Here is a 144,179-nt window from a genome sequence, read left to right as displayed (position 1 = left end):
TCAGTTAATGCAAAATACAGCAGCTTAAAGCAGAAAGGGGAGAGACCGACTGCAGAGCTGGGGGCAGCAATACCAGCTTGTCACCCAACGCTGATCTGCTTGAGTAGGAATGTGAACTTTGACTCCAGTGTCCATTCTCTCAAAGGTATGAATTTTGTGGGGTATAAATAAAGACCCTTCCTTCCCTGAGGGAGACCCTTCTATTTTGTGCTGACTTGCTCTTCACCAGGCCAAAGAAATGTAGATAAAGACACAAGAGCAGCAAGATATCCTGAGGATACACTAGAGGACTTGAACGCTATTTCTCTTGGCTGTGGAAGCCTGATTGCAATTTCTCTCTGTCTTGGGCTGAATACCTGAAGTAACAGGCTGCACCAGAGGTCTTGCCACTGTCTCGCTCTCCTGTGACAATGCTTGTTTCATTAACTAACTCTCATCAGCCTGGTGAAAACCTGTGGTGGTGTTGCCTGCATGGTGGAAACTTGGTCTCTTTCTTAGATTAACATCTGCAAACAGGGCCTTGTGACACAGCAAGCAATCTGCTATCTGTTTCTTTCTACTCACCAGAGTCAACTAAGTCTTGAAGTCTTGTTAACTTTTGCTTTGATCTATTTCTGTCACAGGAAGAAACTGATTTTCAGACATAGATCAGTAAATGTTCACACCCGTAGTGTGGGGAGTTAATCCATTTTACCTGCATATAAATGTCTTTTCTGGGGATCATTTTCAACACAAACTCTTATCTGATGTGTATTGTACATAAAGTTGTGTCATATGCTTCTGCAAATAATGGCTGCCCAGATGACTTCTGAGCATTTAGAGACAGCATGGTTCAACACTGAGAGAAGAATGCTAGCACATAGCGCTTCAGGTCACTGTGAATTTCCCAGCCTTAAAAAAAGCCATAAACAACTGTAAAACCTTTGTGATGAGGCCTCTGAGAGTGTTAGCTTCTCGGGGTGCGATGGGATTTTCTGTGACGAGAACAAAGCGCCTCTGTCTGAGGACTGAGCTTTCCTGGTGACTAATCTGAAGCTGTAGACTCAACCCCAACAGGAACTGGTTTCTCTGCTCTGTATTGCAGCTGCTGGGCACAGTTTGTTGACTTTACTCTCTCCAAACCTTATAATATGTGTACTTTAAAGAAAAAAAAGAAAAAGTCTCCTACAAACTTCAAAAGATGAAAGACACCACTTCATCAGTCTTCCACCTCTGAGTACAGGAAGAAAGTGCCAACATGCAACCATGGTTAGATTTAATGCATTGTTGCCAAGTATTCAGAAAATATATTGAGGAGTGCTATATGACTTTTGTATGCACTGGAATATAGATGTGGAAAGCATGAATGGAGCTTCGTTTCCTTCCTGTGACTGTGGTTTGTAATGACTTAGAATTGCTTAAAATGTTTTGTCAAAGTGTGAGATGTTGAAGAAAAAAATAATTTCATTGGTAGAAATTCTATTTTTCTTCCCTTTTTTGAGGTCATGGGCCAACAAGAAAGCACATCTCCCAATTCAAAAAGGGCAGATTTTATTCCTTTCCTCTATTTTTTTCAACCACCTCTTTTAATTCCTTCCAGAAAGAAGAAAATAATCCAAAGTACTATCATCATTTCATTTATTAAAATCAAGGAAAGCAGTTTGATTTTTTTTCTTTTCCTGCCAGCTTTAGCCGCAGTACAGAATGTTTCTGCCACCTGCTTTCCTCTCCATTGCTCATCAGCCTTGTACTGCCCCTTGCGACAACTGCTCATGTTCTGCCTTGAGAACCCACTGCTTCTGTAGTTTCTGAAACACCGTGATATAAATGTCCATATTGTAGCCATCTCCCAAAGGTGAAAAGCTTGGGTACATTACAGAGGTACACTTCTAACGTCAACCTGCGAGGTCTTCCACAGCGTATAACATTACCTGATTTTGAGAGCCACGTAAAGGTTCTTTTAATGGCATTTCTCATTATTACTTTCATCGTCAAATGAAGTAATAATGGTGAGTATCTGCTGGGAGGGTGGTACTTTGGGGTTGGTTTGTTTTTTATCCTGATTTGGGAAATAAAGAAAAATAATTTTTTGCCTGGAATAAATACCAGGGAAAAGACATAGCATAGTGTATTTCTTTGCATTAAATAGTAGATAGGTCATGTAGCTGGACTTGTGCAGTTGGCATTCCAGATGTTTTCAGACTTAAGTCCCCAAATGTGCTGGTGATTGGTGTGTTTTTTTAGCATTCAGAAATACCCATGTATCAGCGAGAATGAATTTCATGTTGTTTCTGCTTTGCGTCATTTTAGATGCACTTTTCTCTGCTATTTGTAGTGCTAAAACCAGTCCTGCATTTCAAAAATGCATAGTGCCAGGTGTCACATTCACACTGGTTAAGGAAATTATGAAAATTAAGTTCTTGTTCAACTAATAATATCCTATATAAAAATTGATATTCCAAAACAGGTTTCCTAGTGAAAAGTGACAATCACGCCAAGCTTCTCTGGGCAGCGTAGCACCGAGACTGTTCACATAGAACCTTCACGTTTGTGTTAAGAGACGTGGGCTCTGCATTCTCTGCTTTCCTAATGGCAAGAACTTCTGTGGAAAGTCGGAAGAACGAACTTGATTGCGCTGTACAACAGATTCAGCAAATATCGTCAGCATGCCTTCAGATGGCATTTTCACTGGAACGTCTGAAGACACCTTAAGGTAGGTGATGATTGTTACTTCTGTTTTACAGTTGGTAAAATTAAATCACTAGGGGTTTAAGTGGTCCGCCTGAAGATCAGATAATAAATCCAGAGCACGTTAAAAACGAAACTTCCCAGCTCTCAGCTTCTGGCAACATGGCTTCATTCAATAGAGAAGGAAAAACGTCCCCAAACCCTTTAATTAGTCATGGAAGAATTATATGTGCATGAATCTCATACACTTTCAGTTACGCAGTTATTTTTCATTGATGCAAAGCTATTCTGGGGTGTGAGTTCACGGGGAGAAAGGGTGACTAAGGTGAGAAGTGTTCAAACAGCTGAGCAAACTGCACATGCACTTTAAAATGCTGCAGGGTTTGTAAGTTCATAAAAGCTTCATAACTGTAAGGTTTATTTGCCAGCATACTAATTTTCCAAGGGAAATAGGAGAAGATGTGAGTTAATTAACCCTCCACTATACTGCATGTGCTATAACGCTGGAGAAATAGACTATTTTTCTTTTTGTCTGCATGTGTGTGATTGACCCATATCACGGTTATCTAGAGAGTTATGTAGCTATTAAGAAACAAAAAAACCCAAACCAAAAAACACAAGCAAGAGTGATACTAGGGTGTATTATGTTGAAAAGCTTCCAGTAGAGATAACTCATTATTAATGGTCTTGCACACAACAAGGGAACCTTTGGGGAACATTTTTCTGGATGACTATGTGCCATTTTTCTCATTGACCTGCAAGAAAGGTGCATTCATGCTGGAGCATATTTAGAGAAATGAACACGGAAGATAAGGAGAATGGAAGGAAAAACTTCCAAAACAGGATGAACAGTAAATGATATGGATAGTATCACAAAAAAGGACAGAAAGGCAGTATGACTACAGAAACTGGTATTTTCTAGAAGGAAGAGGGGAAAACCAACCATGTAAAAGACAAGGAATAGGTCATCAGTATTAGCCCTTGGGTGAAAATGAGAAGGTTTCTGTCCAACAAATGTTCAGACAGCAAGACTCCATGCTCCTGTTTCTGTGTGTGTTGTTTCATTTTGGGTGTTTTTTGGAGATGAAATCTGTGAAAAGGAATTTGTCAAGTGTCTAGCTATGGCAGCAGAAAACTACAGTCAGCACTTTGAGAGGTTCTTTCCAGTTTTGGGTCCCTAATCACAAGCAATGTTTACATGGTGCAAATGGAAGCAGCATTGGTCGTCTGAAAGAGACATGCTGCCTTGCTGCAAAAGAGTGTTTACTAAACGTTCTTGTAATCGGACCATCACTAAAGATGCATGTTCTCGGGGAAAAAGCAGAAAATCAGAGTTTTGTGGTGTTCTGAACATACAGCCCACAACCCATCACCAAATCAGTGAAATTAGTTTTTTCGTTAGCGATGGAATGACAAACAGGTGTCTTATTGTACATTTCAAAGCAAAATCTACAACTTTTCTTTTTTCTTTAGATGGAGTGATTTATTTTTCTGGTTTGAGTTTTGTTATGCAATCAATCTTCAAGAGAGTAACTTTTGTGGTTAGCATAGTATCGTTGGTGGGCTTTAATATAACTGGCAAGTATGATTCACAAAAAATTTGTATTTTACAGATAAGGTTTTTTGCGGGAAAAGTAATTTTTTCCACAAGACTCTGGAAGGATTTTATAATGCATATAAATGGAGTTTATTAACACTTTGGCAGATTTGTGACCCACGTTAATTTGTATAACTCACAATGTCTCACAGTGAATAGTCAAGTTTAGTACTCTTGGGCTCAGGTAAAGATTCCTGGATACATTTCTCTGACCCTGACCTCAGGCAGCATATTTTCTTAGACCAGAACATGTTTTCTCCAATAGGTGTGGGACAAAAGCATGTATATTGATCATGCCAGCTACTTCTATCTGATTTAAGGTATAATTCACATGCCTAAAGTGGATAGCAAATATAAAAGTGTCCAAACAGCTGCATAAGCTAAAGAGACATTTAAAAATAATGCCATTTGTAAGTTCATACCACCTCTTAACAGTAAGGCTTATTAGCCAGTGTAATAATTGTCCAAGGGAAGTAGTCGATGTGAATTAACCCTCCAGTATATTGCACACATTGTAGCACTGAAGAAAGTACCACATGGACCAGTCCTGAACTGCAAATGTTGAGTAAGCTCTTTTCTGCTGTGCGGCGAACACAGACTCCACCTTGCATCCAAATACCGAGACATTTGCAATAGAAGATTAGCACTACTGCTAGATAAATGGTGTTGATGAAATGTGGGATGGAAGGAGAGCAGTTTGTTTTGTCATAATTGTATGGGTTTGAGCGTTTAATTTAACCTTTTTATTTGCTGATGAGAAATCAAAAGCACTGGATCGTACAAGCACAGTGATTACCAGAGGCCCCTGCTTTAAATAAGTCATGATCAGCTTGCCCCAGGTCACCTATACCTACAGCAGTTTAGTAGTCCTCGTTATTTCTGTGTTTATTTTCCCATGCCTGTCATTGTGACAGGGTTAAAATAACAAAGATAATAAATATTCTTCTGTGTGTTTGTAGATTCAAAAAGAACCGAAAACTTCTCCAAAATATTAATGAAAAGGTTACCTCTATGAGGAGACCGAACCTGTTACTTCTGAGGCAGAAAAAAGAAAATTTTATATGCAGTTGATTTTTTTCAACTGTAAACTGTTATGCTGCTTTAAACAAGCACGATGATTTGGCAGTCTAGTATTAAGATAAATGTTCAGTGGTCTCAGTTAAGTCCCTTTCCAGCACTCGCTTCTCAGCATGCAGTTGTCTAAAATGCTGATGGCAATAGCTGGTGCAATTGTGAGGGATCTGAATGGGCACACTGATAAAGTACTCAGTAAAAAAGAAGTAGCTGATCAGTCCCATGGGCGGTCCTTTGCAATGTTTTGTTTACAGAAGTCTTCAATGTTATTTGTAGCAAAAGCGTACTTCTGACAGGAGGTTGTTTTGTTTTTTCTTAAATGTGCAATATCAGTTAGTAGGGAAGAGTCCAAAAGAGGAAGGTTCAAAGGGCTGGGGATTAAATCCATTAATATAATAGATCGTGTGCTTTTTCTGTGTGTAACAGAATAGTTGCGTTTCCTTCAAGGAAAAGAAAGGCTATTTGTCATTTAGAAAGATTGTCAACTGGTTATGTCACCTGAAGATAGATTTTTATCCTGGACTTGAAAACAGACTGCTCAGCTGAGTGGGTTTACTCCTGAGTGGATTCACTTGCCAGTGTGGGAGGCTACGGGCTAATCCAGGAAAGGGCTTTGGACACCTGAGACTGAAAGCAGTGGAACAGAAGCCAGTGAGTGTTACACCGTGAGCTCATCTACCAGCTGCCCTCTTGCTTGGTGTGCAAGCTTCCTGCACTTCTGGGGTTTCTATTCTGCATGCAGGCATTGCTCTCCAGTTGGCAGTGAGCCACAGGCAGGTCCATACACACCTCGCTGGAGCTCAGGAGGGCACCGTGTAGGTCATCTTTGGGACCAGCGGGCCTGCTTAGGGCAGAGAGGGTGCTGTGAATTAATTTCTATGTGTTGCCTGTTTCTGCTTTAGAAGAAGGCATTTGTGTTATAGCAACAGTGAAGAGTCTTTACAGGAATCGAGAATGCCATTTGCCAGGCGTTGTTCATGCCCACAGTGTGAATTGCCTTTTAGGAACCTGTGATTTAAATGTGGAAAGTAATCAGCATTCCTCGCTTGGGGGGAAAAAAGGGGAGCATCTTTGTTGACAGATGGGAAAAGAAGAGAAATTAGTGTACCAGCTGAGCAAAATTATCTTGCGAGTCTGTCCAAGATGCAAAGATCTCAGTGTGATTGAAAGGCCAAGTATTTAGTATGTTTTCCTTGGGACAGGAAGAAACAAGGCAGGTACAAGCCTTCAGAGTTGTTTGCAGGCTGAAGAGCGTTTGAGTTTAGCAGAAGGGGTTGGGTCACTCTAATAATTTTAGAAAGTTTCCAGATACTGGTGAGAGACTTGACAGCAGAATACCAGAAATATCAATCCAGATTAAACAGTCCTTGAGTTCACTTCTTTGCTTTTAACTTTCTCTTGAACGTCTGTGTTTTTTCCAGTAAAATTTTTGTAAGGCTAAGGTACAATAGACAACGATCCCTCTGTGGCAATGTTTCTTCTCCTTGATCTTGAAGGTATACTAATTTGAAAGAATCCTATATTTCTTGGCTTCCATAGTTTATTTACTGACATTGCCTCTGGTGCTTGTAGGAAGACCATAAGAGTATAGTACCGTGAGTAATGGTTCATCAGGGGGACTGATGAGCCCCCAGCAGGTCATCTGATGGCTGATGCCATGTTGCAGGAAACTTAGAGAAGCCCTTCAAATCATCAGGTACTTTTCTGTTTGAGGACTTGCTGCTACAGAGTTTCAAGATTTCCTTTGAATGGTTTATGATTGCTCTTTGTGTCTTGTGGGAGACCAGAGGCTGCTGTATAAAGCCAGTCTTATGGGAATCCTCACTGGTGTCCTACTAGAAATAATGTACAAGGTGCCATTGGAAAAAGATGGATTGCAGAAATACATATATATAGTGGATGATAAATACAGGTGGCAACAAAGAAACATTAAAAGAACCTGGTATAGGAAAGCTACAGAACTGACTGATCCAAACCCTCCTTCAGTAAAAATGAGTGTGGTCCATCGACTTTGGTTATTCCAGCAAAACACAGAGCTTAGCTTACCACATTTTCAGTTCGATCTAAACTTATAGAAAGTTTTACTGGAGACTTAAACTATACACCAAAACAAAAACCTTGAAAACTTCAAAATTTTACTGGTATTTATTTTTTCCCCATTCAGTCATTTCTGTGCAAATACATTTGTTCCATCAGCTGAGGACATAGGCAGATGAATTAGGATCCCTGAGCTAATAATCGTTCAGGTGGGGCCCTAAACTGAGAGAGGCAGAAAGCAAGCATGCTTCGTTATTCTCTTGAGAGTAAAACGCAAATAAAATGGGAGCGGGGGACTCTTTCTCCTTGGTGTTTTTCAGCCAGAGATTAATCCAAGTGGAGGCAGGACTGGCGTTCCCCGCAGCTGCCAGTGCGGAGAGGTTGAGCCAGAGCTTTCTGCAAGCCAAGTGGCTGCATGGTCAAGTGAGACTGGACCCTTAATCCCAACCATTTTTGGGTGTAGGATAGGATCCCTCAATGCTGTAGAAAACTCACTTTAGCTAAATGTACACCATTTAGGTGCTGGGTTTACCAGCCAGAGAGGCTGAAGCAGCAGGTGGGATCCACGTCTGCCTGCAGCACCCACCTCGCAGCAAGAGTCGTGCTGGCTGAGGAGGGGCAAGGAGGACCAGGCGCGGCGGTGGCCGGGGCAGCTCCAGCCACGCAGGGCGGGAAGGAGGAGCGGGGCTGCTCGGCCACGACGGGTGTTCCCCTCCAGCAGCGACCTGTGGTTCTTGGCAGCCCTGGGAAGAAAAGGGGTGACACCAGCCAGAGGAAGGGTTTCTGTTTTCAGTGCGCCAGCCAGCTTTTGGTTGCTGCTGCCAAAAATACAGATTTTATTAGTGCTGTGAAAAGAAACTCTGTTCAGGGGGTCTTTATTTTCAATTCCAGTTTAATTCAAGTCAATACTGCAAAGCATATTCCACTCTCCACTTACCCTAATGCCATTTCACAGCCTCTGGTGGAGCTGCCCTCATGTGACGGAGTAGAAGTGGGTTCTAGGTCTTTGGGGAGTCTGATCTGTTAGATCAGATTTGATGCGTGAATGTGCAAATTATGGGGGTGGGGGAGAGATGGGGGTAGGGAGAGGAAAGGCCTGGGATATGTGAACTGGTTTCAATAAGAGGCAGTATGAAATTTCATCCCCTTCTCAAGAAGAAACCAGCCTTTTCAAAATCTTTCCCATTTTTCCAAGCTTAAAGTAAATAAGTAAATAGCTCATGCTCCCACTTGTTGGCTTCAAATGGAACCCAGAACCGGGGAGTACAAAGGAGACACAAAAGGCCATTTAATGGCTTGAAAGAAAATATTTCCAAATGGCTCAGGATGAGGTAAGGTCAGTTCTTAAGAATTTCCCCATTTGGTTTCTGTAGTAGGGGATAGCAACTGAAGAATTTTGTTCAGCTATTCCTACATTTGCTGTATACCAAATAGCTATGCCAGGTCTTGAATAAAGAAATATTTAATTACTAAAACTTTATTTTACATTAGCTCTAAAAACTCATTTTGTTACTTCCTTTAATTATCTGAGCCAAATAAACATTGAAGAGTATCTCTCACTTTAATTCAGGACCTGATTCAGCAAGATAATTTAATTAAGCGTGAGTATAATTCACAGCACATTAGAAGTCCCACTGAAACCTACTTTTGCTGTTTTGCAGTTGTTTCAAGGCTGGTTTTATTTCTTGATGCACCAAGACAAGCCAAGCTTATTTTTTTCATTTCAACTCAAGTTGTGAGCAGGGGAGAAAGGCAATTTGAGGTTAAGTGGAGAAAAATTTTACAGACTACTTGGGGAAAACCTGAATTTTAAGTAGCAAAGGATGCAGAGGAGCCAGAAGCGTGCATGAGCTGGGTGTTTCTCAAGCTGCAGGTGGATGCTCATTGCCGTACGCGGCTGTACCCGAGGGGTTGCTGGTGCCGGGCCCAGACAGGTCTGCGAGGAGGGGGACACGAGGTGGCACTTTATTAAATACCCCAGCATCACACAGGGCTGGGCTGTGTTGTGCTCCTCACCAGAAGTGGCGAGCACGTAACTACCCCTTTTCGTGCTTTGCAATCATAAAACCTTTGCAAACACATGCGTTAGTCATCGTGTCCTGGGTGGAGGCAGGCGCAGGATCTCTGCTTGATTGCCCACCTCGCTTCCCTGGGTAGCTCTCAATGTCCCAGAGGAGTCTTTCTCTGCTGTCCCAAAAAGGCTGATGAAGCTGTGACAGAGCATTTGCCTGGAGGAATCTCTGTTAGAAAGTTACAAAGAAACACTCACCGTGATGTTAGCTTGGTTGGAATACTTATTTTTAAGATCCAGCTCGCTCAGAGTGTGGTCCTGCTCACTCTGGTATGATTAAGTCCGTTATGTTAAAAAAAAAAAAAAAAAATTATGACTGCATAAATTAGAAGAAACTTGGATCCTGTGCCTGCCTTTCAAGAAATTGTGAATGCAGTTTGGGAATTGACAAATATTTGGTATATAAATTGAAAACACACGGAGGAAAAATTGTATCTGTTGTTATGGATGCAACAATATTATAACTCACTTTGTTTTAGCTTAAATAGTGGTCTAGATAATGAAATACTTTATTTTGTTTAAAAGCTATTAAAATCATGCTATTAAAATTAGTGCCAGTCTTATAAGAAAACGTAGAAGAAACTTAGCCTATGTAAAATGTTTTTTATTTGAGGAAAATAGCTAAACAACTTTCTGGAGGTTTAGGGAAACTTTGACTGAACCCCTGGTCTAATGACACAGAAAATGCTGGAAGATTAGCATTTTAAAACAAATATTTTTTTGTGTAATACAAGAATAATTAATCACAACGTTAAAGGGGAAGGGATATAACAATGAAGCAATTTATCAAATGCAAATGCAGGGTTATGAATAGACTCCAAGAAAGCTCATAGCTCCTTGTCCAGAGCGCGTAGCGCAGAGCTACTTTCCCACCAAGTTAACATTATGTCACTAACAGAGTTGCTGGGAAACTGGAATACTTGCACATAGAAGATTTGTTTGAAAAATGTTTCCATTTTTTGATTCATCAACATGTAATTCTGAAAAAGATTTTTCTTTTTCTCTCCTTACCGACTCCCTTTTTCTGTTTCCCGAAATTTTCAAGTTGGAATCGTGCTGCCTCAAGTGAATGATGGTGCTTGGACACATTTTAACTTTGTAGAGTAACATTTAAATGCAAAATTGCTACTTAAAAAATAAATTACATAAATAGTTCTTTAAAAATAGCACTGCTATGCTTTCATGCAGGAAGAAAATCCTTTCAGTTGCTACCAATAGCTGTTGAGAGAATAATTCCTGAAAAGTTTGCCTGTTGGGTTTGGAAAGCGGAAGAGGCAGACAGAGTCTCTTTCTCAAGTATTTCATATTGAGAAACTTAATTTACGCTGGGAAAATACCCACAGTATAGTCAGAGAAAAGCTTGATCAAGCGGCAGCAATTCCTTCAGCTTACAACAGATAGAAAGGTGGGTGGTTTTTTGCATTGTTACCGGTCTTTAAAAGACGGATGAGTGTGAAGCAAAGGTATTAGTTGACCTGTAGCTTCTGAGTCCTGGCAGGATCAATGGCATAGCTGAACCACGTCAGGTCAGGCTGCCCCTCCAGGTCTTTTCCACTGTTGGGTGAGGGAGCGCGAACTACTGCCGCAGTGGTTTTCGTTTGCTCTCTCCTACACCGCTGTTCTCAATCAGCAGGTCGCTGTTGCTTGGTTAAGCATGTTTGCTTGGTTTGCCTGTTCAGCAAAACAAACCCCCAAAAAACCTCAAGAAATAGCTTGGCAGAATTGATTTCAGAAGCGGATCAGCTGGGATACACCTGGTCCTGCGGGAGTGTTTCCTCTAGGTGACTTTTTGCATTATTAAGCAGGATGTGGACGGTTCCTGCTGGCTCCTGCGCGTACTCACTGATCGCATTCAACTTACATGGACAACCTCAGCCTACGTAAGGTGTTGTGGAGCTGGGTTTGTCAGCCAATACTTTAAATTTTCAGTCCTTATTATTATTCAAAACTTTGCAAATGTTCAGAGCATTAAAATTAAAACACAGATTCAATATATCCCATCGTAAATAGGGCTTGAAAGGGAACGAATTTGCTATCTCCCTTTAATTCTTACGAGCTGTATTATTAGTCTCCAATTGATTGTTAAAGTTTTAACAGAGATTTAATATTGTATGTATTAATAGTCCTGAGGTACAGATATTGTGTCCTGATTTTCCACGGGGGATGTAACTAGTTGTATGAATTATCTCCTTGCACTAGGCACTGGTTTCATAATTCTGAGCCCTGTTCCCATCAGGTCCAACACAGACATTTCCTTGTCAGAAGACACAGCAATTTTTTCAATAAAAGTAGTTTGTGGATTCGTAACCTGGAGAGCTTTGTTTTTCAGCCATCTGGGGTGGCGAGGAACTGCTGGCCTCCCACGGGTGGACAAGGGGTGCACTATGAAAATTGAACTTGAAAAGAAAAAGGGAGAACTAATTTTTGAATTTTTGTATTTGAGTTTTAATAAGGCTTCTTACTGCAGCAAAAATTTGTAACATAAATAAAGATGAAATTGTACATACACATTTAAGTGCTGTTGAAATACAAGTTGATTGAGGAAAAAGGGAATGCCCCTTAATTGTCCCTGCAATACCTAACATGGACCACACTGTATAATGGGAAAAAATATTTAGCTGTTCGGGATGGTTTAATTGTACTGTGAATATGTCCAAAATCTGAAGCTGGGTAGCTGAAGTAGGATTGTCAGGATCTTTCTGAATGGCTTCTTTTCAGTTTACTCAAGCATCTTTGTTGTTTCTGTTTATGGTAGCAGCTCTTCTGTAATTTTAACTCTCCGCCTTTATCTGTAAAACGGCTTGTGGTGCTGGGAAGATAACTGAAATACCTGGGAACTGCAGAAATGTCTTCCAAGACACGATGCTCTCACAGAAGACGCTCGTTTGAGGGCATCAAGCATAAATAGCACTTTCTGTAATTTTTCCTGGATTATCTGACACCTTAATTTTTTTATTAGGTCCTTATCCTATGAGAGGAACAAACTTACTGCATCTAGGCGATTCATTATGATCTCCAAGATCTGAGACCCTGAATGTGCTATGCGGGATAATTAACTTAGTGCTTGTCAAAAATGCCATTCATCTGTTTCTCACTTGCCCTCTAGATTTAGCCTCTGCTGTGGTAGCTTAGCAGGCAGGCACTAAATGTGCGCATCTCTATTTGTTCCTGGATGCCTTGACTTTTGCCTGTTGCTGCTTTGTATTTAAATAAGCTCTAGATACTTTCCAGTCATATTCAGCATACTTCCCCTGTTTTTCCAGAGCAGGTGATCTATCAGTGGTAGCTCCAACAGTCATAAATTATTTTAACTGAATTATTTGTTTAATTTGCAGCACATCTTTTGTGAAACCTGGTCGGTCCGTGGCAACTACCAGATCACTCCTGTTTCTTTAGCTGCTTCTAATGGAGAAGTGCGACGTGCTTCTGAGTCAGCAAAGAGAACCCAGCACATTTTCCAACAGCCGGAGGAGCAGGCTCGGGAAAAAGACAGGCAAACCACTAATGAGCTAATAACAGTAAACAGAAAGGAGGAAGATCAAAGCGAAGCAGCTTGAAACAAAGGGCCAGGTGGACACCAGAAGGAAATGCTGAGCACTCTGTTGCTTTGGTGATGGGAGAGGACAACTTCAGAGCAAACACTTACATGTGTACAAGGAATGCATCAGCTAGCAAGATTGTGATGAATTTTTCAGAATGTATCCAAATTGTATTGCACAAACTTATAATTCCTGGCATACTAAAAGTCACAGCAGAGGTGCTTGTCTCAGTCTTGTCTCTGGCACTCTATGCTCTTCAGTGAGCTTAATGCTGTCCGAGGGGGTGGGGGTGTGGAAGAAACTACTTCCTTCTTCCTAACCACTCTTCACACGTCCGAAGACCACCGCAAAGCGGACTGCTTCTCTGCTCCTCAGCACAAGCAGCCCTAATCCTTCAGCCTTTTCTAATAAGCTGCCTTCCCCAGACCCCTCCTGTTCCTTGTTCCTGTTCTCCAGGTTTTTTTCTGCTCTGTCCACATCCTCTTGGGATGATGGTACCCACAGCTGAGCCTCCTGCTTCCCACCACCCAGCCAAATGCAAGCGTTATGCCATGTGTTTTACAGATGATACTTCTGTTTGTTTTTCCCAGAATGGTTTTCCATTTTTTCCCAGCAGCATGATATTGATGGCTCATTCCTATGATTTAATATATTATAGCTCAGTAGTGAAATGGTTGAGGGTTTGGTTTTTTTTTTCCTTTGGCTTTTCTTGCTGCTTTAAGAAAAAGAAAAAAAAGAAGTGCTACATGATCACGGGCAAATTTCGCTTATTTAATTTGTCAGTTTTCTCAATGCTAAGGTTGAAAAGCCACGTTCACAAAACTACCTGCCAGTGTCATGAATGCCACTGAGACTGTAGTGGGCTATCAGAAGAGTTGTATGGCTCCTTCTTCTGATCAGTCTCAGGCGAGAGGTTTGTGCTTGACTTCAGGTTTGTCTGTCTTCACAGAATAATTTAAATTGTGATTGTTTCTATTGGGTCTGAAGTCAGACTTTTGAAAGTGGAGTTTAAAATCTAGTCTTTATTTCTGTTTGTTTCAGGGAAGCAAAAACATTGCAGGCCCTTTGCTGTCTGTGTTGCAACAATCTGAGCTTCTTTTCAGCCAAAATGTTATCTGTGTGTCAAAGCTTTTTCTCTTGCTGTCAACAAATCCATTTTGATGGAAAGCTTGGTTTTGTTATACATGCTTAAAACTGTGTTTTACCTTGCAGGTCTACGCTGAAGCCATTAGGTCGTGAGAAATATCAGAGAGAGAAGTCCTGCAAAGCCATGATTTGTGTGCAAGCTGACACACTTCAAAAACCTGAACAGGAAAAAAGGGTATTTTTTAATTTTATTTTTAACACAATTTGGAAACAGATGAGCATGTAACCTCTTGTGACCAAACATATGTTAGTATGAAGTAGCAAACTTGTATGTTTGTTGCCCATTTCATGACTACAAGCTAAAAATATTTTGACATCACTAGTTAAAGTTTGATAAAGCTAATTATTGTTGTAGAAGCACCCAAGATGCTTGCCATGTTGGCTGCCTTTCAGTACATCCCACTGAATATTGCAGTGCTTTCCAGTCAGACATTAGAGATCATTTCATGAATGCATGTAACAACCTGGCAAAGTTTCCCGCCGCTGAATGTGCACTGGCTGCATAAATCCTTGGGTATTTATTCCTGTCTCTGTCATTTTCTTCTTAGGAAACCATTTAATACACAGACTATATCTTCTGCACACATTCAAGTGGTAAAAGGGAAAAAAAGAAAGAAAGAAAAAAAAATCTTCCAATAGCTCATTTTCATCTCATGTTTTGTGTTTCAAATAAGTTTGTGGATGTTGCAACAGCTGTAGGCTCTGCAAAGCAGAAGTGTCTCTTGATTTAGTCTGTGACATGATTTTGCTCATTCTTCCACTGCATCCTGAGCTCAGCATGTCCCAGTGTTGTTTGAGAGAGATACCGAGTCAGCTGGCGGCTTTTCCAATCAGCATTCCTCTCACCATGCCTTTCCCTACAGACAGCAACTTCTGTGTGATAAGGACAAGTTTTTGGCTCTGAGCATTCATCAAAAAGCACCATTCCTCTAATAAGTATGTTAAACTAAGATCTCTGATCCATGTCCAATTTGTCTCCTGCACAACACTCTTCTTAGTTTGCTGCTTTAATGCAGCAGGATCGGAAATAATCAGACTTTCAAACAATACCATGTGGCTGAGCACACAGTATAGAAACCAGAATGTTTGAAATTGTATCATTATCTGTATCATACAGACGGAGCAGCCCACGAGAGAGAGCTTTATATCACAAACATAGTGGTGGAAATCAGAGTCAGTCCTCTCGCTCCCCATCCTGCGTTCTGGGCAGTAGGTCAGACAACAGCATGAATGGTTCAAGGCTTCTTTGTTTAGCTTTTGGATTTTTTGTTTTTCTTTTTTCTTTTTTTGCTGCTTTTGTAGCTTATCCCTCCCTCTTCTCAACAGCCTACTCAAGGCTGATGTACTCCTGGTGGAACCAGACGCTCACTTTCATCCTAAGTCTGTTCTGCTTTTTTGCCAAATCTACTTCCAGCTTCAAACTGGTCAGGGGGAGCAGTGGTCATAGCCAGGCTGAGGTGGATGTTAGAAATTGAGAACAGGAGACTGTGATCTCTTACCAGCAACAAGAAAAGTCTGTAGACAGCTTAGCAGCCATCAGATCTGGAGATGGGATGGGGACTGAATACTGTGAGTGTTGCCGATTCATGCGGAATTATAGCAGAATGGGTATTTCTAACTTAAGGGGAAAAAAACCCTCCCAGTAAAGAATAGGGTTGGTTTAGTTCTTAGGACATTTAATGATGTACTGGCACATAGTAACTGCACTATAAATATAGTCTGAAAAAATACGAGCTTAGTTTGGAAGCTGCTCTCAGCTAAATTATGGGGTTTTGATCCTGACCTAAACTGATCCCACATGTTCCTGGATTCTCCCAACGTTTGAGTGCACAGTAAATCAACCGTAGTTTTTGCTTTTTATTGCAAAGAATGAACAGAAGAGATTGGGAATTATATGACTTGGGCATCTGTTTATCACATGGTTTAGGATTGTTTGATATCTTTTTAGCTTTAAGGTTTAAGTAAAGTTTAAAACAGGTATACATGATCAAAACTAGTTAACTAGCATCAGTTTACAGAAAGTAGTCTGGGGTTCACCAAAGCGTTCGTTTCAAAAATATTCAGTGCCTCTACAGAGAAGAATGCTAGTGCTGATCTTACAAGTATGAATGTGTTCTGCTCATACATATTTCTCATTATGGACTACATGAAAAAATAATACCATAGTAGCGAACAGTAAAGAAGAAAAAATATCAAGCAATTTCCTTGGTAATAATACCCAATGCTTTAAAGCAACAGCTATTGTACCCCTGGATTATGCTGCTTCTGCTTTGAAAAATGTGCACGTTCAATATTTCTTCCTTTTTCCTCTTCTAAGGCCATCTCTTACCTCTTCTTTGCTCCTCCTTGTTGTACCAACTTTAGTGGTGTTATTATAAGCAAGCATCTGTTCTGCAGCATGGATCTTAGCCTTCCCACCTCAACTCTAAAGCTCTTTGCATTTCTGTTCACAGACACGTTTTTTGTCATCTGATCCCTGCTCACTTGCCCTCCAGCCTTTTTTATTCTTAAGATATTTTGTACTTTTTGTTTTTGCAGCCTGTACCTGGTAACTTCTTCCTATTCTTTGGCTTCTTTTTTGCAAGTTTGGTTTTGTTTTCGTTTTTTGGGTTTGTTTTTTTGTTTTTTGTTTTTTTTTTTAACTTGAGAGTTGGTATTTATATTCTTTAATGGTAGTGTTGAAGTATGGCTGAACTATATTCTTGAACTTGGCTTTCCTAATGGACAGACTTTCCCCTCTGAAACGTTAGTCTTGCAGCATGATTTGTGTGAGCTGACTGCCCACACAAGTCTGTTGCCATGTGGGCTGTAGAGTCAGTTTGTCTGAAGCCTTACTCAGTAATTACCAGGTAATAAAAGTTAACTGCCCCATAAAACCACATGGAAGAACCATGCTATTGCTGGCTTGTCCTACTCAGCCGTCCTCTTCCTGTGTGCTGGATCTTTTGGGCAGGGGAAAGGACTAACCAAGGTCCCTCTTGGCTCTCTTCTCTGTGTTTCTATGATAACTGGTGACCTGGTTACGGGCTGCTGAAGTCAAGGCTCAGAGGACTTCTGTGACAAACTGGGAGCCTTAAGCAGTGAATCTGTACTAAACAGTTCCTATTTTATTTATCAGGGGAGGAAAAAAAAAGGTCACTCAGTCACTCCAAAGTTATCCACTAACACTTAGCTGTTTTCCAGGTGCCTTGAAAAATGTTTTGCCTAGTGATGCTTCAAAGCTAATCTACTGCAGCAGTAAATTAGCTGGTGTAGAGTGAAGGTGTCTAACATGGACCCAAACAGAGGGCAACTTTGCAACTCACCTAAATTGGTTATGACTCAAACTGGCAGAACTAGTCTTACTTCTCTAGTCCAGTGAGCGTGTATAATAGCTTTATGGAGAAATGAAAAATGTCAGGTGTCTACCAACCTGCTAACAGGATTTATATCGCTGTTGTAACTCGTAATTTATACTACTGTGATTCTGGTATCTTCTTTTATCATATGCGTCTTCTGCCTCGTTTTTTACTTCTCAATGAGATAACAATCCTTTTTTTTTTTTTTTTCTTTTTTTTTCTTTTTTCCCCTTTTTTATTACTAAGTACCTGAGATTTCAGTCTTCCTCAGGGGTTGCAGGTTTATCTGTGCAGAGTTCCTGGGTGAATTGTGAAGGAGTTTAAAAACTATACAGAAGATTATTAAAATGGAAGGTGGGTAACTTGGGAGGGGAGGCTGCTGAGTTGTAGAGTGAGGCAACCAGAAAGGATTTTAGGATGTCATTTAATCCATGCTCCCACCCCAAAGCAGAATACGTACACTAACATTCTTAATAGATGCTTGTCTAAACTGTCCTTAAATATCTTCAATAATGACAACCTGTCAGCTTCATTAGGCAACTGCTTACCCTTAATGTTAGAAAATTTTTCTTAATTTTGAGTCTAAGTATTCCAGGTTGCCATTTATGTCACGTCTGGATCCCAGATGTAACCTGTTTGGGATAGCGCAAAAGGAATTCAGCTTCTTTCCGGCTTATTGCACTGATTTTCCAGGAGTGGAAAAGGAGAGTAGCAACAATGTGAAAGTTACTTTCAGAATGAAGTAGCTATTTTCAATCCTTTTTATCAGATTGACCATTACAGTGCTGGTAATGCCAACAGACACTTCAGGGTCTCCCCTTTGCAAGAGGGATCACAGCTAAGCGTTTCCTGCACTGAAATCAAAATCCTGAGCCTTCTGCAATGGCTGCACATGGCCACTCTGCTTTTAGTTAAAAACCAACGAGCTGTTATGCTGAAATCTAGGCAAGGGAACTGTGAAGGGAAAACACATGAGAATGCCTTGATTAATAGCATCCCTAAATGACAATGGCTGTTTTATAGTTTTTATAAGGATTGTAGTGTTTCTCATATATAAAAAAGGACAAGATGTGGTTGTAATTAATAGAGAGGCTCTTTGTTGAAGCTGTTGACTGTAGGAAAGAACCCAAGGGTTTCTCAGGCTCCTCAGTTGTAAAACTAACTAAATGCATGTAGGGTTGCCTTGTGTCACTCCATGGCATCTTTCAAAGCTGTAATTAGCAGATACCTAATGAGTTGTGGCTACAGCGTGTGGATCAGATGACTCAAATATTTACTTTAGGCCTCTGATTCTCTTTCTTCACACAAGGGAGAATAATTTGGTTTTAATATTTAGAGACTCATTTTTATTTAGTCATCTTGCTTCAAAACTTCATTGTTTTCCAACAGTCTGTCAGACTGAGTCCTCTCTAGTGTCTTCAGCAGCAAGGTACATCTAAAACATTTACTGGTGAGAGTCCTTACTTCATTAAGCTTTTTTTTTTAAGTAGTTTGCCTGAAAGCCATATATTCACTACTATCGGTAGAGTCTGATGCATAAAATGCAGTTGGCCCTGTTGCAGTTGGCAGTTGGCAAATGACAGAGTGACATCATTACCCTCCTTGCATTTTTTAGCAAGATTGCAGCTGTCCCGTTGCTTCACAGTGGAACTTGTGAGTGTAGGACTGCATCTCGTTAATGGTGGGTGGAAACAAATCAAGCCAGGCTATATTTTTAGCTATAAAAGAGATGGGCAATTTCACCAACAGGGCAGGGTAAGAACATTTATGAATCCAGATCTTTGGCACAACAGACTCTTCTGCCATAGACCGTGAAGTGCGATGGCAGTAATAAGTTAGAAGTTTAGTCTTGCGAGCTCAGCCCAGTGTACAACACCTCTTTTTCTGTACTGACTTTGCGTTCCCCCTCCAAACTTTGTATCCATTTACCTGCCTGTGATGACTGAAGCACAGGGCAGACAAGTTTTATTATCATGTTGTGACTATGGAAGATCTTTTCAAAATGACCTGCTGCAAGAGTCAGCATTAAAATGTCACTATTCCTAAATGTCAGAATATGCAGGGCATGTGGGTAGCACAGCTATTTGCTATTTAGCCTTGGAGAGTATGATGGGAGTGTGGAAAGACTGAAAAATTAGGCTGTATCTGTTCTTTGTGGCCTAGATTGAGTGGTGCCAGATGATAGTGTAGCCCTTTATCTTAGCTAGGATGGGGTGGTTCTGCTTGAGAAACGTTGATGTCGCTGTGATGTGTCTGTGGGGCAGCAGCGATGAAATAGGAACATGATTCTCTAGCCTAGATTGGAAGATCGTAGGCTGGGTGTGGGGTGTGCAGCAGCAAACCCTCCCGTGCTTGGGTGCACATTGCACTCTGTAGGGCCAGGGAAGGTAAGGGATGATGACAGCTGTTCTTCCACTGATGTCTTTTTGGACAAAGGTTGTTAACACTTCACAATGTCAAGGAAGGGGTTGTTTGGAGGACAAGAGTTTGTGTGTCAGTTCAAACTCCCTAGTTCAAAGCCTTCCCGTTTTTGTCAGTCCATGTTATTCTACAGGCATTCCTTCCACAGTCTTTGCTTAGCCCATTTGAAAACTTTGAATAGTATCTTTGACAGTAATATCATATTGACTGTGTTTGAACTGACCTTGGTTCAGAAATTCCCTAATTGCTCCCTGTCCTCAGCCGCTTCCACCATAAAGAGTAAATATTCAGATAAGATTCACATATTGAACTAAATCAAAGATAAATATCTTTCGGTTAGCTATTTTTCTACACAGCTGGTTGTTCTTGAAGACTCTTCAAAGCCATTCTTAAAGAAAGAACTGCATGACTTCAGATGTGAGAACAACGATACATCTAGACACATAACTGCAAATAGCGTATTACAAGCAACTTCTATTGCATGTACCTGAAATGGATTTATTCCTGGAATCAGTGCTTTTCTTAGGCGTCTGTCTCAGGGGACCTGAACTGAATGTTCACCTGGTTTTGAATAAAGAAAGAACAAGTGTGGGGGAGGTTAGCATGTGCTGTAAGAGTATCTGTTTTATAACAGTCATGGTAGTCACAATGAACATGATTAATTTGTTCTTCAGCGCCAGCCACTCTCTTAATTCTTTAGATGGTGGCAAAGATGAATAGGGAGCAAGCTTCATCCTTCTGAAAAGCTGTGAATTTAAACAGTGCCAATCTCATAGTTACAGGCAGTTGACTGACTCACACGTGAGTTGCAATCAGAGCAGTAGTCCTTTACCTAACAGTGGTTTTTAATGTGCCAGTCTTATTTTTCCCTCAGCACAGTCATATTTCTTTCAGTGATGAAAAATGAGGACTCCTTTCTCCTTTATCAAATTTGCTTTAGTCTGTGGGCACTGAGTAATTCATATAAATTATGCAATTTATAGAAGATAGGCATTACTTTGGCTCCAAGTTTCCCCCAAAAACATGGGTTAGTTCTAACATCTTTGAGTCTACCCTCTCACTACCATCCAAACTCCTATAAAGCACTTTCACTTTTATTTTTAAATTTATCTTGATTTTTTATAAAATTACTGAGAAATTATGCCATTTGCCTCTGTAAGGCACACAAAAAATAAATTGATACATAAAACATGGCTGGTTATTCTCCACAGATTTTCTCTTCTCTTGACCCCCTGCTCTCCCTTCTGATGGGCAGTGTTGATTCCCTCTTGTCAAACTGCTGTTGGTTATTTTTTGCGGTCATCTATCTTGTCCATCAGATGTTGTTTATCTGGAGTGACGTGCATATCCACTAATTAGCAAAGTGACTTAGATATATAGTAGGTCTGCTTGTTTTTTAAGAGGCCTGGGCATTGCTGGGTTAAGTTGCATTCCTGTCTCTGCTCTTTGGATGTCTGTCAGGTAACAATTGTAAACTTTGGGCTGTATCTTACAAGCGGTCGTGAAGTTTGTTTGCTAATTTACACAGATGGTCAAAACAGGCAGGCAAAGTTTTGAAACACAGTGGTTGTCCTTTAAAGAGTTAAGATATTTTATAATGGTAGTTTGAAAACTCTCCAAATTGTATGTTGAGTAATGTGGCTGTGATTAGCAGAATTATGATTGACACAGTCAATTTATCTAAACTGACAAAAAAAAGGACTAATGCCTGTGCTTGAGAATTGGCATATGAGGGTTTGGCCAATCCACCTCAAAAGTATGGAAAATCTGTATTCCCTGCCTCAGTGAACAGGACTTGCTGCTGCTTAATCTACGTGAGGCTTCAGTGCACTATCTGGAGTGTGTATAGATGCTTACTTAAAATAGATGCGGTGATGTAAAGTATTAAATACACATCTTGTGTGGCATTTCAAGTCCCATTTGGATGTGAAATTGAAATTGTCATTTGTCATAACCCGAAATGAGATATAATTCACAGACAATGAAAAGTGTATTAAAGAAAAGGACACATGATTTGGTTGTACTTCTCACAAATAAAACCCAAGGTTACATAAACGCCCAAGGGACACTGCAAATGCATCTGGTGGCAATGCTAGAGCCAAACACCCGGTCTCCAACGTACCCTCCCAGTTCTGGATCTTCTGTCATTAATATACTAGAAATACTCTTTCTAGTGTGGGAAGATGACAATGATTTGCCATATAGTCTAAAGTTTTGGAGACGTGGGGCTTTTTTGGTTTTATTAACCTTGCGCAAAGCTTCATAACTAACTCGTGACTGGTGGGAACGCAAGTTTCCATGAAACATGAAGTAGCTAAATAATTTCTGTTAGTAATATAGCCTGCCTTGGCTGTCAGTCAAGCAGATCTTATTGTTCTATTGGTTGTTTTCAGACAATGTTTAATGGACTGAATTAGAGGAAAATGCCTCTTAGAAACAATCTTCTTGCTTTAAACATGTTTGTAATTCTCACTGGGAAAGTTTCCCCAGAATGATCTGTTTGGTATCTGTTTAAAATTAATGAGAAAATCCAGAGCTAAACCAGGTAATGAGAGTCAATTCATTACTTCAAGCTATAGGGAAAGTAATTCCCAACAGAATAATTTAGGCTATCGGCCTGCGGCCTACAGCTAAGAGAGTGAACTGCATAGTGTTATCTGCAACTGGGAACACAACAGTAGAAACTGCCTGAGCATCCCTGCTCCACCAGAGCTCACAACTTTCAAAGTAAATGGGTATGGTATGGTTAGGCAAAGGCTGGAAATAGTGAGCCTGAGAGATGCATGGCATGACGAGACACTTTCCGTTAAAGCCTTCTAGCTCTTGGTGAAGTCCTTGGGCAAAAATAGTTGTAATATTCCATCCTTTTCTTCCAAAGAGGTGACTCATGTCTGGGATCCTGCAACTTCTCCTAAAAGGGAAAGCCTGGAACTCCTGCTGTTGTAGAAGAACTGAATTCAATGTTTTTCCTCCCTTCAGACCAACATTTTTCACTGAACAAGAGAACTGGCAGATATTCTGTCAGTTTTCCATCTTGAAATTCCAAACCATTAAAAACCACAAAGCCTGTCTTTGAGTTTAAAGGTGGGACATGGATAAATGATGCAATTGTGTTTGCAGATGAATGGATGAATTGATCTTTAGGTCTTTTCAACTTGCTTGCAATGACTGATGCCAAATTAGCATTCAAAAAATATCAAACTGCCTTATAATTTACAAAGTAGCTGCCGAACTGTTAGTGCAACATAGTCAAAGGCTGTTTTACTTCTAATTGTGAGGGTTTGGGTATTTGTGCTGAATGAGAGGAATGGGCTGCTTTTAACCTAGCATGCCAGCCCTCTGCGGTCCGCCTCCCAATCTGCCAGCCAGTCTCCCCTTCATAACCTTGGAAACGGCTCAGCAATTTCAACCAAATTTGAGATGGGACTTAATCACCTTAATTGCCTATGAGGTTTATGAGCATTGGGAGCTGGATAGAAGGAAAAGATTCATGTTGGTGCCTGCACTGACAGAAGCACCATCAGAAACCATCAGTTACTCATGGGTTTGACAGGAGCTGCTGGGCCAGCCCATGTCTCCAGCTCCAGACTGACCACTGCAGGTATCTGCAACTCGGGCTGCTGTAGGGGAAGAGCAGATGGCCGGCCTTATTGCACTGGAAGGAGGTTTAAGGGACAAAGGGCAAAAATAGATAGGAAATCAAGTTCTGCTCGTGGAATAAACTTTTATTACTGGAATGGCAGAGCAGCCCCACAGGTCACTTTCTGTCAGGTGAGATCCCTCTCACCAATCTAGTTTTCAAATTAGGTATCAGTTTGGCATGTGCACCTTTTTCAGTTCTTTCTTTTCTCTACTGCAGGAGACTTCTTATAAATGTGATCAGGGATTCTATGAGTTTCTTTCATTTTAAAGACATTTATTGAACATATATAATAGCGGAGCGAGGGCATAACCAGTACTTGTATACCACATGTGGGGATCAAAACATAACTGGACTGGTATTTTACACTCTACGTATATTTTAATGTCCTTGTAAATTGTCTTCAGTTGACTTTGAAGATGGTCAGAGATTAAAATACCAAGTAACTGTGTTGTGAACAATATTCCAAGATACAGCAGCTGGCAAAGATAACACAATAGCTTAATTTCATAACTTGTGGCATGTCTCTGCAGAGTGGACATAATTTTAAAAAAATAATATAAAGATCACAATGCATGGATGTTATTGACAGATCAGTGAATGTAGAATCAAGTCGCAGCCAGTAAACTCCAACTTTTGTGCTCAGTTGGATAAGCGTTGGGGCAGATCAGCTCTTTTGAAATCTGGTAGATGCTTCTAGTTGTTGTTCAGTAACCTTTGAATTTGGCCCCTAAATAATAAGTGGAGGCTATTTACTCTGTGACTAATGCTTTGGTGGTCTAGAGCAGAGCGTGATGTGCTGATGTAGAAATAAGATACCCAGCAGCCTTGGCTGATGAGTGAATTTCAGCTTTCAGCCTGGCTGGGTGTTTTTGTTTATTTGTTCAGGGGAGGGGGGGAATACTGAAAAAATTATGCATTACAACAGTGAACAGTTGGCTGCAGCTCTCATCAAGAGACAAAGAAAGTCATGCCTAATGACTAAAACAGACAGCAGGTTGCAAATTTGGACTTCATGATGCATTCCAGTCAGTAACATGAAAGACAGGAAATATCTTACATGTGCTGCCTTTGGGGAACAAGAGAAGATATGGAGGTCAAGCGTGGCTCTACTACGTTTGCTGATAAATCTTTTCAGTAGTGGGGTTTTCCTTTATTTTTTTCTTTTTTTTTTTTTTCTTCTCCCCCCCACCCCAGCAGTGTGGTACTGCCTGCAAAGCAGTGGGAAGATCAAACGCCTTTCAGCCAGCTGCTCAACATTGGTCACTGCCTTCGGAGAACGATGAACCCATCAGTGCAGCTGAGCGCTGCTGTACATCACCCAGCACATGCAGAGGTAAGCTGCGAATGACCTTGAGCACTGTACCAACAGCGTTTGGCCAAGATCAGTAATAATGTCAATCCGTTATCTCCCGGTGCAGTCCAACAAGCTCCTGGAGACAGGGATGACTCTGGAGCAGTTTTTAACTGCTTGCTTTTGTGAAAGCACATCTAAATTCAATCTAGTGAAATTACTGCAATGTTAGAAACCTCTACTGTTATTAGGACTGATAGAGCCCTGCACCTGTATTCCTTTACCCTCTTTTGTAAAAGTAAGATAGTAGACTTAAGAGGGTGTCATTGTTTCTGGTATCAAAATTTGGGCAAGTCACTAGAAAAATGGTGATCTTGGTGTGGTAATGAACACCATAAAATCGTAGGTTTTTTCTTTATAAATCCTGAAAAGCTGTAAAAAATGGCAACCTTACAGTTGCTATCCAAACACATCAGAATATAGCAAATTACATCACGTGGTTCCTAATATTTTGGCTGTTATTGTTGGTACTAGAATGACATGTTAATGTTGGCTGCTTCACAGGTTACTGAGGAGCCGGATCCTTGTTCCAAACAGTTGTCATTTGGAAAAGGAAAGAGTAGAAATGAAGGCATGTTTCATGCAATCGATGGATTTCTCTTGCTCATCTATTTAATTACTTTAGTGTGGTGATAATGATGAAGATTTTCTATATGACCATAGTAAAAAATTAGCCCTTCTATGTCAGGAAGAATAAGGTGTCTAGACCTTTGGGTCAGAGAAAGTAAAGGGAAGAATATAGAGGTGCACAGGATGAATCTCACAGTAGAATATTTCTCCAGTAATTGCATTGGCTTCACAAGGTCTATAAGCGTGCTTAGATACAAGCGTGTGGTTAAGCACTTTGGGTCGGGACCAAGGTGTTTATGAATAGAAGCGACATAATTGTGTCCGTGGTGCTGCCAAGGTGTGCCCATGTGGTGTCAACGTGGACATGCTAACAGTTTAGATTAATGGTTTTGGCTGACTTTAAGTGAGAAATTGAGGGATTTTAGCTCTTCAGTGGGTAATTTTCTTTTAATTCATATTCAAGATATTTTCATCTGTCCTGTCAAGAAGTCACGGGAGATTTATGATTCTAGACTGTGCTACGAATGCATATATGCATGGGAAAAATAATAACCAGAATATACACAAAATGGTTGGTTCAAAATGTGTGCCAGAAAAAGAGAGAGAGAAGGCAAAAAGAGGGTGTGTTTTTTTTCTCAATTTCCTTAGAAGCTAAAGAAAACTCTTTTGTTTATTTTAAAATGCGTAAGCCTTTTTTCTGAGTCCTTTTTGAATGTTATAATAATCTGTGCAGTTTAGAAATACCAGGGCACAGTAAAGACAGGACTTCACCTATGCATACATAGGGTTTCAGCCAGCTGGGGCTGGAGACTTACCTAAGCAGCCAGTTATGTGCTGAACTGAAGTTCGTTCCTGTTTCAGCTGAAGTCAATAACAAAATTCCGAACAATTTCAATGTTATAGGGTAAGGGATGCAATCCCTGGTTTAGAGTACAATAAAAATCTACTGGAAGCCCAGAGAATCAGCCAAAAAATACTTTCCGAAGTCTGGATTTCTTCTGCACAATGAATTGTCAGAACATCTTGTTGCCCAACAAGGTACAAATTAGGTTGTTAGTTTCCCAGCTGCAAGTTATTGGTGTGGGGAATGACATGCATCAACAAAGCTGCTTGTGCATATATGTATTTCTAGACTTTAAAGAGCTAGTGACAAGGTAATTGTTTGATAGATGCAATATGTTATGGGATTGCTATCCAAATAACATGAACATCAATATTTGGTCACACTGTCAGCATATGAGCAATCTGTCCTCGAATTGTGTCTGAAAGCAACAAAACTACATTTTCTCAGAAAAAGTTGCATTTGCATGTTCAGTGGAGAAAAATCTCTGCTGGTGATAACACGTTGTGGTCAAGTTTCTCAAAATTGCTGAGTAACTTCTGCCAGACAAATACGCACTGAATATGTTCTGTGAAAACTAAGCATGCGCTTGGCTGGTAAAGCACAGCCGTACTCAGACATGCTTATTCTCCAAGTGAACTCAGGGAATGAGTCTTGAAATTCCAGTTCAGTGAGTTCAAACTCGCATTGCTCTGAGCAACACCGAGAGTTTACTGAATTACTGAATAGGATCGGTTGTTTTAATTTGAGTCTTTCAGAAAGCAAATTAGAAAAAAATCAGTCAGATCAATAACATTGAAAATGTCCATTATTATTATTATTATTATTTGGTCTGCTTGCATTTTTCTCCATAATAATGTTGTCATAAACATTTCCCTTGAAAGTATAAAGTGAACAACCCTTTTATTTTTCCAATCCAATGAATTTTTAGGAAGACTAACTGAGTAACATTTCCATAAATCAGAAAGCGTTAATGGTACCAGGCAGGAGGGAACTTGTTTGACAGCAGATTTCGCTCTTCTAGAACGCTCTTTTTCTGTGTTGTGTTTTTATGCAGTTGGGCCATCTATGAATTAAGTTAAAAGGCAGTTTTGAAGTACGAGGTAAGAAAATGATCAATACTAGATTTTAAAGCATTTAAGGAGACTTTGGCCTTAGCAGTATACGTCTTGTTAAACCAATGCATTAGAAGTGAGTTTACTTTGTATTAATAACAGATATAAGTAGGCTTGAAATTTCTGTAAAATGCCCATTCACATTTCCTGTGCACATCAGTGAAAGATAGCTGTGGTGTTTTCTCTCGTACTTTTCTGAATCAGCCAGCCTTTCTATTTAAACAGGCATTTTCAGTCCTTTACCAATGTATTTGAAAGCACGCCCCCAGCTAAGAACTGACATGCAGGGTCACATCCTAGGAGGCTGTTGGAAACGGGGCTATAGCATAGCATATACCTTTGGCACACACATATGTATAACATATCCCTTTTTATAAAAGGGATATGTTGTGGATTTTTGCATGTACGACTTATTTGCATGTGTATCTTATTAATGAGGCCTGGGGAGATCCCACACTCCGGTCTCACTCTTGCCACATCACCAGCAGCGTATCTAGCAAGGATATCTGCTCTTCTGTGGGGAGGGCAGCTGATTGTCATGGTCGTGTTGTAGCTGGACGTCTGGGGACGGTGTGATGTAGCAGCAGTCATTGCCGCACAGCCAGACACATCTGGTACGTGGCTGCGGTTCTTTCCCCTGCGGGATGTGTTTCCAGTTATGAAGGGGAAAATCGGCAGGACCCTCACTCAGGGAAGGGGAAGGCGGGGGCGGGCAGCTGAGCCGTTTTCCCAGGGTGCAGTCCTGCACCACTCGGTCGTGGAGAGGGGCCCCTCGGAAAAGGCTGGCAGGGTGTGGGCCGCCAGCCAGTGGTTTTCCTGCTGCAACAGGCCTTTGGTCTCTTTTTGCATGATATGAAAGCGTTGCTTTATTTGGACGTTTTGTAAAAAGCAGTTTGTATCATTTTTGAAGAGGTTTACAACACAACCACGTTCAAAACAAGACGCAAGGCCAACAAGCAAGGCCCAGCAGCTGGCTCAGGTGCTGACACCTGTGTGGCAATGGCTACCAAATGCTCAGCGTGAGCTGCCTTATCCCGTTTCTCAGCTCTGATACCATGTTGTCGTCTCCTTTGGTTGGTTGGTTGGTTGTTTTTCTGGGGGAGATTGTTTTGGTTTTTAAGTGTGCTGTAACCTCAGGCTTCAGCAAGGCAGTAAAGGGACTGTGTGATGACAAAAGCAAAATACATACCGGAAGGCTCTAAATTAACAAGGAGGTTGCTGTAGAAAACTTATTAAAAGCTGCGACCCTTTCTTTTGTGGACACACATTAAGTCTTTGCAAAATTCCTTCCCGTCCTCAGGGATACTTACAAACACGGCGAGCAGGTCCTCCTGCAGGTTGGGCTTCTTCACTGCTTATGCTAAATCATTAATAAATATCTTGAGTAACATGGGGCTTGACAGAGAATTGCAAGGCAGTTAGATCTTCACCTTGTGTCATTATAACATTAATATTTGCATCTAATTTTGGTTTTGGTCTCCTATTCCATTTTCGATGCAGAAAAGTGTTTCCCTCCCCTTCTATGTCATGCTTTGTCATGAGCCTACTGGGAACTGAAGTGAATGTTACCAAATCCCTCAGTCATCAGTATTGTTTCCTAAGCAATTCCCAGAGCTGGGAAATAAATGCAAGACCATTACACAGCAAATCAACAAAAAAATCACAGTTTTCTTTTGTAGATATCCAAGAGCGGAAAAAGCAAAACCATTAACCTGTTCATAATGCATTAGCCTGTTCATAACGCATTACCTTAGGCTCTATAGATACATACACCTTTATTAGACTTACTGTTAACAAATATTGCCAAAGGAAATGGATTCCTTTTCTTCAGGAAGTCTCCCTGATTATGAAGTTTTGTTTATGGCTTAAAAGATTATTTCAGCATCCTCCCACTCAGATGTTAGGGTCTTGAATCCTGCACCATAATTAGCTACATATGTGTACCAGAAGTCGTCGTTTTTATCTATAGTGGTCTGTCATACCTAGCTACCTTTAAGCTCATTGTTTCTTGTTTGTCGCTGTGTTCCTCTGTTTGTGAATGATTGCATTTGCCGAACACCTACAGCTAATGGTACAGAAGTGCAAGTCTTTAGAAATATGACAGAGAAATTAATCTTGGGAAAAACAGTATGGATTTTTAAATGTTAGTGCATTTAATAGAATCACATTGACCTTCAGAGAAGTTTCAAAATGGAAGATGCTCTGTCTTAGCCTACTATTGCTATATCTATGTTATATTGTAAAAGACGGGGTCACCTCTGGATAGGTCCTACAGAAAGGTTAGGTTCCTAAAGAAAGACAAAGAATAGTGCCAAAGTCCCAGCTGGGATCCAGACGCTCTTGCAGGGTGGTGCACTGACCTTCTGTGTGTATTTTTGTTCTGGTTTTCTTGGCTTCAGGTTCCCGAGGTGGGCAGAGTAACACCACAGCACATGCCCTGAGCTGCCCTTGCCAGCATTGCCTGTCACTCCTCAGGGATGTGGGCTGTTTGGAGGCCAGAAAGCGGCTCATCTTCCCCAAAGCCCATCTCTAATGTAAGTGCATCTTGTCTTTAAGTAAGAAGCAGTTAAATAAGGAGCAAAATCTGCATTTCTCCTGTAGCTTTTCATAAATCATTCCATATACAAGGGCAGATTTTCAGCAACAGAGACTGGTGTAGCTTAATCAAAAGCTTCATAGAGACCCGTGGATCAGAGCCATGCCAGCTTACAACAAGCTTTCAAAGGGGAACCACTCTGTTGCCTTCAAAGGGCACACAATAAGTGTGGTGTTTGTTAGGAAAAAAGTCCTGTGAGCTACAGAAACAAAGAAAATATCTTTATTAATCTGAAGAAAGCAAACACCTGGGACGTGCCTTGAAAGATATGCCAGCTGCTCATGCACCTTAGTTTGTTTTAGAGGGAAAGACAGGCAATAGGGCACTTCATTTTCAGATGCAGTTGGGCTGTGGCCACTGTGAAATAATTCTACAGTTGCTGACAAGAGAGTATTAAATCTTGGGTTGACTTAAATGAACTGAAAATGTTTCAGCAGGTCCTCGATCCCAAGCACGAGACACCAGTGTTTAATCCGCTCAGTTCCCGGATTTCCTTGTCCTCTTCTCCCTACATTTTTTTCCGTATTTCTTCTCTGAGTTATGTTTGTTTCATGATCTTTGTAAGCGTCAGGAGAGCCAGCAGGGCTGACGGAGGTAACTGAAGCTGGTACCTCCCCTGCGCAGGTTTCCAGCTGGTGTGTTTTCCTGTCTCACACCAGAGTCCCCAGGCTGGTCCCACTCAGATTAGATGACGTTATCAGCCACCGATCCAGCTCTTGCAGGGAGCTACATTTTCATGAACCGAAAAGGAAAGGATAAGCAGATCCTTGTTTTCTTTTTGTTCTGAGAGGGAGACACAAATGCTGGGATAAGACTGCATTGTCCATCCTTAAAAGAATGGTGTCCTTCCTCAGGGACAAATATGGGATTTGTATTCAAAATGTATTACCTGCTACTTTGTTTCACATTTGTCAAGCTGCGATAGCAAGGTCCAACCCGGAATAACCAAGACTGGCTATTTTTTGAAGGGCAAAAACTTACTGAGACTTTGAAGAGGGCTCATGCATTTAAAATCAGAAGTACCAAGGAAAAATTGACTTCTGAAAGTTCAAGGGCGGGAGTTGGGATATGCGAGGAGGTTGTCCTGGCCTTTCGGTTTGGAGTTTCACAGCCCGTGTTTACACTTACAAATGTGTATCTGTTGATTCAGTTCTTTACAGAGCTCTCGGCTGGGATAAACAGGCTGTGGGATGTGTGGGAGGGTCTTTGCCAGCAGCTAAAGTCTGTCTCAGAGGCCAAGCTGCCCATGGGGAAGGGGCTAGCTTATCCTGGTATTTGGATGGGATCAGTATTTGCACATCCGAATAGCAGGGCTCTGCATCCAAATTCCAGTTGAACGTCAGCTGTAACACGACCAAAATACAGGGAGAGCAGTACTGTGGCCTTATTGAATTCATGTTGGCACCTTGTCATTTGAAGCTTTTTTTCATGGACGTAAAGTAGAGCAGCTATTTACAAGGCACCCTAATTTTCTACCATCTATTTCAGTAATAGGCAAAAATACTTTAGACAGAAAAATCCTCTAATCAGATGTTCCTAATGAAGAATTACTGTGTGTCTTATACCATTCCCTTCAGGCTGTTGCTGTTGTTTAATAACTCAAGTATGTGATTTGTAGCATCCTTTTGGGGGAACTGTCCTACCACGTAACATCCTTTTTGGAAGGCTGTTTGCAATATGTAGCTGTGAGCTTCCTTCATTCAAATTCACGTTGCTTTAAAGCTGTTCCTCTGATATACACACACGTTTTGCTTACAGCAGTTTATCATTTTCCTTCTTGGGAAGCTTGCAGGGGTCTATTCGCATTTTTTTTTCTCCTAAGCTGAGAGTTTTAAACCTAAGGAAGACTGTGGGAGCGGTTTCCATTAAACTATTCCAAAATCAGGCTGTGGCACTGGAGCTGTTCCCTTAGAATAAATTCCACCTCAAATGGGTTTCATTGCACTCCAGGTTTTCCCTGATATTTTTCAGCTATGGGTGCATGTGAAATATTACGTATTATCCTTTGTTTAGTGCCACACCATACAGGATGTCCACTTGGCTGGTCCTGGGGTTAGAAAAAGCCTGAACTTGTACTTGACACTCTTTGTGGTTACACTCTTTCTGGTTACAGGGTCCTACATGCTTTCTTCTCTCTAGAAAATGGTTTGGTGTTATTGGTCTCTCTTTCCATTATTGCCCCATTTTTCTACTTTTAACATATTTTTCATTAGCATGCTATAATTCATGTTGAAATTCAGTGTACTTGCCCATATTTTAACTTCTTGGTCCGTTCTTGCATGAACTCTGACTTTACTCACACATAGGCAGCAGGTTAGCTCTAACAGATCTTACTGAGCATTTGTGGGTTTTATCATCATCTTTGGGCTAGACAAAAGGAAAAATAAAAAGGGGAGATGAAAGCACTCCCCTGTGCACACCCCGACAGGTTCCCAACCGGAACAGAGTGACAGTGACATCATGCCGGTCATTTTGTGCATCAGAGGGCCCATGGCAGAGCGAGGCATCTCCGTCAGCCCTAACCATTTTTTCCTTCCAGCCATCTACGGCCTCGGCACCAGTGGGACAGGATCCCCCCCTCCAGTCCTGTCCCATCTCTACAAGCTGACAAACCCTGGTATTGGCCCTCTGCCTAGATTTCCAAAAGGTAATTTGCTATTTTCTGACTCTGAAAACACATTTTGACCTGCCTGTGTTTCTGTAAATATCCTTTTTGCTTGTCACAGCTATTTCCATGATACAATGCCCGCTTGCATGGTGTCAAATAATTAGCAGGAACAAAAGAGAAAAATAATCAAGACTAGTGGTTTTTTTCCTGTTTTCTTGACTCTAGATGTTGCTCACTGAAGACGCAGATCTGGTGAAAAACAATGCTATCTAAAAAGAAAGCAATTTCCCTTACTCTCAGACTAGCATTAAAAAACAATCTCAAAACAAATTGATTCAAAGTTCTCGAAAAAAGGAATGTGTTTAAAGATGAATGGGAAGACATATGTTTTTGTAATGGATAATGCATTTTTAGGTAGTATAAATTTTATGAAAGTCATAAAGTTTTATGAATTTTAATGAACGTCACTCTCAGAAGAACTTAAATTGTATTGTCAGTATGTTATCTGGGAAAAGGTCACCAAATCTGTTCCTGAACAGAGGCATTTGCAAATGGGAGATTGCATAGGTTTGGAAAGAGAGTTTAAAGTAAATCCCTACATGCACTTCAGCATCTGCACTGAGGGAAATGCGCGGGCGATATAGCAAAACTAGTTGCCTGACTTCAGAATTCTTTTGGTTTTTCTCTGTGTCCAAAAACTAGCAAACCTCTATGCCATGCAGGTTTTACCTTTTGTCACAGGAATTTGAGACAAATTCCCTTTGGACAATGTCCCTTTCTTGAGACAAATAAGACCTGCTCGCTATTCTCATAAGCTGCACGTTGCTAAACTTCAGAGCCATAGCTGAACTTCAGAAAAAATGTCCCTGAAATCACTGTGTGTCTGTGTCCTAGGTGCTGGCTGGCACCCAACCCCCAGGTGTGCCTCCGCTGAGCTCAAAATACAGTACAGCAGTCACCTTGAGGTGCACGCTGAATTTAATTCCAGCTATAGCTAGGGACACAAACCATGTTATAATTACTGGTTCAAACCCCATTACGTTTATGGATTAAGCTTGCAGTATGATCCTGTGAAATGACACAAGATCTGTTTCAGCAGAAACTGGAAAGCAATGATTTTTACCAGTTTTTCTCCTGTTAACTTTAAACTGTTGACATGGTGCTAAATTCAGTATGCTGAAGGTGTTTCCATGTGTCACTTCTAATAGGATACAGGTGTCAGACAATTTGAGATTATTTCAAATCTAATTTTCCTAGAGTGAAGATACAAACAGTTACACCAGAAGCAGATGTTGGGCCTTTCTCACCCCTCTGAAATGTGGTTTGGCATCTGTCCAGACTGAGTCTATGGGGAAAAAGAGAAAATTCTATTTAATTTTAGCTTGCTTGGTTTCCTCCTTTCAAAATCTACATGAATGTGCAATAAAAAAAACCCATCCCTTTTCCCTCTGCTTACACAGGGACTAAGTATCTTGTTGCAAGCAGATGGAGTACAGGCAGGTTGGGACGTGAGTGCTTTTCTGTCTCCACGTTATCATTATGTGGCCCAAAATCTGGCACAAAATGCTATATTTTCCTTTTTGCCCTCTTGCCCCTACCTCTGTCAGTTACTTTTCTAGTGCATTGGTTGGAAGGAAGGGCCAGGAAACAGAGGTGGCAAGGACTGCGCCTAAACCACCAGTTTGGGGTCCTGCCCATTGACCTACCTGGGGGTGGTCACTGGGACTTGAGAGAAGCCCCAAGAGCATCTCCTTCCTTCTGCCTTCAAGCTGCTACGATTTTCTCTAACTTTCTTATTTTTTGAAGCGATGGTCCTTTTCCACCTTGTGTTGTTCCTGCAGTTTTACGTACGACTGGAAGTAAAATCTCAGCTATACGTCATGGATACAAAAACTAGATCCTTTTCTGGCACTGGGCTCTCCTGAGGATGGTGTGTGTTCTCCATCAGGAGTAGCTTCACTGAGTTTAGTTACACTTCATCAGAACTCATGTAGGTGACAGAAAAATTGAGCTCATAATCCTGGTATTACAACCTTGTAGAAAAGAAGACCCTATTCTGAGGTTCGCCGTGCAAATTTTGGTTTCTGCTGCTCAAATAACGTCTTTCTTCACCTGCTTCTAGAAAATGAATCTTAGGATTCTAAATCCCACTTGTGCTGCAACCATATTTAAAGTCAAATTACCATAAAATGCTACAGTTGAACAGTTTTAGTCCAAATAACCACACATGAAAAAAAAAATCTTTAAGGATTTCATAGAATATATTGTGGAAATGGCTGTCCATTTTTTTAATCAGTATTTGTTGGTCATGCAAATGCTACTGAAAAGTTGCCATCATAACTGAACAACAAATCCTTTAGAGTTAAGAGCCATAAATGTATACTGGGAAGTGAAGGAGCGGCGTATTTATATCACCCAGCCCTACGTGCCAGAGGAAGAAGGGCACGAAGTCCTTCCACGCACGGTGAGGACTCCACAGACTGGTAAATACACACGGGAAAAATCGGAAGATGGAGGACGGGAGGCATTAATGCCGCTGCTCGTCTGCGCGGTGTCGGTACAGATTGCGCCGGGAAGGTTCTCGAGTCAGCTCCCCGCCGAGGCCACCAACAGAGGTGGGTGAATATGATCAATAGAAAGCGTCAAGTGCTGGCTTGCGAATCAGAGGCAAAACTATGGAAACGCCATGCTGCAAATGGTGTCGTAACTGCGCTGCCAGGAAGTTATCTAGAGGCATTTGAAGACCAACCCGGTAACAGGAAATTAATCAAAAGCATTTTCAAGCGGATCCTCGGCCGGTGAGTGCTGCTGTGGCTATTTATACCGCTGAACTATGTCAATTTACCCCTGTTAAGGATCTGCTCGGATGTCAGATATTAGCCACTGCCAGAACAAGTGACCTTTCTGCACAGTACATTAAGAGAACAAAAAGATGGAAATTCCCGTTTTCCAAGCGTGGTCCAAATAAACCTCTGTGCTCTTGTTAAACCAGCTGCATTGAAGAGGAGTGATTATAACAAGCCTTTTTTTTAGCCTGCACCTGTCTCTCCTTCTGCAGCTGAGGACACACTAGAATCTACCTCCCTACAGACCTGATCCTGTAAAAGCTTCAGGTGCAAATTAAATTCATCATTATCCACACCTATTTTTACTTAACCACTTGAGGGGAAAAACCACCTGAAGGCCAGCAGTTACTGGAACACGCAGTAGCTAGTCATCTGCAGTGAAGAAAAGCTCCCCTTTTTCTCCATCCCCAAATAGATGAGTCTTTTTTTAGTTTTCATTCTTATGGCTGTCAAGGTCTTGCAAAGGAGAGAGGATCAGCTTTGAGCAGCCTTGCGTGGCCGTTAGCTGCAGGCAGCCTCTTCAGAAGGTGACAGCTTCGATCCCACCTAGGCGGGAAGGTTCCCTCTCGCTTTAGGCACAGCCACATGGATCAAGGCGGTAACTCCAGTTTATCAAGAAATATACAGGAAAGAAGTGTGCCAAACTACTGCAAAAAACATGTAAGTGTGATTTTTCTGAGGAATTTAAGACTTTTCTAGAGCAAAATTGGGTTCAGCATTGGCCCTGGAGAAATGGGAGACTGCAGAACTGTAATTTTTCCTCCTTTGTTGTAAAAATGATGAAGGTCCACAGAGTGCCATGAGGTATTCCACTTAGTCATTCTATGTAAACAAGCATTGGCATTTTTAAAGCGTGGGTTTCATTTAAAGTATTTCCCCTCTTTCATAGGAATAACTTCTTTATACTTGATTATTTTGCTCAGGTAATTCTTACACATTGATCACATCCACCTTTGGAGCTGAAGTTTCTCCATATTCCCTCAGTTGCTGTTCACTTACGAACATGCATAGTGCCAGCAGTTTGATTTCTGGCAGAGTGATACAAGAAAACTAATGGCTTCAAAGTTGGCACTATTGGCATTTTTTTTGATCCAAAATTATTGGATTTTTCATTCTTTAAAATGTGATGCCTGGAAACTGACTGGCACCATAAAAGCAAATTATTCTTTTTATGGTAAGTCAGACATGCCACATAATGGATATTTCTGGGGAAGAAAAAATCAAAGTAGAACTTGAATTGTTTTGTGACAAGATGCTGTATATGACTGAGGCGAGACAGCATGCTGCTCACTGAAAATTACTAGCCAAAAACTTGAGTAGCACTAAAACATGTCAAAACAGGGTAAGAATAATAAATTATTGTCAAACAAAATGCTGCTTTATGTTGACCCAAAATGTCACGCTAGGTTTTACCATATGACAATTAGGTACAAGGTTCTAAAAAGATTAATTTTCCAGGGAAGTTGTAGCTATTTCTATTGTAGATTAATTCTGGTCTTGTCACTGCCTACGTGAAATAAGGATAAAACTAGATTTTTCAGAATAATATTTTTAATGCAAATAATGGAAATGCATTTAATGCAAACAATATCCCCAAAAATGTCTTGTCACAGAATAAAAACCAAGCTAAACAAGAAATTTGGAAAACTGTCTTAAATATTTTAACAGATAAGTTTTAGAAAGATGCCAGATTTAGTGAGGATTTTTTTGCCCCCTGAAAATAGTTATTAAGGTATTTCTCTTCTATAACAGTAAGGCAGTCATTGTAAGTTTTTTAGATTGTTTTGTTGTTGTTTGGTTTAGGGTTTTGTTTTGTTTCGTTTTTAATTTCAAGGCAGTACTGGAACTTTGTGTAGTTTGATGCTCTGTCATGTGGGTTTTGGGCAGAATTACATCCACAAGTGTAGCCATTCAGGATTATGATTGCATGATAGAAAATGACTACTTCTGGCATACTAATGAGCCAGTGAATAGAGTCCATAAAAACTAGGGATATGAACCAGAAAATGTTATCATTAAATTTGTTTATGGTTATTTAATTTTAATTATAATACTTTAAAGCTATTTAAATCTACAGCTCCATCATATGTAAGTTAATGTAGCATATTTTGCAAAAATAATCAAGGCCTAGTAATATAGATCGCTACAGAGCCTGTAATTAAATCTTTGATGAGAGTTTCAAAGTGATTTTTAAATGTGCACGCGGCTTATAAAAAGTGCTTTACAAAAGCTCTACTTCTGTCATCATGACTTCACAAATGCTTCTCTGGCATTGTCCAAATTTAATTTTCATTCAAATTCTTAATGGAAATGTTTGTAATTGAGTAATTGCCTTGCAAATAAATATTCTCTGTAGGTAGGAAAAACAATTAATTTTCACACCTGTTTTCCTGCGTAAGTGATAACAAGGAATATTTTTCTACGGACCATAAAGGCCTTTAATACTACTAATGCCATTATGCCTTGCAGAATAGGGTGTTGGTGATACCCATTTCAGGCGTTTTCTTCTCTGAAGAGACGATACAGGGTCTTACAGCTGTAATTTTGGCACTATGACGATGGTTAAAGACAAGCTCACCCTGCCACTGACAACAGAATAAATCTCGCTGCTGTATGCACCTTGGGGAAGGATTTCACAAGCTGGAGGACGGTTTCTCTGCCATTTGCTGGTTTTTATTCTGTGGGAACCAGCGCGCACCATTTATCCATTACCCTCATCACAGGTTTTGTTCACAGCCCTGCCTTCTCAAACGGCGCTCAAAAAGCAGCACCCTTGCAGGGGTCCATCAGGAACGGTGCCATCTTGCCTATGTCAGCAAGCCCCCTGGCCCACCTGCACCTCTGACAGCAGAAAAAATGGGGTGGGAGATTATCGGTTTCGGGGTTTTTTTTCTGGAATAATTTCCTTGTAATTGAATGACATGTTTAAGACAGGCTTTCACTGCCTCATGTTACAACATAGGAGCTCGCAGGTTTCCAGTGATAAGCAGGCTGGCTGTAGGCAATTAGAAAACCTCAGGGTTTTAAGAGTCTAGTCACTAAAATATGTTACAGCTCAAGTCATTGTTTAACAATCTGAGTCTCTTACAGCTGTGAAACACTCCCATCATCAAGTAGGTCTCTGGGACTCCCCCAGGAACAGCAGGCTCTCGATATCCAGCTGCTAGGAACAAAAATAAATCTCTTTGAAGACTTATTTGCCATCACATTGTGCGAGGACTTAGAAAGGCTGAAATATTTTAATCATTAATCTCCATTCATCAAATCTTGTCATTCTTAACAAAACTCCAAAATAGTTTCAGCTGTGAGTTGAACGTCGATGACACCAAACTCTGTACTTCGATATCAGTTTTGTGGTTAAGATATGCCACACGCAAGACATGCCTGTTGCAATCGAAACAATTCCTGCCCATGCAGAGAGACTAGAGAGCATTTCATAACTCATCATTATTTATGCGCTTAGCTATCGGGGAGGGATAACAGCAGAACTTTAACAGCTATTGAACACAAGCCTCTATTAACCAGTATTATAATCTTTCTCGTTAATGGTCAAACACAGTGTTTGTTATCGTTACTCTGGTATAATACTAGCAGCCGTAATCACTGCTATTAGAAGTGATCACCTCAGAAATAGTCATTGCAGAAGCTTGGTTGGAAAAATGTCTTAATGCCTGATCAAAAACTCAACAGAACCTGCAGGTCTTTATTTCAGTGGGGTGTGAAGAAAACCCATTTTTCTCTCTCTTTTCCAAGCTGCTTGTTTTAAAGTAGTAACTGTTTCCTTTTTTTTCCCTCAAGATTTTTAATTTTTTACTGCTGACCTAAAAAGAAAGGAAATAAAAAACAAAGTCAAAGAAAATTTGGCTGTAGTTAAAACATTCCTTGACCTCTTCCTTGCTAGTACTTACATTTATTAGATAAATTAATAGCAAACGTGTTGCACAACTTAGAGGTGAGTTCTTAATGACTTAAAGACTTTTAGGCTGGCAAATGTTTCCAAACAGAGGGACCCCGGCATATTTCTTTAGACTGGTTTTCCTCATTGCGTTCCTTCTTTTTTATAAGCAATGTTTTGATTCTCCCAGCCTTCCACCCTTCTTTCTTGAGCAACCCAGAGACCATTAATGCTACATTTGTGATGCTGCACTAGTCTGTGATGTGCAGTCAGCAGAAGAAAAGGTTACCGCGTGTGGGAAAACACGCTCGGCCTCTATAGGCACAAATATCTGAAGTGTGCACTTCAAAGGAAGAGCAGTTTATTGCCGGCCAAGTTCATGGGTGTTGCATGAACATCCTAATGATTCTTTGCTCTTCTAGGAGACAAACTCCTCCAGGCTTCATGAAAACTTTGCATCAGCACTTCTTAATATAAAATAATATTTTTTTTATATATATATATTTTTTATATATAAATATATAAAATAATAAATTTGGACTTCTTGATAAAAGAGGGACGAAAAACCCTGCAATCATTTAGGGAGAAAAACCTTATCCCGCTTCAGAGACAAGATAACTTTCGGGGGTGCAGAAGTTAGATTGTCCTCCCAAATCGACACAGCATGGGAACGAGGAATAACAAGTCCTATCCCAGGAGTTATTTTATTTTCTTTTGAAGCATGAGCCAAAGTCCGTTGCAGGCTCCTGTGGAAATGTTCACATTAACATCAGTATTTAATTTTTTCTGGGTTTTGGATCTATTTGAAGAGGGACAGAGAATAATGTTAAAATTGCTATAAACTGTTAAAAATATTTTGACCTGCTCTTGAATTTTTTTTTTTTTTTAAACTTGTGTGGTTTTGACTATGGTTTTATTTATGCCCATTGCTGCAAGTAGGGATGAGAGCCTGGATAGTGCTAATGCAGAGCGACAAGGAGATGCCTGCAGTAGCCCCGCCGACCTCACCTTCTTTTTTAGTGCAGTTTTCCCCCAAGTTTTCTGTAGCTTCTGACTTTTTTATTTAATTATTCCCTTCCAGAGAAGATTTTTTTTCCTGTATCGTTATTTCCAAGAGCTTTCTGTCTGATTTATTTTCTATTTTCAGTACTCAATGAAGCAGAAAAACAATGTTAGTCTTTGGTGGCCAGGGAAAATAACAAAAGTTCGCGAAGGTGGTCTCCAGATGATACAGCCCTCGCCGAAGCAATCGCGCCGTTCTGCATTTCCCCCGACGAGGGAGCAAATCTACGACAGCAGCAGGGCTGGCAAGTGCAGGTAAGCTGCCTTCGTTGTGCTACGAAATCACAAGCACAAACACATTCCAGCTTTGGCAGTATTCAAGTAATGGCTATTACTGCTCCAGGGAGGAAATAATTAAAGCCATTTCTTGACTCTGACAGTTTGATACTGGTGGTTTTCAATAGCAAATTACCAACATCTGTACGGCAAAACTCAGCTACTGCAGCAATTATTCAGCAGGGCTAACCACAGAGGTGCTAGGACTTTTTCATTTTCTAGATGTCCCCTAGTTAGATGTGACCTACAATTGAGACCTAAACTACACATGATGGCAAAGTAGGTCTCTTGCGTTAGAAATGTAAATGAAACCATATGGGAAGCGTAATATTCTGTGAAAAACCCAGTGGCAAATGCATCAAAGACAGAAAATGAAAGACTGGAAAGACATCTGAATGGGTTTCTTAATTATGTAACAATTTCAAGTTTCCAGAGCAATTCAGAAGTAAAATTTATCCAATTCATTCAATTCCACAAAAATGGTGGCTTTTCATTCCCATAACTGTTTTGCATAGTAAACACAAAGAGAGTGTGACTGTACAAGCTGAAAACTCACGTCTGTGGCCCATAGGAGGCAAGACAACACTGCAAATTTTCATTGCTGGTGAAAGAAAAGGGTAGCAAAAAAGTTAAATCAGCTATGTATATCTCTAACTCAAGTATTTCTTTTTAAACGCAAGCTAGAAAGGATAATACAAATCTGAGCAGGAATGAGAGGCTGTGATATGAAATATATTTCGAAGAGAGAATTGGTTTTGGATTGATAATAAAAATACTGCCTTATTATTCCACTGCTTATGTTGTAACTAAGTGTCTGTCAGGGTTTTATGTTATAATCCACTTCGGTCAAGGATTTACTGACGTATGAAACTTTAGTTTAGTTTGTAAATTGGCACTCTGTCTTCAGCTCAGTTTCACTGTTATTTAAGCTTCAGAACCCGACCAAGGCATAGTACAATTGCTGTAAAAATATGCAGTCATTTTAAATTAGAGCTTCAAACTTCAGAAATCTTTTGGGTGGCCTGGTGGGGGATAAAAATAGCTTGTACACCCATCATCTGATAACTGAGAGGCTTCAAAATATCGCTGGAATCTCTGGTTGCTTTGGCTGAAAAGTGATGGCAGGACAGACGCAAGAAAGAATATGCTGATTTCTAAGATAACGAAGTAATGAACGCATTCTTTGCAAACATTTGAACTGTTTTAGTGCAAAGATGGAAGTATAATCCATTCCAAAATTAGCAGCCTGCCTGTTGAGAATTGCTCTACAGGGCAGATTGTCCTGGGTCCGCAGCTGGGTGGAACCCGCACTAATCCTGCCTCCAGCTACCTCACTGCCAAGGAAGGAGAAGAAAATTATGATCATGCATCAACCCCTTCTTGCCACGTAGTTACCAATGCATTGGCACGTAAGGGCAGATTGCCGGCTTTAGGAAATTTGCGATAAAGATTTTATAAAAACTGTGCAGTGTGGCATAACAGACAACTAAGAAGGAGTTGCTTTGCATGACTGTGCAGCCTGAACTGAGCCAAAAAATGTTACATGACCAAACACACAATTTGTTTTCATGTCTTCATTTCCTTTTTTAACATTTCCACATAAATACTATTTATAATAAGTAATAAATTTGTACTTCTGCCAAGAAATAAGCACATGGAGTTTGTTAAATTGTAGAAACTTGTATGTTGTAAGCACAAAGTGTAGAGAAAGGATGTATAACAGACAATTTTCTTTCATTTCAGTTGTCTTAGAACCATAAGAAACCAAACAGTAGTAAAGTAAACTTTAAATGCTGCTGATAGTCTTTATGGCCCTAATCAGCTAATTAGGCTGTGGAAAAAATCACCTGTAGACACTGGACAATTAAACCCTTGGTTCCCTTTAGAGAAGAGAGAAACATGCTTGAATTCTTAGGAAATCTGAGCAAGTTACTCAGAGTTAGATCAGTTTAATTTAGATATCAATATGTAGGTGCCAGTCAACTTAATAATACATTTAATTGATTGTAGGCAGTTATATTTTGAAATTGATAAGAAAGAGATCATCTCATTGTAATGATGCATTACCGTAACTATAGTATAGCAATTTTCAGTCCTCATTCCAAGCAGGTTATGGTCCGATTTAAGCAGCATCCATCATGCAAGTCCTGCTTCTAAACCTCAGGAAAAAGTAGGTCGCTACATTTTTTTGTGGTAGTACAAAATTCAAGTGCTGTGAAGAGAAATTAAATGCAAACTAAGTAGACTGGGAACTATTTGTACAGTTTTGAAAAGGAAGGGAAGCTGCTCTATACGCAGTCAGGTGTACATTATGTAGAAGAAAATAGCTAGGTGAATATTGCTTTTCACTCTTAATCTTCATTTGACACGAATGTGGACAGAGCAAGTCTAGATATTATATTCACATCAGTAGCACCTTAAGACATTGTGATGACTTATTGCAGTGAGACCCATACGAATCAATATTCGTTGGCCACTTACTTTAAGGCTACTTAATTAAGAGTAATAAGATGGCACAGCTTCCAGGCAAAGCCACAGTGCTTTGATTTATGAGCGTGTTTGGGGGAAAGGGGTAAGGAAAAGGTGTAACAGTTATCTTTATTTTGCAATTGAGATTTTTCTCCTGGAAAGTTGAATTAAGAGTTTAAAAAGAAGAACTGAATGAGTGCAATAAATAAACTAAAAGGGCTGTTTTGTCTGTATCTAGGATGTTTGAGAGGACTTTGGGCTTCTTACTAGGGTACCAAACTGTCTCATTGCATATCAGGGTCATCCCTGAGCATCCAGCATGAAGCTGTCTAATGTTAATGATAAAAGAAAATTACTTCCCTGTAACTGGGGTTGGAGTGAGCATAAGTTGCATCACTGTTTTGTCATGTTGGTTTTTTGTTTTGTGTTCCTGCTGGATGTATTTAATTCCACAAACATATCGAATGGTAGCTATTTATTTACAATGTCTCCATTTGGGGAAATCCACCAAGCTAATTTGAAGTGTATTTTTCCTAGGAATCTACATAATCCACTCCTTATTTTTACCTACCTCGTGATGCTTAGGGAGCAGTCAGGTTTTTATCAGGTTGGTTTAGGCAACAAGTTGTACTACATCTGACAGCCTTGTGTATTGTGTATGTTTGTTTGACTGGAGCCATGTGCAAGTTGCAGAGCAGAGAATCCAACCCACTGTGTCACTAACGAAACCCTGGAGCTTTGCACCTCCATGTATTTCTGTTTCTCAACGGCCAGTGAAGAGGAAAAGTAAGGGAAATCTCACAGAATGAATGCCGTAAGGAATTGTTTCTCATCTGCTCATGTTTACACGAAAATAAATATAGAGAATTATGTCTTTAAAAGTTCAAGCCTTTGAATGGAGGTTTGTGCTGAGCAGGCATAAGTCAAGAAGTCACTTGCAACAGAACTGGGTTTGTTTTTTATCATCACCTGCAATATCCTGAATCTCTGCTAGCTATTGCAAACAGTTTGGTGAGCAAGCAGATGAGATGTCAGAGGACAAAGTATCACTCTCTAAGGGGAAAGTCTTGGACATCGTTAAGATAAAGGCAAGGCGTAGTACAGAAAAGTGCGATTTAGGCAGTGAACTGATTTTCTTTTTATATAACATTTCTCCAAAAGCAAGAAACAAACCTTAGAAATTTTTTTTTTTACATCTGATGCTAGAAGAAACCAAACTTTGTTCATCTCCTTATTGTACTAAATGATCATTTGTGTTTTCTGAGCATTATAAATAAAGCTAGACAAGTCCATAGTTTCTGCACAATTTTACTGATAATCTTTTAATTGAAGTAATGATCTCGGCTGAAATCATCCACTGCATTCTCATTTTTTATGTTTTGTTTAAGTGTCTTAATTTCTAAAGACTGGCAGGCATCAGTTCTCCATATTCAAAAGATTGAATTTTGGAAGGTGTTGAAGCTTAGAAACTAGAGAACTTGCTGCTTGAAGTATTTCATCTTGAAGTTTTGTCAGGACTCTGAAAAATTATGCTTTGTTTCTTGAGTCATCTGTAAGGGACATTAAGTTCTCCCAACAAACATGTATTTGTAACGAGTTCTTGAGAATGAAAAATATTTTATTGAATACAGAGAGTATTCTTCACAAAACTCTTCAAATCACTTGCTTACTCATTCTTACCCTTCACCCATCATCATCATCATGTTTATGGCATCAGTGTTATGGTTCTTTGAGGGACAGTGTCACTGACTTTACGTTTCAGGAAAGACACAGAGGAGGGAACAGCTCTTTCCCGTCTCTTTCTGGTCCTGGCCATGGTTAAGGCAGAATGGTATTAATTTTTTCTCTGGGATTGCTTTAGTGACTATGCTTTAGTGACATATGAAAATATGTTTATTCATATATATGAAAGTAGAGGAAGAGCAATTGTGACAGAAACCTTCAAAGATGAGTATGTGTTATTCTCTGCCGCTCTGTGTTAGTGCTGGCAGAGCGCGTGTCCATGTTCCAGCAAACATTTGCACGGAGATTTAACTGGGCAGAAGCTCCCAGACTTTTGTGTGGGCGAAAACATTGCTGTCTTGTGATCTAGCATTAACACAGACAACACTAATAAACTGCAGTACTTATTGGGATGTTTCCCTGTCCTATTAAAAAAGAAAATTATATAAAGTAATATTTCTCTCCACTGCCATCTAGTGAAGTTATTACACTGTGTAAAGGCTTTGATACTCTCAGTTGAACATTGTAATAGCTAACTATATCTTAGTAGCACACGGGACTTTGTGCAGAAAATAGAGTTTGAATGCAGAGTAACTCTCATTCATCCTTAGGGTAGTAGCAAATAGTATAAAATAAATGAGATATAATAAATTTAATCATAGAATTCTAACAATGGTTATGATGATAGAGATACTCAAAAGGGTTTACGCATGTTATCAGAAGAGCAGAGGTGATTGGCAACACCTAGATTCAAAACACAGTTTTAAGTAAAGCAAGGACCAAATCTCTGCAGGCTGGTGGGATGGTTTAAATTCAGGCTTTTTTTGCAGAAAGTACACAGGTTTCCTAGCGGGGAAACCAATACAAGTTAAAAAATAAAAATGTAACTCCTGTGGCAAATTTATGGTTTCTGTTTTGTGAACCATCCTGAAAGACTTTAAGCTTTAGATGAAGTTATGGTCTGTTTTTACTGAAGGCTTCCAGAAAGTTTATTCTCACATAGCATATCCCTTCACTAAGGTCTGAAAGGGACCTCGGAGGTCATTTGGGCTTTGCCCTGCCCCAAATCAAGCTCATAATCAAGCAGCTATTACTCCCATCTTCATTTTCACTTATTTTTCAGAGTGTTGTCATGCAGCCCCTCAGTTTTCCCTAGCTTGAGCAGCTGTAATTCACTCCATCCTTTCAAATGTCTCTTATCATTCCTGACCTGCCTTTTTTTGTGTCTCATTTATCCGTCCGCATCTTCTACTTCAAGTCCATATCTTCAAGTCCACAGAGTGATGCTCACCAAAATCTTCACTGAAGTTCTTTGGCCTAGAACTGGAATCATGCTTTTTAAAAACAAGCTTCTGAGATTTTCAATAATCCCCGGGTCGTGTTGGACAAAACACACCGCGGGTGTGCTCTGACGGTTTTCCTGCTTCCACTGCCAGGCTGGGCACCTAACCGGGTTATGCTGTGAGCACATTACTGCTCTCCATTTCTGTTCAGCTCAATGAGATTGATTTTGTTTAAAGATCCTTGACTATTTTTGTAACATACAAGTAGGCCACCCCATCTTTTCCTGATAGAGGAAATAGCTAAAATAGGACATACAGCTCTGAAATCATTACTCGCTTCACGTATCATTTAGTGAGCAAAATCTCTCTATTAATACTCTTGTGAAAGTCGTCTTAAAATCAGAAGCTGTTCCCAGCACAAGAGACTAAAATTAATTTAAGTTGGAAAAAGACATAATATTAACATGATTTAGAAGAAGGAAAAATCAAAACAAGTGAAAACCAGATCCCTTTGGTGGTTGAAATCTGTATTTCCATTGCCATAGCGGAGCAGTATCTCTGCACTCTTGATTCATTTACCGTCTTTCCATTTCAGTTTCACAGGCACGATGGAAAAGCACTAATTCATACAAGGCTAATCTGTACACTTCTCTCTGTAGCTTTAGTAGTGGCGTGGTGGGTTGTTTATCTGTGTTTCAGTTTTGTTCTGCCAAGCTTATTTTCCACAAAATCCACTAGGCAGCATTTACTGGTAAAATTTGTGTGTATCCTTCAGCCCTAACCTATTAAATATTATCTTAAAATAGAAATGAAAGATGAGTTTGTATTTTAACTTGGGGTTAACTGCTGCAGTCTGTGCTTCCAGGCAGGAACTGTACATGTACAGACTTGCTGTATTTTCTAAAGTTGTGGAAAGGAAGTGAAGCAAACTGGTCATCTGGCAAATAAAAGACAAGTGCAGGGTGGAATAAGTTTCTGGTTATTATTTATTTTGGAGGAAACTCTTTTTTAAAGTCTTCCATTTAATCGTGTCATAAAGTGTAGATTATAGAACAGAATTTCTTAACTTTGTTTGCTAAAATGTTTGGGAAATTCAGGAGACTTTGAAAAATCTGATGCTTGTAGTTCTGAATGAGCTTGCTATATTCAGTAATTGGAGCCATATTTAAAGAAAAGAAAAATGCTTTCGTTTACTGAAGAAAGGCTAAATAGGATTGAGTTGTAGCCACTACTGCCCTGAGCCAAGCTAAGTGACTGAGAGGAGTTGTTTTACCTGTCTCTTGAGACAATGAATAACTGTCTTCTAAATAATCTTAAATCACACAGTCTGCGTGGGCATATTTACAGTATGCCGGGGTAGCCAGACAGGGACTATGGTGCTAAATATAAGTAAGCAGACAGTTTGGGTCATTGGCAACTTCAGTACTGATCTTTTGCTGAATAACATTTAATTTAAGCCAAATTGCATTTAAACTTCTTTGTTCAAGGACTTCCCTTCCTGAGTTAGAAGCAATGACATTTGAACACTTAATTGCATCTTGCCATAATACCTACACTTCATTTTTATTGGAAAAATACAGTTCTGAGTAGAAGACTTCAACCAGTGCATTATCTTTATTTACAGTTTCATCCAAAGTGTTGCAAGTGAATGGCATATAGAGAACCCTCAATGTGGCTCCGAAGCAGCCCTACTATCAATAAACAGCTAAGAAAGTACATTAGGTACTTAAAGATATCAAGCGCATCGGGAGGAAGAAAGAAATTTAATTTCTATGGTATCGCATGCTTCACATTGTATTCTCAACCAAAATTTTAATTGCTTGTTTTGAAGTTGCCAAGTAAGCTTTTAGTATTAAAAAGTTCTCTTTTGTTCGTTCCATGATTGTTTATGTTGGAGTTCACGTACTCCAAGCTCTTTTTTTATTTCCCCAAAAAAACATGAGAGCTTGTGGACGTTCCTACAGCTGATAAAGCAATTTAAATTGCCTTTATGTCTCAGGCTAGAAAGCAGTGTGGCAGATTAAATGGCATGCTCCCTTTTGAAAAGTAACAAGAAAGAAAAACTCCATGAGTGTAAAGCCACTTGTTCTTCACTTTGAGTAAGCTGCTTGATGGATAGGTAGCTATAGAAGAAGGCTGAATGCAGGGCATTTTATCGAGGCACAGGAAAGTTCAAGATTGATTACATCCCCTGCTTTTGCATAGTGCTTCTTCTACACATACTATAAAATCCAGACTGGAGAACAAAGGTAAAATACTGTAGGATGTGCTGAATATAATATGGCTTTGCACTGACTTCTAATGCTGTCTTCTTTTCATTGCATTATTGTTTTTAATTCCATACGGTAAAAATGTTCTATTGAAAAGATGAATCAAGCTGATCAGGTACATGAATATTCAGCTACACAGAATTACTGCAGTTGGATTTTATAAAGCCATACTACAGTTTCTCATTCTGCTAGTAAGTTGAATACTGTTCTGTTTCCACAAGAAAAAAGTAATAAAAAATGGGACATCAAGAATATATTTTAAATGGTTTCCCAGTGAAAAATATATGGATTGTACTTCTAGCTCCCAGTAACATATAGTATCTGCAGAAATGGCTTGGTTTTGGTCAAACTTTTCTAATCATGTATCAAAACAGATCTTTGTTGTTTGTTTATTTGGTTGGTTTTTCCTTAGAAGTTATCTTGGCCGCTATATCCTCTCTTCCTGCTTTCTAGTAGAGTAGTAACTGTATTCCACCTTGTACACAGGGTCTCCGTTACATGTAAAAATGGATGCATGTTAAAAAAAACATAGGGAGAAGGGAGAAAGATCTAAGTAACAAATTTTGAAGGTGATCCCGTCACATAAGAAGTGTCAGACCCAAGATCCACCTTCCCAACACCCTGTATCCTAAAACTGCCCAGAGTGAATACTTAGGGAGAGTGTAAGTATACACAAGCAAATAGTGATATTTCCCTGAATTCTTTCCTGGCATCTGTTGCTACACGGCTTAGGATCTTCCTGAGCCAGAGGTGGTGCAGGCTTGATCCAACTTTTGATGAATTTTTCTTCCATGAATTTTGCCACTCCCTCTCTGAATCCAAGGAAGCTTTTGGCATTCTGGTCCTGACTCTGCAACAACCTCTGTACGCCTGCTTTCGGTGGGTTGCAGGCTGGGGCAATTTTGGGGGTCCTGACTTCCCCTGACCAGGACTCCGTGCTTGCTTCCACGTGCACAGACTGTAGCTGGCGTACAGGCTCTCAGGGAGCCTGGTTCTTCTGAAGGAATGCCATAAAAGTAAAGACTTCTAGGGAAACTTATTTGCAGCCTACCTGTCTTAGACTCTGTTGGTGGACTTAAAAGTAATGTCATAACAATCACTTCATATTTGTAGAGAAAAGCAGAACTTGTCAGCAAATATTATTGTGCAAATTTATTTACAGTTTGCTTTTTCTTTGCATTTACTGAAACAGTAAGATGATCAAGAAAATTTTTTTAAAAAACGAATGAGTATTTTTTCCAGGAAGAAAGCGTAGAGATATTGCTAATAAGGGCAGATTCCTTTGATGTCAGGCCTCACGCTGCATAAACTTCATGGACCCATCATTAGTTCTTGTCATCTCTTAGGGTCTTTTGGCTTGGGGCCAAATAATTAATACAGTAGAGAGCTTCCAGCTAAAATAACAGCCTCTGCATCTTTATCTTCCCATCCATCAGGTTCTTGGTGGAAGATAGGGCTAATTTGTCACTCTACCCACTTGGAAAAGTTTGATAAATGGCTTAATTAGACTACTTTTTTTTTTTTTTTTTTTTTTTTTTAAAGAAATCATATTTCTTGAGAACTACAGGTTGGGAAAACAATGGTGACGGATTGAATTAGAAAAGAAAAATATTTTTTTCTTTGGTAAAGATCAGAGGAAACACAACCATTATGCAAGCGTGAGGAGAAGTGGAAAGAGTACAGTTGGTTGGAAGGAGTTTCAAGGAAAAAAAAAACCAAAGCACCCTAACACACAAGTGTTCTGTGAGCCGTGCAGTTACCCAAAGACTGCGGGCAGACTGCATCTCTACAGAAACATCAACCTGCAGAGTGCCATTTTAAATATGCTGCCCTCAAATTAGAGTGCACTTAAGCCTTTGTGTTTAGACCTCTGAAATAGATAACAAGGCACCATTTTACCTAAAAGAACATCTAAATGTATAATTAACTACCTCTGTTCAATGCTTTTTAAATCTTCCAGTGTGTCATCTGGACTGAAGGGCACCATGCTTTCCAGGAGGCTCCTGAGGTTAGTGCCTACGCCAGTCAAAGCGAGGGCTTTGCTTCAAATCTCATTCTTCAGTTTTGGAACAAAAAGGAGCTGGTCCAAGGCCACGTGCGATTCTTCTCTTGATGGGTCAAGGACTGAGCAAGTCCGGATCACAGTTTTCAAATGTTCCTGCTCAGAACATGCTAAAGGTAAAAGGATATTTGCATTTTCTCCTTTTTGTGAGGTTATTTCATGGCTTATGAAGCAAAAACCTATGTGGATTAAAATCAGTGGTTTGGCTTGTTTTTGCACTTTCAGGCAGAAAAAAGGGAGAGAGAAGCCGAGTAAAGTTCTTCTCGTGACTGTTGTTTCAACCACCCAAGTTTGCATAATTGTCCTTCCACTTTGCATGCATAATTATGACATGTATGCACATGTATTCACACATGTGGATGTGTCTGTAACAGCTGGCACATCTTAGCAAGTTAGATATGTCTGGACTTTGTATTTCTAATCATCTTTTTATGTAACTATTTCATTTGGGTCACCGAGGAAATATATTTCTCCTTTCTCTGGTCTGACATAAATTAACAAGGCAACAGACAAACTGCATCCTCCTTTTTTTGATAAACTGTCCAGAAATCGGATGTAATTCAGGAGTAATTTTAAAACTGTTTAACCTTTAGGCAGAACCTTATTTTAGTAAGGAAAAGACAAATATTTTTCAATTAAAAAGATTTAGAATCCTTTTCTCTGCGGTACACTAATCTGAAATGACACTGAGGGGTAATAGGCCTGGTATTAGTGCTTCCCTAAGGAAATGTCTTATCTTTTGCACTAAATTAACTGTGTCTTTCTCACACATCCTAAAGCTGTCAGTTTGGGCATTCTGTGTAAGGAAACTTCTTCTGATTTAAAGTTTCTGAGAAGAAAGGCAAAACAAATGTGTTTAAACAATAATGACCCCTTACGCCCCAATCTCCACAACCCTTTCTGAAGTGGACAGCCATTACCATTAAATCACTAACACTCCTGGAAAGGCCACGGGGACAGGTTGTGGGAGTAGCCTCTGCGTGGGTCAAATCCTGGAGGCATTACGCGTGTAAAGGCACAGCGGCAAATGCCAGGGTAAAGTGACAATGAATCAGGATAACAGAGAGGTCTGTGTAAGGGCACCATTAAAGAGAGTTTTGCTGACCAGCCTCCAGACAACCAGTACAGTTACAACCAGAAATGACTGCGGTTACTTATCTCTCCTGACTCCTTGGTGGCCTCTTTGAGACCCAATAATTGCGCTGCAAATGTTACATTGGAAGTGTTCTCCATCTCTGCAGGCCAAGGTCACCAAAATGGGACCTTGGTGACCCAGTGTCAAGAGCTCTTGAAACGGCAGTGAGTGGTGGAGCTGCACCATCCCACCTTGCAAGCCATGCCAGGAGCGTGAGCTCTTGAAGTGTGGGTGCAGACACCTCGCAACCACTTGACATGGAGTTTGGTACCTTCCCTGCACCAGTTTGCAATCTGAGGTGTGTAATAAGTCACCAGAAGCCTTGCCTGGGCTACTCTTGCTTGCTCTTCATTGCTGCTTTCACCTGGGACTGTGGCAGGAGGGCCATGCTGACCTCCAGCTCAGCAGATGTTGTTTGCAGAGCCAGTTTTGCAAAAAATGCCTCGTGCTATTCTGCATCACCCTGCTGTTGTCATCAGTTGCAAAGTGCCCTGTATTAGTGTTTGTAGAGAAGAGGTTTAAGTTGTGGCTTGTTGTGACTATGGGACATCTTTAATATAAAAGGGAAAAATTTAAAAAAGCATCTCATGACTATTTGATATTCCTGGCTATAGTTTATTTCTTTGTGCCATCTTTTTACTACCTTCTGTTAGAAAATCAAGACTGATACCCTGCAAACATTTTCCACCTCAGGGGAGCAATTTGGCACGCCCTGACTCACACGAACAGCGTAATGGTCATCGCTGGACCCGCTGTTACAGGTGAAGCTATTCATGCGCAGGTTTACAGGATCTGGTCCCAAGATAGTAACTGCCCATATCACTAGTGAACTGAAGATAAATTGTACTCGCAGCTTTAGATCTTCACTAGGAAATCTGATTTATCTAATTGCAGAATCTAGAAGTTCATCAAAGTGGCTACACATTGGGACATGAAAAGTGCATTTACAGGATTTTTTCTGCAATGAAGGGAAAAGAAGTCAAGCATTTTCTTCTGTATAAAGGAATGTCTTGGACATGAGGAAACCAAGGAGTATGTTGATCCCTGTGTTGTTGATTTGCTCTTTTAAAGTAAGTGAATATATGCAATATGTTTTACTGTATTTTAAAAATAAGAACTGTCAGAAATAAAACTCACTAACTCTAGAGTAATTCTTCTTGATTTAGAGCCAGTTGTGGATATTAATATTTTAAATTAATTCAATACGTTTTGAATTGCTCTGCCACTTAGTTTATTTGGAAACTAAAACCCTTTGTAACAAAAGAGCTAGACTGGTTTTAAGACAAACCGGTGTATAAGGACATGTAAAGCTTCAGACCATTAAAAAAGAAACTTCTGGACTATATAAATGACAATGATTTCAATTTATGTGCATTAGAAACAAAACCTAAAACTCTACAGGTACTTTGAAAAGAAATATAATTCTCCATACTTTCACCTTATGATTGGCAATAAAAAAAAATTTCATTCAATTTAAAGGAAACTCAAGGGTCAGAGGATGAGATTTCTACAGATATTGAGCATCCAGGAGAACGGGCAAGAGTGGATTGGACCTGGAAGTTTTGCAGCCAACTCTTTTGTAAATCCAGACATATTTACAGTTTTTAGCCTGCCTAAATTTGTTAGGATATGGCACAGAAGCAAGCACGTTCCATATTAGTAAATCAGTGCTACAGGGTGAAGAGTAGAGCTAATGGAAACACTGATCATGAAGTGGACACATAAACTGGTAGAAAGCTTTAGGCCTTTCCAGTATCACAGCTTTGCTGTGTTGTAGGACTAGAAATGATCAGTAGCTGGAAGCAGTCTTTAATATCTCCTATGAACTTGCGGTACTTAGTCTAATATGACCGTGATGCCTGACCTTCTCATGGTCAGTGATCTTGCAAGCTGTTGGTTCATTTAATGATTAGATGGTTCTCAAGCATTTAGGGAGATGAACTTGGCTTCTTCAAGTTGTCAGGTGTCCCGTCCCCCCCCTTTTTTTTCCTCCCCGTAGTTTGCTTCACGTAAAATAGGCTCAGATACTTTTTTACAGGTACATTTAATACCATTTGCAAAATGATTGTAAATCTGCCATCAATTTGCTTGTTTATATGTACGATCGTATAACTTTAGAAGAATCTGTTAGATGTGAGTAGAGGTGAATAGCTCATAACCTGTTAAAATTACTGTACAGAAGTCATATCTAGCAGACTGCCCTAAGACATGAAATGAAGCATACTTTTATTACTTAGCCTTACAGTAAAGATATAGTGAGTTTTATTCCAACCAAATTCTTAACTGTTTTATTTAGAGCCTGAGCTGAAATCTGTACTCTTAAGCTTTTCATAAAATGCTTGGAAAATAGACTTTTCAGTAAGGGTTTTCAAAATGATGCCTCCATTTTTGTCCAGCTGAAAAGTTTAGACTGAACAGAGGACAAACAGAAGCAAAGGGCCAGATTTATTGAAGCACAAAAAACCGCACAAATGGATCCCAGGTGGAGTTCGGTCATGAGTAAAGACTTCAGGATTTGGTCATAGTGACGACTGTGCAGATTACTTAGCTATAGACAAAGTTCACTTCTGGAAAGAGTAGATGGAATCTGTCACAGTAATGACCCTTTCCCTGAAATGAAGACTGCCAACCTTCCGCCCTCTCGTGACACGATAATCTTTGAACAGCAATTTTAGTTACGTGGAGCTCTAGCATTGGGATTTGTTAGATAAATGGGAATTTTGTTTAAGTAAATGTGTATTATTAATGGTGTGATCATTTGGGTGATAGCTTTTTTCAGATGGGAGAAGAATAACACAATTAGGAAAGTGCTTTATTGTCTCTCCAATGAGTTTGATAGTAACGGATCTTCTGGTTCCTCTGTGTAGAGAACCGGTACCCAATGCGGTTTTGTCTCGACATGGCCGCTGTGGCGCCACCCAGCGTCGCGCTTCGACAGCAGCGCTCTTCTGTACCCGTTGAGAGAAACAGCCCCGTGCGCCTGCGCAGGGGCAAAAGGCGCGAAAAGAGCCGAGGCGGGGCCGCGCGCCCGTGACAAACCGCACGGAGACGTTTGCCATCTGCGCGTGCGCCAGAGCCCCCAGGTGGGGAGCACACGTGCCCCTGGGCGGCGGCGGCGGCTGCGGCGCGCGCGCGACCGTTGCTTCGCTTCCTCCGCCCTCAGGCGCCCCCTCGGTCCCCGACGGAGCCTGAGGCCAGCGCAGACCCAGCGGAAGGTCCTCGGGAAGGTGGCGAAAGGCTCCTTCTTCTCTCTCTCTCTCCCTCCTTTTCCTCTCTTCCCTTGCCCTCCCTCATCCCTCCATTCTCTTCCCCCCCGCCAAATAAAAGTAAAAGGTCGTAGGACATCTGACCGATTTCAGCATCTTAATCTTGTCCTTGGGATCCTATCGAAACCTCCCCCGGCATTGGATCGGGACACTCTGGTCTAGTATACTGGCTGAGATTATCTCTGCCTGAAGTTTTTAGTCCGTTACATATTACTATGAATTAAATTAACTACATTTTCTTTTCAATACAGATTCTGATTGCTCCTGGGCTCTTTAAGAAAGCAAGAGGGAAACACACAGTGATGAGTGGATATAAAACCAAGAGCAAGGACATAAAGCAGAGGATATGTATGTACTCAAAATGGTTTATATATGTTTGCTTTGATCTTTAAATGTAAACCTAATGCTTATCGCAAGTTAGTAATTGCTTACCAGAGCCAGATTTGCCTTTCACTGTAGCATCAAACTTGAGGTAATGATAGCAGTATGAAAAATAGCTTCTAATTTGGCAACATGAAAAATAGCTTCTATGTCGTTAATGCTTTGGACTCTTTTGGCTTTTCTTTGCCTGTAGAACCAGAAATGAATGTATTATCCTTTCAAATGGCTTTGATAAATCTCATTCCCTTTAGGACTGAACATTCCTGAACATTTTCAAGCCTCACTGAGCTCTTTCAAACAAACATAAATTAATACTTTAGCTCAAAATTTATACTCCTGAGACCTAATTCCCCTTGCCTCTAGGAATATTCTAGTCATGTTCATTTGTGCAAAGTGACCATGTTGTTACTCTTCTGATGCCTTACATACCTGCTTTGTGCACTCAGGGAGGGACAGGGATCATGTGGGGCACTGAGCAGTGGGAAACAAAGACTCGAGTTTGATTCTGCAGTGTCCTACAGGGGCAAGTTGGATGGTTAGATGTCAGCCACCAATTTTAGATGGAAATCCAGGACACTTCTGTGCTTTATGTGAGGGCAAATGCAGGGTTAACCACTAGGTACTAGCTACTCTGTGATTTAGCATATCTCTGCTGAATTCAGGCTAAGGTGAACACACATATAGACAAGAGTTCACACCTCATAAATACTCATACACAAATATTTGCAAAATCGTTAATGGCAGAACATGATTCAGCTCTTTTGAAATAATTGAGCCGCCTGATTTATACCACTAATTTTCATTCACTGTGCTGTGCACTCCTGGAAGCTGACCCTGTTCACAAGGATGTGATACAGAAAACAGAAAATTGGGTTTTTTTCTGTAGGAAAAGTACCCCACTGAAAATAATATCAAACGTAAAGCACTACAGATCTCTACCAGCGTGCTGCAGTTCCACACAGCCAAGTTTTCATTTGGTTTTATGAATGTGCTAGGTACCACTCGACTTTGCTGATGTGCATGTTCATTTATATTCATGTGGACGGTGCTGGTCTGGTTAGAAACAACAGGATGTGCTGCTGGTCATCCACGCACACTGCGAGTGGCCGCTACCATCCCAGCATGCGGTGGGAATCCTTTGATCTAACTGGTTTGCTCGCTTGCAGCCTCCAGGCAGGGGCTCCAGAGGTGGAGAAGCGTACGGTGAGGAGCCGAGGGGACATTGTCCGCTGCCCACCCTGGCACCGCTCTGCGGGGCAGCTTCTGGCCAAGGTGCTTGTGGGGAGCTGGGGTGTCCAGGCTGCCTTTGGAGGGGACCCAAAAAAGCTGAGCCCTCCCTGCGTGTCTTCGTTGCACACTAGCTAGGCCTCCTGTGAGCGGATCCAAGCAGACAATGGGCAGTCGGTGAATTTGGCGTGGGAGAAGGTGGTTTTACAGGGCAACACGGGCACATCTGATCAGGTTTTGAATGGCTCCCTGATGGTGACCTCCATTTCTAGCTCTGTGGAAGGATATCTTAGCCAGCCACAATCCTTTCGGTTATGTGGCCCTCGGTCTTGGCCAAACAATTTTCTAAGGTGGCTGAGGTAAAAAAGTAAGAATTTTATTAACAATTCAGGTTTTATATTACGAGAGTTTGCTGTGAGATGGCTTATCTGAAGCCATTCTCCATTTTTCCTGTTTGGTTTTCTAACAGCCTACTATATCAAACCTGTATATTTACACAAGGAACATCCCAATTAGCAGTCTATGTCCAGTATTCAATGTTCATATAGTAGCTTAGGGGAGGTAAGTAGCTGACAAAGTGCATGAAGCTGATATAGACTTGATAGAAGGTGAATTCTTGTCCCAGAAAATCTTTGTAAGGAAATCGGTGCGCAGGAAGAAGGAAGGAATGATCCATCCCAGCTCAGACAGAGCCTGAAGCACCTGTATTATAGTTTAATAATTCATCTTTTCATGTTTAATCTTAAATTATATGTCCTAGTGATGTAGCAGTACTTGGATGAGTGAGATGGCACACCAGATAATATGAAAAAAAAAAAATCAAGAGAACAAGAAAAACACAATTTGTGCTTCGAATTATGACTCTTTCAGAATTAATGGGACTTTAAAAAAGGCTATCTGCTTTTTCCTTCGTGTGTGTGCTATGTCGTATAAACAGACTGAATTCTCTGGTTCAGGAACAAGGCTTCATATATGATATAGTACAGTTCTGAAGTACTGAGGTGTAATAGACAAAACCAATCTACAGTGAGATACCTCTAATTTGTCTTTTACTTTGCATTTGACCTGATGTTTGGCTGCTAAACAGTCATCCTGTAATTGGACTTATAAAATTACACACTCATTTCCTTTAGTGACAGGGAAACTGCTAAAGGAAGTCCCTGCCATACTCAGTTTAATTGAGATGATCATCCAAATGCACAGATGTTTATTCAAATCTCCCCTGGAAAAGGAATTGGGACTCTTCCAATCGTACGGCTCTGGCATTTCCAGTACTCTGGACAGGGCAGGATCCGTGCACAAATGCTCTCCCTTGCACTAAAGTATTGCTACGCTGTTCGTCTTAACTCAGCTCTAGCAAGGAGTGAAAAAATGAGGAAAAATGTTTTAAAGGAGCCTGCAAAATAATTTTTTTTCTCAAAGCCACCTGATTTTGTGATTAAAATGTGAAGTTTACATTATCTGCTATCCTATTCAAATTAATACGCGCATTCCTAACTCGCATGTTGTATTTTTGCATGTTATGGATCTAGTTAAATCTGGAAGCAGATAAATGCAATTCAAAATGAAATTAGACAGAGGTGACGCATAATATTAAATTTTAGTGCTTTCATATTCTGGCTTCCTATTAGATTTCATGTACTAAGTTTAAAATTTGCCAGTGCCGCTATGTTTATACTTAAGAGTTATTCCCTGCCATTGGTGCATTTTTACTAGTTATAAATTCAGTCATTTTCCTATTACATCTATTATCAACTGAATGCATTATATATTAAAAATTGACCTCCTAAACCTTTCCAGGTAAAACCCAACCAAACAAAACAAACTAATAGCAAGTAAATGTGATTTCAATAGCAGTGGTTTTATGGCAATTTAATTCTATTGATTTTAGAATTATACCTTTGGTATCATTGTCCTTTTTTTTTAAAAAAAAAAAAAAAAAAGGAGCTATAAGGAATTGTTATTATTGCTATGAAGGAATGTTCCATGGCCAGAAAAACTCTCTTTCTCACTAACCAATTCAGGCATTTCTAGAACACTGAGAATTGAACAAAATGGTTATTTTTAGGAACACAAATGTACCCCAGAACTTTGGAAAATTATGGACCACTGTGAGTACTCTGGGAGTTTCTGTACATAGGCAAAGGATTTCTGCCCTTCTACCCAAATATTTCTATTTACTTTTAGTGTGTATGTTATCCTTAATTTTTCTATTGTATTTGCACACCCCTCTTGAATTTTTTTTCAGGATTATGAAACAGGTAACGTTCAAAATTCACTTTTGCATTGTGCATACAAACTGACTGCAGAGAAGGCACTGTGGTTTTAAATTAAAGAAGAGGCGTTTAATCTAAAATCTATTCTAATATTTAATCTTAGAGGAGAGATTAATTTAAACAAAATACTAATCCAGTTTAAAAAGCAAAAGTTAAAGTTCAGAACAAGCTGTGAAAGCTCCGTATCTAAAATGGTTTAAGTGTCCTTTAAGAAACTTTGGCCCAGTGCCAACATATATCCACCCCCATATTATAACTCTATTTTGCAAAAAAAAAAAAAAAAAAAAAAAATCACCATTTGGGAGCTATATTTCCTCAGGTAACATTGGTAAAGCACATAAAATTCCTCCTGTTTAAGCCAATGTAAGCTTGTGAAATCTGTACACTTCTGTGAAGCATTTATAAAAATGCGGTGGTGTTGGACTCTGCCTGCAAAGGCCTTTCTGTGGTGAATGCCAGAAGAAGTACCATGTAGAGGACATATTTTTAATATTGACGAAAATGGAAAAAACAAGCTCAGCCAAATTTGTGCTCCAGGCTTGGACTGTGAACACTGCCAAACTCTCTCAGCTACGTCCAGCTGCAAAGGGCGGGAGTTCAAGAACTGCACAGTCTATCAATGGGTCCTATGTGCTTCTTACTGCCCTCACATCTGAATGTCCCACAGTCGTCTTCCTAACTCTTCTGTGTGATAAGGAGTGATAAAATTTCAGTTTAACAGAGAAGACCTGAGTTTCAAATGTACCAGCACTTTCCTCCCCAGTGGTGGAGGGGGCACCACCAAGGAGCGAGTGATTTCACTCACAGCCCAGACTTCTCTTTCTTTTCCCCTCTCTCCCCATTGAAAGTAGAGGGAGATGGGATGGTAGGTTAAACCAGGTGCCTCTCTTTTATATGGTTAAATTAGGAAAAATGAATCTACCTTAATTGACTTCCCCAGCAACACACATAATGGTTAGCTGGGGCAGTGACTGTTCCATCTGCTGGTATCCTAACTACAGATATCATAACGGTGGTCTTTCTCTTGGTGTATGAGTACGGAAGAATAGGCCTGTCGTGGTTTAACCCCAGTTGACCCAAACAAGAAGTTTTTTGTGTTTGGTTTGTTTTTAATGTGTTAAAAAAATCAATATGTTCTGATTGTCCTGGAATATTATTCTCAACCAAAGTCTTAACTTTTGAAAATAATAAGTTGTTTAGCTCTTTCTATCTTCCAGTTTTTTAATTTAGTTCAGTTCCAGCTTGAAAATAATTTCCTCTCTAGAGTTGTTTTCTTTATGAATCATATAATGAAAAAGAAATCCTTCAGCCCTGAATTTAAACACCCTCCCTCGGTACTGCTTCTCTTGTGGGCAGTGGCACCATTCGTGCAAGAGAGGTAATGAATACTTGCGTGATCTTGACTTTAGAACTAGCAATATCTCACACTGATACAAAGTGCCTTGAGAAAACAATAGGATAGGCTGGCACATGTGCCATAACATGTTAAATTAATGGAGCCAGGATAAATACCTAAAAATGCCACTATGTATTAAATTAATGTATCGGCAGTGAATGACTGCAATTCCCACCTCCTTGAATTTCAGGAAAGAACTTCCATTTTCCTGAAGGGCCTCTCTTTTAATACGGGGGCAACTGAGATTGATAAATAAGCAAGCAAAACCACAAGTCAAATGGTGCCAGGCTCCAGTCTGAATCTGCTGTGTGTGATCCCAACAGCCTCAAACAGCCAGCAGGCAATTACTGTTCACAACAGCAAGGCATTGCCAGGCTGCTAGGTCTGCTGTGATCATTTATCAGCTCCATGTTGAAAAATTCATCACTGTAACTGAAATTCATATTTTGTTCTGCTTCCCTGAAATAAAAGGTCAGCCCGTAACGTGGGGATAGCAGCACCTCTCCCCCCAGAACTTTACAAACCTTGCTGAAATCTTCCTTTGCCTTTTTTTCTTAATAATAACATGCACTGAGCACATACTACAAGGAAGGTTACTTCTGTCACGCAACAAAGTTAATAAAAAACCTGGTACAAAATTCTTACAGCATGTAACAAGTTTCCATTCATATAAATACATACATACTGGTTGTTGTTTACAAATGCTGAAACGTAGGATGGTAACATGCACTGACTCCTCAGGCACCTGAGCAGCAGACCGCTGCAGGGATTTTGCTGGTTATCCCCCACAGCATGGACATGGGGGAGTGGCAAGTTGGGCTGAGCATGAAGAGGGGGCTGTCTTGGAGAAGGTAACAAGGTCTGTTACGAGGAAATGGCCATTTTCACTAACATATCACAACTGAATACTTTGACCTTTTTAGTATTATCTTGACGATCAATACCCCGCTCTTTTGTACAATCTTGTGCTCTTAAACCCACATTGTATTACGTACATGCATAAGATATACATACTGCTATAAGATTTTATGTTGAGATTCCAAGTTTTAAAGCTATGCAGGACAAAAGCCTAGTCTGCATATTGCAAAGCCCACATGGAGTTTGTTTGAGGATGCTGTGATCAATATAAAATGGAGAGTATTTGTAGTTAAGACAAAATTAAATCTTAACTATCTTTTTCACAGAATGAACTTTCCTCTTACTGCTGAAATTACTAGCTGGGCTGCCAGGCACACCACCACTGAGAAACAGAAATTCCTTAGGTCTCCGCTGATGCTTTGTTTGTATCTGGCCTAACAGACAGAATGGAGTCTGGCCTGCAAAGTTATCATTATAATGTCAATATAAACATAATTACATTTTCTCCCGCAATGGAATTAGTGCCACTAGGAAACAAAATCATTTTAGGTTTCTCCTGCTGCGTTTGTATGAGCTTGGGGTCTAACTGGCAACCGGGGAAATTTGGCCTTTGTGCTTGAATAATGTAATGTGATGCTTTCCATTTCGAGATGAAATTACTACTAGTGGGATTTATGCCATAGGAAAAGAATTTTCGGTGCTAAATCTTTTGGTTGTTCAGGCTGCTTTGTCTCACCACATAAAGAATAGTTATTTACATGACTTCACGTACATAGATACACAGCTAGAGCTATGTATATATATATGTGTGTGTGTTGGTTTGGGATGTCTTTTTAGGGAAGTTAGTGTGAAAGATGTTGTGATGATGTGAATCATTATGCTGAGTGCAATTTCTATGGAAAAGATGATGAGCCTCCTCGTACCTATTCCCTGTATCCCTGAACACACTCGTTCTCTAAGACTTGGGAGGCGGATGAGGGATCTCAGCTGACAGCTCACCAGTTTTTCACCCGCTCTGAATACAAACTGCTCCGTCTCTAATGGGAGCACTCAGCAGTAAGCTCTGGGATGCTGCTCCCTGTGTCTCCTTACTGGGGACCCAGGCAGGGTGTGCTAAAGATTTCCTAGCAGGCCATGTGCCTGTGTTTTTCCTGCTGAAAGTGAGGACGGGGGATAGGAAAGGGGAAGGGCTTGGTTAACCGTGGACTTGCATTCTCTGTTTTAGTGTACAAGTCAATTAGGAAATAAATGAATCGCTGCAGATTCCTGGAGCGTTTCTGGTGCATCGGGAGATTTGCTTTTCCCTTAGTATCACAGAAAATATGGTATTAGCTTAGAGCAATGGTGAAGAGCTAATTCTCCCTATTTAAAATTGTACCTCCTATGCCGATATTGCAGTGGACTAAACTGTTCTGAAGTACGTTCTCAAATGAGATAAAATCAACAAACTGAAGCCAATTTTCCTTATACATAGCTATAAGACTCTTTAAAAACAGTCTGAAATGATGCTACATGATAGGTATTTCAGCTGCTGCTTTAGCGTTGTCCAACTGCAGTGATTTAGAGCAAAGCCTTGCCTGCATTTTGATGAAAGCAAGGGAAAATTTGTGCTCAGTCTTGCCTGGCCAGCGGGATTCTGAGTGCAAATCACGCCCATGTGCCGCCCTTATTCAGTGATAAGGGTACAAATAGGGTTGAGGGTAGGCTGGTGTTTTAGTTCAGATCAGAAGTGCGCTTCTGAAGCGACTTTCCTGATTTCTCCCACTTACCGTGCTTTTTCTTGCACTGCAGGTCAGAGCACATGAACCAGACTTTTGGGAGAAACCTACATGGGAAAGGTACTCCAGGAGGACGATTCCTGTGCTCCAGCCAGTCGGCACATGGGACCAGACTGAAAAACCTAACCAGGCGTACAATATGGACGTGGGGTCCTCATTACCAACTGTAGATCTGCTCCCGTTTGGCTCTTCAGCTTTCTAATGTAGAGACAGCTATCTGATGCCCAGAATCTATCAGCAGGTAAAAAAATATTATTGCATTACAGACTGTTGTTTTTACTACTAAAGTTGTTTCACATGAGCACTGGAAACTCTAAAATAGTATAATGCTCATCCCAAATAAATTATTCTCATCATTTAAATTTAAGGCGTTCAAATCCCTAGCACAGTTTTTTTTTCCTCCTCAGCCAAAGAAGCAACTCTGCTTTTGAGACTCTCTGATAGCATATGCATGCTGAAAAAAAAAAAATAATCTCCTTTCCACTATGACTTACATGCCAAACGTGCTTATTTACTCCTAGGTAGAATGAATCTTGTCTTTAATTACTTTTATACTAATTACATGCTTTTAATCTATGGTTTAGTGATTTATTAGTTACAGCTGCAGTGAGCAAAATAGACATAGGCTAGGGGAAATGCGTCCCTTTGTAGATGGCCGCTGTAGGTCCTTTTTAAATCCTACCAAGCCTTATGAGTTAAAGCCTAAGCACTTTATAGGCTTTGAACAAATGAGCCTATTTCAGTCTTTAAAGACTTCATTGCCGTCTCTCTGATAGATACACAGCACTCCCATTGTTCCTCACTTTAGATGTTAAGAAAGAAAAAAAGACTTGAGCCCAAAGCCCAACAAACTTGTCACAGAAAACTTTAGATCACATACTTTCAGAGAGGATTTTGTTCAAACATTCTGTATCGTTTGTAATTTTCCTCTTGTTTTTCTATCATTGCTATGAAATTGCAAGTGGGTCAGATTCCTAAAGTCAGGATAGGATAAATTAATTCACAAACTTTCTAGGTATCTGGATTTAAAATTTAGTTGGACCGATTTCTAGTATGTAAAAATTGTACACTTGTATCGCTCTTCCCTTCTGAACATCTGAAAACGACAACATTAAAGAATTAGTCCCCAGAGCATTATTATCCACTTCCATCTGATGCGATACAAAGAGGCTTGATGGCTTCTTCAATACACTGCGGTAAAGCTGGGAAAGGAACCCAGATGTCCTGGTTCCTCATCCTGTCCCTGAACCACAAACCACACGTCCTTGCCTTATTAGCGACAATCACAGCACATGAAAACAGACTATTTATATCTAAATATTTCATCTGTTCTCACTCATTATTCCCTAACTCACCAATGTAATTATGTTGGCAAGGCGACAGTATCTTTTTCCCAGTAAACGCAAACAGATTGTTAGGTTTTTCTGCTGAGTTACAAGCTGCAGAAGACGAGTTCCCAAATAACTAAGATCAAAAGGACCGTGTTTTCATTGAAACATCCTTGGTAATGCAGCAATGGGAGAGAAGATTTCTTAACATCTTCCTCGGCTGACTGACAGCTCTGATCAAGAAAGGTTAACATTGTAAAGAATATTGACCCAGAATGAGTTAAGCCAAAGAGAAAAAATAAACAAACAAACAAACCCAAAACACAAACAAACAAAACAACAAAAAACCCAAAAACAATAAAAAGGGGCTTTGGAAAGTTCTGTTTTTTCAGTCAGTTCAATTCCTGCTCAGTATTCCTTGAGAGAGTGCAGGGGATGAGCCTATGCCTTCTGCAAATCCCCAGCGGGATGGCCCCCGCCCTGGAGCAAGTACCCTGCTTGGAACCTTAAAGCCCAGGCGAGTGTGTAAAACCCATTAGGAGGTGGCTACGGGCAAGGCTCAGGGGTGCTGGAGGTTTCGGCTGGGTGTCACAGCTCAATTCCTATCGCTCACGCACCACTGGGAACATTGCGACCGCACATCTGGAGACAACTTGCTGTGGAAAGGCTCACAAGCCTGCGAACGAGAGACGAGATCTCTGCAAAGTGCAGGACTATTGATAATGGGATTGAAACGAGCAGGGTATTTAGCTGATAGCTTTAACTGCGTTTATACTTGGTAAAACAAATAGAGCCTTGCTAGCCATTTGGTATCTGATAAGCTGGATGTTTCTTTTATACAAACAAGGGAGAAAAGGGAGGAGGCTATAGGAACAAAAACTCACAGTGGTTGAAGGTGTTAAACTGGGTTCGTAAAGCAAAGAACAAATTGGTTAAGGTGAGCTAACAGACGTAAAGAAATGCAATTTTCCCACATCAATACAAACCTAGTAAATTGTATTAGTTTGGGAGGTTTTCTGGAAGGTTGTAGCCAGATTTATTTCTAAGTCCTTTCCAAACACACTATTCATAATACTGTGTAAAAGTTAATTAAGCAATATTTAATAATCCTCAGAGTTTGCATAACAAGCAACTTTGGATAGAAAAATAAGATGATTTGTGCAAAATAAATCTGAGATGCGCATTTCATAAATATCGTTACAAATTGTCTAAGTGATTATGTATTCTCTGATTAGCAAAAATCATGCTTGTTCTGGTAAAATTCTTGCTTCCATATATGGGGAATAATGATGCATCCTGGGCAAAACACAACAGTCATTGAGAATTATGCTACTGAAGTCAGTGACACCACATGTCACTCTATATAAGGCAAGGACCTCTCAGCTCTTGACACTGCTTGGGCTGTCCCATCCTGGGACTGGAGTGGCAGCTACAATCTGTCTCCCAGATGCAGACATCTGAACATTGTAATATATATACGACGTGTACAGTCCTTTTTGTTTTTCAGTGACACGCAGAAGCACAGTTACGTTTGTTAGTATGTAGACAACACGTACACTAGTTCTTCTCAATAGGATACCAGAGTTTATCACCATAAAACTTTAGGTTACTAATTCCAAGCAGATTCAGAGCAAAGGCTGAGAATGCAACATTGATTCACAGTGTTCAGGTTTCAAAAACAATCACCAATTAACGGAATTTTTTGGCTGGAATTTTTAGTCTGCTGACCATGCACTCGCAAATGTAACCCCCAAAAATCTCCTCAGTAGTGGAACGCAACCAGTTGTATTTGAGAACACTGGAGGGAGAAGGCGGCTAAAGAGCACTATGTTTTCATCTGTTACTAGTCAGAAACACTCCACTGTACATGTGCTCTTTTGTTTTTTCTTGTCCAGTGTTTGGTGACTGGGTACAGCCCCAGTACGATCCTGAAGCCCTCCACTGTTTAACACTGCAGGTGAAATGGGCACCATAACCTCTGCTTGGCCCTGGAGCTGCATGGGAATTATTTCCTGCTCTCTGCAAAGGAAGATGCCTTCAGATGTTGTTAAATGATAACGAATAAGGAAAAGGAGGCCTCCCCTAGTTCTAGCAATCCTATCCCTCCCACTGGGCTTTCCTAGAGGTGGCGGAGTTGAAACTCCTAGGTTTTATTTTCAGAATATGGTCATTTCTCATTTTGATATTTTAAAGTAAACAGTTCTTGGCTCCCATGTATTATTCAAGTAGAGAGAAGTGGGTATCCAGTGCATACATAATCAAACATCCAGCCTGCACCAGACAACCTTCTCAAATCACTTGAGAAATTTCCCTATTGCTATTGTTATCATTCTCCATTCACTTCCTCCAATTATTTAACACTTCAAACACTGTAGCCCATGTTTACCCCACAGCTGTGGGGTGAAGCGAGCAAGAGCTGTCCTTCTTCAAGCTCCCTTTGGACAGCGCTTGCCCACAGGAGAAGAGCGGTAGCTGCACAGATGTTGCTGGTATCACGTTAATACAGAATTAACCTGTTGAAAGTAGATTTGTTTTCAAACCTTTCAGTGAGAAAATATCAGTTTCAGAGGGAGGAATTAATGATTTTTAACCTGCCTATCATGCTCTTTCATTGCCGGCATGTAAAATCATTATTGGTGTTTCAAAGCTGTAAGTTGAGGATATTTTTGTTACTGCCAAAACATTTATATGAAACTGCTATTCAGATCAAATTATCTCGAAACTGCAAAGCGTGCGTGGATTCCAAATTATTCAACTTGGAGAGATTGTTGCATATTGAAATTACACAGTAGAAACCAGCAAAACACCACCGTTGCTTCAGATTCACAAGAATGGAAAAAATAGCTCCTAAAAGAATTCTTCTCCTTAAATGCACTACTGTAAGAGGCAGGATTTCGCTATATTTAATCCAGTATTTCACTACTGGAAAAACACAGCTTTTCACTCTTTCAGGCAGACCGGTCGGTTCTGACTATTGTTTCCACAACATTTTAAACACGAATAGCACTGCTCAGAGAGAACAGTGGCGTGGAAGTGATGGAAACTAAAGCACAAAAGGAAAAGAGCTATGACTATTTGTGGAATGCCAGACTGAAAATATAAATTCAAAAAGTGCAATAAACTGTCAGTGCTGGTAGGATCCTATTAACTGCTCTGTTTTATTTCCTTATATCTCACATTTATGTTTCAGCAACACACCAGTTACGGAAAAGACTTAAAAATATCACCAAAAAGAAGACTGGGCGATACTGTGAATTTCAAGTCTTTGATGAACCATCATTCAAGGTATTTTGATGTGTTTTCCTTTGCATAATATTCTAAATAGCATTACTGCTGCTTTTCAGTAAGGGTTCTGTGTTGCAATGAAAGAATGATACGGCCACATTAAAGATGTCCCTAAGACTACAGTGGTTCCCCAAAAGAACCATAAAGGTAATTTTCCAAGAATCACAGGAAGGGCTGTCTAATTTGGCGACAGAGGTCAGGGGTCATTTCTCTTTGGCAGAGAGGGGAGGGACAGATGAAGACACGATATGCAGACAAAACTTAAAAGTGATAAAACGAGAAACTTCTAACTCTGCTGTCAGAAAAGAGTTGACAAAGAAAAGTGAGGGCTGTAGAAAGAGCTTACCTGTGAGGAATATTGAGTGTGGCACTGGAGTGGGGTCCTTTGCCCTTTCGGTCACTGATAATTGGAGATTGACATCTAAAATTTGTGTGCTTTTTCCGTGCCAGTTTGTAGTTGATTTGTTCCCATTCCTTCAGTGAAATATCCTGAAAAGCAACAAGAAAGCAATAGGATAAGACAGGTTTCTCAGATGTCATGAGGAGTACTCAATGGGTGTTTGTCTGTAACGGGAAATACATGCTCTTTCAATACGGTGTGTTTTATCGTGGCATAAAATCATAGTGATTTCAGAATCAACTTGCTAAAAGGATATTCTGCACTGGTGAGTGTCCCGTGTATAGGAAGAGTTGTAGATAAGGCATCCTGTCTAGAACAATCTGATATGCTTCTCTGGGAAAGGGAAAATAAATTAAAGAAATAACCATATTGGGAGGAATGAAATACGAATGATCTCTTCAGAGGCTGTTCTTTTTCCACTTTTTTTTTTTTAACGTGCATGCCATGGCAGCTATGTGAGTAGAATATGAAGAAAAATGTCCACGAGTATACACAGTGCACACGTTTCAAAACAATCTATAATATCTACTCTCTGTCGCATTCAGATGAAGTGTTTTTTCCTTAAAAGAGCTAAGGATTAAGGTTTGCATATCTTGGAGGAGAAAAAAAAACACTTCCCCTTCAGTTTCACAAAAACAGACCAATTACCGTGTTACTAGCGATTGAATTTTTTATCCACAATTAGCAGACAGAAGCAATGAGTGATGTTACAAAACACACAGGACAGCATGGCATTGACTTTTTATAATTAATACAAGTTTCTTCTAATAAAACCCTTCTGTCACACAAGTTCGACATAAGTTCTTGCAAAGCCGTGATTTTGATGAGAAATGGGCTAAAGCTGAAAGAGCCCTTTAAAAACAGGCACTGTCTTGTAACCTGGAATTTCCTTCATAACTTTTCAATTCAATTCTTTCTGAACAGGCTTGTCCTCTGTAATGCCAAACCGTTTTGGAAGAGTTCATAGTCGTCTTCTGTGTTTTCCATGATATTTTCATTAACTGAAGAGATGTTCATCTCCTCAAACACGGGTAGAAAATACACGCATGCAAAGCCAATGATCTGAGAATGCTCGAAACGGAGATACAGGAGCTGACTGCCACGTCACACCTCACTGTCTGGAGTGCTTCTGACATGGTAAGTTTGGCAGTCCTCTTGACGTCACCCAGGAGAAGAGGGGCACAAGGTTTCCCACATCATCTCTGTTACAAACTCCTGTAGCTTCCAGGAGGAAGAGTTAGCTCTTTGTTCTCCACCTTAAAGAAAAAGAAATCTAAATTATGGCTCTGATGCAGTAGAGCATTTCAACAGCTAGCTTAAAGCATCAGATGAGATCCAGTGAGTACAGAAAGTGTGTGGGCAGTCTCAGTGACATAGGCACATATGTAAATATTCTGCTGAATGAGGCTCCAAGTTGCCTTTGGGAAAACATGCAGTTAGATAAAAAGGAACACAGGAATTCCTTTTTTTTTCCCCTTCTTTTTTCAACAGTCTTTAACTACATTTTTCTTAAAGTTCGGGTGTGTGAAAAGCTGCACTACTGTAGATAAAAATATATAAAATGTGGTAGATTAAAGATTTGGAAATTAATTTCTCGGGGGACCTTTTCCAGTCTAGACTGTATTGACATATCCTGCCAATTTGTTTGTCTGATCTCCCTGTGAACATAACATTTGATACTGTAGGCAAGGTAAAGATCTGTGATAAGCTTGCTACTTCCTGCAGCACTCTGTGTTCACAGTGAACTTTTTAAATACAATTTATAGCTTTCAGCTTTCCATTCACCAAGCGTGGAGATTATCCAGTGAATTATCCAGCTTTCAGAGACGGGTAAATAGGTTCCTTGTGCTTACTGTTCTCTGGCAGCACCAGGATGGAGCATCAGCTAATGAAAGCTCTGTAGAAATAAGGTGTGTAAATCCAGAGCAGATGGGCAGTGTTTCCAAAGTCGCAGGATGGACTCGGCAACCCATGGCCCTGGCTACTGAAGGGTGCTACATAAAAACGGTAAAAAATGCATTAGTATATTTGGAGATCACCTAAATGCACTGACATAGGAGCTCATCTTGAATCTGTGTTGATGGATGTACCCATGGTACTTGGCGTTATTGGAGAGGTCTTCGAAACCTTTCAGGTGGAAGCGTGGAGAGAGGTTGTGCCTTCCCTGTGTGTTCGGTGGCCATTCCAAGACAGGCTTTTTCACAGTGGCTTTTTACCCTTCCCCCCATCCTGCCCCCTCTGAAATGAAACTCTTCTTTAAAAACTGTTATCTTTGTCAAACCGTACAATTCTCACAAAAACATTATTCTACCCTTTCCATACTTAGAACTTTCCTTCAATCTTACTCAACCGTTTTCCATAAACACATTGGTAAAAATGTGATTTTTAAATGTTGTGGGATGCTTCCTCAAAACTGGTGTGCTGGAAGGTGCAGAGCAATCCTGCAGCAGTTCTTAATGAGTTACCCTGCCTTCAGGGAGGGCTTGCTTTCAACTTCCAAAAGTTAAAATTGGCCAAGTCCTAAGTCCTTGAAGACACGTAAAACATCTCGAGAACATCTGATATTCTGAAATCCCTCAGGGCAAGAAGTTCCAGGACATACACGTAATTCAGTGCCATCTTCTCTGCATCACCCCCATTTCTGCATGTTTTCATTACGTGCCTTGCTGCTTTTCATGTTTTCACCATGTGCCTTCATCCCGTGGTAGACTATTCTCAACTTTAAAATCTGTTAAGGCATCTTTGAGTTGTTACTTCTCTGCTAACATCCTCTCATTGGGTTTATCCTCTATATGGCGGATACGTACTGCTGAACTGGTAGGACTTGATTGTGATCTTGCTCATTACCTCACTCTTCACCCTTTGGTAGCTATTTACACCAGTACCAGCAAACTGGAGACTTCTGGATATGGACCGCTGGAGACAAAGCTGAACATAAGAAATAAAAGGCATTTCCACCAGAAAGATTCCAGAAACTAAGCTGATCTTCGGGGGGTGATGCTGAATCATTAATGGTACTTCTTGCAGTGCCTTTATTGCTTTTTAGTAAGGCACACAATGTCTGTATAATTAAGCCACAGGCGTATTATGGGACAAAAGGCACATGTGGCGCTTTTGCTGTTTTTAATTTTCTTCCTTCTAGTTATTACCGGGCCCACTCTGGTGGCAACAACTAGACATGAAGAACAGTTGTGCTCGAATTTTGCCATGTTCGATTAATTTATAAAATTCATGCTGTTTTCTGAAAATACTAATTTTTACTACAAGTTAGATAAAGCATGTTTTTTTTCTAACTGCCTTCATTAGTCCAGATATTTTGGGTTGAAAAAGAAAGGCAAGAATATTTGGAATTCAAATTAAAAAATAACCTGGGAATAGGAGAAATCTAGGAAAACTGACTCCTGTTCTCCCCATCAGATAAATCAAACATTGTTCTAAAAAGTTATTGAAACCAGCTGTAGGAACAATCAGATCATAATTTACACAGGGAAGCCTAGCTAGCTAATTATTTAAGATCTTCTAGGAAGCTGCCACAAGGGGCAAAGGTGCTCAAGAGAGCCGGTTTTGAAGAAACTTCCTGAAAGCTGAGGACCAAACTGACCCTGGCGCAGGAAGACAGGGAATTGTGGCCAAGGTCCTCTTGGCTGAGCAAGGAGCTTTTTAGTGGTCTGAAATGGAAATGAGACCATACAAGCAGCAGAAACAAGGACAGGCAAGTAAGAGGGCATGTATAAAATTATTGCTTGGGTACTTACTGGTGAAATGCGGAAGGCCAAGTTGGAGTTAAAAAATAAGGGATATAAAAAAAGTAACAAGGGGCTTCCACAAGTGTGCTAATAGCAGAAGGACCATGAGCTTTTCCTGCAGACTGATCAGAAGTTTACTGAGTGGAGTTTCAATGAAGATCTAAACCCTGTTTCGCAGACTTCACCAGGGCTCTCTACTACCCAGGCTCTGGTGCGTGGACTTGTTTCTGCTCAGAGCAGCACATGAAAAGAACAGATGAAAAGGAAGCCCCCTTTTTTTTTGTTCTGTGTGTTTCTGGAGTATCCATCTCTGAAATAATTCTGCATTGTCCATGCATTTAGAGAGATGTCTCCCCTGGTTGTGCACAGGCAGCTTTAGTTTGTATGTATATAATGTAGCTAATTTGAAACTAGCCTCGTGAAGTTTACGTGAGCTGCTATATGCCTCGAAGTTTATGGAGACCAGGCCAGTCATCCACAAGGCAAGCCATCTCTATTTGGAAAAGTGTCTTTACGCTCTCTCTCACCTATATGGAATGAAGGAAGTTGAGTTCAAAGCCATCATACAGCTGTAACCCAATCGGGGCAACCATTCTTTGGATTAAATATCCAGACCTAATTAGGTTGACTTTCTGTGAAGAACCTATTACAGTATGCCAGTGATTAATGTGGCACTTGCTAAGCAATACCATTTCTGCTTTGAAACTGTTCTGCAACAGTGGAAAAAAATCTTGCTTTTCTAGTGTCTCTAAATATTGCACTAATTTTGTCAGCGTGGTCTGTAAATGGGTAATACTTCAAATTCTGCTATGGGGTAAAGGGGTAGCGTGAAATAGTTTTCATGGAAAATCTATAATTTAGACTACCTGTAGTCTCATTAACCGTATTACTTTGGACTAAGTGAGTAACGTTTGAGCCTATAAGCTGGCAAACAAATTAATGTTGTCTATTCAAAGTCCATTAAGAAGTTCTGTTTTGCCTCAGTCTCTGCCTTTCCCAAATGGAAAGTGAGATGTGGCGATCTTCTGTGGATTTTGTGGCATTCTTTTTAGGATGTTTTTCATACTCTGTGCATTGTGTAATAACACAAAAAGCCTCCAGGCTTGCAATTGCATTCTGTCTTTTTATACAGAGAACTATGGAAATACCAGAGTGGTAGGTAGTGGTCCAGCCGTGTACACAAAGGCTGGCCTCCCCATGGCCCTGTAGACATCTTCACCCATCAGTCTAGGCTCCTTCCTTCGAGTCCTGTTATGTTTGGTTCACCTCTCCTTCCTGTTCTGTCTCTGTCTGCAGAACCTCTGAGGCCAGAGATCACCCTGTAATGTCTTGCCACAGTGGGCTGGTAAGCTTCATCGTTCTTCAGTTACATTATTGTGTGGTGTTGGGGTTAGAGGAAAGAGGCTCCTTCTAGGCTGCCGCTTGCTTCGTTTCATAGTGTGATTCCCAGCTGGCGCGCTCTGCTGTTCACCTACCACAGTTTCATGTCTGAGGCTTACAGCTGAGGCTTTTCCTATTGCTTCCTAGTGCTACTTTTGGCCTTTTGTGAGGATATGTCCTTTCTTCCTTGCAGTCCTCTTCTATTCCCCTTTCAGTCAGCTCCCAAGCCTACAGCTCCCTTGCATTCCCTAGATCATCACACTGCTGGGATGGCTGCCTCCCATCTTCTCCCAGGTGGCTTTTATGTAGCTAAACCCAACTATATCAGCATAAATCCACAGTGTCACTGTTTTTCCTTTGCTGAGCCACCTTCCCTCTGGTCAATAGGACTCCCTCTTACCATATCAGGGGTGATCAATAGCAGTTTGGCCAACTCTTCTTTTTTTTAAAAGAGCAAGATCTGGAGTGAGCCAGTGCTTGAATTATTATACAATATAGCGGTTGTAAGGATAAACTCTGTAAGTCAGTGATGCCTGTGGATAACATGGTGTTATAACTAGCTTCTAGCATTGCATTTAGATTGCCATCCGTAGGTTAGTCTAACAAGGCAAATCCTATTCATCTATTTTTTTTTTAATGCTGATACTTGTTTCTATTTTGTGTTGGTTTTTTGTTTGGTTTTGGTTTTTTGTTTGGTTTTGTTGTTTTGTTTTTAAATATGTACATCCTGGAAATCTCTGAAACAGTCTCAGCAATTGTACTAATTACTGCAGGCATGCTCTTCTCCAAAGGCACTAAACTTGGGCAGAGGTATGGTTAGCTTTTTGGCTGGCACATGCTGATTCGAAACCAGACCTCAGTTCAATCTGCTTTTCATGATTTTAAATTCAGATTTATTTTTTTTTCTGCCATCTGACTTTCTTAAGCCTTTGCAGAGAATTATGATGAGAGGAAGACACAGATCTTGGAGGAGATAATGTCTTTCAAACTACGCCTGCTCTTCTACGACTAGTTTTAGTGTGAAATCACACAGAGTTATCTGCCTCCTTGTTCCATGCTGTTAGCAGATCTTTCTGCCATATCCCCAGTGTACTTTCTTAATACCTCTTTTATACTTCCTGAGCTTTTCTTAATGCTTCCAGTTGATTCCCAGATTCTCTATGAAGGATGATATTCAGCCGCTCTGCTTGCAGGCTGTGTGTATGCATGGCTTTCAGCTGACTTGGTGACTAGTCACCAGCCGTCCTCTCCTCCCTTTCAAAAATGGAGGTGGGGAGATGATTTAAACTTACAGTGAACCTCCAAAAATACATGCTTGCACTCACGTGCAGGCTTGCGAAGAGATGGGTCCTGATTTCATAAAAAGTAACGGTGTTTCACATTGTACTGGTTTTTGTGAACAGTTGCTGTGCAATTTTTCTTCAAACAGCTACTCATCAACAATAGTAAAATGAAACCATATGATATAGTTATTATTTCCAATGTCAACTGCTAGTGACTTAAAACCCCACCTTCCCTGGACTTTTTTTTTTTTCTTCCCCCCAAATAAGAGTAGGAAGTACTTTGCTGAGGAATATTTTATTTGTTTTGCTTTAATTTATGTTTGTTTGAGACCCAGTACAATAGAAGTTTCATTTTGGTGGGAGGCTGCCTGGCACTAATGCAATGCAAGCAATAAGCAGCAATAAAAATGGTTTTTTGTTTGCAAGTCACAATGATATCTAACAAACATTCACTTTTTGCCTCTTTAACAGAGCTGATTAAGTGAGCCACTTGATGCACGTTCACTACATCCAGATGTAATTCCAGTTGCAGTAGATAGGTTTTTTCCAACAAATCTTTGGCAGTCTATTTTATAAGTGGTTGTTGGTAAGCAGTTTTCACCTTGTAAGGTTTTTGTGATTTGTTTCATTGACACAACGTATTACAGCTAGGGTTAGAAAAAGGTGTTTGTGTCCTGCTTGGCCACATGAAGAATACAAGCCCCCAACACCAGGAAAGCATATAAATGTAATAACAGTATACAATATAAAGGTGGCACTTGGATGCATCAGGAAAGATATTTCAGGTAGAGATAGGGAAGGCCCCGAGAAGAGTCCTCTGCACAAGGAAGGCTGCGTAAAATTTTGACCACCCGTGGTTAAGAAAGATGAGCTCAAACTGATGCTGGAAAGGGTGATAGGATGATGGGAGGAATGGGAATCTAGCATACAAGAGAAAAATGGAGAATCATGGCTTCCACAGCCTGACAAAATTAAGAGGGGATACAGTCATTGTCGTTGACTATGTTTTGGAGATTAGTATAAAGGGAGAAAAGCTACCTAAGAACAACCTTGGTATTGGGAACAAGCAGGGATAAATGGGCTATAGGTACATTTAAGCTGGAAATCACAATGGTTACAAGCGATGAGATCCTGGAACTGCCACAGAGTAACAAGAGTTGAGCATTAACTGTTTTTAAGACACTGAGCTCACTAAATTTTAAAAAAAGGGTGAAGTGAGACTGCCTGTGTTATAGTTCCTCATGGCACTCTCCCTTTGCACAAGACAAAAACTGACTCTAACCCAGGGGTCACTTGGATTTCAGGTTGATATAAATCAGAGCTCCATGGTTTTGAGTTCTTTGGCATAACCAGGATTGCTAGGATTTACAGAGCAACGCTATAAGCTAATGGAAACGACATCTAATCTTTAAAAAAAGTATCAATGCTCCAAATACATTACATTTTTTGAATTAACCAAAAACCTGGCAGAAACTTGAATGCTGGTGAACAGTATGATACAAGAAATTGGAGGAAAAAAAAAAAAAAACAACACCAAAACAAAACAGTGTAACACCAGTATTTTTGTCAATGGCTATATTCAGACCTTTTTAAGGTGTGTTTCCTTTCCCCATGGACTGCATACAGTTGCAAGCTGAAGAGGGGAAGCTACATGATAAGTTTTGTGACTTGTATCATGACGTTTCTAGTGAATAAATGAGAAGGTTTGCATATAGCGCAGAAGGCAAAACCAAACAATATTATGGAAACGCTGTATTTACGTTGCATAATGAGTAATACTGGAATGAATTCCGTCCTGTAAAGGGGCCTCTGTGAAATGTGGTAAATAAAATAATCCTCTGACCCCTTCCTTTCTTTTCTATCTCCTTACATGCTTTTTAAACTGTACCCCTGCAAAACAAAACAAAATCCTATATTCTTCCAGTGACCTAAATTTGCAGAAAGACTAATCCATTGCCTTCAAACAGCACGTGAACACACAGCTTTGTAAACCATGGATCCCCTCCCTCCCAAGCCAAAGGAAATGTCTGTTAACCAATATCGTGATTGTCTTATGGCAGCATATTGGGAAAATACCTTGGTTTTTTGCTGTCCTGAAAAACTATTTTCTTCCTTGCAGGACTCTATACTAATAATCCTCCGAATCATCAACCTCGGAGGCAGGTACTCAGAGGTGGCCCAAGCCATCCTTCTGCCTCCCCTGTTCCTGTGGGTAGCATTGCTCTGAATAAGGATCTTGTACGGACTAGAACATCCATGGGGCTACTTTAATTTTCATCACTAAAATAGCAGGGGCAGGATTAAGAAATCGGCTGCACATGCTATTTCACCTCTGCCCCTCAACATCCCCAAAATGCTGCCTGTGGTGTTCAACCGTCTGAGTCTCCCAGAAAGGAGGAGGAGCTGGAATAAACCCCGTACCCTGACACTACAGAATCAACTGGCTGTTTAAAATTTATGTAGGATTCTTTTTTTTTTTTTCCACAGAGGTGGTAAAGCATGATTCCAGCAGGCTCAGAGACCTGCCTCTTAGAGAAACTGGCACATGATCACTGGCCCCAAAAGCAAACCCCAAAACACCAAAGAAACCCCTTCTTTTGGAAATACGTGTTTCTGTACCTGAACGCCATGATCTCACCAAGTGGTAGAGATGTACAAATCTTCTTTAGCAAGAATGTAATATGGCTTGCTAGGAATGACCTTTATGTATCCTTGAGTGTATCTAACATTAACAAATACTTCACACCTTAAAAAGTTTCTCTGGGAAGCTTGCTTCCTCTGGCTGATAGCAAGTTTCCAGTAAAATCACTTTGTACTACAGATGCAGAGGATTTTTTGTCAAAGAGAAATTCCTTCCAAACCATGGATAATCGTTATCCACTCTGAATTACCTAATTATCTTTTGGGGTTTTTTATTGTGTGGAAAAAGAAAAAAGGAGTTTTCTTGCCAAATCCCTCAGAAGTGGCCTAAATGCTCATTGTCTAACGAAGATCACAGACTCGGGCTGCTGTCCCATTGTCCAGCATCGGTGCATGCAATAGCCTGGCCTCATAAAACAGACATTTAACTGAACAGAACCAATTAGCCCTCCATCGCGGCCCCTGTTCACAATAGAAAAAACAGCTGATGTTCCCTTAACTTGAAACAATGGGAGGATATGCATGGACTGTGTAACACAAGTGGAGTAACTCTTTCCAGAGTGGGACCGTGAGAAAGTAAAGCCCGTAAATGGCCTTTCAGTGGATGAACTCCTAAACAGTCTTTTATAATGTGAACTCATCAGTCAGCTGTCTGTGGATGCAGTTTTCTTTAGAAACTTGCAGTTCAACTGCAACATGCCAGTTTTTAGTGATAAACCATTCTGCTGAATGATATTCTGTCTTAGCACTGTATTCATCCCGGTATAGATTCATTCAGCAGCATCTTTTCCCTTCAGCCCTCTTTTACATTCCTTACCATGCTTGTACCTCTTCCTAATGATCTTGGAATAGCAATGACCACCGATGTGAGCGTGGCAAGAACTGAATGTTGCTCCTAACAATGGCAGTGAGGCTTCATTTAAGATTGGGATGCTGAGAAAATTCAAGCAAAGCTGCTGATGAGCTCAGAAATTCAGCCCTTCCATATGAATCTAGTAATTCACTTTCTTTTGACTACTTCCTCCACCTAGCTGCGATCTTGCCACCGCGTCTAATTACTGGATACGCAGAAGCCAGCTAGAGCTCCTGCTAGCAACAAGACCGTGTTCAAAAAATGACCCCTCTCCAAAGTCAGTGCACAGCATTGTGTCCCTTCCCACCCAGAATGTTTTCTGAGCGCCTTCAGGCAATAGTTCATCACTTGCAAGTGTGAAACTCTTTGAAACAAAGAGGCTTTCGCTAATGGCAAGGCAAAGATACCATTAACTTTGGGAAAACAATGTACAATAAATAAAACAATCTACTTCATTCAGTACCTTTGGCAATTGTCCATTGACTTGGTTACCAGCTGATGCTGTGAATTTCCTGTAGGCATGCATTCTTTCTGAGCATCGTTTCTCTTTCCCTATCTGCTAAACTTCCCTGTAGTTTAGCACTGTTTGGACACCATAGCTCCAGAGGTCTGACTGCTGCCTGGGCAGGCCTATTTTCAGCTCCCTTCAAACCGGTATTCTGTCATTTTCTGAATCTCCTTCCGAAAAACCAATCTGAAGGTTTCATTTTGTTTCATGGCTGAGTAAAAGAGGTTTCAGTGAAGATCACAGAATGCTTTGGGTTGGAAGGGATCTTTAAAGATCATGTAGTCCAGCCTCCAAGGTGTCTTCTGCTGCTGTTACCATGGTTTGCATGAAAAAAACTTTCCTCCATCACGTATCTGTCTCTTCATCATGTCTACTCATTAAATCCTTTGTAAGAGCTCTTACAGAGAAGTCATCCCAGTAGAGGATGTTGAGAAGGCTTTGCGGTCATTGAAATGTAACTATGATGTCTCCCCAAAGTGCCACTGGAGGACTGAGGAGTGAAAGACAAAGAAGGGCCATATTTTTTGTTAGCAAACAGGAGGTATAAGAGAGCCCCTACCTCTCTGGATTATCTGTCCTTCCAGTGATCTGGGTAAAACAGCTAAACAGGTTAACTGGTTTTATGGGCATTCTTCTCTTGCTCACCAATAGATGGGAGCAGAGATTTCTCTACTCATGAAATTTTCAGACTCCAGCGCGTGCAGTTTTTTGAAGACTACAAGGGGGGGGAGGACGGGACTAAAACCAAACAATGACGATATAACTCATTCGTGTGTCCACAGGGAGAAGTATATTGTTTCGTTTAGCAGCATAGAAATGAGCTTTGTAATGAGAGTCAAATGGAAACCAGGAGTCAGCACTCTTGAATTCTTTAACCTTGGAAATCTCTGTTTTGATATCTAGTGCTGGTCAAAGGTAGTTAATACGTTTACAACCTCTCATTGTTATTTCCCAGATATAAGTGTGTTTTGCTTGGATCCAAGCCTTTATAAAAGCAAACAAACATGTCCTAAACTTCCATCCATTTTTCTTATGAGATCAAAGAGGACAAGCTGTCCAGATGTAAACAGCTAAGCCTCTAATGAGATGATCAGTGAATTGTTTCTCTTTTGTACTATAAGCATTTAAATTAAAATATTGCACTTAGGGTACTCTGCACTTCTAACTTGTATAGCAGGATCCAAGCATCTAACACAAGCCAGACAAATAACTTCAGCCATTAGCTTTCAATGTAGGTCTCTAGCCTCTGACCTTTCTTGTTCATCAGAGGCAAGCCAAATGCTTTGTTAAACAATATTAATCGTGCCTGGCACTTCTCTAGGGCCAGAAACATCACAAATAGTTTCCTACTAGCAAGAAGCTGTTTGCAAGAAGCAAAATCCCATGCGATTTTCTGTTCAACAGGAGGCTGACTCAGCCGTGCTGGAGGTGAAGAGAAGTCTGATCTGCTTCTCTCTGTGTGAAACTTGGAAATGGCAGTGGAGCACCTACGCAGGTACTGAAGATAGAAAGCTGCAGCTACACCTGCAGGGATTTTTTAAAATCCCTCACAATTGACTAGATTCACAGAGGTCCTGAGTCACCGACTCAGGGAGCTGTCAAACCTCTTTATGATCCTGCGCCATTTACCTAGAAAATGCTTTTTTTAAACCTATGTACTGAGATCAATTTGAATAGCTTGGGGTCTGTCTGTTAGGGGGATTTTTGGTTAATTCTCGCCATTCATACCTAAATATTTTGTGCAAGCATAGTGGGAATATAAGTTAAGTGCCACTGGGGCTGCCTGTAAAGACAAGGGTTGATGGGAGATACAGTAAAGTCATCCCATCGGTTTCTCTAGTACCTCTTATTCTTAGCTCATCTTTCAGTCTCCAGATGGGCTATAAGGAAAATAAATGTTCTGCTGGCAAGCAGAAATGACAACGGTAGCTGGTTTCCTGTTTAATGGAGTCCTGAAGTTACTGTCTAATTTCAAGGGTTTAAACATGATGCATCCCATTTTGTCTGCACTCAAGCTGGTGTCAAGTCACTGTAACTCCCGTGACCTCCACGGACTTTAGCCTGTTCTGCACCATGGTGAGGTTAAAGTTCTTCAGCTCATCTTAAAAACTTTTTTTCATGAATTTGTGCGCCCTCGTCTCCTTAGATACAGATGCCAAAAAGATCAAGTAATCATAGCCCATAGTACAACCTTACCGGTAGTTGATTGCTGCTTACCAACTAACTAGTCCTGGTGCCCTCAATTCTGCAAAAATAATTAAATTCAGAATGTGAAGAAAAACCTCCCCTCATTTACAAGAAAGGAGCTATGGGTATTATAATTTGTGCTGATGCAAGCTGATATATTGAAGTAAGTAGCAGCATTTGCCTTGGCTTCATGGATTTCACATTTTTCTAGCTCTGCATTTAAAAGAATATTAGCAGCTCAGCTCATGTCACTGTTAAACGCTAAATACATGCTTAGGGAAGAGTTTGGGTTGAGATATATGCTAGTCAAAATTGTATTCTAAGCCCTTCTCTTTCTTTCAGCTTGGCCAGCAACAAATGCATCGGAAATTCCTCAAGGGAAAGAAAACGTCTCTCCTGCGAGCCGGTGAGTAGGTGCTTTGGGACATGGACTGATGTTTACTGTATGCCAGTACAAATTTGAGGTCTGTTCAATATGAGGTGTTACCGAGGAATACCAGTAATATCTGTAGAGGTAGAACATGGTGCTGAGGTACGATGAAAATATTTCCTCCATGGTATTTCATGACGATGCCCTGGATGTTTGCCAGCTCCTGGGGCGCTGTTAGACCCACACTGCCCCTCCATTGCACCCCATCCCAGACAGGGGTCTTCACATTCGGCAGCAGTGTGATATGTTTTGCCTGAACTTCTGCCTGGTTTCTAGTCAAATGCTTAATTGCTTATTTGTTTTTCTTTCACTGTCTTTTTTTAAATAGGGAAAACATTAAAAAGAAAGCTTCAAAGTTTAGGAAAGTCAGAAATTTTTATGACAATAAGGTTAAAACACACACCTTGTTCAATAATTAGGAATTACAGTCATAACTGTAACAGCTAAGTTATACTTCAGTGATAAGGGCTTTGTATCAGAAAAACAATTCATTCACCCGAGACTTGATAGGTCCCATGGTCTGCTGACGACGGGACAGACTGGCAATACTGTAAAGGTTTATTCAGCAGTCAGCAGCAGTTAAGCCTTGCTGCAGGACAAGGAGCTCACACAAGGACGCTCGCCCTCCCTTGGCCACAGGCACATGGAGAGAAGCAGGACCCCAAGTCCCACCGGTCCTCGTTCGTATCATGCTCGGCCATCTCCGCCAGCAGCCTCCGACGTGGGGTCTGTTGTGGGAAGTGCTGCATGGAGCCTCTCCAGAGAGGAAATAAAGGGGAACAGTTTTACTGTACTATGTATTCTCTCTCCCTGTTATAGGATACCTACCACATTCATAATTTATAGCTGAAACTTTCAGAGCAAAGCAGGAGATAGAAGCATCTGTCAGTTTTAATAAGAGAGGGGCATCCAGACTCCTGAAGAGAGTCTAAAGAAATTTCTGCTCACAACTCATAACTAAAAGGAATAATTTTAGTAAATGTGTCAAACCGTGGATCACAAAATAGGAAAAAAACATGGCAAATGTCATGCTTCTCCTTAAAATTTATATGTCTGTATGTAATACAGGCTCTGAGGAGGACGCACGCAATCCTCGCTGTTGGCACTGAATATGTTATTAGGGCAGTGAAAGTCAGGTATGTTCACCAAGCGACTCTTGCTTTATCAGGAGTCAGGGAAAAATGGGTGCTTCCAGGCCTGCAGGCTATTCGGTGAGCGTTTTTTGACATTGCACTTGGCAGTGTTTTTGCAATACACTTGTGTGAGTACAGTCTAAGACCTGGCTGGATGGCAGCTCTTTCACCTAGTTCAGCATGCTGTTTATTCACCATGGTGCATCTGCCTGTGGGTACCGCATACTTTTCGTTTTCTTCTTCAACTTAAACCCCCGTGCCATAATTCCTCCTGGCCCTAGCGAGTCAAAGGGTGCCAGCCTGTAATTCGGTTTGGTTTTTCTGTCAGATGTCATAATACCCTTCTTTCGCTAACAGGCAACAAAAGAGCATAAACCTCAAGCTAACATGGCATTTGCTTGGGAAAGCAGTTTGTTCTTTACGTAATTACAGAGAACTACTGCTCTTTGAAGACATTTCTGTTTCAGAAAAGGTTTTGAGATACTGATGATTTCCATTCCACTTTAAAATAACCCGTTTTGTTCAGTTTACAGTTATGATACGTAAATCTTGCCTTAATAGCTTAACTGTAGAAGATACAGCTTTAAGTTTATGGCTGCATAATTCAGAGCAATTTGCAAGTAAGATCAAGTGGTCCAGACAGAACCACAGCAGGGGGTCTCCATCATCCTGTATCTGTTTCCTAGACATTACTGATGAAGAGATGTGGATGAGAGCATCCAGCAGAAGAGAGGCCATGGCCATGTGAGCGGTCTGCATGACGTGGGGGCCCACAGAAGTGATCCTGGTGCATCACCAGGTACTCCGAACCAGGTGCCGAAACCACCGGTGAGGATGGGTTGCACAAGCCCGTGTGACTGCCCTGGCCAGCTGGAAGCTGTCATAGAGCCAGGCGTCACCTGCCAGCGAGAAACAGCTGACTTACAGCTGAGGAGTCAGGAGAAGCTTGCTTTTGCATGGCTTCTCTGCAAAACCCAGCGTTTCTCAGCAGTCACATGGGCATGTGTAACCCACTTTCACGGTCAATGCTTACATACTAAGGCCAATATAATTTTTTGATTGTTTTTGTTCTCCTTAGAATTTTCCATGAGGCATTTATAATATTTATTCTGTACTTACCTAAACGCATTCACTCTCCATTTTTAAGAGCTTCTTTATATTAAAAGTGGGTTTACCACCTTTCCTATGAACCCAGCTTTCCAAGACCCAGAAACCTTCCAGAGTCCTGATCTTGTCCCAGGGTATGATCTTGGCTTTCAACTGCATTTCTCAGCTTTTTTCATGTCATTTGCTTTACTCCAGGGGAAAGCTCTCTTCCAGCTCCCTTTCATGAGCAGGCTTCTCTGAAGCAAGGGTCTAAAATGATTTTTTTTTTTTTTTTCCCGTTCTGGCAGTAATCCTACAGATACCATCGGTCTTAACTAGCACAGCTAGTGTAGAAGTTGCCAAGTGTTCTGCAAAAAAAACCAGAGAAAAATAGTTAGCTAACTGCATGCCAAGGAGGAGGTTTTTCGGAAATTAACAAAAACTCTGATTTGTAGTTTGGGTGTGTTCCGAATTTATCAAAGCCATGTCTTCATTCTAGTAATGAGCTCTACTAAATACCAAACTCTTCTGCCCACAACTGACCTTTGACTTTCTAATTTAACAATAATAGCGGCCTTTCTGAAATTATAGTTTGTGTTACTGATGAGTTCAAAATTAAAATTAAAACCTTATCCTGCAAGAGGGAGCAGTTTTACACATTTTTATACCGTTTTATAATAAGATGGGGAGAGGAGTTTCACAAAATTACCAACAAACTATCAGATGAAGATGCTGTAGTGAGTCAGTATTTAAGAACATAATGAAGGGGAATGCATCTCACCCAGCATCAGCTGATTAGGAGTCAAGGATTAACTATTTGCCCTGCACTGGCAGAGGCAGAAAAATAGGTGCCTCTGAGACCTCTCCATGTGACAGCCACACTATGGAGGGAACTTTGGCCCTATGGAGAAATATCTGGTTTTCCATTCGCTACAGAGAAAGCCAAAAGAAGCAGCTTAGACTCAATGCCCAACTTTTAGACACCTAAACTTAGATGAGTTGAATCCTGCCCCTGGTTATGTGGTGCAAATTTTTTTGAGTACTCGTTTCTATTGAAATTATCAGTGGAAGTATCGGTCCTAACCTGGAATATAAGGCGAAGGAGTGAAGACAGCTCCCTTTGACATGGTGTAAAATGAAGCTTGTGGATATCAGCAGCATGCCTGCATTCATGTAAAGAAAAAGAATCCACTTAATCATATGATCTTTTTTTTCATATATATGTATATAAAAACATGATCTATGAGACAGAGCTAATGTATAAAATTCAAACCCTTAGCAAAAGTCTTTGGTTTTTCCTGGGCTACAATTTATTCAGCACTGCGGAGGAGTATGGCTTCTATTACACATCAAAAGTCTTTCGCAGGGAAATACTTGGCTCCAGATTGTTCCTATTAAAGCCGCACATATTCTGCCAGTGCTCCCTATCTTCTGTGCCCCTTCTGATCTAGAAGCAAGTGATGCACAAAAGCAATTGCAAAACTCGTGTGAAGAGGCTGGCCCGTTCCTGTGAATAAGGACCCGAAGGGCAGCCGTGCACTGGCTGAGCTGCCCGGCATGGCAGCACACGTTTCCACTCCACTTCCACAAAGGCACTTCTCTTGCTCCGCAGTCCAGCTGCCGGCTCCAGGCCCAGGCTGGGATTTGTGGTGAGGATATTTTGCTTTGACAGCCCAATGTCACTTTGTTTTTACATAATCAGCCCTTTTTGTTATAAGCTGTGGGCTTCAGATAACAGCAGTGAAAAACGATTTCAAGTGGAAGCGGCACCCTGGGTACAGACTGAGACAGAAAACGTTCAGAAAAAACAAATACTTCTTATTTCTTTTAATCACCTGCATTACAGCAATCAAATGTTGACAAGTGTTTGCTGATAACTCGCTTTGCAGGAAAGATGAAGTGAAGGAGGACAGGAAGAGAGGTTCTTTCGCATTTCTAATAAACTTCTAGTTATGCCCTTCAAGGACAGATTTGCCAACAGCAAAAAGTAAGACAGATAGCTGAAAATTGAAGTGGCTGGAAGCGAACTCACACATGCCTTCACTGTGCTAGGCTTTTGTTTGGAGAACCTGTCCATCTGGACGAGTAGCAGGAACAGGAAAGCATTTGAAGCTGGGAAAACTACCATGCTGCCGCCTATAAACTGCTGATATGATTTTTATGTGGAGCTGTAAAGAGAATGTGCATGTGCGCATGCAGTGCTTTTTTTTTTTTGTGCCAAATCCGAGAGCTCAGATGTTTGCAAGCAAAACAAAATAAACTCAGGCGTTGAGACTCATTCCTGAAATCTGTCTGGTGGCTGATCCCATGGCACATACCCCAAACACATGCATTGTGCAAGCTTTGCCTCCTGTATACCCTTGGACTGTTATGGGTACAGCAGCGCTACTGCTATGATACTGCTAATGGCAGCCACTCCACAAAAGGGAAGGTAATTAGCAGAGAAATGACTATTGGTGCAGCTAGAAAGTAGACAAGTAATCTTTTGGAGTTCAGTTCATTGCATCGCTGTTTTCAAACCAGTGCCTAATCTTCCCAGACCCCACTCCGTAGCTGTTCCTTTCTTTCTTTCTTTTCTTCTTCCCCCTTTTTGCAGGGACTATGGCTTATTCTGATTCACTCCATTTCTCTCTTCTTAAATGGCCATAGGGCAGCCTTGCTGTTGCCAAGGATATAGTCAATGTATGCGACATCATGCCACCGAAAACAATCGAGCGAGTCACATTCATTCCTGGTGTAATGGTGCTGAAATCAGTAAAGTTAGACTGGGAGCAGGATGTCTTAAGCTACGAAATGATAAAAAGAATTTTCTTTAAAGAAAGTGTTCTTAAAAATAGCTTTCAGGGAGAAATGTGCAGTTTTTGCTTGTAAAATGGTTGTTGGCAAAGGTTTTATTGCCAAACTCAAGTCAGAGCATCGGTGAGAGGTGGTAAACATACGCCATTTTTGACAAGACATTAGTAAGCAACATAGCAGCGTGGAAAATATTAGACTTTTTTTTTCCCTAACCACAAAGAGCCTGTTAGGAGATTAAGAATCTCCAGCTCTGAAAGGTATAGCTGTTTTACCCAAATTTAATTAATGAAGAATAATATTTTGGGACCAAGAGAAAACACCTCTGTAGGATGTGGAGTGTTAGGAATAGATGGAAAGTTGCCTGTATAAACAGTTCAGCAACTCTGGGATAAATTATAGGAGCATTTGTATGCATGATTGCCCATCTGTGTAAAACAGGACGTGTAGCCACACACAGGAGTGATCTGCAAGTCAGACATGTGGGGCTGATATTAAGTTGATCTAGAACAACAGAAGATCTGTCCCATCACATCTGAGTTTCACCCAAGGAAGTTTAAATAACTCAAAATGAGTAAATAAATAGAGGAGGAGGTCTCACGGAGAGCACTAAAAGGAAAGTCAAGGTATGCTATCTACATATCTGTTGCTGGGTTTGGGGCTTATTTAGACTCAGATTTTGGATTGTTATTTCTCGCATCTGAAGCTTTTTTGGCAGTTTTGGGAAGGCTGAAGGCTCAGATCCAGCATGTTCCAGCTGCACGGCCCAATGTAGTCCCCGGGCACTGAGCAGGAGTATGGGGAGCTGGAGGACTTCAAACCAGGGACACAGTCAAGAACTTTGCCTTCCACAGCTCCCCTCTCAAGTACCAGCTGCAAAATGTCAACACTACCTTCCTCAGAGAACACAATTAATTAAATGAGGCTTAATTAATTAGTGTGAATAAAGCAGATGTAGCAATTATGGCAGAGGTAAATAAATGTACATATTGTAAATTAATATCTTCTCTGCAAAGGATTTGTTCCAAAATCCCTGTGGCCATTTCACTCCTCCCCACGATGCTATTGGGAACACCACTGGGGAACATTCAGAGATAAACTGCAAACTGCTGAGGAACTAATGTACTTTTATAGCGCAGAAAAACAAACAGCAAGCAGACTCCTTTATTAACCCCTTGTGGGCCTGATGGTGAAATACAACCCCGATATTTAATTTCCATATCATGCCACATCATGTGCTGCAAATAAGTCAACTGTTTAAAGTTTTGGGGGGCTATTTGAAATGTTTTACACTTGATGACCCCACTGAGGCTTTTGTATCATCTACCAATGCCATTCTTCAGTAGTACAGGAGGAGAAAATAAGGAGGCTATGGCAATCTATGCTGTTTTATATGCAGATAATTAATAATCACCTGTGTATCTTATTCTGAGTTGGTACTCACTGGAGCAGATTTTGATCTCGTTTGCTGTGCTGAGAATCAGGAATAACGATGCTAAACTTGGGTTAGTTACACTGAATGTAGTCTGATGTCAGTAAAGGAGAGCATCAGAACCCCACCAATCGAATATACCTCACCTCGGGCAAACGGGACACCTTTTGTAATGTTAGTAGGTACTGGTGCAAAGTAATCATTCATCTCTGGGTCGGAAGTTGATGTCAAGGGAAAGAAAAGGGGGAAAAAATGGTGGGGGAATGAAAGAACAAAAACTAGTAATCGTGAAGTTATTTATTGTATGTGTCTGTGCAGTTGATATTCTGCAAAGCCTGAATGTGAGTCTGAAAAAGCAAATTTGCAGCCATACCAGACTGGTATTTGTGGGAAGCCTTTAGCAGCTTTGAATTGCAGGCTTATTAGTAATGAAACGTATTGCTAATCCATTCAAGAACTTAGACTATTATAAAGGATTTGCAATGAATGAAATCTCTCATACCTTGTAGATATGAGGACGATGCAAACTTAATATAAAGAACGCTGTAATAGTGAAGCACACTTGGAAAAAGGCGGATAGAGAAGTTTCCGAGTTGCCTTTCAAGATTTCTTCCAAATGATAAAGAGGACAAATTAAGTTGGTTAGAGATCCTAGCTATAAAAGCAAATGGGACTAATGTATTGCAAGAAGCAGTCAATATATTAAGAAACTAAGCGTACTAGCTGTGAAAGATAATGTATCGCACAGTAAGTACCACATTGAGGGGACTAGCTAGGCTGCCATAACCCACGGAAGCAGCCAGACAGAAGAATCACTTTCTAGTTATCAACAGCTCACATGTGAGATTTTTTTATCTTTCACTCTGTGCTCTTTTTGCTCTGCAGATAATGACCGTTTTGGTGCAGAGAGGATGGGAGCTGAGATATATTTTACTAGACTACAGCCATCTCACTAAATCATGCTGTACAGAAGCCACGAAGGGGGAAAAATACTCTTGCCTCACTGATGAAGTAAATGGATTAAGGTAGGCAGCAGCATATGGCCAGGGTGCTCTGAGAGAGAAGTTGCAATCAGAGGCCGCTGCTCTTCCTGCCTCTGAGCCTGTGTGCCTTTTCCCCCCCCTAGATGATATCAGGTAGCCTTTGTAGAAAGAAAAGTTTCCGCAGCCCATGCCAAGATATCTCCTTTATTTCTTCAGGTGACAGCATTGCCTCTGCAGAGGACTGCCAAGTAACGAGCTGCTTATGAACGCATCTTTAGAGGTATGGGCTCTTCCCCATCAGGGACAGCGCCGTGAGTGGATTGCCCTACTAGGATGAGGTATTTGTGGATTTTCAGTTTTATGGTATGTGCTTTGTGCTTACGTGTTTCTCTCCTTGCTTTCCAAAAGCCAAGATTTAAGGGTAAATATATCTCTGTTTTACGATGATGCAGTGAGTTGCTAACCTCATGAGGAATGATTTTGGTTTCTATTCACAGACGTATGCTTCTTTACTGCCTGTCTCAATCCATTTTTGTCCCAGTGAGTAAATGAGCAGTGAAATGAGTAATGAGATGAGGGAAGGTACGAACAAAAAAATAGCTAGTACAAAGTTTAAAAATAATTCTAAAAAAAACCTACCCACAGAGTAAGATGTGTGAGAAGAGGAAAGGCGGCCTTCTCCTATGCCCAGCCGTAGGATGGAGAATGTGTTCAGGCACCTGCCGAGGCAGATGGATAATTAGTGCCGTGGGTTAGGACCTGGGCAGGCACTGCTGGTGACCTGGCAATTGCCTTTCAGCACGTAACTTATTTAGAAGTCCCTTCCTCCTGCTTTAAAGAGGTATGGGCGGAGTCGCACGGGTAGGAGATACACAGGACCATCTTGCATTAGGGGCAAGGTCAGCAACAAGTGTGCTTGAGCTGTTTGGATCTGAAACGGAAAACCTTTAAAAGAATGTTTCACATCCCCCTTTTAGTTCCCTCAAAGTCTGAATTCTCCCCTTTTAAATGGGACACGGGGCTTTTTTTTCTTCCTCTTTTCTCTCATTTAAAAAATTACTTTTTGTGCACAGAATTCTAATGTATTTTAGAGAGTTTTTATAAGACAGGTTTTCCAGCTGTCAGCTTCCAACTACACAAAGCTTTCTATGATTTGAGCACCTATTCAGGCAATAGTAACTTTTTACATTTAATAGTCAATGACAGGTTTTACATAAACACAAAATATAAATAATTTTCAGGGACTTAATGCACCAAAAGCTAACTAGCTCTCCGTAATGTTGCGTCTTTTTTTCATAACCTTGTTTTATGTTTTGCATAACACTTAAAGGAGGGCGGGGGGAAGCCCGGTAATTAAGGCAGTTGAATGAAATGCTCCGAGAACAAAAGACTGAACATTTTCTTGTTTGCTAAAAGTCCCTGGTCAGATTATAAGACCTTTACTTACGTAGGAATTTATAAGAGTGAGTGTAGCATCATTGTGACATTACAGAGTCCAAGTACATTTGTAGACCTAGTGGATACTAGGAACTAGTGGATACTAGTGGAAGATGTAGATAGGCATCACCTTTCCTGCCTCTTCCCATTTGCTCATCCTCTTGCCGCACCCACGCAATGCTTGTAATGTCTTTCCATTTTCATTGCACATTTTTCTCATTGCCTTTCTCCTTGCCTTCCATGCGCTGCATTGTCATGATCAGTTTGGGTTCATAAAGTTCATAACTTTAACCCCAGGCCAGAGGAAGACAGCCAACCCACAAATATTTCCATAGGCATGACTACTCACAGGCTTAAATTTAAGCAGGTGGGTACAGGATAAAGCTGCAGTGTTTGTAGCCCAGCCTGTATTTGAATGACTCGTCCAACAAAAAAACTTCACAAACTTTTTCGGGCAGTGAAACAATAAACTATCACCCTCCTTGAATCCTTTCTTTGACTCCCACCATTTTTTTCAGATAATTTCCCCCCCAAAAAAATCTCTGTTCTCTTCCGGTAGTCAATGAATGACAAGCTTAAATCAAATGGGCTAGGATGTGGCCAGGCTGGGGAATGTCAAAATGATGCTCAGCAGGGTAGTATGGTTGCAGTCTTTGCTACCAGTCCCGTAATAAGCTGAACAGGTTCCATCATCATGTCCTGTACATTCGGCTTAATTGGCCCGGTCTCTCCAAGGAAAGGCAGCGGTATTGATTTACTACACTGTATAAATGTGTTTATAGCTTGGCACTAGCACACTTACGCTCGCTTTTTTCCAGTGCGGATTTCAAATAAGCCCTTCGCTCAAATGAGTCTATTAACTTTAAAGTGCCTAAAGCTAAGACTGAATTCTGAGAGGCAAGCTTTGGGGGTTGCAGCCCAAAACAGCTGGGAAAAGCTCCTGGAGACTTCTGTTAGTACCTGTTGTGATTGATTTTTAAGCATCACTGGTGGAAAAATAATTAAATAAGTAAAAGCAAACTTGGCAGCACACATCGCCTGAGCCTGAGCTCCCTCTTTTACTTCAGCTGGCGGTCAGACCCATCCGATTCCACGGGATTATTAGAGCAGCTCCTGATTTAAGCCAATGTGGAATCAGAATATAAACTACTCCTTCCTCTTCTTATGAATTCAATTTCAAATAGTCACATTTCCCTGTTTCTGTACTGGGGTACAGCAGACTGGGGAGAAGATCATCTAACCGTGGTCCCTCCAGCAGTGTATTTCATGGGTCTGTTTTGGTTTCCAGTGTTTTAAAGAGCTGGGACGCAGTTCCCTTTTCTCTCCCAGCCCGGGGGACTGCACAGAGCAGTTCCCAGAGCCTGTCAGTGCTGCGCTGTACGCTGCTGGAGGGGCCGTGCCTCCGCTCTGTGCTTGATACTTTCACGTGTAACAGCAATTATCATCCCTGCAGGGATAGTTAATCAAGCAGAAAGTTTCAGCGGACCCCTAAGTACAATCCATAATTACCTATACCTGCTCAAGATTAGGTCTCTCCAGCTAAGAAATAATATAAATTTCTAGTTGCTAATAGTTTGACTTTATCTGGAATAAAAAAGAAACACCTTAATACCCATGAAGAAAAAAAATTATTTGTAGAGAACAGAATTCAATTAAGGAAAGTAAAATCTAGGATGAATGTCAGGGGTAAAAAAAGCCATAGTAATATCTACTAAACTGTGGAACAATCTCCCAAGGAAAGTGAACGATGGAGTCCCAGGGTGTGAAGAATTAAAACAGCATCAGGCAAAGCCTCAGGAAAGAAATGCCCGAGGAGGCAGTGCGGGCTGGCCGTAATAGTGCAGGGACTGTGCATGGCTACAGAAAGCCGTGCCGCCAGTTCCTGCTCAGACATTTGCAACGTAGCAAGTGCATTGTATGTGGGAAGGCACACTGAACGTATACTTGTCTGGTATTAAAATCTATGCATATTTCTCAGGTAGGTATGATTTGCATAGATTGAAATCCTGCCTCCATTTAAACTAATGGGAATTTCACAGGTTAAACAAACATAAAGCCATCAGAGGACACCAGTGACTCTGGCTGATATGTTTCTTTCCCATCCTCAGCACATAATTCCTTAAAAATTCTTCAGACTTAGAAGCACATGATTTTTCATAACATTGCTGTGACTTAGAATGTGGTTATTACTGGATATTTCTGCTTTAAAAAAAAAGAAATCTCCTTTTCCTTTTACAGTTATCCCTAGTATTCAGCTCTAATACATGCAGGTAAGAAACGGGACACAAACAAAAGCATTTCTCTCACTTGCTAGAGAAAGAGAAAAAATACACCTGGACTTGTTACAGAATAGGAACTAGATGCATTTCTTTGTTATTTTTTTATTTTGCTTTTTTCCCAGGGAGTTTGTTCATATTTTCTGGTGGATAATGAGGAAGGATCTCCTGAGCTGTAGCTGTCTGGGGAATCCCTTTTCTAGAGGAATTTTTGAGCACAGTATTATCACAAGCTATAGGCTGAGCTGAGGAAGCATGGCTGCTCTGTCAGTTGGGCACGGCTCCCTTTCTGCAACCCATTACAAAACGATGCCTGCCGATTACTTTTTGTGCCAGTAAGATGTTTATGTGGCAACTGAAAAAAGCCCTGTCTGTGTACCAAGGGCAGGATGCGATGTCCCATTCTCTATGGGGATCAGCCACATTGCCTTGTTTCTGGATGACAGCCATGTGAAAGAGCTGCAGATGTTACGAAGGGATACAATTTTTAATTAAAAATTATAATGTGCTGGTATCACATTATAATATAAATTGAACTTGCAAACTTTTGCAGAGTACCTAAATTTAGGAAACACTATTTCTGCTGCAATATTTCCTGGACCTGCTATGATTAGTATATACCGGATTGCATAGGCAGTCATTCAGATTAAAGGCATTGGGATCAGATGAGGGAAAATTCACTGAACCTGCTTTGTGTAACACTCGGACACCTCGCTCCGTGTAGAGAGATTTTACCATCCAAAACAAAGGCACAGATGTACTAGTCATGACCCATTTAGCTGTTCTCTGGAGATTTTTGTGTCTGCATAAAAGAAGAAACAAGAGCAGAGAAGCTGAGAGTGAGGAAATAGTCCAGACTGGAGATGGAGCAAGTGTGGGAAGCTGAGGGGGAGAGGGCTGAATCCTGGCTGAACCTGACCTAGAGCCGTGCGAACGAAACCATCTCCCGCGGCTTGACTCCTCCTGGGCCTGCAGAACAGGACCTTTGTAGGTAAGCACGTTTGCTTCAAAGATACACGGGGACAATACCGATTTTTCTTTGTAATGCAGAATACGTGGAGACCCTGGATTTTGTCCAGCCCCTTAGACCGAGGCACTCGCAGTCGCCTGTCTCTTGCTCCCTGGCACCAGCCATGAGGCAGTGCTGACGGGCTCATTTCAAAGTCTTGCGGTTTGGGTCTGTTCAAGGAAAAAAAAAAAAGTGCCTATTGCCACTCACCAGACATGCTGGAGGGCTCAGAAAACAGACATGGAAAAAGCAATGGCCATAGCTACTGTCCTGGCTCTTCTGTAGATGTTGGCTTTTCTATTTGTTCAGGTTAGACTACTGCCGCTTCACAGTGCAATTCATCTACTGGAATCAGAGTGGTGCCATTTATATTTATCTTCTCTATTTGTATTTATGTTTGTTATTTTTATATTTTGGAAAGCTTATCCCCTGTGATTTTTGCTTTTACTTGACTGGCCCCACTTGCATGGTAAGTCTCTTCTAGTATTTCCCATCGTGATTCAGAGCGAGTGTTTGATTAGCCCGCGGCTGGGGAGCTACACAAGGTGGGAGACCCAAGGTCTCCTGCAGCTGGCTGGGTGCCCTGAGGGAGGTTCCTCTCGCAGCCCCACATCCTCTTCTAATTGTAGAGATAATAATAGAGATTGGCCTCTCATATTTAAAAGGGCTCGGGACTCTCGGCTGGAATGTTGTCCTGCTTTCTGCAGTGTATCTGTGTCCCCTCTCTCCTTCTCTGGTATATCCATTACCTTGATATTAAGGGGTTTTCATTGCAAAGAAGTGGGGTTTCCTTTTGTTTGTTTTAAGGTCAGAATGTTATTTTTTTCAGTTTGCCACAAAACCAGTCAATCTGTGAAAGGTTATATGTGTTATCTTCTGCTCCGAAGGAAGAACTGTTGTCTGCTGCAATTCACGCACTCTATTATAAAGTAAAAAGCGTAGGCAGACCTTGGAGGTACAGCAGCCATGTGTAATCAACAGAAAAATCTCTCCTGCTCAGCCAGATTGCCTCAGGAGAATACAAATGCCAAAATGCTGTGACCTTCATGAAGCTGGAGCCTCCTAGTAGCACACAGTATTTTGTCGTTTGTGGAAAATTGAGGCAAGGCTTCAGCAAAGCAGGCTCTCAAGTGGCAGCACATCCCTGCTATGCACAGGTTCACCAGCGAGGTCTGAGCCAGCCAGAATGGGCATGATCAGCCTGGGACACAAGATGAATAGTTGTGATGGGAGCTGAATCTTTCATTTGCTCTTTATATTTTCTGCCTTCTCTTTGGGTTTGTTTTCCTCTCTTTTCTTCCTTTGCAATTGTCAAGGAAGCATCTGTGAGCTTCATTAAACAAATGTTACACATTAAAAACCCATTGCTGCCTGCCAGAAAGGAAAATGGCATCTTATTTGAAAACAATATGTAATTGTTATTGCTGTCTTGTTGCAAGTTACGCCCTTGACAAATGATAGGGACTTATTTAGTAGCAACTGATGCTGAGGAAAAGCGTTATAACTAAAGCAGAAAATTAACTGTTGCATTATCTTTGGGAAATACAACACACAGTTTCAAACACCATAATACAAATGCTCAGTATATTGTACTCTTAGATGTGTTTACGATCACTTCAAGGAAAAAGTACTCACAGGACAGAGTAACAACATTTTTGCATGACGCGCTTGTCCATCTGTCTCAGTGTTGGAGTCATAAATGTTCAATTTGGTGGAACGCACGGAGGTGCTGAGATAGCGTCTGTCCGACAGACCTTCTGGGCATAATCTGTGTTTCATTTCACGTACAGGCCTTGCGGCGGCGATGGAGACTCGGGTCCTAACCAAGACAGCACAACTAAACTGACTGGAGTAACAGACCTGCTGCAAATAGTATAACACCATCTTGGAGAAGGCCTGTAGCTCCAATGCTGATAAGCTCTGCCTGTAAGTACAATTTTTACCTTAAGTTGGCACCCTCAACACCTATACTGCCAGGCAAAACTGCTAACAGTCACTTACAGATTTTTGTTGTTCTTTTTTAATGTTTCCATCTCAATGTATTTTGTATTGCCTTTTATTTTCATTTTTTGGCTTTTATTTTGTATTTTGTTTAATTCAGTAGAACTTCAGCCACTATTTTTCCCAGTTACCTGCTATTTATTCAACAAGTATTTCATGCTAGTGAATGTAATTTTTCCCCTCACGCTTCAGAGAAAACATATAAATACATTTTTATCAGAATTTATGGAAGGATTTTATAAATGCTGGGTAAAATTGTGGGAGCTAGTGTAAAGTTGTTAACCTTTTTGCTCATCCAAGGGGACTGGGACCGTAATTCAGAAAAGGTGAAAGCTCTGGTCACAGCAGAAGTTTATTTTTAACTACAGTACCATAACCAATGTTGACAGAAGACAAGAGCTCTGAAAAAAAGCTGTAATAAGAGTTTTAGCCATACTTTCCACCTTGCACTGTTACTAATTGTCCTGTTACTACAAGTATCCCTTTAAAAGTCTAATCAGCTTTTTATTTTAAAAAATATTGTAATTTAATTTATAATTTTAAAATATTTCATTTATAATTTAAAATTATTATAGTAAAAGACCTTGGATGATGTGATTTTTCCCAACCACTGATTAAGTCTTTGGAATTCCAAAATAGGCTGCTCCCATTTCCATCTTGCCTCCATCTCTAACAAACCAACCGATGCCCGTGAGGATTATAATTCATTAGTTGTATTGTGATAGTACCAAACCACTGCTTTCCTAGGGTAGAAACTGTCAGATGAGGTCCAAAAACCTCTGCCCACAGATCACGGGCACGTGATGAGAGTTGAATGCTTAGGCTTGATACAGCAAAGCTTCATCTGTGTAAAAACCTCTGGAGACCACCCCCCCACCCCCCCCTCATTTTGGTACCTCTGAAACAAAGCCCAGAGCAAATGCAACTCTGTGACAGCAATCTGGGAAATGCGGGATAGTATGTAGTGCTAGTACATCCTCTTTATTGCTAGCTGACCCGTGGTTCCCACATCATCCTTAGACGCTCGAGCGCCGTGTTAAAGCTCTCGTTCTCTATGTTGCGCCCTCCGAAGCATTTTCTTGGTAACAGCTAATGCTTCAGCCAGCAAAGAGCATTTCTTCTTTTATGACTTTGAGTTGATCTATGGAAAATGCGCATACTTCCCACAATGGTCTGCCAGGTGAAGCTCTTCAGTATTCTCTGTTTGACCTCAGGAAATATTGAAATATGCTTTAAGGTAGAAGAAAAGATTCTGACTAATCTTAAAAAGTGAAATACAGGCAGAAGCATGTTTGCCCATCTCATCTTGCCAGTCCTACGCAAGGAGCAGCGACGGGTGATGCTGGATCTTTTTTCCCCAGCGCAGGGTGCTGGATGTGAGCCATGTGTAACAGCCTGGTGGGGTGGTTTGGGTAATGATTAAACAGCGAATCAGCACAGTGCTGTGACCGAGGTTTCAACGCTAAATGATTTGGCCAAGCCGAATTCCAAGAGTCTGGAAGCCAAGTTCCTAGGACCTCGTTGGCAAGCAAAGAGGCTAATACAGCTATCATTTATAAAAGGTGGCTGTGAAGAATTTGTCCATGCCTTCCCACTGGTGAAAAATTTCCATATACACTGTATAGCAGTCGATGTCGTTATACCACATCATAGACTGTAACCAAAACTAGAAGCGGAACTCATCTTTATTAAGACTGATCTCCCAATAATAGAATATAAATATGACTGAGTGTAATGGCTTAAATTACTGACAGCCTCAGGTTTGCCAGCAGTGGATGTCTGTGCCTTTTCAGCCAGGAATTGGGAACATTGGCTGAGCACAGAGCATTTAATGTGCCGCAGACGGTGCCTCAAGATTTCCTGTGTACAAGTGTGCAGAGGAGTGATGGTTGGGAAAAGCTTTGTTTTCCACCTTCCTCGAGACACTGATGGAGGAGGAATTCTGCCTGTTGTACTCGGGCTGTCAAGCATTTTGCAGAGGTCCCATAAAGGCACCTCATCACCTTTGCTCTAACACCTCATAGCCCCTTGTTAGCTCTTCTCTTTTTATGGTCCTGTAGGTAAAGGGTTCATCTTATTTAAATATCCCTGAGGCTACTAGCAAGAAACTATTGAACTGCATAAGAAAAAACTTGAATACAAAACCAGATGCATATATTCGCCTTAGGGATAAATGTGTTACGATACAGGATGAAACTCTGCTCCAGCTCTACTGAACAGCAATGCAAAGCAGTCCCAGCGCAGCCGGAAGATGTCCGAATTGATGCCAGGCTGAAGGAGAGCAGCATTTGTCCTAGGGTTATCATCAGGCCCCTCGCCATCACGTTTTCACTTATTCCGTGTGGATGGGGACTTGTTGACAATTCCCCGGATTTCAATTTGGAAGAAAGATTTTCATATTTGACCTTGTATCTCCAATGCTATGTGTCTGCCTGCCTCGCCCACACACTTTATTTCGATCCTGTTCCCTTTCATTTAAGTTACATATGATGTAAGCTATAGTAGCAACGCCTGCTCTTTTTTTTCTGCTTTGTTTTTGGCTTAGAGCATTATCAAGTGGTCCCTGGTTTTAGTTTCTGCATTCACTTCACTGCTTTCATAAAATTGCCTCAGCAAATTTGGATGACCGATAAGGGATGAACTTTCTCTCACCCTCAGCTGCTCTGATCTGAATTCTTAAAATCCCTTTGGACTGAACAAATGCAGAAGATATTATTGACAGTTTTCAAGTAGTTCTAAGATTTTTTGTACATAAATACTCAGAAAGCCAGAGTTTTATCTGAACCTAATCCAAATGCACTGAAAACTTCTGAAGGCCTCACAAGTATGAAGATACCTTTCTTACCTATACTAGGAGGAGGGGACAACTCCTGGCAGTGGCAATACCATCGCTCACAAGAAGCTAATGTGTGCTTTCTCCAGCCACCGGTAGAAGACATCCCAGGGCTAAATATATCCATTTAGTATCTAAAGTACCTACTCATAGTGACAGAGGCCACGTGTGGGCCACACGTGGGTGGTGTGTGCTACCCAGCTGAAGCAGCGGGTGTCCCTCAATATCTTGTTTGTAAAACTTTCATGTTCTAATAGGTCATTTAAAAATTGATCATCTCTAATGTGTCCTGAAAGTCGCAGAAGGATTAAAAGGGAGAGAAACAAAGACATTGCCAAGAAAGCAGCTGGGTACTAAGTTCTCCTGGAAGGCATTTGGAGTGACAGATACTCGAGTCTAAAAACTAGGTAGCTGTGAAAGACAACATATAGATGGGAATGAAGAGCTACCTTGACAAGAAGCAACCTAGCAAATTTTGAGGCGATTGGCTTTTTTTTTCCCATCACATTTGAGACACACACCCCCCCCCCAAAAGAAAAAAAAAGCCAAGTTATTTCAATGTAAGCATGTTAAATAACTGACATCTCTCCTGAAATCTTGTAAAACGAAGATTTAGCTCTACGCAATTAAGTCAGCTGGGTTGGAGTATCCTGCAAAATTAGACATCTGTAATGGGGGTGTTGACAAGCCCTTCACTGTAGCAACACAGTGGTGCGCACTCAGAGAACGAAGCAAAGCTCCTGGGAAATAATTAAAGAACATTTTGGTCAGCTTGTGATGCAAATACAGATTTTTCACGTTATGCAGAAAAAAAACCTGGAAACCCCCAGAACATTAGCAAAAAAGACGAAAGTAACGAGACTGGCTGATGTTTGTCCAAATGGGCCTGAAAGGAAAAGAAAAACCTGGGAGGAGAGAGGACAGGAAGGTTTCTGAGTAGCTGTGGTTCAGGAGAATCTCTCTCTCCTGTCTGCCTTTCTAATTTTTTATTTTTGTAGTCCGATGATGGAGACAAAACTAACCCATCATCTTTTCATTAATCCTAAGTCCTTCTCCTTCATCTGGAAAAATGCCACTAATTATGACTTTAGATTCACATTTTACTAATTCAGAATCTTGTTAGAGAACAGCATTTGCATATTCAAATGTGTTATTTTCACTAGTCTGTGGCTGTATTCTGTGTCAAGCCCAGCTTTTCTTGCGTTACCCTTTAACGGTGCTACACATAGTAGAGTCTGTTCATTACATAGACCGTTTCCAATTCTAATTACTCTAAATTAAATTCATTCAATTTCAGTGAAATCAGCAGAGACCACCTAGGTTTAAACAGATCTATCTGACGCAAGAAGACAGCTTTATACTGTAATCTAGCTCCTCAAGTTCACTAATGACTGACTGACATTTAGAAAAGCATTCCCTCCAGCTAAGCATACTAATTCCCAAATGAAATGCATCCTATTTTCTGCTGACATGATGAAATAAGGATGGTCAATAATAATATTGAATAACTACATCCAAGAGGTAACACTCTCATGCATGCTTTTCATACTTAGCTAGCTCAATACTTCCAGCCGTTCTTCAACTGTGTTACTTTTTGCTTTAAGAAGCAAATCTAGTGCAAAAATATTGAGGGAAAACAAGTATTTTAAAATGGATTTAGTAATTGTTCATGTCTAGCTAACACAGGAATCTTTTGGTTATTTTGTCAACATGGTAAATTTAGGAGGTAGCTGGCCTTCAAGGGGACATTCTGGATAAGAAAACGGTCAAACTTAAAATCAAGACTTGAAAAATTGAGAGACATAAACTACAGGGAGGAGTCAAGTCACGAAGTCTCTTTTTTTCTCTCTTTTTCCCAGGCTTCCTCATACAGCCATAATTCGCTAAAGGAGCGTGCTGAACATTTCCACAACTGCAAGTGTTTGGACAGACTGAATGGGTGAAGGAAACGTATTTTAACAATTAGCCCATGACATGGTGGTCTCCTCCTATTCAAAGGCGCAAGCCTGAAAACTTAAAAGGTATGAAGCAGATAGAGCCACGAGGCATAAAGACGACACAGTCATATTTAAATCACTTTTACCGCTTTTTGTATATACTCACGTTTAAAACAGTATTGTTTAATGACACAGTACATTTTCTAACATACCCTAGAATACCTAATTAGTGCTTAAGCCACTTGAAGGGATTGTTCAATGTTTAAGTAATTTCTGCAGGTAAATGAGGGAATCCCATATTCCCAATGTTGGCTGCGTGAGTGTTCTTGCAGTTGCTTCTGGTTTGAGTTGCCCGATGCAGTGAGTTTCCTATTTCATGAACTACTGTGAGAGAAAATAATGTGCTAAAGGTGTAACCCAGCAATGAATCAGTAAATAGCTGTTCTTCTGAAGATCAGCTTATTAGGAAGCAGACATCTGAATGAAATAAGGTTCCTGGGGAGTCTGTGGCACCAGACGTGCCAGAAAGAGAGGCATGAAACCTTGTTACATGCCATGACCAAGCAAAAGGAATTTTTACCTAGGCAGGATTCGTGGTTAATATTCTGCTCTTGTGCTTTGCTTATTGAAGCCCCAGCGTGCTTTTGTTTATGATCTGGTTCTTGTTCAGCACATTTACATGCAACCGACTGTTCAAGTGGCTCAGTCACCTCTGGTACAAAACGGAGCTGAGCTGAAATGCTAAAGGCTGGAGCTTTGTTTGCAACATGAAGAAAACCCAAACAAAAATATCAGAACTTTTTTTTTTTTTTTTTTTTGCTTTGACAAAAGCCTTAATGATGGCTTCCTTATTCAATAGAAGAGTGTTGTGTACTATGGCTGGTTAAAAGACTCCAAGATTATTTAGGTTTTACTTAACTTTTTTTACTTTTAATTAAGTTGTTGGTCAGAGATAGGTGAATAACACAGAATTTGTTTAACTTAGTAATACACAGCAGTATTCACAGCTTAATTAAATACTTCACGTGCCAATCTCTAATCACGATACAAAAAGACAAGAAAAAAAATTAAATAATCTTAACTCCCTTAGCCAGTTTCTTGGAAAAGAAGAGAAGGCTCTGTTAAGACATATGGTAAGCAATCTTTTCTGCAAACCAGCAAACTAAAACACAGCACTTCTACCATGTGTTAAAAGACACTGTCCTTTTGCGCAATATATTTAAAAACACACTCTCTCCACAAGCAGCAGGTATGCAACTTGAACAGTTGCACCAGGGTTCTAACACATAACGCGACTACAATGAATTGAAAGGAAAGGGAGAGAGGCAGGAAAGGGGATGAAATACCATGAATTAAAATCACAAATTCCCAAACAATTTTTTTAATTGTTAACTTGTAAGTTGGAAATTGGTGAAATGTGACAAATAAGGAAATAATTGAGAATGCCTGCTGCACTCAGATGTGTCTCTGCCAACATATATGTAGAAATAGGTGTCAGAATTAAGTTCCGTTGAATAAAGCACCCATTCTAGCTGGCGTGAGGAATGAAGCCATAGATCTGCCAAGGTTGGGGTTTTTTCTTATTTCATGGCTGCATTACCTAATCATCCTGTTGTGATATATGCATACTGCATGCAAAAAGGTATGTATTTTTGTGCTCAGCACAAAAAAAAAATCCATAGAAGCCACTATATATTGCTGTTTGGTGTGTTTAGCAGACACTATCCAACAAGTGAACAAAGACTATAATTTCAAATAACAATAGTTTTATCTTGACCATATTCTCTGCTCTGGTTATGTTATTTATGATAATCCCGGCTTCGCACAAGTAGGCTGAAGGAGGTGTGCGGGGGAATCCGCTGGAGACAGAACGGCCGCGCGATGGTACAGTGATCTATTTGTTCATCTTTTGCTATTGCATATTTGAAAAGGTCAGACCCAAATGAAACTGCCAAGATACGATATTCCTCTGAGAGGAAGAACATGGTTTATGTGTCTCAGCTTTGCCAAAAAACTATGGAAACCAATGCTTCATTTTGTGAATAAAGATGTAGGCACAAATACTGCCTCAAGCAGGGTGAAGACCACCCTTGGGCACAAGTGTTTAGGAGTTGCAGTGGTGAAAGGTTGGGGGTGTGCTTTGTTTTGCGGAACATTTGGGTGTGTATAACAGGCCTGTCTAAACAGAATTGGTGTGTCTGATGGCTGATCCAATATTCCAAGGAGGTCCTCTATTCAGAACTTGTTTTCCTTCCACACTTACCCTACTTTGTGTATTGTGCTAGATTATACTGGTTTCATAAGTGGCAGTCACAGTTACTGTCCATCTGGATGTGTTTTGAGGCTCTATAAAGTTTTAACAACTGTGAAGGGGGAAAAATTCTAAAGTATGCAGCCAGTCTGAAGTGGTTATCTTGAGATTTAACCTACTGTCGCCAGGAATGCACAAAGCACGCTTCATAGTCAATGTAAAATTTATTTAGAACTGTAGCCTTAATAATACAGCCAAAAGTATTCTAAGATATTATTTCTTTGTATCAGTAACCTCTTAATAAATGGCAGTAGTTATAATAACAAAATCATACTAACACATCTCTATACATTTAATCTCGAGTCAGGGCGTGTATAACTGAATCAGATACTTGGTTAACTCTTGCACTTGTCCTATGGCTTGCTTTTTAATAAGGAGATTTTATGCTTCTCAATATCCTTTAATAAGATTTTGGGTTGCTATAATTTATTCTCATGCTATTCATTATGGAATGCCAATCAGTTCTCAAAATGCTTGTACATGCTTTTCACGTTTTTTCATGTTTAAAAAGTCCTCTTTTCTATTTTGGATTTTTCAGTGCTTAATAATTCTTTTTTTTAAAAAAAAAGCACTATCAACAATATACAGGATAAGCTTAAATTTCATATACATTTCATGACAAAGAACAGTTGTTACCAGTGAAATAAATGTGATATACGTGATCAGACAAGCCATACCAACAAATATTTGGAGAAAATTAAGATGTCTATTACTGGTATTTGTAATTCCACATCCCAATTCCTGTTATTTCCAGCAAATGCAGCTTTCAGTTCTCAGACTTTCCTGGTCGAGGACTAAGATCCCAAATTCCACAGACTGAAATTCCCCAGTAGATTCACTATCACATTACGGTAAGTAAGTAGAAAGAAAAATAGATAATGTTCATTTTTGCAAAAATTGTGTGCAGAGAAACATTTTGGTAAATCCACATACTACATTAGTAACCTGCCGATCTAGATACAACAGATTTTCCTTTGGGAAAAGAAAATTATTATCCCAGACTACCTTACCGTGTCAATCTTTAACTCTCACCTCTGTGATGATAGATTATCTGCTTTCAAACATCTGGCTAGACAAGAGCCATGGTTCTGCAAATGAACTGATCAGGTGCACATCCTGAATCTGTGGAGTAGGCCTTTTGAAGTCAATAAGGTTCAGACCGGTCATCTTTAATTTTAAAAGTAGGCAGGTACTTGTGTCAAGGTCAAAGGGACACACCAGGGCTTTAGGACCACATCTCTCCAAACTATTGCCGTCACGTCATCGGATAACCCATGGCTTAACTATTTTCCTCTAGAGAGCCTGGGTTGCTTGCATACTGCTCAGAAATAAGCAGCACTCTGTTTTATACACAGCCACGGCTTTCTTTATGTAGAGCTGGGCCATCACACGTGAGCACAGAAAAGTGCAGGAGCTCAGAGCTCTGCTCAGCTCCTGTTCCGAGTCGGCACAGCCTGGGCGCAGCCGGAGCTCCTGCCAGCCGCGGGGCCTGCCGGCAGGGTGGGACAGGCAGGCTTCCTGCGGATGGTGAGTGACTGCAGCCCACAACTCCCAGTATCTACTCGTACACCTGTTAAGTTCGGGATGGTACAAATGAATGGTGTACAAGTGTACGGCCACCAGTGCCAGGTCTGTGCTATGCTGGGGTTCGCCAGTCTGAGAGAAGATCTATTGATACAGCATCTCCAGCTGGATCTCGAAGCTGGATCCGTCACGCCTTTCTGCTCAGCGAGCAGTACAAAAGGATGCGGCACACTGTCGCCCAAGTTTGCTTTCAGCTGGGCTTTTTTTGCTCCTGATGTATTGATGAATACACAGCAGAAGAGAAGCCAAATTACACGAGACTGTCTTGTTCTGATATATTGGGCAGTTAGTTACCATCAGCCCCCAGAGCAAAATAATACCTGGGCTGAGAAAAGTGTCAGGGCCCTTCACACAGCAGCTGAAACTACGCCTGCAATTGCAAGCGTGATTTAAGTCTCTCTTGTTCATATACAGCTTTTTGATACTTCATCCCTTGGCTATCCCAGGTAGGCCGATAAATTTTTTCCTTTGCCATTTGTAAGAGAGGATTAAACCATGTTGGGCTGGAGAAAAAGCTCTCCTGCTGGAGGAGGGGAAAAAAAAAAACATTACTGCAAGACTATATCATAAGGCAGAGATGCTGTTAGAACAGTGAAGGATTTTCCTGTAGTTTCTTAGTACCCATCTGCAATAAATTTTTATGAGGGTTTGGAGGAAATAGAGGCCTAGGCTAACCAGCAGGTTTCAGTGGTTTGGAGAGCTGCGCAGCATAGTTACTGGCAAATCTTTATTTTATCCATCCTGACGGGTTCTGCCATATTATACAGGTATTTATTTTTCTAATGCGATATTATAAATCATTGTCAGGTCATCAGCATTCCCACAGTCTTGCAAAGTATTTCTGTGTCTGCCAAAGGTTCCCACCGGACCTATAGGCCTATAGGATGCTATATAAGCTCCTTTAATGAAGCATGTAGTGCTGAACTGTGCTCTGCTGCAACATTCCTGCTCAGAGGAAGAGGTATAAGGAACGAGTTGGTCCCAAGAGTTATGGCTTAAGGATACCACGAGACTTGTATTAAAGACCACCTCTAGTAATAATATGCCTTAAACCCTTACAGCAAAGTAAACCAGTATTGTATTTGAACAAAAGCTTTTTTCCTTTCACTGTTCACTTACGAAAGGCTGATCAATTAATTCAGTTAATAAGATGATAGGTCATCTTGTTACTGTACTGCACATGCTATACTGTCTTCAATCTAAATGCTTGATATGTACTTACAAATTAAAAGCTCATCACTCCTCTAGATTAAGCAGGTCCGGTTGGTTCCATTTTATATGGAGGGGAGCCACGATTCGGGTTATTTGCCTAAAGCCAAATTTAAAAATCTATACAAGGGTCCTGCAGTAAAGTAAGACACCATCAGGAGACGCGAATCTATGCCAGCCTCCAGAGGACCATCCTGCAGCTGAGAACAGCTGGAGCGCAACGTGTGCTGGCCACGTGGCCTCCTTTGCCTTGGTGTTCAGCCCAATGCGAGTCACCTTTCTCTTCCTTTGGGTAAGTAAATGTTTCCCTTCTTCTTTTCCTGAACTGCGGTGGGGCACTTTCAAGAAATGTTAAAAAATGAAATAGAATTAAGTTAAGTTCACTCCTTGTTTTGTGAGAATCTTACTAATCTCTAGGAGTTGAAATTATTGACTCTACCAGCTAGTAACATGATGAAAGTCCCAGTAATAGGAAATGGTGTCTCGGATGCCGGGGTTACCAGTGTCACGCGAGGTTGCTTATGCTGTACCACAGCGATGCCGCAGTGCTCTTGTGCTGCCCTGCTTTGCTAAAGGTTAGGAGATCAAAGCTACATCCACGCTAAATGATTTGAAGTAAAACAGGCCCTTTATTTTCAGACCATCTCAAGGGCTTTTGAAAGTGGGAGGAAACAAAATGACAGTTAATGGATCTAGGAGGGCCTGACCTGAGGATAAGGTTAAGTGGTGTAATCATCTCCATACTGAACTTGGTGCTGTATAGCAGCTTCCCTAATGTGCTTGGTCACAAGGTGAACCACTCTGAGCAAACCTCACAGATATTTTCTGCCCATATCACTTGAAGCAAAGCTTAGGGTTCTGTTAAACATGGGAACCCTCCCCTAAAACACTTGCCTTTTTATTCATTAAAGACTACTTTCCTCCACATTACACTCCCTGATAACCTTGGCATATTTCTCATTCACTTCTGTGCACTGATATTTGCCTCCAAAAGCAAAACCTGTCACTAAATATAAAACATTTCTTTGTTGGATTATAGGCTTTCTTCTTTGAGAATCAAAAAAGTTAATGTACGAGTTCTCTTTGTTTGGCTTTCTTGTTAGGGAAGGGAATGGTCTGGCTGAAGAATTGTTTCTTTTCAGAGAGCGTTGGATGGGCATATCAGTCAGATTTTTTTTTTTTTCCCTTCTTTGAAAGAAAGATGAAACTAGCTAATGAATTGCAGAGTTTCTCTAGGCAATAGCCTCTTTCTGCTGCTTGTTAAGACCAGCGTGGGCAATATTATCCACAAACGTCATTAAGGAAAAATATTTTAATGTCCTTCTCTCAGAGACATTACACATATCTTCCCAGTGCAGGAAAGATTAGCTGAGCTAAATTTGGAATTTCTCTGAAATAAGAAAGAGACTCTCAGCTGAGAGAAGAATCCACAAGGATTTATTCCCTGATGGCTTGGGAATGATTTGTTTCCAAGATGTCCCAACTCAACCCAGCCATGTTTCTGGTATACCATTGGGCTGGAGAAGCTCTTTACCTTGCAAGAATTACAGCAACTTACTCTCACTAACATACAATGGTGTTTCAATATGTAGAGAAGCAATAGTCATCTGATTAAAAAAACCCCAAACAGTGAATAGAGGTAGGAAAGCTTATTGTGCTGAAGACAAAAAGTGAAGGAAACTCTACTCGTGCCTCATGCAGAGCTCTTCACTAAGCAAGATGACAGATTTCATGTCATCAATTCAGGATGATTTATGAAGTAATAAACATAACTGAAAGTAGCTACATTGAAATACTATATGCTATCTGAATATACTACCTGAAATTTCAAAAGATCAGGATATGGAACTGATTGATAACGGGATCAGTCAAAAGAAATACTGGGGCAGGAGACCAACATTTGATACGTAGACAAGGAAGGACTTTCATCTGAGCTAAGAAAAGCAGATGGAACTTGAATAGTAGGCTACGTGGCCAAGTAGATGGCCAAGAAAAATGGAAAGGAATTGAAAAACAGAAAGGATAAAAATAATCCTTCTAAGAAAGTTACTGATCTCCTAGACAGGATGAAAAGGCGCAAACAGTGGTGGCCGCAATTAAAAAATCTACTGTATTCATAACAAAGGAATGCAGATACGCTGCTCTGACTTGTCCATGAGCTGTACAAGTAAGAAGGGAAGTACAATCAGAAGTTTGAGAGACATTTACAAAACAACTCCCCCTTTTCAATTTAAGTGCTCGTATGAGCGAAGGAAAGGAGGGAGGGGATGCAGAAGTGGTAAAAAGTAGTTTATAACGCAAGCATTAAAGATAGTATGGTTTGGGTTTGTTTGCATTCAGAAAAGACATCTGAGTAACCTGTCATCTCAGCCAATTGTTCCAGAAAACCTATTCTTTCCTAAAGAAGTCGCGTGTGATAGATCTCTGAAGCAACTGCTGAGTTACGATCCCACAAATAACATGGGATTTCTGCCTGTTAATGTTGTCCAGCAAGCTTAGCCTTTTCATTTCATTTAGACTGTAGTTGTCAAGGCTCATGCTTTCAGCTCTGGAAATCCATTGTGTGGCCCGCCGAGTTGGCCAAGAGAATCGCTGTATAAATACAGTTAAAGAATTAGGTGTCAAGGGATCTTCTCTTCTATTTAAGCCTCGAAAGGTCAACGTAGCTTCAGTTTGGTTGATTTCCCTGAACTGAGGAGGAACACAATAGTGCAGAGAAATCAGGCGCGTCCCAGCCCACAAGATGGTTAATAGCTGAGGTGCTAATGCATGATCGTTAGGCTTTCAGATTGACACAGCAGTCTGGGAGGAGAAAAAAAGATTTTGTGTCCTTGATGTCTCTATTTTACGGTGCCATAAGGCCTAGGAGGAGCTCACCACTCTCAACCCGTTCTCAGTGTTCATTCCCATAGGCACACTTTCTGACCAATACCTGAGTAACCTTAACTCTGCCCTTCTAGAACAGCAGTCATAATAATACCCTTTTTTGTTGACATAGTTTCAGACATTTTGCCATTTATATAAGCATGTAAATCTACTAAATCAAAGATGCATAGAGATAAAAGAACACTTCTTATAAAATCACAAAGTGAAAAATATAATAAAAGGAAGCACGAACCTGACTTAAAAACCAAAGGTGCTGAAAATATAACAAACTGGATTAATCTATTGTTACATCTAAGCACCTTGGTTTTGAGTTCTAAAGCATTATATATCCCTAGCGGGGGGCGGGGGTGAAAGAAAAATTCAGTGTCTTAATAAAACAATAAGTGTAGCAGAAAGGATAATGACACATTGGAAATGATTTATGGATCACTCTATATATCTTTACAGAAAGAAAATATCCAAATTACCTCAGCTTTAATAATTATATTCCCAGTCACTGCAGATGAGGAACTTTAAAATGTATGTGTAAGACTGGAAATGGTTATAAAAGATCAGAGGCTTTCAAAATTCACTGTGTACCAGGTCTAGTGAGTGCAATGCCAAGAGCAATACATGAAACCTGATCTGACAGTTTCATAATTTTCCTTTGTTTGAGGAGATCCCCACGCAATGAAAATCTACAGCATCATGCCAAAACTGAAAGAAACAGTTAGGGGAAAGGACTCGGAGGTAATGACCACCAGTCAGTTTCTCACTGGCAAAGTATAAAAAGAAGATGAAGAATTAATTTGATTAAGAAATCCCAAGGAACATGGTTTAGATTAAAGGACGCTCTTTTTAACCAGTGGGCTGGAAGGTTGATGTAGCACTGTTCATGCAGATGTTTGGAAAGTATTTCACAAACTCTCATTTTGGAGAGGGCTTCTAAAGGCTGCTGCTCTTCTACTGCTCTGTGCCATCTCCAATTTACCTTAAGTATAAAACAGAAAAAATAATAGAAACTACAGCTTCTAGTTAAATAGGAGGGGTCCTTTCAGAGAAACACAATAAAACACAAGATATTATGGTGCAAATCCTGCAGATCCAGAATCTATAGTATGTTGGCAGGTCCCCTTTTACCTATAAGCAATAAAATGAAGTAAAAGCCAATCTGTCAAAACTCGGCAGGTTTAATTCAGTCCCTTGGCTCATATTGGCTACATGTGAACGCTGCACAGAGCAGTAAATTACTATACTGATATCTTGGAGTTCAGACCTGGCTGTATGGTTTATCTTTAAAAAATCTGGTTCTATATTACTCTCTGGCTGGTAATTCTTAGCAGGACTGTGCACCTGCTAACGGCTCGCTCTTATCTTGGTGCCTCAGCCCACCTCCACTGGCAGTTTCTGATATATTCAGGGCTCCACTTTGTTCACTAAACATTAAGCACACAAAGAGATTACTTAAGTAGGATCTCAAGTAAAGGAGTAAGACAGAATGTCAGACATACATTTCTGAAAATGGTGGCCTACCTTTCTTGTGAGTTTATGACAATCATAAGTGCCTTTTAGACATTTCAGATCGGTGTGCTGGAAGTTCAGTCATAAGGTAGAGTAATTTTGTTTCTGCTCTGTCTTGTTCCAGCAAGTACCGCAGCAACCATTCCCAAACGCGTTCTGTTCTCAAAGCAGGAAAAATTAGGAGGAAAAGGGTTGTGATCTGGACCTCTCCACAATATATTAATTCAATATTGCACAAGTCAGAGGAAATGTCTGTGTCCTTGGAAGTGACCCATTCTGCTAGCAATTCTTTATACGTAAGTAAGTGACTTAAAGTGACAGATGAGAAAAAAAAAGTCTTGCAGTGTTAATGTTTATATACTTGTACAGTAGAGATGAGAAGGGGCTCAGGGCTCGAGAAATTAAGTTCTGCTGTCCTGATCTGGCTCAGCTTGGGAGGACCATCCCTGGAGCCTCTGCCAGTGCCAGCAGATGTGCAAAGAGGAGGCGGTGGGGAGAGGGCAGCAGCACGAAGAAGCGTGGTGTCAGCAGCAGTGAGGGATGGGGAGGAAGAAGATGGATGAGGAGGCAGGTGGAGGAAGGGAAGTATGAAGGGGGAAGAGAAAGTTTTGCCAACAAGTTTTGGTACAAACACACTGGGAATCCCTGAGCCTATGTTTGGGCCAAATCTGGGCCGATGCTCTGGGGTTCTGTTAATTAATTTTGCAACTTCTTGCTAAAATTCTGTCTTTCTGTTGACGAGGATCTTTGAGTGCTCTTCAAGTTGAAGGGCGAGAGCTTCCTCTTCTCTCAGACAGAAATAAACCCTGCTTGCTGGTGCCAGTTCAGCTTTGAAAAAGTGACAGGCCAGCTCTGACTGCTTATGTTCTCTCTACTACATTTTCCTGCAGTGAGCAGAGTCCACTCTCCCTCTTAGAGCCCTTTCCAAATGATTTCTCCTCCTTCTCTACCTTTGAGGTATCGGGCCAGACACAGGGCCCGGTTCAGCAAGAAGAAATGCTTAATGTTGCTTTTTCCCTGCCGGCTCCCCCTTTCTGACTTTGGCATTTTTGTGTACCTTTTCTGATCATCTCTCAAAGTCTCTCTCTCATTGTCTGGAAAAGGTGTTACCTCCAGGCAATACCCCAAGGAGACAGTTTCTCCTTTACTATCCACATTTCATTGTCACAAGTGCAAGATGGGATGAGGGATGACTCTTGTGTTAATGAAAGAGAGCAAAGTTCCCATTGACTTCGCCGGGGTCAAAACGTGACCCTCGGGGACCTATTGGTAGAAATGGGAGGGCATTTCCATTTTCACAGAGAATTTGCAACCCCCTAATTGTGTTGACAACCTCAAATATTTTCTTCACAGGGCAAAGTTCGTATCTTATTTGAGCTGAATGTAGTGGCTGAGCGTCATCTGCTGCTGGAAGACCTTTACAAGTAAGTTACTTAAAACTAAAACAGGCATAAAAGAGAAGCAGGGTGGGAAAGGGTTGTTTGCTATTAAACACTAACACAAACCAAGCAGGGCTTTTTGTCTATTCCCTTCCCCCTTTTTGTTCACACAGTCCTCTTCACCCTTCAGACAGCCTTAGAATGCTAATTTTTCTAATCACTTGGAGAATGAAAACTATTGCAGAAATCAACTGAAATATTATTTTAAACCTTGTTTAATGAGCCTGCATCCACACCTATAAATAAACTCCTAATCTTTCCCTTCTGAACTTCCAAGAACGGTAGTTACCACACCCTATACAACCTGACACATTCAAATTTAAAGCAAATATTTGAAAGCATTTTCAAAAAGGGTTGTTTTAATACAAACCGGCAGGTGGGTTTTATGAAGAAATGGTTTGAAATAGAAGTCTAATTGTCCTCTTTTCACAGATGTTTACAATTTCCCTGCACATAACAGCAAATCATAGGGATGCTCAGAACAATCCCGTGAAATGATACTGTAATGATAAAGCTCAGCTTGGCTTTATTCTTTGTTACGCTTTCCACCACTTTCTGAACTTTAAGGCATTCAATTATTCTGTTTTTCTCAGGGGTAAAATCTGTATGCATGCAACCCTCAGTTAGCACTAATAACAACGTGAAAACCTTCACACATCAAAGATGTGACTACGTGCTTTTGTCTATCCTAATGGTTTGAGAGAAAATCTTGATAAATCAATGTGGTGCTGGGTTTTTTTCCCTTTTCCTCTTTCTTAAGTTTTGTTGCCTTGATTAGATAAAAAATAATAGGGGGCTGTCAATCTGTTTTCTTTTCAGGTCTTCTCTGTCTCTTTCTAAATTAGTTACAGCCTGCTTTTTGTAGCTTTATAGCCAGCCTGACCTAATTTAATTACCATGACTTGTGTGGCTTAAAGATAAATAGTTTTATTCAGTCTGCCTACTTTTGTATAAGTAAGTTTTCCCTTTCACACATCTCTCTATATTTTGGCATTCAGAATTCTTTTCCTCTGTTCTTCGGTAGGTTAACACAAGGTTAGTTTTATAGCATTGTCCATATTTTCACAAAAAGGCCTTTGATGCTGTCCTGCTTAGTCCCCGCTTTGCTCTAGCTGTTTGTGTGCTGCGAGTCTGTGGGCCTTTGTGGGACACAAACGAACATTAGCTGGGCCTCGGAAGCATGGGATGGAAAAGACATACTCGTACCCATCGTGAGGTAGAAATCCTCAAAGCATCAAAGCTTGCTCCTACGCTAAGATCTTTTCTTAATTGAGGAAAACACTTCAGAAATCAAAGCCTGAGACACTGCAGAGATAGGAAGAGTGGAAGAGCTGGGGTGGTGTGGATGGACTGCTTCTCTGTTCTTGTAAAAATGCTCGACAAGGAAATAAAAATCTCCCGCTCATCACAGGCTATATTTTCATTCATTCCAGGTTTAAAGGGCAAATGAAGAGTAGTAAAGCTACCAGGATTATGATCAGGCCCTCATCAGTAATAAGGAGCTTAATAAAAAAAATAAATTAACACCCCCCCCCCCCAAACACTAGTTCTACATGTAGATTTTTTGTTGAAAGGATCCTTTGAAATTATATGATAGGGTGGGATATGTGCTGTGCTTGAGAGCAAGAAATAAACTTCCAAAATCAGAGCTGTGCTCTTAATAGACATGACTTCCCCACAGGTGCTCTGGTAGTACTTTACCTGCATTGGAAAGCTTCTGTCTTAAAACAAGCCGCCCCAGGATGGCACTTGCACAAAACATCTGTCAGCAAATGCATTTAAATAAAAACCCGCATGTGCAGAGCCATCTAGAAATGCATGAAAAATTTTGCCACTGCTTATCAAAGGTGATTCAGAAAAATGACACCGGCAAAAGGAAGGTAAAGAAATGCATTTAAATGACTTTCAACCAATTCAAGTCATTGGTACAAACCCGTAAGTTGTTGCTTTGTTCTGCAGATGAATCAAAAGGGTAATCATTAAACCGAGTTCCAGAGGAACTATGTAAACAGTACCTGAAAATAAACACAGCCTGTCTTTGTGCACGTGCCAGAAACTAACATGCTATAGATTAGATAGAAACAGTATTTCCACATGTTAACACCTACAGAAAAGGAAGAGTCCATTGACACCTCCATGCTTGGAAAATGGAGAGGTGAACCATTTCTTTCAGTCATCAACTAGAAAACCCCATGGAAGAAAGGAAGGGGTAACCAAAGGAAGATGCATTTGATTCCTGATTATTTTAAAATAACCCAACAGTGCAGGGATGGATTTTTCATAAACGTCCACTGCCTCAGCTCCTCTTAAAGCCTGTGACTGGCTTAAATAAGCAAAGAGTTTGATTATTAGTCACTTCTTTTGAAAAAACCTCACTGAATACCTTACCTTTATCTAGTTCTTCCCTTCACAAACAGTACCGAACTAATTAAAAAGCAGCCACCTCTGAAGTGCAGAGCTACATCCACTCAGAAAACAAGCTGCTATGACTCTGGAAAGAGACTGGATGAGGTCGCTGGGGCAAACCCCTACTGTTGTTTTTGTTGGGTTAAAAAAAAAAAAAAAAAAAAGAAAAAAGGTCCTGCTGAGAAGATAAGGTTTTAAAGGCTCCTCAGAGAGATGCAGATACACGGGAAACTTTATGGCACACTATTAATCTTTCTTAGAAAGATGAAGTGTTGATGCGACCTTGCTGAAATATGAAGCTGCCATTTGGAAGGGGAAGAAAGAGGAGACTAGAGTGCTTCAAATACAGCATTTTCATCACCAAAGCACACCTATCACACTAAGACTCTCTTTTCACTAAAAGAAAAACGCTTATTTTGATTTCTAATGTATGGCATTGCTCACTTGAATTAAGCTGTTTGCAGTTGCCCACTCCCACCTCCTCTCATAAGAGATTGATCAGAGTGGGTCTCTCTTTACTAGCTTGGAAATGATGTTTCTTGGCCTTCTGCTGAGCTAGCACAAGTGTTGCTGGTAACAGGTCAGCTGTAGCCAGAATTTTGTGTCTTCTCTATCATGGAAGTAAGTAAAAATAACTATGTCCACACTCACGTCTAGACAGTGATGAACAAGATGTCCATTAATTGGGTAGCCTTCCCAGGCGTTTGTTTCTCTCTTAAGTTATGGACCAAACGAGAACCTCCACTTTATGGACTTCTACTACTGGCTCAAAATGGCTGCAGCCACACAATACAACTTACCAATCTGGTAGAGACTCACTCCACAGACTTGGGGTTTGTGCTTTTTGGGGGTGTTTGCATGTTTTTAAAGAATATCTAAAAGCATAAAGATGGCATAAAGATCGACCTAAGTGTGCTGGCTCACTCACCTGAGATGCAGCTGTATTCCCATGCCTGATCTGGATCGCATTTGCATCACTGTGTACATCAGCAAAGATTTTGTATTAACAATTAGGGAGTCACAGCCTGAAACTGCACAATGCAAGTAATTTACTTCCTTCATCTTTGTAGGACAAAGTCACTTGATACGTCTCTGGCCTACAGGCCTTTGGAATTCATTGGCACTTAGTCTGAATCCGATCAATAATGATCATATGCTCTAAATACTAAAAATAAAATATGGAAAAAAAGCCCCTAACTTCTCTACAGATTACTTTAAACTGTGACACAAGCGGATATAAGATCTCCAGTAACATAACTTTGTAGTATGAGAACGCCTTCAAGCTGTCCAAGCATACAAATGCTTTACACAGAGATACGTCCCCTGTACACATACCCGTGAAGGTCATGCCAAGAACACTGACCAAGCCTCCTATTGCCCTGTTGGACACTTCAAAATACAGAAAGCAAGCAACCAGCTTATACAACTACAAAATCCTACTTAAAAGAATGGATTGTGATGTTTTTTCCTCTGTCAAAAGGGAGATAGATTGACCAGGAAAACACGAGTGATAATAAGTATTTAAAAAACCTGATGAAGTTTCTGCTACATTCCTGTAATCACTACATTTTTTTATAATCTCACATATAACATTCAGATCTACGTTAGTGTCATTGTACAAAGACTACCTCTATGTAAATAGATAATGTTTTGCCTATGAATACTAAATACACTTTGCAGTAGTTCAAAAATAATTCTGTTGAGGCTTACTGCAGTTTTCAATACAAACGTAGATAACATAATTTAGAAGTGTCATTTCATGTTTTATCTTGATACTGTTAGAAGAGCCTCCAGCCCTTTTTTAAAAAGGCATCTACTTGGGTTTAAAAAGAGTATATTTGAGGTTATTAGCAAAGGAAATTGCTACCATTAATTCTGACCTACCACAGGTTTTAAAAGAAAGAACAAACCGTGAAACTTAAAAGAAAACCCAACAAATGTGTTTTATGAATCCATGTGCAGTATTTTGGTTACAATGAAATAAAATGCTGATATGGGCCAGACACCCTGAAGTTGCTCTCCTGTGACTAATTCTTCTGAGCTAGTTTTTAAATTAATCTCCCAGTGCTTGGCCTCTTCCCACCCTTGTTATTAAACTAACAAAAGCAGTTTATACCAACCACACTATAAGCAAAGAAGTAAAATAAAAACTCTTTCAAGCATTTGCTTCGTCCTGTTGGACGGCTTTACCTAAAATCACATTAATGCTGTATTAAGTAAAATTCCATACATAAAAATTTATGTCAATATATGAAATGTTTTGTTTCCAGATGCGACACTCAAATGCCTTGTCTAGGTATTGTTGGTCTATTTATCTGAAGGGAATATTCCCAAGCAACTTACATGAAACTCATCTGAGTAGTTGCAAAGTTCCCAGGAAGCTGATGTGCTTCGGAAAGAGAAGATTACAATATTTCTGTAGGTGCCAAAAAAAAACCCCACCCCTTCATACGAACTTTCCAAGAAATATTGCAATCCTCAGGAAAATCACCATCAACGCATTTTGATAAAGTGTTCAAAACTTCAGGGCCTGAGGCCATATTCCTCATATAAATAGGTTCACCAGCAAAGGAGGAATTCAGAGAAATCCAGTCTGAGACATCTGAGTGGTCCAGCCAGGCTTTCCCACTGTCCTTTTTATATTTAATGACGGTATTTGGAACTTTTCTTTGACTGAACTGGTGTATAATGTCAGAGTGCCAACTCGTGAATACAAACAGACCAGAGTGAATTCGACAGTTGAGGCAGCTGCTATCCTTGTCTTTAGCCCTACCTCTCTCCTGTGCGCCGCTGCCTCTGGGGAAGGAAAAGGTGGGTGAGAAGGGACAAGTAAGCGGTTCCTGAATGGCTCAAGCTCCGTTTACTACGGTAACTTACATCTACAGTTCTGATAATAAAAAAAATTAACACTGAATGGTAAAGAACACATAAGCAGTGGATAAGAACAGCAGAAGCAGGTACACAGTAAACAGGATAGGGAAGATGTGCGGGACCTGGAAGTCTGCGCTGAAGGACTGGAACGAGAGTAACTGGCCGCCTCGAGAGGTTCTTCTGAGAAAGGCAAGGCATTCTTGGCAACCATGACTGATCACTTCTACTCTTCTTTCTAGGAAGGTGTAAATCTGCTGCTTTTATCTGTCCCAAGTATTTAGATTTTAAATGTTTCATAAAAGGCTACCTCTTGAGAGTGCAATGGTCCTTGATCTCATTTGCGTCTATAGATATTTTCATTTCACCTAAAGTCACATAAGAAGAGCAACCACAGATGAATTTTAGAAAAGGTCATTCCTTATTTATGTATTTTTGTTATATTCTCTACAAAAATTATGTCAGAATGAGATATGCCATGAGAAAAAAAGTATAGATCAATTCACTGATCTGTATGTGGATCAAACGCTGACTGCCTTTGGCAGAAGCGCACATCTGATCAGTACTGCAGCCAGATTCAAGAAAATAAAGGGGAGAATATGGCATAGATTCCACTGCTCTGATCATGCACAGAAACCAGCTGATATTTTGAGGTTACATGTGGCTCTTCTAAAGAGCAGACTGCAACCTTGAGGGGTTTGGTTTGGTTTGGTTTTCAACTGAAATCTGACATGCATTACATGTGAACATTTGGAAGTCATATTGTTCATTATGCATTACACATAATTGCTTTAACTTTTATGGTATGCAGTCATTAAGTTGACTTTCAAAATAACAGAGCACTTAACAAAACCCTTACCGACATGTGACCCAATAAAGATGAATGAGCATGGTGTCTAACTTTACACTGTTTACTTTAGTGTAGATGCATACATCCCTTTTTTAAATCGGTGTGATGCTTGCAAACGGAAGCAGGCCACATTGTGATCTATGACCAGATATATACATATAAGTATAAATTATTTCTGGCACAGATTTCTTTTACTCAAGATTCTCTGAACAGCGGGGAGAGATCTGATATGCGAAACAGTAGGCCCCAGCCAATTAGTCTGTGACAGATAAGAACCTTTCCTTAATTTGTGCTGTTGGGTTTATATGTGGTCTGTTCCTTCGGTGATTTCGTGATCTCCTCTGCCTTCACTGAAACCCAGCTTTTATCAGCTGGGATCCTGGCATTCTTTCCAGGTGCAGCAAAGAAATACCCCATTTGGAACAAATGAAGTATGATATGTGGGCCTTGCTTCTGTCTTATGGGAAGGAATGCTTTTGTAGTTCTACTCCTCAAAAAATCTGTGAACAAGGAAACAAACTAATTTATTATGCACACAAGTGTACCCTTTCAAAGCACCACAGGGGGACTCAACCAAGTAACATCCATTAATATCTCTAACAGCAGCAAGACTCAAGCGTGCCGCTTTGGAAATTTGCCTTGCCAGAGTTGTGCAGAAAAGGTTCCTTTAAAAATAGTCAAGAAAAGTTTAGAAAATCTCCTGCATCGTTACTATCTTGCATTGCTTTTGATATCTGTGCATTACTACATTCTCAGAGTTAAGAACAGTAACGTTTTTCTAAGACGACATCCCCAAGGTACATAAAGACCTGTGAGGTATGTTAGACTGTTGAGATGGCAAACTCACTCCACGCAGTAGTTCATGCTCCAGATAGATAGAGGAACTTCTAAAAATTAAGACTAGTACTTGCATTATTCCACCACATCAGCAAAAGCAGCACCTCACACTTTCCTCAGTAAGAATTTAACAGCATAAACCGAAATTTTCATTTACATCCATAGAAAAAGTCAAAGATTCCCAAGTTTCTTTCCCTTGGATCTTGTGGCTCTGGATAGAAAGAACTAGGAAGGCTTTATCTTACATTATGGGAGTGGAAGGAGGAGGAAGGAAGGAAGGGGGGGCAACACTGCACATCCTCCAAGAGCTGAAGAGGAGGGATGACACTCGGGAGCAGCTGGGAGTGAAGAGCAGCCGCTTTTCCCTGGGGCAGGAGCTCTGAGGGACCGCTCTTAGCTTCCACTGCTCTTCCAGTCTGGGAAGGACACTAGACCTTGCCATCCTTGGAGATTCACTGATGGGAGAGCAGGTGGCTGTCAAGCATTAGCGGTCGTAGGTGAATTCTGAGCTCAGGAATGCCTGATAGTTGTACTTGCTCCTGGAAAGTCTCCGACCAAGAAAACCAACTCATTTATTAGACAGGCAGGCAGGAATGTAGCCTGGTGAGCTCAGAGGCTGGGGAAAAGGCTATTCTAGTTAAGCAGCTGTTACTGTCCAAGGGTCTGGCTTCTGCAGCCAGCAGGATTCCTCATTACTTCTGACCTCAGATCTGCTACTGAGGTATACAGTTTCTAGTACTTAAAGTAGAATCATAGAATAATTTAAGTTGGAATGAACTTCTGGATGTCATCTAGTTCAAATCCTTGCTTAAAGCATGGTCAACTTTAGAGTTAGATCAGGTTGTTCAGAGGCTGTCCTGTTGAGTTTTGAGGATCACCATGGACAGAAATTCCACGGCCCCTCTGGGCGACCCTTCCTGTGCTGATCCACCCTCATCATGAGCATCCGAGAGGTACAGATGAATTAGAAGACCTTACCTCTTACAGAAGGAAGATACTACTGAGCAGCAGATGAGCCAGCTCCTGATCCAGCTTGCTCCAGGGTCCTGGCAGTATTTCAACAAAGGGAACAGCTCTGAGGGAATTGGATGCCATCCCTTTCCGCTTATTTTGGTCAGTGGGGACTGAGACAGGAACATTCAGAATCACTCAGAACGGACATGAGTGAGGACTCCATAGTCCCATTTTACGTGGTCTTGTGGGCGGACAAGGAAGTACTCCCACAGTGGTATTCCATGTCACTAGACTCAAGCGACCTCACCAGGTATGTTTGCAGACCACCCCTTCTCCTCCCCTCCTCTACTTGCTTTCTACACAAAGCAGCAAGCCATGGGTAGCTGGAGGACCGTCCTCTGGGTGCTATAGAGATTATTGGCTCCACAGACAAAAGCAGCCTCAGTGACCTGGTACAGAAAATACTAGACCAAATGTTGCAGGAAGCAAGAACTACCTTCTCATATACTTCTATCTTAAATTAAAAACTAAAAGCCCTGGCACAAAAAAAAAAAAAAAAAAAATTAGAGTTCTTTTTGGTACAGTAGAGAAAGAATTATTTTAGAGGCCTTACAGGAGGGATTTTTTCTTTCTTGTTAACTTGATTTATTTGTACGTATCCTTAGAAGTCTCAGTCAAACTTCACACAAAAATTACTTCCAACAAAAGAGGTTCATGCTTGTGGATAGAAAACAAGTAAAACTCAGATTCAAATTCCTCCTTTACTTCTGTGACCTGGGGCAACTACTGCTGCCTTTTAAAATATGCGTACTTCTCCTGTCCCTGGTGATTGTTATTAATACAGTTTAGGGAAAGTGGTGATAAAGATCAATCCCCTACCCAGAAAAGAAACATTAACTGCTTCTTTCATGTCTTCCATAGTGAGTGAGCAGCTACAGTTTCAAATGATCCCCAGATGTTTACTACTTCTTGTGCTCAAAAGCAGTTTAGCTTTTCTCCAGAGCAGCTGTGCCATGTTGGGTATTTCTGGTTATCCTGCAGACTTCAACCTCTTGTCCTCTGAAGAAAATGTAAAGGTCAAACAGAAAGCCTGTGTGGTGTAGAAGTCCCCAGTGAAAAATAAACCAAGGATGGTCTCTTACCATTGGCCAACTTAAGCTATGCCTCTGCATGCTAAACAAAATATTCAAGGAATTCCTACAGAGATGGATATGTGAACATTACAGGCTTTTCACTTAATTACAGAAAGGTTTAATGATTCCGGTAAGAGAATAATCACTGAGGGCTCTCGCAAAAACCATGCTATTTTTCTGGTTCTTCACAGCAGTGTTTTCCTATTTCTTTATTGTCACCCAGAGCTCGGACATATCCTCTCTAATTCCTCCTGTCTGGAGTCCTTTCTTCATGTGGTCACAAATTTCTGCCACTTTGCCCATTACTGGGATCCATGTTCACTGCGTGCCCCAGCACGACTCCCTGCGATCGTGCCCACTTTCTCCTTCTGAGCTGAAATAGCTGGGGAGAGGGTGACAGGGCTGACTAGTTAGAGAGTAGCTGCGCACCAGAAGCAGAAAGGCATTTTCTTAAATGTGGGAATTGATCAAGGTATTTGCCTCACCTCAGGCTTGTGAATCATGATGTCGGACAATGCCAGTAAGCCACGGATAACAGCTGAGGAGCTAACCCAAACTTCAGTGGACTTTTTCAAAGCTTATAGCCTGCTTCCAGAGTCTCTGGTTAGGCAGCTACAATAATGACATGGATGGAAGTATAAAGAGATTGGCACTGTTCAAATAGATTTCAGGGCCAGTGTGGCATAATGTGGATTTGGAATCAGGTGGTATCTGTTATATATATGTTATATATCTGGAATCAGGAGATACTTGTTATCTGTTCTATTATTCTTGGTCTGGCCTCTGAACGCAGCGTGACCTGGGTAAGTTCACTCTTTTCCATGTCTCTGAGCTAGGTGAAGATCCAGAAAACTGGAGCAGATCAAACATCCTACTTATTTTTAAAAAAGAAGGGGGCAAAAAAGGCGCCTCAGGAAATTATAGTACAGACAACCTAATTCGACTATCTGGGAAAACATCTTGAAAAATTATTACAATCAATTTACAGACACCTACAGTACTGGAAGATGAAAAGCAAAGATTTATCAAAACCAAATGCTTACCTAGCTTACTTTCCTTCATTTACTACCAGCCTGGTGAAGAGTGGGAGGATTACAATGTAAATTTGCACGGCATAACAAAGTTTTTGACACAGTCCAACATACAAGTACCAAAAGCAAACTGGGAGAGATGGTCAAGATTAAACAACAGATGCATGGTTGTTCGAGGAAAGAAATACTCAGAAACTTATCAGTAGTTCGCTTGCATACAAAGAGATACTAAAAGGAGAGTCTACCTTGTGTACACGACAGTATAATATTTTACAATAGTAGCAAACAGTAATTACAATATTGACATTAATAAACAAGATCACAAAAACGCCTTCCAAAGCGCATCATTTTCTGGAAACGTTTAATGCAACAGAATGGATTCTTTTGTTGAATTTAAAATATATTCTTTATTGCCTATCTTTTTTTGCTGTACTGACTGTTTCTTCTTAGAACAAACACGGAAAAGTATAAATTAAACTTCCAAGTTTCACAGTTTACCACGTCAGCTGGCCCTGTGGTCAGTGAAACTTACCTCCATTAAGGAAAATCCTGTGTGTGATTGGCAAGTCAGGTAATCAGGAACCACAATAAGGAGGACTCATCACAACATTCTGCTTTTTACATACAGATTATTCTCTAACGCCCTAGAGAGTGACTGCAGTAAGGTACTTTACTCTTACACCGTTGAAAAATGTGTTGTTTTAGAGACTAAATAGTGCTTATATTAGAAAGCTATATATTACACAAAGAGAAAATAAGCTGGCTACTAAACCTGACCCTCATGAACCTTTAAGAATTTTAATATCCAGAAACAACAATAAAAAATTTCACCTTGCCATATCACTGAAGACAAACTGACCTGCTCACGCTGCTATCCTGAAGAACTACGGTGGCTGCAGAACCTCTCGGCAAAGGACTCGCTTCACGCCTGGGCTGCTGCGCCCTTGGACTCGTTGACTTGCCTGCTCGTTCTCAGAAGTGATAATGAGCAGCTGGGGGGAAAAAAAAGGTTTCCTGTTTTAAATTTATATTGATTTCCTTTTACTTTTGGTTACATTATAACAGATTACTACAGCAAGCCAGCAGGGATATCACTATAAAATTGTCAGATAAGGACCCGAGTAAACACAGGAATCAAACTTTGTAAGTATTGGTAATATATTATTCATATTAGATACACTATTTTAATATATGTAATATAAATATACAACACCTATAGCTATGCCTAATACTATACATCTAGTATACTATATACAGTATGAACCTATTGCAAGACTAAAACTATCTTATTCTTTCACCTCCCCATCCCCGATTTTTCAAAAATGCCAAATAACGAGGGAGTGTAGTCCACCTAAATTTGGAAACGTGATGATAGCTAACAGAAAAATGAAATAAATAATACACTTCCTCCTTAGCTACTGCATACTTTATGTTTTCCCATATGTGTCCAGGTAAAGTCACTATGGAAAAATCAACCCCAAGCTGTTTGGCAGTGGCTGTATTCCTTGAATAGGACACTAAACTGTTTGCTTACTTCATCTTCACAATTGTGGCTTCCCACTGAAAGAAGCATCAAACCCAAACATTCATTGGTAGCATTTATGTAAACACATGAAAAGTAAGGATGGATAAAGGAAAAGGAGTCCTCCAAGTCAGACGATGTTTGTAACATTAATCGGTACCGTTACAAGCAAGAAACAGAAAAGTGTGCTGTTAGGCTCAGAACACAATAAATAGCAAGATTAATAAGAACAATTTTCATTCTACTTCTCTTGCCTTTGCACTTGTCCTAATTAGTCCCTGACGACGTGAAGACTTACCTTTACTAATGCTTAGTCCCACTGGAAGCAATTAACGCTGATAAAAACAGGCACTTTCCAAGAGCTTTAAACAGATTATTATCTGAAGAGCCCAACAATTTTGTCATTATCATAAACAGGTAAGTAAAGCAGAAGAAGATCATGCTGTACAGGGCATTAAAATTTTTTTACCTTCTTGGTATGCACCGTTTCTTTCCCTCTCTTCTTGTGAGGAACATTACCTGGAGGATTTAGTGCTGCATGAACAGCAGAAATGGAGAAAAAATAACCCCAAATCATGGTAGGGCTCAAAACCAATCTCTTACACCTGATACAACGTAGAAGCTGTAATGAAAAACAAAAGCCTCTGATCCTAATTTCAGGGCAATTATTCTGATTGAGCACTCAAATACCTGAGCTGAGCTCCTCTTTTTGATTAATGCAAAGATGCCAATTTGACTTAATTGGATCAGACCATATGGAAATTAAACTTTTGCATATATTGTTAAAGTATTTCTTTCATGCCAAATAGGCAGGCTTAAAATTGATTCTCTGGTCATATGCGATGGTCAAAATTAACCAAGTTGTTAAGTCTCTGTAGGAACAGAACCAAAATACTATCTGAAAGGTATTTTGAACAGACTCCATGATCATGCTATGTTCTGTGAGGCTTCCACTGTCTTTACTGTGTTAGAGGAAAGCTGGCTGAATTTGGTTGTTGTTGTTAGCTATTTTGTCAGATTGCCTTACAGTTATATTACCTTACATAGAGTCTAACTGCCGTTGCTACGCATGCCACAGCTTCCACTCGGTAACCAGTTTTAGGTAGCCCCGTGTTCTCTCCTTCCTACTGCATAAGTGGTATCATCTAGACAACACAACTGTGCGTGTTTTTAGTATTTGCCTAAGGGGCTTTTAAATTTTAATATTACAAGAGCATCCATCGAAAGTATTCTGCAGCGTATGAAATAATTTGACCTTATTATCTTTGCTGATACTGAGAATGTAGTAGGATGGCCCTTGCACACAATAATGTGTTCCCACAGCGGGAGCAGGAAGGTTTGAATAAGACTGTTTTAACACAGCACAGTTCTTCCAATTAGGAGCCTGGCTCAACATAAAGCTACTCTTTATTCGACTTTATTTACATTTAATTATGAACAGAACAGTACCTAGTTCATATGTGAAACATTTTCATCTGTTAGCATATAAATGTTAATAAATGCTGAGTTAATAATCTATTAATACCAGATTAATATTAGTCATAGGTTTGTTCAAATTGAACTGTGAATTCACTTATTCAATTGTTCCTGACTATATACAATTTTTCTTTTATGTAAAAATCATGTTACTTACTGATACCTTTCACCCAGCTTGTCTAAAGCAGGTGGGAAGGCTCTGAAATGGATACACCACAGACAGAGGTCTTCCAATGTAGAGGCCGATCTTCCCTGCTGAGAAAGCTGAAAAAACAATAAAGTGCACAGTTGATTCTCTATTTATTGGGAAAAGGCACATGTGTAAGTCTAAGAATTAAATACAAATCGGAGTATCTCTTCCATAGCCCTGAAATGGAATTGAGAAAGAGACACTAAAATGTCCATCTTAGAACTATGCTGACAATTCGGTATTGTGGCTTGCTGGGACAAAATGGTAGAAAAGCTGGAAAGCAATTCCATTAATAATTCCCACACTGTTTCTTCTGCTTGTGATTCATTTTATTTCAAGTTTTCTTTCCCCCTTCCCAAGTCTTTCACCTTTTTGCTTTAGCACTTTAAAAGAAATCTTTCATTTACAGATTTTCGTTTCTTTTCCCCTTTTTTGCCTGTTTCGTTTCCCTCCCATTTTAGCTCAGGGGAAATTATTTTTCAAAATTAACTAGATGGCTATAGAGGAGAAAAATGTGAACACGGGAAAAAATACATATAATAATTGCAAAACTAATTTTTTTAAGAATTGCAGAAATAGCCTCAACATTTTAAAATCGATTTCATTGATGGGGATCCTATTTTAAAAAGAAAGTCTACTCTCAATTATTAAAATTTTGCTCCAAAATACTGATCAGCTCAATTATAATTGATTATGGGACCACCTGACTACTTGCAACATCAAGGATTTCCTGAGTCCTCACGAGCTAAGTCGTCTTAAAAGCAAGAATGACTTGGTTTAGAGAATTGCGTAGGCCACCCGGTGAGGACGTCCAGGGAAGCATAACAGAAACGAGCTTCCAGTCACACACCTCCTTAGGATTAACTGGCTAGTAAAAGCCACAAGGCAGGAACCAACAGTCCTTTCCTGTCCCTGAGAATACGCTACACCCGTGGCTCTTTGTAGGAATTAAGATACAAGGTCTTCGCTCACCCTTCAAGCAGATAAGGCAACGGCACACCTTGAAGCGGCCATGACCGGAATGGGACTTAATTGTATGCATATAATTAAAAACGGATTTATGGACTTCCCAGAACAGGACCAGGTTCCAACAAAACATCCTTCCGTCTGCCCGTCACCAGGAAAGGTGATTACAGCTCTAAGATATTATTAAAGCTGATGAGACTGGGGGGCTTTTTACATTTTCTTTCATGTCCAAAATTATTCAGGTGTCTTTTTTAGGTGTTATTTTTGTATAGACTAGCTTGTGGTTTCCGTCTGAATTCTCAATGCAAATGCAGCTGCAGTGTGACCTCAAACTTTTTTTTTCCTTTTTTTTTTTTTTTTTTTTTAATTTTTATTACTTAATACAGATTTTAAGATAGGAAATAACAGCAAGCTTATTGGGCTTGAAGACAATCCCTAGTGGTACGCATTTGAACTAGGGTATAGCTGTTAATATGTCTGTGATACAATTCCCCACAAGTGAAAGTTAGCCAGAGAGCCTGCTTACTCAAAGCAAAATAATGGTTAGGGCAAATGTCCTGGGATCTGTAAAATCTACTCTTTCTAAAATTAATCTCCTTTACTCTATGAAAGAAGGCTATGAGAATTATACACCTGGGAAGTTGCAAAGAACGCTACATTATAGTTGGCTAAAATGGACCAAATTCTTACCTCATGCAGACTTCTGAAGTCCATGGAGTTACAAAAGCAGTGGTTTTGGCCTGCAGCATCTGACAGGTAACCGGTGTAGCAGATCTTAGGGACGCCACATGCAGCATTACTGTAGGATATAATTTCGTAATAGGTAACGAAATAGCTTTAGGAAGCTTTACAGTAAAATGACATGCTTGTACCTTTGACACATTGGCACTTTCTGGCATAGTCTAACCTATTTCTGTGAGTAGGTTTGAAACCATTTGGGCATGCTCAGCATCAGAGTAACTGAGTCTACAAATCGCTCCATTGTGCTACCCACCCACACAACTATCCCCCAAAATACAAACTGGTGACAAGGGTAGACACTGTCCTGAGACGACTCCTGATCTGTGCAAACCCAAATCAGCTCAAAAAGACGGACAAAACTACAGCTTAACAACAGTACTCTCTTTCCCCCTTTCTTCTATTTCAAACCATGGCACTTTCTTGTGTGCCCCTGTTGAAGTTGTAAGCACCAAGGACACAGTTTTAGAGTGTGTAGAAAGAACAAAGAATTGTGTTTTGTGTCCTTTACATGAGATGGACAGTAGCAAAACAGGAGATCTGCTCTTCTTTAGTCAGATAAATTTTTAATCTAACTGCGATAACGGCATCTCATCAAATTATGCCTGATTTAACACCTTTCCTAAAACGTATAGACTTCTAAAATAGGAATTAGAAAGAGCTGAAGGACCACATAGGTACTTCTGTTTCATTCTTTACTTCATGAAATGTTCTGGATGCAAAGCCACTTAATTGTATTTCAGCATCTTGTTCTACAAGATACGGATCTTACTTTCTTCAAATATTGTTCACTTCTGAGGCTGAACAGCTACCTCAACACCTCCACGAATCCCAGGCTTTTAAAGGCAGACATTTTTCTTCCATGGTGAGAAGACTGTAAGCGCCATCTGATAATACTGAGATTACACGTAGATCCCGACAGATATCAATACACAGGCGCACATATATATGTGGTTCTTATGTTATCGTAGTGCCTTGTGACATCCCTCAGGAATGAAGGCACTGTTCAGTGAAAGACTGCAGATAAAGCGAGCATGACCTACAGCAATGATGACAGAGCCTGTGCCCCAAGTAACTGCAGTCAGACAGGATAGAAAGCTAAGCTAACAGAAAAATGTGGCGGAGATGAGCAAGACGGTTGCAAAATGAAATAAATGGGGTTTAGCAGAAAGCAGAAAAGCAGAAAGCTGAGCTTGTCCTTATACGATCCAAGCTACATTTGCAAGCGAACACGCTTTCTACTACTAGAAATAAAGATCTCCACTGACGGTGTTTTACATGAAACTGGAGGATTATCAGTTATTTAAGACAGAAATAAAATGAGTGCACGAACGACTTTGCAAAAGCTCATACAAACCACTGTAACACTTCTGGCTTACTGAACACTTTGAAACAGAAACTGAACATTTCAGCAGAAGTTAACCCAACTCAAGAGTCCTTGAAAGCGGCTTTTGTTCGTCACCCATAGATTATCTACTCTCATGACCCCTCCTTCCTTTCCGCACTCTCCTCTTTTATTATTATTCATGATTTGTCAGCAGCCAAGACATTCCTCTGGGTTTCAGTGATGAAGTGCTTCATTTGGACTAATTGTTTCATTTACTTTAAAAGACAAAGGAATATGTCAAAGCACATTTATTCTTTTGAGGCCACTTTTGGATATCTGTTGCCAGTCGTTACAATTTTTGAAAATGAAAATCGAAGATTTAACTTTCAAAAATATTTTAAAGTCAGAGCAACACACACTACAGATATTACAGAGACATGGTGAAGAGAACATCAAAGTTCTTGCATTTGTGCCACTACACATTTCGCCTTAAGATCACTAATTTTCCCAGACCACCTTGGCAGATCTCAGATATGACACCACTGAATTAATAGCTCTTCATCCTCTGCTCCCTAGACAAACAAACAAGATTCAACACAGCAATGTCTGCTGTAAGCAGAGTAGAGGGTAAGAGCAGAAGAGAAAGAAATAGGATAAACTGGTACAGGAGACCTCTAACATCAGGACAGTAGAAAAGAGGCAGGAATTTGGGACTGGAAATGGGAACAAAACAATACTATGTGGAAATATTATTAGTAGATGGGAGGATGAAACAGTTGTTGAGCAGGCATAGGTTGTCATAGGACTTCAGGCCTGAGAGGACATACCACGGATGGGTAACTTTGCCCAATCATCTAGCTATGCAGGCTCTTGCATTAAGCTTTAACTGAGCTGTGTTGTCTAAATAAATGGGAAAGCAGGTTTCACTCTTAACTTCAGTGAAACTGCACCTGCTTACGTTTCAGCTGAATTTGATGCTCAGTTTCTTTTTATTTCTTCTCTTCTTGGTACAAATAATGGCCCTCTCCCATCCTGGGTGAAGGGAAACACAGATTAAAATGGCTTAGAGGGAAAAAAAAAAACCAACAACATTAAAATCAATTAAAAATTAACTCAAATTTGAGAGAGGAGTTTGACATGGGCTACAGACAAAAACCAGACTAATAGCAGAGTGGGTATTTTTACGTATTCATTCCCAAGTTGTGTTTCAGGGACAACTGACCTATGTCTCAGCCTGGTCAATCATCTCCAACTGGTCTGCTGGAAAATATTAAGCTATATGTTCACCTGACACTGTACGTCATGGGTTGTAAGAACGTGGTTCAGGTTGAGCATGCTCTGTTTGTCAAAAAAAAAAAATTTGAAAATCACTATTTTAACGTGTACTTCTCCTTTGGCTGTACCTGGACTGCTATCCATTTAAACTGTTCTCTAGTCTCCCATCCCAGTGCCTTTGGGGCTAACAGATTAAAACTCTACTACCAAGCAAATGTAATGCACCTTTTTATTAAGAACTTTTACGGCATTACTTCCTTATTATATCAGTACTTAAGAAGAAGAATAATATTAACAGCTATTTGAACTCAACCATTTGCATGTTTCTGCATACTATACAGTTGTTAAGGGAATACAGAATAAACCTCTATGTCACACTTTCTTAAGCTGAACTTCTTGCCTCGCTGACAACAAGCCACCTGTGATCCTAATTCTCTGATATATTATAGGCTTTTGTGCAAGACTAAAAGGAGCTAGTTTGGTGCTACAGCTGATTAACCCTGAGACAAGTAGAATAAATAAAGGAAAAAAGACTTAATTGTCACAGTTTACAATTGTGGCGCGTACCCTGATACCATACACAGATGAAACTTAATGGCTTTTATTTATTCTTGTTCTTTATGGACAAACCAATTAATGCTATTGTGTGAAGCATACTCTACTTGCCCACTGTGTCCAGTCTACTGAAAAAAAACAATTCCCATTATTTTGATGTACCGCCCTAGCACGATCTCTAGTACATCGTACCTTCACATGATGTGTGCAGTGGAGTCTGTGGCAGCTGCTCAATCAGTACTTAGTTCACTGATGCGAGACACCAAATTGAAAGAGATTGACTCAGTGTCCTGGGCATTCTCCTAGCCATAAAATGTGACATACTTTGACTACTTAAGTATTGCTATCTGGAGGAGTGACAAGTTTAGAGGGAAGATGTATTATTGCTATCAGCTCTATTGCGCAATAAAACCTGTGTTCAAGTAATGGTGCCTGCATACAGCATATTTAAACCAATATTCTTTTAGTTGGAGCAACTCAGTGTGTTTCTTTTCTTTCAAGGACATTACCCAGTGGAAATAAGTTTACACATTATTCCACAGCTACATCTGAAGATAAAGCAGCTCAGTAGTTTGGAGATGCAGCTGGCAATATCCACAGTTACAGAAGTGGCTGTGTACTCTGAAAGTCAGCTGCAAAGTTTTCAGGGATATGGCCACATTTTCCCATTTAGTATTTACCAACTTTAATATTTCTTATTTGTTGTCTGTCAAACTAATATTTAAAAACAGAAGACACTAGAATTTTAAATAGAATTACACTGAGAATTTGCCTGTCACACTAAAGAATAGACTTGTTCATTTGATATTTTTCTTTATATAGGCCAGAAAATAAAAAAGAGCATACCTGCATTTTGCCTCATGTACTTGGGCATACTTGTATAAATGTTGCTGCTCCTCATCTTGAAGACAAACAGATTGTAGTTTTTGACCTAATATTTGAACAAACCTGAGGAAAAGCTCTTATACAAGCAGTTCTGTTTTTTTTCCTGGGAATTCAGTGAACCTGTCATTCATAAACCATTCAGGCTGTATAAAGACTTGAGTTCCAGCTCATACTGTAAGGAGCAAAGAGGATTTTGGCGCCATAAGATAAACGGAACGGAGCTGTCCTGGCTCTCTCTGGTAACCACAGGAAGACCTTAGATAATTTGCCCGCATTAGACACCCAGCCCTCGGATGGCCTACAGCATGTGAGGCGAGTCCCATACAAGAGCAGCCCTTCCTCACTTCTTATGTGATCAGCTGAAACTTTAGTGCATGTCCCCAATCTATTCCAAATGTAGTGATGCATAAGAAGCTAACAGTTACATTTGAATGTTAGTCTGATTTCAAGTTTACAGTTAATACTGAATTAAAAATTGTTCTGATTTGCTAATGTATCATTTTCTCTAAAACCTTTTCGTGTTTCGAAAGGGATGTATGTATTAATTCTCAACTCTAATATTAAAGAAGTACCTTGCATGGGCTAAGAAACAAACAAATAGCTGATATTGATGATGGCAGGACCAAAAGGAAATTCCAGTACTCAAGTATAAAATCAACTCTCCAGCAGCAGCCTAGCACTCTGCTTGATTCTGGGCCTGCTGGCCAGTCTGAAGATGTCTCCACAGGGCAGAAGAAGAAAGATTATTGAGTACCTAAATCATCTTCTTCCCCCAGAGTATAACCCATAAAGTCTACTTATTCCAAAGTGAGTTCTGTGGAGGCAGATCCTGTAACACCATGATTCAAAAAGTATTTACTAAAAGTCTGTGGCTGAAGTCCAGGACTGCAGTTCAAGACCACATTTCCAGGCACCTGACAGGCACTGCATTCACCATGCCAAGCAACCCATCTAGAGGAACGAACACTACTTTGTCCAACAGACCACCATCTTTGTAATCTATTAACTTTCCACATCACCCCTTCCCCTCCTGCCTTCTACTATTCCATATTCCCACATAGGCAAGGAAATACCGAACTTTTTGCTTTCTTTCACTTCTCTAACTTTATAATTTCCACCAGGTTGCTATCATCAGGTTTACTCAAGGCAGCTTCCTCAGACCAACAACCTTTTTCTGACAGAGTAGAACCAAGAAAGAAACCAAAAAAGAGCCTAAGGCTTTCCTGGTAAGACATGCTTGTCCCATCTCAAAACCTCACTGAGCACAAGGTTTTTCCTTTTATTCTTCATTCACATTACTCTAAGAGTTTCAAACACATAATTTTTGGTACTCTGGTACATTGCACCTTTTGTGCAACTTTTGCTCCAAGTCAATAGCTTTTATTTCTTTTCCAATTTCACACTCTACTCCTGCCTCTTTAGTTTCTGTCTTTCTAGGCAAATAAGTAGTTTCCCTTCACTACAGTCTGTCATTGTTTTTGTTTTCCTTCTTTTTTGTCTTTTGTACAGCCTGTCTCTTCATGTTGGTGTCCTTTGACTTGACTGCACACTGTAGCTTCCTTCCTGGAATATTTGCAATGCTTTGATCATTCTCTTCTCTCCCCTCGTTATTCTGTTCCTCAACCGAGAAAGACATAAGAGCAGAAGCTTTCCATTCTAGGTAAGAGGGCAATTTTCTCCTTGGAGACACTGTCTGTCCTGTCCAGTTTTATATTTTGCCTTGTTATTGATATTAAATTGACAATGAATGTTCACTACTTATGGAAACTGGGGACATAATTCTCACCATAAAACATTTACTGGTGTAAACTCAACCCAGCAAACAAATTGATATATACAATGGGAACAATATAAAAGCTATCAGCAGGGCACAGGTTTATTTTATGCAGATGTACAGTTTGCCTATTATAGGACTCAACAGCACTCAAGTTTCCAATAACTTCTTTTTTTGCTTGACCAATTTTCTTCATTACTTATAGGTCCCTGCAGAATTCAGAGCTGTATTACAAACGTATACATTACAGAAGGAACACAGCCTGACATGCGTAGCTTTTTAATAAGGTTTTCATCAGCTGCTTTTACAGACATTTTTTCTTTTCTCTTATGCCCTGCTTTTAATGTCTCAGTCTTCATTTGATACTGTAAAAAAAAAAGGAGTGGAATATTACCACAGAAGGTGTTCATGGCTGAATATAAAAATAATCACACAATGCACTTGAAGCATGAAGGCTCTGTAGGCAATTTCTGTTCCTGTTTGCATATGCAATCTATGCATCTAGATTGGAAAAGTTATGCTCTCTTCCTATAGCAGATTAACCCCCCCGAAAAAGCATCCTCAAAGCTTAGATTTGTGTATTGAAAATAATCCATATTAAGTCTAACATTCAAAAGTAAGCATGCATATTTGTGCAAAGAATTTTGGGAAATCTTCCAAGACCTGCACTTGTGAAACTGTACACCACAAGTTGATGTTCAAAACTCCCTCCATCTCAAAGGATATGAACCAAAATAAAGTGTCCTTTTGGCACAGAAGAGTGATTGTGATGTTCTAAATTTTAATTATTTGAGGTAACAAAGTCAGCAAAAATAAAAAGCAGTTCTCTATCCTAACACAGATGTCGATGAAGTGAGTGCCTGATGGCTGTCAATTCAGGTCCATCAGGGCCTGAGGCAAATTTATTCTGTCTCCAGGACGCAGCTCTGATTCATACCAAAGTAGTATATTTTAGGTGTGGCTACATTTACTAAAGAGTGATCTGTACCCAAAATCGAATTTGTTGTCACGATCCAAACATTTAAAGAAAAGTAGAAAACCCCTGCTAATTTTCTCAGCTCACATGTCAATACTAGTGGTGAGAGAATCAGTGGGATGCATCCAATATCCCTGTCAGCTAACCTTTCCCAGCAGAAAAGGGGTCGAAAGAAGTTGTAGTACATTTTTTTCTAGATGTTTTCTTCTTTGGTGTGGGGTATAACTTGTGTTCCCTCTTCAACATGAGATGCTTCGTGATATGAAGGGGAGAAAGAGAGTGAGGCTTCACACTCTGGGGTCAAAGGAGGTGAAAAGTAAGCTTGCAGTGGGATTGCATCAGTAGGCAAATACACCTCTACTCACTTCAGTGGATTTCTATCAACAATCATTCTTACTAAACCTCTCTTTTCCTTAGCTCACAGCTTAGCTCTGATGCATGGGGTTGGCTTTGTCCCAGCTATGTTCTACCTCTGGCAGTTATGATAGATGAGGGATTCAGATTCACGACCCCTTTACTTGCATTTGAAACAGACTACAACATTCTGGGCAACTCTGTTTTATTTTTTCCAGCCCCATAAATACCAGCCGGCATCCTGAAATCTGACCTGCATTAGCTCAGATCTGATACCCACCACTGATGCACTGCTCACAGCACTGCCAGAAGAGGGTTATGTTGAAGTGTTCTGGACAGCTTCACAGACTGAAAATGCCAGTGCCAGCATGTCTCAAAAGAATCTCAAAACTCGACTGCTGATACAATAAATCTGAAGAAGATGTAGGCAACAACAGCACAGAATGAAGAAAAGCTGTGAAGGGTGGGGGAAAGCTGGGAGAAAAAAAAAAGAGGCTAAAAAGTTTGGAGTTGGTGTTCACTATTATGAATGTTGCCTAATTTTTTTGTCTAGAGCTCTCCATTCATAGATCATGCAGGATGCTTACTCTCCTATCTATAATGGTGAGGGAACACATCCAGAATGAGTCAGAGAGAGTCTGTCAACTAAAATGATTCCCAAATGCTCTGATACCTTGCAACCTGGCAAGTAAACCTGCTGCCTACAGATATTCCTAACATCTGGTGGTGTGACGATTCTGAGCATGTGCTTGTGCTTTCACCCTCACAAAGACAGGATATTGCCCATCCTGCTACATTCTCTAAAGCAAAATTCAAATAATATGTTACCAAGGATGGGACTCTTGAGAAGTGTGTTCACATCACTGCAATACTTCAACAAAATTACAGCTTTACATTCCTCTTGGCTCTGGCTGTGCCGCACAACATCCAGAGGGCAAAGGAGAGGGTTGAAATTCAAAATAAATCACCCGAAAATTCAGAAGTGCTATGTTTCTTAGAGCAGTGAAGCATGCCAAAAGCTGCATGAAGGTGTCCCACCATAAAGAGAATGAGAAAGGTCTGAAAATTTTATTCCATCATTGACAAATTCTGACTAATAGTCAGGAAAGTTATTAGTACACACCCACAGATACACATACCTACTGTACTTTGGAAGTGAAATTCAGTAGCAGGTCATTACATTGAGGCCTAATATTAGTGCATAAACAGAAATTAAGTGTAGCTAGTAAAATATTCTTCTTGCAACAATCAAACTAGATTATCACAAAGAGAGAGAATGAAAAAAGGCCCAAAGTCCTGCTGTGCTGGTCATTTACTCATGCAAGAAGCCATTCTGTCCCTCTTTAGCCTCTGTTAATATATATATTGACAGTTAGATCCCAGATTTCATCTCCCTATAATGGAGCTCTCATAGTTACTAGGAGCACTCAGTGAAGTTATTTGGCAACACTTTGCTCGTTTGTCAGAAGCAGTAGTATTTTTGTTATTAAATTTTACTTTGTCATCGCATCTACTTAAGACTCTGCCAGCTGCAAGGTTTTATATACTGTGCTAAGACATTTCTGCTCCTACAGTTAGGTCCAAGTTTTACTAAAATTAAACGGGTATTTTGAGTGTGTTTTGAGTCAGCTCTGATTGCTTTAAGCTTTGGTTGTATCATTAGACAAAAAAAAAAACCAACCCTAAAAATAGTCAAAAAATAGATACTAATTACTTTTTTTTAAAACCTGCAATTTACAGTGACATTTAACCCATCTTTCCAGACCTGCAATTTGACAAGTATGTAATTACATTTGACCAGAGATAATCATAGAGACAAATAAGTCACATTTAAGATGACATTTCTTAATTGATCTTTGCCTGTAATTAATTATCCATTGTCTGTATGTATATTATTTACAATCAAGAAACGATTTATAGTACTCTTATACAATTACATCATATTTTTCTAAATGAAAAATGATATCATGGGTTGCTTAGTTTCTTCTATCCCAACTCAACAGATGTTTTGAAAAATAATATACAAAAATTCATCCTGAGTGAAAAGAAGAAGATTCAATACCAGAGGTATAATATTCTGCTTTGCAGGAATTTAAAAAAAAAAAAAAAAGAAAAGTTAACTTAGTTTTATCTTGTGAATGCATTTTGGCTAAAACAAAACATTGGCCTTTTCACAGCTGCCATCTGACCAATTAATAAAGGACCAAAGCAACAGAAATCACATAATTTCTGGGATTAGAGCCGAGTTCTATATTCCCCATTTTCAGTCTTGATTCCTTCTGTTTGTTTTGGTTTTTTTTTTTTAAATCTTGCATTTTATACCTAAAAAGGGCTAAATCACACTGATATGCAAAGAACCACTTAGAAATACCTTAGAATAGTTATTTAGGTAACCTGTGACTGAACGCTTACTTATCTCCAAAAAGAACTTCTACTGCTAATGGAGAAATATAACCTGCCTGCCTAATTTGTTCTCCACAGATCTTTTTCTCCCATCCCCACCCTTATTTTAGTAATTAATGAAGTCAATGTAAGTCTTTCCAATGATTTCAGTGGTCTCCAGAAGAAGGCTCCAGTCCTGCCTCTGGGAGCTGCTTTCAATCCTCTTGGCTAAATGGAATTTGTTAGCTTTGCAGCATTACATATTAATTTATACCACCATGTCTGACAGTCTACCTGGGGGGCAGAAGGACTGTAATTTAATATTCTAAGGTATATTATGTTCATTAAATGATATGTGTACATTAACTGAATGCAGACGTTAACAGAAATTAATTTTTATATAATAGAGCACTGTATAAACTAATGAGAAATAAAGGAATGTTAGTCACCACACCATAACAAAATATTCTCACATCTACACATGCCCCTGGAGAATTGTTACCTCATGCTCTGTGTGATGGATGTCTACCAACAGTGGGCTTTGTTGTCTGAGGTGACTCACCTGGAATTAGTTAATGCTTCTAAATGAAGCCAAGGAATGTTAACATTTTAAAGAGCTCAGTGATACAATAAACCCTTACACTGGATTTACAGTATTGGCATCATATTTAATTTTAGTATCTGTAATGTTTTTCCACTTTACATGTAGAAAAGTGGCGGAGGGGTTACAATTCAATTATAGAACATCCCTACACTGCTGTTAAAACCTCTTTTTCCTCCTCTAATCCCAAAGCTAAAATGACTTTGTTTTCCGTATTGGTCCACCATTACCTCAAGATAAACAGATATGTATCTTTAAAATTATATTCTATAATATGCAAATTGGCACACCACATAAACAAATTACTGAAATGACACAAAAGTAAATGGAAGAACAAAAGATTCTTATAGACCATATTGCTATTCTTATTGGATATTAAACACCCAATTTTTTCATGCCATATTTATTCCGTCTTTAGTGTACACTCCTTAGGACAGATGATTTCTTATGGTATCTGAAGGCAGGAAATTCTGTAAAAATTTGCAGGCAGTAAATTTACCCAATAAACACTGGAAAAGATGGGCTGGGCCTAAAACCTATTGAAACCCAAATGAATATTTCAATTCAAGTTGCTTTGGATCAATCCACAAGTGCAAACTCCCTTTTGTAAATAAACATTTTAGAATATTAAGCCATAACATATAGATATATATACACACGGATCCTTTGCCACAAGGGGGACTTAATATATTGAGACATTATAGCTTTCTTAGTATGCTTCATACTCTTCCCTAGTTTGCTATTGCGTCTAATGATCTATTCCTATCCATTTTTAAGAGCCCAACTAATCTAACTGCACCTCTTGCCAACACCAGATCTTTAGAAACGTATTATAACGGACTCTCCGAAATTCATGATGCCTCTCACCTTTGACTGAAATTCAGAGTTTTCAATGGCAGCTCCATATGCTCACATCAGAAAAAGAGATTACTCCCTGAATGTGCTTAGGCTTCATGCATCAAACGCAAACATCTAGCAGTCCCTTGGAAACTGTATGCTACCATACAACTATGAAATGGATATTTCTACAATGCCAGTGGGACCTCGCATTTTTAATAGCTTTCTGCTCCAGTAGCCCTGGAGAGGAAAACGTCCAGGTATTAGCAATAAGCACTATTAAGAGATATTCACTAATCGTAATATTCCATGATACAATACCTGAAGTAATACATCTTAATGTGGGCTTCAAAACCATGTGCCAAAGAAAGCATTTAATTTCCACCTGTACTTGTACATATTATTCACATGACTGAATGCATAGAACAGGACAGTACCAATGCAAAATTAGTAAACAAGCAACTCACTAACCACTTACATGTATAATCATTTACTTTATAGTAATTATGATGCAAATTTAAGCATGGCAGACAGCTCTCCACCACTACAAATGTATTCTTACATAAGCTTTCAAATCCCTGCGTGCAGGATCTCAAGAGTCTCTGACCCTTGGAAGCTATTTTATTAGGAAGTCAGAATTTTCGGGTCTTTTTCTCCTCAAAATAAAACAACAAAATCAAACTCAAATCTGGTGTAGTTTTTCGATCACGAATAACAGAACAAAACATCAATAAAACACTAAGATTAGTGCCTAAATATTACAGAACTACTTCCTTTTTCCCTGGCTTTTTTTTTTTTTTTTTTTAATTTGAAGAAACTTCACCCAGCGTAAAATAAAATCCATTCTCTTCAACCTAGAGTAGAACAAGAAGTTACCTATTATATAACAACTAAGAAGCCTATCCAATTAATGAGGTCTCTGTGAGACATGTCAGGGTTTATCTGCTCGTTATCGTGGAGGGCAGTGATGCTGATGGAATGTGAGCGCAGGTCCTGCCACTCTGACTGCAGCGCCTTTCCAGACCTTGTCCCGAATGGAAACAAAAACCAGTTGTGACCATCAGAAACCTGATTAATTGAGAGTGGCATTCTGAGCCTGGTGCTGGTGACCCAATGACTGGGAATTGCCCTGGAGGTTTAAAGTCTCATGTCCTTCCCAGGGTAGCAGTCACACATATTACAAAACTGCCTAGTTAAATTACATTAGCCAACTACTGTTTACAAATTTCAGGATCACATACGGTCTGCCCATTGTTTGGCACAGATAAACACAATCAGCCCTGGCATTTGAAGCTGCTGACAGATTGCCAGCCACTGGTGCAGATGGTGGCAGCACAAGAGCGCTAATTACCGATGACATTAATGATGAGGTAACCTGTCTCTCTTCAGCTAATAAACAGATGGAATGTGTTTCCTATTAATTTTTTTTCAGATAACAAATTGTTTAGCTTTAATGGTAGAGAGAAACAAAACCAAATTATTGTTCTTTGGAGAAATTTGTTTTCCGCTAATTGCTCTAAACAATCAATAAAAGAATTACAACTGGCATTATCCCACTGGGAACAGAAGCAGAGAAGTCAAAGTCAATTAGCTTCCTATAGTACAATGCACTCAGATGGAAAGAGTCATTACAACAGAGTGTAAAAGTCAAACTATAAAGTACGCAGTTCCATGAACAAAGCAGACTTGGATGGAAAATCTAACAGAGGGCTTTTACATACCTGTCAATCCTTCATGTATCACTGCAGTTTCCAGTTTTTCTTCAGATGCTTCCAAAAAAGGGTAAAAGACAGGTAAGACGACATCCTTGGATCTTAGAAGGCTCTGTGTCTTAGGAGTATTCAGAAGTCATGGCTGAGAAATGTCTCATCTACAGAACAAAAAGAACAAAAAACCAGCTCAGTTTTCTGTCAATGTTCCATTAGTACAAATATGATGAATATGGAAAAGCTGAGGACTCCACAGTAGCTAGTGAAATATTATGCAAGTGGGCAAAATAGCTGCCATAGTTGACTTCCCAGCCTTTTCTCCACTAGTCTCAATGGGGGGCCAAGGAATAAAATTAGTGCTTAATACAACAGCCATGCTTCAAGTGAGGAGACAACTTCATCAGGACTGGGAGTCCCTGCCTTGTGTAAGCACCAGATACCAGCAGTGTGCTGAATGACTGGAGCATCCATCCTCTCAGAGGCAGGACTTCAAGCTCTTGCTGCGTCCCTGAAAGTCCTGAGGAGAAGTCGGATTCTTGTGTCCTGCAGAGCCGTGGCTCCTGGCCCTGCAGAGCACTGTCTCTCACCAAAGCCCACAGCCTGTCCAGGAGGAAGCATCCGAGAGGCAGCGGCCAGCCTCTCGCACACAGGCCAGCTAACGGTCTCTTGGCCCTGTATGCACAGACACCCCTGCCGGCCCGCTCCGGACAGGACTGCTGCACAAAAAAGTTGTGATATCCTGTTTCAAAATTGAGAAGTGGTGATGTGTATTTTTGCATATATCCCCATTTCCCCCACCATGGGTTTATGATACAACGGAAAGCATATATATATATATATATATATAAAAATATGTGCGTGTGTGCATATACATATACATACACGCACAAACTGACTATTCAGGTTGAATATTTTAACTAACAGCAATTGGATCAAAGCAGCAACCCTGTAACAAGGACAAATCACCTTCCCTGGAGGTATTTAAAGGACACGTAGACGTGGTGCTTAGGAACATGGTTTAGTGGTGGACTTGGCAGTGTTAGGTTAACAGACCATCCACATCAGAAAAAAATTCAAGCACATAAGATACAGACATACTCTTCTAGAATAACTGCTCATTGCTGTTTTATCTGATTTTCCTCAAATGCATGGAGCTTTAGATTTATTTTTATTTTTTAAACATTATTCATGGATTATTTGTTAGTTCCAGTGCATTCAATTAAGAAAGAAACATTTTAACACACGTTGTGTTGAACATAGCTCACTTTGTGTGTTGGAAGAGTCACGTCCACATTATTTCACATTAATTCCTTGCACCCCGCAGTTCCTTATCGTTGAAAAGCTTAGTGGCATATATTTTGCCCTGGAAAACTGAAATCATAGAGCTTTACATGAACCCTTGACTGATTTAACATCTCTCTCGGCTAAGCTCCTGACTCCTCTAGTAAGGAGTGGCTAAAGAGCCAAAGTGCTCTTGCACAGGCTACTTGAATGACAGTGCCTGTTTCCCCCAGATCATTCCATCAGGGCACTTTCCTGCAAAGGTTTATTTTTCTACAGCAATGTCTTTTACTTTATACAGAGTAAAACTGCTGGCCACCCAAGGTCTTAATATATTGAGCAATGTTTTCAGCAGTGATGTAATGTTGTATTTGAAAACACATTATCTCCCCACTTTCTACTTTATGCTGTTGCACACAAAGGAGTCAACTGACTTTTCCATGCAAGCACAATTGCAAAGGCATCCAAAACTTTTGTTTAAGGCCACCTACTTTTTTCACGAGTTATCAGAAACAACACAGGCAGTCTATTTAGAAGTGAAGAACAATGAATGGCTGTTCTGGGCTGGGAAAGGTTTACATACATCCTCACAGTTCTCTTTATTCAGAGCTTGTAAATAACAACAGCAAACAAGCTCTACAGCCACTAATTTAGCACCACATTGTGACTCCCTCTGTTTCTTTCCATGTGCCCCAAGCAAAGTCAAGTTCTAGTGACCTTTTTTGGCCAATATATATGAAACTGGTTCGTGTGACTTCAGTATTACTTTGTACAAAGCATTAAATATCTTGCACAAAGCAAATGGTGCAGTCTGTTGACCATGAAATTCCTATGACTGGGCTTAAGTTAGTTTGTCTATGCATTGCTGAATAATTAAGTGCGGGACTAAGTTTTGCTGAAAAGGAAAACAAATATTTTGATTAGTTTTGATGCAAAACATTGCTAATTCAGGGGCTATTCTGCTGCTAAGCAGAAAAAGGAAATCTTTAAGCAATGAAAACAATTATGATATTTAACAGTTCTCAGTTTCTCTCCTTAGCCAGGATTCGTGTAAAACGAAGACAACACCCCTCTATGGCTATATGTGCAACAACAATTAGTTAAGCCACCTGTAACATGCTATATTTTCCTATGCAAAAGAGCATGTGATGGTTAGAACAGATACTTGATAGAGAAGGAAACATCTCTCTCATATAGACTCTATTTACAAAGGCACTTATGAAATTTTAAAAATTGCTCTGTCTTGCTTACTTTTCCAGCAGAGATGTTTTCTTCCTGCGCTAATGCAAGACAGATTTCCACAGAACGCCAGCTGAGTGCTAACGTTTCTTCTTTACAACGTATCCCTCTGCAGATGAGACCAAATTCTGCTTTCCTTCTCATTTTGGCAACTACTGTATAAGTAAGAGTTGCACAGTGTCATTCTGAATCACAAGTTTTGCTTATGATCTGTAGAATATATCTCATGTCAGACAGCTTTTTGTCCTTAATGCTAGAAACCTCATACTTCATAATCTACAGATACACAGAGTGGGTATCTAACAAAACGTAAGTCAGCTCTTACCACGCAACTTTTGTTTTCCCTTTACACACGTGAAGCACTCCTGAAGCGGTTAGACAAATGAAAGGAAATCTTTTATCATCCTCTTTGCTCATCTGGGTCACCTGAAACGCAAAGTGCAAAATTAAATTCCTACAAACAGTAAAACAGTTCATTCCTCCTTCTGCACTCTGCTACACTTCACCATGCACACAATGTGGTAATTGCTTTTGCTTGACTTGTTCAAACAGCCATTTTCATGATGTGACAGCTAGGGCACTAATATATTTATGCCCTTTGTAATCGGCCAGCACTGCTTGTAATTAGGTGCAAAGTTAATTAAGTGCAATACATCTAATAACTGCCTGCCAGTAATTGTAAAGTTTGATTTAGCACATGAACTGTCAAGGTGTCAGAATGGTGTGTTAAAAAATAAGTTGCTAACAGAAAAACAATCCTGCCACAAGCCAGAGAAAAGCACCGTGACAGTGAGTCAGTTGAGAAAAGGAAAAGATATTCAATACTTACTATTTCCGACACTGGGAAATAACCCCACTTTTATGTTGATAAATTGTGTCTTGCTTTATTGAACAACAAATTGAAAAATATTTTTACTTACTAGCCAATGTCTTCTCCCACAGACAACCTTTAAAAGCTACACATACAGTATAGAACTTTTTAAAGTCTATATATTTCAGTAAGAGAACAGATTTACTTTTTTAAAAAAATAACGCATAAAGAGGGTTATAAAAAGAACCAAGAAGGCCCAGAGAGTCACTTTTCACGTTCAGGGATCTGGTTTTGTTTGTTTCTTTTATTGCACAAAATATAGTTTCTACTGAACTTAAGAGAACATTATACATTTACTTACATATACTTAGATATAATACTAGCATAAATAACTATGCTTTGGTTGTTTGTGCTTTAGTTAATTTCACAATTTCAATTCTTTACCTGGGAAAAAAACCCACGTTGTTCATGATTTTATTCACTACAGGATATGCTTTCTTCAAACCACAGTTTCAAACTATTTGTTCTTGGTTTCAACTATTTACTTGTGCTTTTACTTATCTCTTCAAGTTTTCTTGAAAACCAGCTCCTCTCCTAATGATTGATCATCCCTTCTCCATGAGCACATTGTGAGTTTTCCAGCTCTGTGTTCTTCTTTCTTAAATTCAACTTTGATACGCTCAAATGTTCCCTTCACCTCCATCCCTGTATGGTATGAACGGTAAAATGTTCTTTTCTTCATGCTAGGCAGTCAGGGCAGGTTTGAGCAAAAGCATAGCTGGGAAGGGGGAGAAAAAGAACAAATGACACAAATTCTATACATAGAATAATTTAGGACTAGCTATACATCAGATTAGAAGTTACAGTGAGCACAAATGATGAGTTACATATGTACCACAGCAGCACAAAATATGTGCATAGTTCAGTAATACTTTGATTATTAACACACTCACAGATGTATGAAGCTCAGAAATGTCCACCTATAAGATATCAAGAGGGAAAGCATGGACAATGCTCTGAAGCTTTTTTAGGCCAGCAGACGCAAATAAATTGACGGAATTTGTACACATATAGGATAGCCTACAAACCTTGAGAAATAACCTAAGTTCAAGGACAACATTGCTACTTCCAAAGCAATCACCAATAAAGCTTTCTTTCTAAAATACTTCACAAAAATCAATGTCAGATAAGCTAATCTTTGTGGTTAGTTGTTACGAACTGATATTTGATCAGGGAAATTATGCTCTAGATTGGCATGAAATTAATAATGCTTGTTGTGTGGTGCCCAATGACAAAGGTAAATGCTAATAGCTCTGAAATCCTAATGATTGCCAAAGTACTCTTCTGAGCTTTGATTAGTGCTTGTGTTGTGCAATTATGCTTTTCTATAATTACTGTGAATTACCATCATGATATTATTATTCTCATATTTTTTATTCCTCTGAAATTCTCAAAATTTCCTGCAGCTAAAAATGGATTTCATTTGCATTATCACAGGCTTTGATTGTTTAATGAAAAATAATTCCATGCAGACCCTCATGTTAAATTGTCCATTTAAAATTTTCCTGTTATCCAGATTATGTTGAAGTACCCCTTCTTTCATTTATCATTTGCCTTTATCATCACAATCACTGCCCTCGCTTCATGTTAGATTTTGAAGAGAAGGAAAAAATGAAAGACATTTTTATTCATATCCCTGTCTTCTGCCTGGAAGCCCTTTCTCTGCATGTTCTCCCTTTTCCTTAAAATTCCTTATTTGGAAACCTTAAAAATGCCAGGACTTTTCAGCAAAATGTGGTGGCTATGCAAAAAAAAATATGATTTTCTTGGTAGCAGTAGGGTCTGCAGAAGGCTACCTGGGACTTGTCTAAGGCTTAGACCCATGCCCTAAGCAAGCGAGGTGACCAAGGCCCACCTTGTCTATGCCTGGTGGCTGCTGGATATTGCCCTCTCAATAAATACATGTAAAGGGGCAGTGCGTGCTTCTTAGGAACGTGCCAAGGGGCACAGCTACGTCTGCCTCACTACTGACATGTTTTTGGCAAGTGTGGATATATTCATGGTTTTCAGTGCTGTAGCGGCTTTAAACTTCACAAGATAGCCTAAAATGACAACCATTTTTCAAAACGAGTCTTCATTTCAGTTTGCTCAATTTGATGCACATTTCAGGACTGATTTTCAAGGTGTTTGCACTCCCTGTGCAAAGCTTAAGTCATGCTCAAGGCAAATCTTCAAAAAACTTGTTAGGAGCCGAAAAGAAAGAGCACTTAACTTCAGTAGATTTCTGGATATTATATGCATTTCAAAATGTGTATAGTACCAGAACCAGCAAAATCCATTCAAAAGCCAATTTGCAAAAATCGTGGGAAATGTGGGTTTGTAAGAGTATGTAGGAGCCTTTCTCAGAGGTATTGAGTTTAATGATTGTAAAAAACGACCAGATAGACATGACCTTCAAAATTAAAAAGCATGAAAGTATCCCACAGTCTAAAGAAGA

Source organism: Platalea leucorodia (assembly GCF_965183815.1).
Source record: "Platalea leucorodia genome assembly, chromosome: 6".
Classification (NCBI taxonomy): domain Eukaryota; kingdom Metazoa; phylum Chordata; class Aves; order Pelecaniformes; family Threskiornithidae; genus Platalea; species Platalea leucorodia.
Note: the sequence above shows the minus strand (reverse complement) of the source record.